The following is a 144,179-nucleotide window of genomic DNA, read 5'->3' on the forward strand; positions in this document are numbered from 1 at the left end:
GCTGGTCGTCCCTGTCTGGAGCCGCCTGCCGCTGAGGGTCTGCAAGCTGCTTACCGTGAGTGTCCTGAACTGTCCCTGTTGTTGTGCGCACTGACCACCTGTATCCTGAACTGTCCCTGTTGTGCGCACTGACCACCTGTGTCCTGAACTGTGTCTGCTGTGTGCACTGACCACTCGTGTTCTGAACTGTCCCCGGTGTGTGCACCGACCACTCATGTCCTGAACTGTCCCCGCTGTGTGCATCGACCACCCGTGTCCTGAACTGTCCCTGTTGTGCGCACCGACCACTCTTGTTCTGAACTGTCCCCGCTGTGTGCATCGACCACCCGTGTCCTGAACTGTCCCTGTTGTGCGCACCGACCACTCGTGTTCTGAACTGTCCCCGCTGTGTGCACCGACCACCCGTGTCGTGAACTGTCCCCGCTGTGTGCACCGACCACCCGTGTCGTGAACTGTCCCCGCTGTGTGCACCGACCACCCGTGTCGTGAACTGTCCCCGCTGTGTGCACCGACCACCCGTGTCGTGAACTGTCCCCGCTGTGTGCACCGACCACCCGTGTCGTGAACTGTCCCCGCTGTGTGCACCGACCACCCGTGTCGTGAACTGTCCCCGCTGTGTGCACCGACCACCCGTGTCGTGAACTGTCCCCGCTGTGTGCACCGACCACCCGTGTCGTGAACTGTCCCCGCTGTGTGCACCGACCACCCGTGTCGTGAACTGTCCCCGCTGTGTGCACCGACCACCCGTGTCGTGAACTGTCCCCGCTGTGTGCACCGACCACCCGTGTCGTGAACTGTCCCCGCTGTGTGCACCGACCACCCGTGTCGTGAACTGTCCCCGCTGTGTGCACCGACCACCCGTGTCGTGAACTGTCCCCGCTGTGTGCACCGACCACCCGTGTCGTGAACTGTCCCCGCTGTGTGCACCGACCACCCGTGTCGTGAACTGTCCCCGCTGTGTGCACCGACCACCCGTGTCGTGAACTGTCCCCGCTGTGTGCACCGACCACCCGTGTCGTGAACTGTCCCCGCTGTGTGCACCGACCACCCGTGTCCTGAACTGTCCCCGTTGTGCGCACAGACCACCTGGGTTATGCACTGCCCTACTACACGCCTAGACTACCCTTACTTGAACCGCCCCATGGCGTGCCCGGAGTATAGCTACCTGTGGTGCCCCTGAGTGCTTGAGCCATCGCTACCCGTTGAGTCCCCGTGAACGCAAATTCCCTAGAAAGCTGGGTGGGAGCTGTGCTGAGGCCAGACTCCACAGCTAGAGTCCCGTTGAGTCCCCGTGGTCCCTGCCCAGTGGTAGGTTGCCGCCTGTTGTCCGAGGTCCCTGCCTACTGGTAGGTTGCCGCCTGTTGCCCGAGGTCCCTGCCCAGTGGTAGGTTGCCGCCTATTGCCCGAGGTCCCTGCCCAGTGGTAGGTTGCTCAAGACCCCTGCTCAGGGGTAGATTGCCCGCCTGTTGCCCAAATCTCCAATCCGTTGTCCAGTCACGGAGGGAGCTCAGCTGAGGCCCCAAGCCTAGGGGGGAGATTGCCTGCCTGTCGCTGAAGACCCCCCATGCCTGGAATTGTCCCTGGTTTGTGCACACATCACCCTCCCTGCTATTTCCCTATTGAGTGTCTGTCATTTTGCTTCAATAAAGCTTTGTGTGTTCCCCATCTTCTCCGTGTGCTCTGTCCTGCCTACGCTTCCGTTATACTGGTGGCAGCGGTGGAGGACCAGAGCGCGGAAGAAGATGGAGAGCGATAGCACCCCACAAGTGCCTCCAAGGAGACCTGTTGAGGTCCCCTTGCCGGCACTTGTAAAATGGAAGGGGGAGGAGTTGTCACAGACTGCCAGTGCCTCTGTCAGGGATCCCCTCGATCCCCGCCGCGTTGGTCTCGGCGCAGGCGCAGTGTGCCGCCCGGCGCAGGGACTCGAGCACTGGTTCCGGGCCGGCCGCGGCGTTCGAGTTCGCGCATGCGCAGTAGAAGCCGCGGCCGCCCGCTGGGCACCAATGGCAGCGCAGGGCGGGATATTTAAACGACCCTGAGCTGTCATTCAGTGCCTTCTGGTCTTTCCTGCATTCTGAATCCTGTGAACCTGTACCCTGTAAGTTATTGACCCGGATTGAACCTGACCTTGCTGTTTTCGCCTGTTCTGACCCTTGCTTTGCCTGACCTCTCTCCTGAATGCCCCCTATTGGATTTGACCTGCTGTTGCTGACCTGGCGTGTGACCCGACCATTCTATGCCCGCTGCCTTGTACCTTGCCGCCCTCTCTGTTACCGACCCGGCCCGTCTGACCCTGCTCATCCATCCATCCATCCCGTGCAGTGGGGTCTTCTGACCTCCTCACATCAGACTCTTCCCCGTGGGAGCCCCTTGCGCATACTACTACCACTGACGGACGCACCCGGTAGTCACGACCTGGTCTCAGGGAGCTCCAAGTCCATCCCCACCATCAGGGGCCCTGGTGAACAAGCACCCTGGGACTTAGACTCCGTGCGCTGGGGACGCCTATTCAGTGGAGTGCTAGTAGTACCGCCGGGCGGTCCCTTACAGTACCAGAAGGCCATGACTGAGTCTAGAGGAGGTCCCTCGCCGCTGGAGGAGATCTGCAGGCACCTATCCAATTTGACACAGGCCGTATCGGCCCTGCAGGATAGATGTCAGCAGATTGAAACTCAATTCCAGGCCTGCACTATATCCGTTCCTGCCCCACAGGCCGCGGTCCCCACACCTCCAGCAGCCCCTGTGCTGGTGTCTGGGGCACTCGCACCACTCCCGGCGGCCGACCCCCGAGTACCCTTACCAGAACGTTTCCACGGGGACCGCACACGGTTCAGAGCATTCCGCGAGTCCTGCCTCCTCTATTTTGAGCTACAACCCCGAACCTTCGTGACTGAATCCGTGAAGGTGGGGTTCGTCATATCCCTCCTGCAGGGTGAACCCCAAGACTGGGCCCATCGATTACGGGGAAAAAATGACCCTCACCTTGGTTCGGTTGACAGTTTTTTTGATGCTATGGCCATCCTTTATGATGACCCGCAGCGGGCAGCTTCTGCTGAAGCTACTCTGTACACACTCCGGCAAGGCCGCCGAGCGGCGGAGGAGTACGCATCTGAATTTAGGCGGTGGATGGGGGATACTCGCTGGAACGAGTTCGCACTCCTGCATCAGTTCCGTGTTGGCCTATCAGACGGCCTGAAAGACGAGCTCGCCCGGGTGGAGGTACCTGAGACTTTAGAGGACCTAATAGCACTGACCATTAAAATTGACCGTAGACTGCGGGAACGCAGGTTTGAGAGGTCCGGCCAGGGTCATGGAAATCCCTGGGGATCATTTCAGGGTCCCAGTCAAACACCTAGGCCAGTCATCCAAAACCGGCCACCTGGAGACAACCCCGAACCCATGCAGCTCGGCCTGGCACGGCCTAAACTATCCCCAGAGGAACATCTGCGCAGACGATCCCAGAACCTGTGCCTTTATTGTGGAGAAGCTGGTCATATGGCGCGTTCCTGCCCGCAGAAACTGAGTAAGTGCACCTCTTCTTCCTTATCCCTTGGCAATGTTGGTCCATCCCAATACTTAGTGGTGCCCCTTTCCTTTCAGCTTCCAGAAAGGACCGTGGAAGTATCGGCCATAATTGACTCTGGGGCATGCAGCTGCTTCGTGGATATTAATTTTGCTCACCAGCAGGGTATTCCCCTTCAATTGAAACAAAAGGGGTTCAACATTTATTTGGCCGACGGTTCCCGAATAAAATCGGGGGTAGTGAACCAGGAAACCCCCTCCATCACCACTGTCATTGCCGGCCAGCACCAGGAACTCCTCCGCCTGGATGCTATAGCTTCACCCCTCTTCCCAGTCATTCTGGGGCTCCCATGGTTACGGGCCCATAACCCCCAGATTGACTGGGAAACCGGAGTAATCACGTTCCCTTCCCCATACTGTCGGATATACTGCCGCACTTCGGGCCCGGGGACCCCCCAAATCCTCCTGTGCTCTGAGGTGGAAGCTGAATTAAAACAAGTAATCCCTGCGGCCTACCATGGGTTCCTAGATGTGTTCAGCAAACGGGGAGCTGATACTCTACCCCCCCACCGCCCTTATGACTGCCCCATTGACCTGTTACCCGGCTCAGAAATTCCTTTTGGGCGAATCTTCCCCCTTTCAGAGCCCGAATTGGGGGCCCTAAAGGAATATATCGAGGACAGCCTCCAGAAGGGGTTCATCCGCCACTCCACTTCACCGGCGGGGGCGGGAATCTTCTTTGTTGAAAAGAAGGACAAAACCTTAAGGCCGTGTATCGATTACAGGGAATTGAACAGGGTCACGATAAAAAACCGTTACCCACTACCGTTAGTACCTGAACTGTTCCAAAGTTTAAAGTCAGCAGTAGTTTTTACCAAGCTGGATCTGAGGGGGGCGTACAACTTGATTCGCATAAGGGAGGGGGACGAGTGGAAGACGGCCTTCCGCACCCGCTTCGGTCATTTTGAATATCTGGTCATGCCGTTCGGGTTGTGTAATGCTCCGGCCACGTTTCAACATTTTGTAAATGATATTTTTAGAGATTTTCTGGATGTCTTTGTGATCGTTTATTTAGACGACATTCTGATTTTTTCCCCGTCTCTGGGGGAACACAGAATACATGTAGCAAAAGTATTGGGGCGGCTGCGGCAGCATGGGTTGTACGCCAAGGCAGAGAAATGTTGTTTTGAACAATCCAGCATTGCCTTCTTGGGCCTGATTATCTCCACCGCGGGGGTCGCGATGGATCCCCAGAAGGTCGCTGCAATACTGGATTGGCCTGAACCCACAGACAGGAAAGGCGTCCAGCGATTCATCGGCTTTGCAAATTTTTACCGGAAGTTCATCAAGAACTTCTCGGGTCTGGTCTCCCCCATTACTCAGCTAACCAAGCTGGGGACCCGATTCAGATGGACACCAGAAGCGCAGGAAGCTTTCGATGCCTTAAAGAAGCTGTTCACTTCGGCACCCATTTTGGGTCACCCAGACGCCGCTCTGCCCTACATCTTGGAGGTAGATGCATCGGAGAATGCGGTAGGCTCCATCCTCTCCCAACGAAAAGGCACCAAGGAACTGCTCCACCCGGTAGCGTTCTTCTCACGGAAACTGACCCCAGCGGAGAGGAACTATGATATCGGTGACCGTGAGCTACTAGCGATCAAAACGGCGTTAGAGGAATGGAGGTACCTGCTGGAAGGTGCGGTGCACCCCATCTTAATATTTACTGACCATAAGAACTTAGAGTATCTGAGAACTGCCAAGCGTCTACGCCCGCGACAGGCGAGATGGGCACTATTCTTTTCAAGATTCAACTTCCATATTACGTACCGGCCGGGATCAAAGAACACTAAGCCGGATGCGTTATCACGGATGTACGAAGACGCCAAGGAGACCCCAGTACCTGACACCATCCTATCCTCGGGTAACTTCTTGGTCCTTCAGTCGGACCTTCGTTCCAGGCTAATGGAGGCATCCACAAACTTCTCTACCCCAGGCGGAGGGCCACTCCAGAACAAGGGGGGACTCCTATGGAGGGAAGATCGAATTGTGGTGCCGGAAGAAGCTCGAACCCTGGTCTTGGGGCATTGCCACGACCACCCAATGGCGGGGCACTTTGGCCCAGAAAAGACCCTGGAACTTCTCCGACGCTCATTCTGGTGGCCAGACATGGCTAAAGATTGTAAGGGCTATGTCAGGTCCTGTGTCACCTGCCAGAAGAACAAGCCCTCAAGAAACAAGGTTTGGGGTCTGCTGCGACCCTTACCTATTCCTGACCGGCCTTGGCAAAAGATCTCACTAGACTTTATAGTTGAGCTTCCGCCATCCCGAGACCACACGGCAATCCTGGTAGTCGTGGACCGCTTGTCCAAGATGGCCCACTTCATCCCGTTGAAGAAGACCCCCTCGGCGGCCGAGACCGCGCGAGTCTTCATTCGTGAGGTAGTCAGGTTGCATGGGGTCCCCGAAGACATTGTCTCGGACCGAGGGGTCCAGTTCACGTCCAGATTCTGGAGAGCACTGTGCAAAGCCCTGGACATCAAATTATCTCTCTCTTCTGCGTTCCACCCTCAAACTAACGGTCAAACCGAAAGGACCAATCAGACCTTAGAGCAATATTTGAGATGCTATACCTCATTTACTCAAGATGACTGGCTGCCACTTCTTCCTTTAGCGGAATTTGCGTATAACAACGCCCGCCACTCAGCAACAGGGCAGTCCCCGTTCTTCGCCAACTATGGCTTTCACCCAGTCTTCCTCCCGGATTTGGTGTCGGAATGCCCAGTACCAGCAACACAAGATGTGGTAACGTTCTTCGCTGCGAACAATGAGAAGCTTCAAGTGGCCATCAGTCGGGCCCAGGAAGACTACAGGAAAGCATTCAACAGGAAACGGAGAGGAGATCTGGTATTGCGGCCTGGGGAGAAGGTTTGGCTGGCGACGTCCAATCTAAAGATGCTTTGCCCATCGAAGAAATTGGGACCCAAATTTATAGGCCCCTTCTGCATTAAACGGATGGTTAACGAAGTAGCCTATGAACTCGCCCTCCCTGACACGCTCAAGATCCACCCGGTCTTTCATGTGTCCCTTCTGAAGCCTGTGGTCCCAGATGCCTTCCCTGACCGGGAATCTAGACCCCCGGAAGCGGTAACGGTCGAAGGAGAAGAAGAATTTGAGGTTGAAACAATCCTGAAGTGTCGAAGGAGGGGAGGCCAGACCCAATTCCTTATCAAATGGAAGGGCTATGGTCCTGAGGACAATTCTTGGGAACCAGCCCATAATGTCCATGCACCCAGACTTGTCCGGAGGTTCTTTCGCGATCACCCGTGGTGGAGAGATCGGATGGGCATCCGGAGGTTGCCCGTAGGGGGGGGGCAATGTCAGGGATCCCCTCGATCCCCGCCGCGTTGGTCCCGGCGCAGGCGCAGTGTGCCGCCCGGCGCAGGGACTCGAGCACTGGTTCCGGGCCGGCCGCGGCGTTCGAGTTCGCGCATGCGCAGTAGAAGCCGCGGCCGCCCGCTGGGCACCAATGGCAGCGCAGGGCGGGATATTTAAACGACCCTGAGCTGTCATTCAGTGCCTTCTGGTCTTTCCTGCATTCTGAATCCTGTGAACCTGTACCCTGTAAGTTATTGACCCGGATTGAACCTGACCTTGCTGTTTTCGCCTGTTCTGACCCTTGCTTTGCCTGACCTCTCTCCTGAATGCCCCCTATTGGATTTGACCTGCTGTTGCTGACCTGGCGTGTGACCCGACCATTCTATGCCCGCTGCCTTGTACCTTGCCGCCCTCTCTGTTACCGACCCGGCCCGTCTGACCCTGCTCATCCATCCATCCATCCCGTGCAGTGGGGTCTTCTGACCTCCTCACATCAGACTCTTCCCCGTGGGAGCCCCTTGCGCATACTACTACCACTGACGGACGCACCCGGTAGTCACGACCTGGTCTCAGGGAGCTCCAAGTCCATCCCCACCATCAGGGGCCCTGGTGAACAAGCACCCTGGGACTTAGACTCCGTGCGCTGGGGACGCCTATTCAGTGGAGTGCTAGTAGTACCGCCGGGCGGTCCCTTACAGCCTCTCCTATCCCCTGCCATATCCCTCCACCCCTCCCTTCCTCCTTGCACATTCCGATGTCTGTGGAACTTCCATGGACAGGACTGGGCTGGCCGTTGCCGAGGCATCCTAGCCGCGTCCCACGTGGTTTTAAAAAGACCCGCACAGAAAGCAGCCCTTCTCTCTGTTCCTGTCCATGCTGCTGGAATCATCTTGCTCCCAGAAAGATGCTGGGAGGCTCGGGTGAGGGGGACCGAGCGTCTCCAGCCATCCCCCCCCTGTGCACTCTGCAGACCCCCAAAAGGTCAGGACTGTAGCCCTCTGTAATACCCCAGGGTTGGGAGTCTCCACAGCTCTGCATGAGCCTTCTCCTCAAAGGTCAGACCCCACAGCTGAGACCCTGCCAGTCTGTAAGCCTGTCTACTGGGCACCCTTGCACCCTGTCTGCTGCTGAGTGCCCTGGGAGCTGCTGCTGAGGGACCCTGCACACTATCCGTGGCTGCGTGTCCCTGGAAGCTGTCTGCTGCTGAGTGCCCTGGGAGCTGCTGCTGAGGGACCCCTCACACTGTCCGTGCATTTTAAAATGTTTTTTTGAACAGATAAAATACTTTTTCTTGGCTTTTTTCTGACCTCTGGAATGGATTAATTGGTTTTCAAAGCATTTACAATTTTTTTTTTTTTATCATGTCCCTGTACAGTATTTATGCCTTTAAAGTGCACTTTATAAACGGTTTGGAACAGATCAGACTTTTTCTACTTTTCTCCGGAACGGATTAATTGTTTTTCAATGCATTTGCAAATTTTTTTGCACAATATGAACGGATTAATTGGTTTTCAATGCATTTATGAATTTTTCATCATGTCCCTGTACAGTATTTATGCCTTTAAAGTGCACTTTATAAAGAGTTTTGAACAGATAAAAGACTTTTTTTTTTTTTTTTTTTCTTTTTTTATCTGTTCAAAACTCTTTATAAAGTGCACTTTAAAGGCATAAATACTCTACAGGGACATGATTAAAAATTAATTGGTTTTCAATCCATTTACAAATTCATCTGTTCAGATTGTGAAAAAAACTATTAAATGCATTGAAAACCAATTAATCTGTTCCGGAGGTCAGAAAGAAGCCAAGAAAAAGTTATACAGTGCACTTCAAAGTCATAAATACTGTACAGGGACATGATAAAAAAATTTTTGTAAATGCCTTGAAAACCAATTAATCATGTCCCTGTACAGTATTTATGCCTTTAAAGTGCATTTTATAACATTTTTTTTGAACAGATAAAAGACTTTTTCTTGGCTTCTTTCTGACCTCCTGGAATGGATTAATTGGTTTTCAATGCATTTACAATTTTTTTCTATCATGTTGCTGTAGAGTATTTATGCCTTTTAAAGTGCAATTTATAAAGAGTTTTGAACAGATAAAAAAAAAAAAAAAAGACTTTTTTTTTTTTTTACTTTTTTCTGATCCCCCGGAACAGATTAATTAGTTTTCAATGCATTTACAAATTTTTTTTATCATGGTCCGCTTTGCACACACCGAATACAACCCCAACAACGTATCCGTGATCAAATAACTAGCAGATTTACATACACTAACAACCTGGAGCCAGACTCCAACTTTAAAATCGGTTACAATATTTTTTTTTTCTCCTTTTTGGAATGAAGATATGACATAAGTAAAAGCTGATCATTGTAAGCCCCTCCCCCCCGTCAGTGCTAAATGGTTTGTCTCATCCCTCTGATACATCTGCAGAGGGGATGGGGCTTGTTCTTTTGAAAAACCACAGACTGATGCAGGCCACACACGGGTTGAATTCTGAAAGAATTTTCTTTCGAAAATCGTTAGCGAATGAATTTCTAATCCATGATGGGAGAATAGTGTGAGAAACAGAATCGAAAAAGAATCAAGAAGATTCCCTGGCCAAGAAAATCCTTTTTTCTGCAGCAACACGAGGCGAAACGGAAGGCTCGGTGGGTCGAATTTTGAAATCAGCGGGTTACAAAATTTCTGATTTTCTAAAGAAAATTTGTTCAAAATTTGACCCGCGGATGGCTGGCATTACTGGGCAGATCACCAGGTAAAAATTGAAGAAAAGGAAAACTAATGCAGCTGCTGCATCTATGAATTGGAAAGCTGCAATATGATAAATCTTTTCCTTTTTTTTTTTTTTTTTACAGCTTTAACAGAGCAAAAGGAAACAAAGAGAAGATCATTCTTGGTTTTGGACCCTGAGCCTGAAATTGTTCTAAGGGCCCCTCTTAGTTGTCCTTTCTGCGGTTTCACTTTAAATTCTATCGGGCGGGGGAGTCAGTACAATAATAGATGGGGGGATGCGATCGGAGGGGATCCCGTAATCAGGAAATTGCCAAACTCGGCTCAGAGCAACAAACTTCTGTTTTTTATTATTTATTATAACAACATAAATCAGCAAAAATATAAGAAATATATCAGCGGAGTTATCGCACAACATCCTCTTCTGTGGTTTCATCTTTTCATAAAAAGGAAGTAGAAAGAGGATCTTCCACGTGGCTGAACACGTCTCCAACATAAAGAAAATCCTCTGCAGGGAAAAACAATATAAAATATATAACATGAAATATAAAAGGCAACATAATACATGGAATACCATACAATACATGGAATACCATACAATACATGGAATACCATACAATACATGGAATACCATACAATACATGGAATACCATACAATACATGGAATACCATACAATACATGGAATACCATACATAGAATAGAATACCATACATAGAATATCATACATGGAATACAATACATAGAATAGAATAGAATACATAGAATACCATACATAGAATACAATACATAAAATAGAATATCATACATAGAATATAATACATAGAATACCATACATAGAATAGAATATAATACATAGAATACCATACATAGAATAGAATATAATACATAGAATACCATACATAGAATAGAATATCATACATAGAATATCATACATAGAATATCATACATAGAATTACATACATAGAATAGAATACCATACATAGAATAGAATATAATACATAGAATACCATACATAAAATAGAATACCATACATAGAATAGAATACCATACATAGAATACCATACATAGAATACAATACATAGAATAGAATATAATACCGTATTTGCCGGCGTATAAGACGACTTTTTACCCCTTGAAAATCTTCTCAAAAGTCGGGGGTCGTCTTATACGCCGGTATACGGCATACTGACACTTTTTAGGGGGGCGGCGCGTTGCCGCCGCCGCCCCCCCCCTTCCCCCAATGGAAGGGACACTAAGTACAGGGGTGGGCAGCGGCTGTTTCTTACCAGGTTCCGGTCCCACGACGATCCGGTCCAGGAAGCGCGGCTGCGCCTTCAGTTCGGCCACTGGATGTTCGTGCGGCTGCTCGGCTCCGCCTCCTCACCAGTGATTGGCCGCCAGAACTGTAGCTCAGGAAAGGCACACAGGCGGCCAATCACCGGCGAGGGGGTGGAGCCGAGCGGCCCCGCGAAAGTCGAGTGCAGGACCAGCAGGTAAGTGGTCAGTGTAGAGGTGCTGCTGCAACCACATATGCTGGCTGCAGCAGCACCATACGAGAACATCGGTCAGCAAGTGTCAGTGGGAGGAATAGTACCCCATCATTGGTGTCACTGACACCAATGATGGGGCACTATTCCTCCCACTGACACCAACGATGGGGCACTATTCCTCCCACTGACACCAATGATGGGGCACTATTCCTCCCAATAACACCAATGATGGGGCACTATTCCTCCCAATAACACCAACGATGGGGCACTATTCCTCCCACTGACACCAACGATGGGGCACTATTCCTCCCCCCCACTGACACCAACGATGGGGCACTAGTCCTCCCCCCCACTGACACCAACGATGGGGCACTATTCCTCCCCCCCACTGACACCAACGATGGGGCACTATTCCTCCCCCCCCACTGACACCAACGATGGGGCACTATTCCCCCCCCCCACTGACACTAACGATGGGGTACTATTCCACCCCCCACTGACACCAATGATGAGACACCATTCCTCCCACTGACACCAATGATGGGACACTATTCCTCCCACTAACACCAATGATGGGGCACTATTCCCCCCACTGATACTAATGATGGGGCACTATTCCCCCCACTGATACTAATGATGGGCACTATTCCTCCCACTGACACCAATGATGGGGCACTATTCCCCCCACTGATACTAATGATGGGCACTATTCCTCCCACTGACACCAATGATGGGGCACTATTCCCCCCACTGATACTAATGATGGGGCACTATTCCTCCCACTGACACCAATAATGGGGCACTATTCCTCCCACTGACACCAATGATGGGCACTATTCCTCCCACTGATACCAATGATGGGCACTATTCCTCCCACTGACACCAATGATGGGGCACTATTCCCCCCACTGATACTAATGATGGGGCACTATTCCTGCCACTGATACCAATGATGGGGCACTATTCCTCCCACTGATACCAATGATGGGGCACTATTCCTCCCACTGACACCAATGATGGGGCACTATTCCTCTCACTGATACTAATGATTGGGCACTATTCCTGCCACTGATACCAATGATGGGGCACTATTCCTCCCACTGATACCAATGATGGGGCATTATTCCTCCCACTGACACCAATGATGGGACACTATTCCTCCCACTGACCCCAATGATGGGGCACTATTCCTGCCACTAATGCCAATGATGGGGCACTATTCCTGCCACTGACCCCAATGATGGGGCACTATTCCTCCCACTGACACCAATGATGGGACACTATTCCTCCCACTGACCCCAATGATGGGGCACTATTCCTGCCACTAATGCCAATGATGGGGCACTATTCCTCCCACTGATACCAATGATGGGGCACTATTCCTCCCACTGACACCAATGATGGGGCACTATTCCTTCCACTGATACCAATGATGGGGCACTATTCCTCCCACTGACACCAATGATGGGGCACTATTCCTTCCACTGATACCAATGATGGGGCACTATTCCTTCCACTGATACCAATGATGGGGCACTATTCCTCCCACTGACACCAATGATGGGGCACTATTCCTCCCACTGACACCAATGATGGGGCACTATTCCTCCCACTGACACCAATGATGGGGCACTATTCCTGCCACTGGTGTGCATTGGAAGAGGGGTAGTCTTATACGGCGAGTATAGCTCAAACACTAAATTTTAGCAGGAAAAGTAGGGGGGTCGTCTTATACGCCGGCAAATACGGTACATAGAATAGAATATAATACATAGAATACCATACATAGAATATAATACATAGAATACCATACATAGAATATGATACATAGAATAGAATATATAGAATATAATACATAAAATACCATACATAGAATACCATACATAGAATATAATACATAGAATACCATACATAAAATACCATACATAGAATATAATACCATACATAGAATACCATACATAGAATATAATACAATACATAAAATACCATACATAGAATACCATACATAGAATATAATACAATACATAAAATACCATACATAGAATACCATACATAGAATATAATACCATACATAGAATACCATACATAGAATATAATACAATACATAAAATACCATACATAGAATATAATACCATACATAGAATATAATACAATACATAGAATACCATACATAGAATATAATACAATACATAGAATACCATACATAGAATATAATACAATACATAGAATACAATACATAGAATATAATACAATACATAGAATACGATACATAGAATACCATACATAGAATATGATACATAGAATAGAATATATAGAATATAATACATAAAATACCATACATAGAATATAATACAATACATAGAATACCATACATAGAATATAATACCATACATAAAATACCATACATAGAATATAATACCATACATAAAATACCATACATAGAATACCATACATAGAATATAATACAATACATAAAATACCATACATAGAATACCATACATAGAATATAATACCATACATAAAATACCATACATAGAATATAATACCATACATAAAATACCATACATAGAATACCATACATAGAATATAATACAATACATAAAATACCATACATAGAATACCATACATAGAATATAATACCATACATAGAATACCATACATAGAATAGAATACCATACATAGAATATAATACATAGAATACCATACATAGAATATAATACAATACATAGAATACCATACATAAAATACCATACATAGAATATAATACAATACATAGAATACCATACATAGAATATAATACAATACATAGAATACCATACATAGAATATAATACAATACATAGAATATAATACAATACATAGAATACAATACATAGAATATAATACAGTGAATACAATACATAGAATACAATACAAAGAATATGATACATAGAATAGAACAGACTTCCTTCCTGAGGGTAAAACAAATCTCAACACCTAAGCACAATTTTGCACCTTTGACCCGTGTTAGTAAGCCCGCCCATATTGCCGCCACTGCTCTGCACATCGGGGTGGATTATAGCGCGGTTTCCCAGCACAGATCGGCATCATCTGGTGTAAATGGGAATAGAGATCTCCTGATTTTTTATTATCAAAAGGTAAACGACCAAGAGAGGATACAAATATATATTCCTTAACTATTAGCCGCCCGGCCTATAACCGTTTGGCGGCCGCAAAAATGCTGTAGCTTTCCGGGTTCACGCCATTTGGCGTCCTCCCGCACATGCGCAGTTCGCGCGGTTGCAGAGCCGCGCAGCGGCGCGATCTGTCACCGGCTGTGTGCCTCGGACACGGCCGATGACAGATCTGAGTACCTGCCCCCATTGCCGGTACCATGTGACCTGCTGTGACCAATCACAGCAGGTCACATGACAGTTGTATACAATGGATGGCTTCATTCATGTCATCCATTGTATACTAGTGTCTAGCTGTGAATGGTCACAGTGATCACATGCACATGTCATGTGATTAGCTGTGACCAAATCACAGCCAAGCACAAAACAAAACCCTGAATGAATTGATGTCATTCAGGTAAATGCTTGCTTATAGTAAAGTAATTCTTTGCTATAAGCAAATTGTGTAAAAAAAAAAAAAAATACTGATCACTTCCCCAAAGTAGTACAATGTTACTATGGTAACATTGTACTACTTTGGTCATAGTGAAATATGAAAAAAAATCTTAAAAAAAATAAAAAAAATGTAATAAAAAAATAAAAATAATAATAAAAAAAAAATATATATATTTTTTTTTTTCATACTGTCACCAGTCAGTGTCCCTGATCACCGCCATGCCAGTTATATGATGACGCTGTACTGCACTGGTGACAGCATGTAAAAAAAATAGTGAAAATAATTTTTTTAATTTTCCGAAAAATTATGACAAAGAAAATACAACTTCAAAAAGCTCGCCATTCCTCTTATGAAATACATCGGACTGTCTACTCTGCAAAAAGGGGTCAGTTGGGGGATATCTGTACTGTCCTGACATTTGGGGGATATCTGTACTGTCCTGACATTTGGGGGATATCTGTCCTGTCATTTGGGGGATATCTGTACTGTCCTGATATTTGGGGGATATCTGTACCGTCCTGATATTTGGGGGATATCTGTACCGTCCTGACATTTGGGGGATATCTGTACCGTCCTGACATTTGGGGGATATCTGTCCTGTCATTTGGGGGATATCTGTACCGTCCTGACATTTGGGGGGTATCTGTACCGTCCTGACATTTGGGGGATATCTGTACCGTCCTGATATTTGGGGGATATCTGTACCGTCCTGACATTTGGGGGATATCTGTCCTGTCATTTGGGGGATATCTGTACCGTCCTGACATTTGGGGGATATCTGTACCGTCCTGACATTTGGGGGGATATCTGTACCGTCGTGACATTTGGGGGGATATCTGTTCTGTCCTGACATTTGGGGGATATCTGTACTGTCCTGACATTTGGGTGATATCTGTACTGTTCTGACATTTGGGGGATATCTGTACTGTTGTGACATTTGGGGGGATATCTGTCCTGTCCTGACATTTGGGGGATATCTGTACCGTCCTGACATTTGGGGGATATCTGTACCCTCCTGACATTTGGGGATATCTGTACCGTCCTGACATTTGGGGGATATCCGTACCGTCCTGACATTTGGGGGATATCTGTACCGTTCTGACATTTGGGGGGTATCTCTACCGTCCTGACATTTGGGGGATATCTGTCCTGTCATTTGGGGGATATCTGTACCGTTGTGACATTTGGGGGGATATCTGTTCTGTCCTGACATTTGGGGGATATCTGTTCTGTCCTGACATTTGGGGGATATCTGTTCTGTCCTGACATTTGGGGGATATCTGTACTGTTCTGACATTTGGGGGGATATCTGTACTGTTGTGACATTTGGGGGGATATCTGTCCTGTCCTGTCATTTGGGGGATATCTGTACCGTCCTGACATTTGGGGGGATATCTGTACCGTTGTGACATTTGGGGGGATATCTGTTCTGTCCTGACATTTGGGGGATATCTGTACTGTCCTGACATTTGGGGGATATCTGTACTGTTCTGACATTTGGGGGATATCTGTACTGTTGTGACATTTGGGGGGATATCTGTCCTGTCCTGACATTTGGGGGATATCTGTACCGTCCTGACATTTGGGGGATATCTGTACCCTCCTGACATTTGGGGGATATCTGTACCCTCCTGACATTTGGGGGATATCTGTACTCTCCTGACATTTGGGGGATATCTGTACTCTCCTGACATTTGGGGATATCTGTACCCTCCTGACATTTGGGGATATCTGTACCGTCCTGACATTTGGGGGGTATCTGTACCGTTCTGACATTTGGGGGGATATCTGTCCCAACATTTGGGGGGATATCTGTCCCGTCCCGACATTTGGGGGGATATCTGTACCGTCCCGACATTCTTGGACCTCAAGAAATTAGATTGGCTGTCAGTACTTCAGGATTGATCAATAATCAGATCTATACCATAGTTTGTGAACTCTATAACTTTCCTACAAACGAAATAATACATCCTAATTTGGGTTATTTTCACCAAAGACATGGAGCAGAATACATCTCGGCCTAAATTTATGAAGAACAATTATTTATTTGTAAACTTTTATAACAGAAACAAAGAAAAACGTGTTTTTTTTTAAACACTTTTGGTCTTTTTTTGTTAATTTAGTAAAAAATAAAAACCCCAGCGGTGATTAAATACCACCAAAAGAAAGCTCTAGTTGTGAAGAAAATTATAAAATGTTAGTTTGGGTACAATGTTGTATGACCGCGCAATTGTCATTCAAAGTGTGAGAGCGCTGAAACCTGAAAACTGGCCTGGGGGCAGGAAGGGGGTAAATTGCCCGGTATGGAAGGGGTTAATATTCAGCTATATATATTTTTTGCTATTAGGTATGGGGATGAAATTGTTGGACCCATTGTCAGACCCTATGCTGGTGAAGGCGTTCCTGGGTTCCTCCTGGTGCGGTGGGTCCCGGGTTCCTCCTGGTGCAGGACAATGCTCGGCCTCGTGGGGGGAGTATGCAGGCAGTTCCTGGAGGATGAGGGAATTGATACCACTGATTGGCCCCCACACTCACCTGACCTAAATCCAATAGAACCCCTCTGGAATGTCATGTTTCGCTCCATCCGACGCCACCAGGTTGCACCTCAGACTGTCCAGGAGCTCAGTGATGTCCTGGTCCAGATCTGGGAGGATATCCCCCAGGACACCATCCGCGGTCTCATTGGGAGCCTCCCCCGATGTTGTCAGGCATGCATACAAGCACGTGGGGGCCACACAGACTACTGAGGGCCATTCTGAGTTGCTGCAATGACATTTCACCAACATGGACTCGCCTGCTGCATCATTTCTTCACTTTGATTTTCAGGGTGTCTGTGAATTCAGTCCTCTGTAGGTCCATCATATCATAATAATAAAAACTAATAATATTGATCCTCTCACTGACTATACAGGGGGGCAAAAAAGTATTTAGTCCCCACCAATGGTACAAGTTCTCCCACTTACAGAGATGAGAGAGGCCTGTAATTGGCATCATAGGGAGACCTCAACTATGAGAGACAAAATGAGAAAACAAATCCAGACAATCTCATTGGCTGATCTGGAAAGAATTTATTTGCAAATTATGGTGGAAAATAAGTATTTGGTGAATATGAAAAGTTCATGTCAATACTTTGTTATATATCCTTTGTTGGCAATGACAGAGGTCAGACGTTTCCTGGAAGTCTTCACAAGGTTGGCACACACTGTTGCCGGTATGTTGGCCCATCCTCCATGCAGATCTCCTCCTCCATGCAGATCTCCTCTAGAGCAGTGATGTTTTGGGGCTGTCGCTGGGCAACACGGACTTTCAACTCCCTCCAAAGGTTTTCTATGGGGTGGAGATCTGGAGACTGGCTAGGCCACTCCAGGACCTTGAAATGCTTCTTACGAAGCCACTCCTTCGTTGCCCGGGCGGTATGTTTGGGATCATTGTCATGTTGGAAGACCCAGCCACGTTTCATCTTCAATGCCCTTGCTGATGGAAGGAGGTCAAAATCTCACGATACATGGCCCCATTCATTCTGTCCTGTACATGGATCAGTCGTCCTGGTCCCTTTGCAGGGAAACAGCCCCAAAGCATGATGTTGCCACCCTCATGCTTCACAGTAGGTATGGTGTTCTTTGGATGCAACTCAGCATTCTCTCTCCTCCAAACACGATGAGTTGTGTTTCTACCAAACAGTTCTATTTTGGTTTCATCTGACCATATGACATTCTCCCAATCCTCTTCTGGATCATCCAAATGCTCTCTAGCAAACTTCAGACGGGCCCGGACATGTACTGGCTTAAGCAGGGGGACACGTCTGGCACTGCAGGATCTGAGTCCCTGGCGGCGTAGTGTGTTACTGATGGTAGCCTTTGTTACGTTGGCCCCAGCTCTCTGCAGGTCATTCACTAGGTCCCCCCGTGTGGTCCTGGGATTTTGCTCACCGTTCTTGTGATCATTTTGACCCCACGGGGTGAGATCTTGTGTGGAGCCCCAGATGGAGGGAGATTATCAGTGGTCTTGTATGTCTTCCATTTTCTAATTATTGCTCCCACAGTTGATTTGTTCACACCAAGCTGCTTGCCTATTGCAGATTCAGTCTTCCCAGACTGGTGCAGGTCTACCATTTTGTTTCTGGTGTCCTTCGACAGCTCTTTGGTCTTCACCATAGTGGAGTTTGGAGTGTGACTGTTTGAGGTTGTGGACAGGTGTCTTTTATACTGATAACAAAACAGGTGCCATTGATACAGGTAATGAGTGCAGGACAGGGGAGCCTCTTAAAGAAGAAGGTCCAGGTCTGTGAGAGCCAGAAATCTTGCTTGTTTGTAGGTGACCAAATACTTATTTTCCACAATAATTTGCAAATAAATTCTTTCCAGATCAGCCAATGAGATTGTCTGGATTTGTTTTCTCATTTTGTCTCTCATAGTTGAGGTCTCCCTATGATGCCAATTACAGGCCTCTCTCATCTTTGTAAGTGGGAGAACTTGTACAATTGGTGGGGACTAAATACTTTTTTGCCCCACTGTATGAATAATATTGATCCTCACTGACTATATATAATAATATTGATCCTCACTGACTATATATAATAATATTGATCCCCTCACTGACTCTATATAATAATATTGATCCTCACTGACTATATACAATAATATTGATCCTCACTGACTATATACAATAATATTGATCCCCTCACTGACTATATATAATAATATTGATCCCCTCACTGACTATATATAATAATATTGGTGACCTCACTGACTATATATAATAATATTGATCCTCACTGACTATATATAATAATATTGATCCTCACTGACTATATATAATAATATTGATCCTCACTGACTATATACAATAATATTGATGACCTCACTGACTATATATAATAATATTGATCCCCTCACTGACTATATATAATAATATTGGTGACCTCACTGACTATATATAATAATATTGATCCCCTCACTGACTATATATAATAATATTGATCCCCTCACTGACTATACATAATAATATTGATGATCTCACTGACTATACATAATAATATTCATCCCCTCACTGACTATATATAATAATATTGATCCTCACTGACTATACATAATAATATTGATGATCTCACTGACTATACATAATAATATTGATCCCCTCACTGACTATATATAATAATATTGATCCTCACTGACTATACATAATATTGATCCCCTCACTGACTATATATAATAATATTGATCCTCACTGACTATATAGAATAATATTGATCCTCTCACTGACTATATACAATAATATTGGTGACCTCACTGACTATACATAATAATATTGATCCCCTCACTGACTATATATAATAATATTGATCCCCTCACTGACTATATACAATAATATTGATCCCCTCACTGACTATATATAATAATATTGATCCCCTCACTGACTATATATAATAATATTGATCCCCTCACTGACTATATACAATAATATTGATCCCCTCACTGACTATATATAATAATATTGATCCCCTCACTGACTATATATAATAATATTGATCCCCTCACTGACTATATATAATAATATTGATGACCTCACTGACTATATACAATAATATTGATCCCCTCACTGACTATATACAATAATATTGATCCCCTCACTGACTATATATAATAATATTGATCCCCTCACTGACTATATATAATAATATTGATCCCCTCACTGACTATATACAATAATATTGGTGACCTCACTGACTATATATAATAATATTGATCCTCTCACTGACTATATATAATAATATTGATCCTCACTGACTATATATAATAATATTGATCCTCTCACTGACTATATATAATAATATTGATCCTCTCACTGACTATATATAATAATATTGATCCCCTCACTGACTATATACAATAATATTGATCCCCTCACTGACTATATACAATAATATTGATCCCCTCACTGACTATATATAATAAAATTGATCCTCTCACTGACTATATACAATAATATTGACCCTCACTGACTATATACAATAATATTGATCCCCTCACTGACTATATATAATAATATTGATCCCCTCACTGACTATATATAATAATATTGATCCCCTCACTGACTATATATAATAATATTGATCCCCTCACTGACTATATATAATAATATTGATCCTCACTGACTATATATAATAATATTGATCCCCTCACTGACTATATACAATAATATTGATCCCCTCACTGACTATATATAATAATATTGGTGACCTCACTGACTATATATAATAATATTGATCCTCTCACTGACTATATATAATAATATTGATCCCCTCACTGACTATATACAATAATATTGATCCTCACTGACTATATACAATAATATTGATCCCCTCACTGACTATATATAATAATATTGATGACCTCACTGACTATATACAATAATATTGATCCCCTGACTATATACAATAATATTGATCCCCTCACTGACTATATATAATAATATTGATCCCCTCACTGACTATATACAATAATATTGACCCTCACTGACTATATACAATAATATTGATCCCCTCACTGACTATATACAATAATATTGATCCCCTCACTGACTATATATAATAATATTGATGATCTCACTGACTATATATAATAATATTGATCCCCTCACTGACTATACATAATAATATTGATCCCCTCACTGACTATATATAATAATATTGATCCCCTCACTGACTATATATAATAATATTGATCCTCACTGACTATACATAATAATATTGATCCCCTCACTGACTATACATAATATTGATCCCCTCACTGACTATATATAATAATATTGATCCCCTCACTGACTATATATAATAATATTGATCCTCTCACTGACTATATATAATAATATTGATCCCCTCACTGACTATATATAATAATATTGATCCTCTCACTGACTATATAGAATAATATTGATCCTCTCACTGACTATATACAATAATATTGGTGACCTCACTGACTATATATAATAATATTGATCCCCTCACTGACTATATATAATAATATTGATGACCTCACTGACTATATACAATAATATTGATCCTCTCACTGACTATATACAATAATATTGGTGACCTCACTGACTATATATAATAATATTGATCCCCTCACTGACTATATATAATAATATTGATGACCTCACTGACTATATACAATAATATTGATCCTCTCACTGACTATATACAATAATATTGGTGACCTCACTGACTATATATAATAATATTGATCCTCTCACTGACTATATATAATAATATTGATCCTCACTGACTATATACAGTCATGGCCGAAATTGTTGGCACCCTTGATATTTCTCCAGGAAATCATGTATTTCTCACGAAACGTATTGCATTAACACATGTTTTGCTATACACATGTTTATTCCCTTTGTGTGTATTGGGACAAAACAAAAAAAGGGAGGAAAGAAAGCAAATTCGACATAATGTCACACAAACCTCCAAAAATGGGCTGGACAAAAGTATTGGCACCCTTTCACAACTGCGGATAAATAAGAATGTTACAAGCATGTGATGCTCCTGTAAACTCACCTGGGGCAAGTAACAGGTGTGGGCAATATAGAAATCACACCTGAAAGCAGATAAAAAGGAGAGACGTTCACTTAACCTTTGCATTGTGTGTCTGTCTGTGCCACACTAAGCATGGACAACAGAAAGAGGAGACGAGAACTGTCTGAGGACCTGAGAACCAAAATTGTGGCAAAATATCAACAATCTCAAGGTTACAAGTCCATCTCCAGAGAACTAGATTTGCCTTTGTCCACAGTGCGCAACATTATCAAGAAGTTTGCAACCCATGGCACTGTAGCTAATCTCCCTGGTCGTGGACGGATGAGGAAAATTGATGAAAGATTGCAACGCAGAATAGTCCGGATGGTGGATAAGCAGCCCCAAACATGTTCCAAAGACATTCAAGCTGTCCTGCAGGCTCAGGGAGCATCAGTGTCAGCGCGAACTATCCGTCGACATTTAAATGAAATGAAACGCTATGGCAGGAGACCCAGGAGGACCCCACTGCTGACACAGAGACATAAAAAAGCAAGACTACAGTTTGCCAAAATGTACTTGAGTAAGCCAAAAGCCTTCTGGGAAAACGTCTTGTGGACAGATGAGACCAAGATAGAGCTTTTCGGTAAAGCACATCATTCTACTGTTTACCGAAAACGGAATGAGGCCTACAAAGAACAAAACACAGTACCTACGGTAAAATATGGTGGAGGTTGAATGATGTTTTGGGGTTGTTTTGCTGCCTCTGGCACTGGGTGCCTTGACTGTGTGCAAGGCATCATGAAATCTGAGGATTACCAAAGGATTTTGGGTCGCACTGTAGGGCCCAGTGTCAGAAAGCTGGGTTTGCGTCCAAGATCCTGGGTCTTCCAGCAGGACAATGACCCCAAACATACGTCAAAAAGCACTCAGAAATGGATGGCAAAGAAGCGCTGGAGAGTTCTGAAGTGGCCAGCAATGAGCCCAGATCTAAATCCCATTGAACACCTGTGGAGAGATCTTAAAATTGCTGTTGGGAAAAGGTGTCCTTCCAATAAGAGAGACCTGGAGCTGTTTGCAAAGGAAGAGTGGTCCAAAATTCCGGGTGAGAGGTGTCAGAAGCTTATTGATGGTTATAGGAAGCGACTGATTTCAGTTATGTTTTCCAAAGGGTGTGCAACCAAATATTAAGTTAAGGGTGCCAATACTTTTGTCCAGCCCATTTTTGGGGTTTTGTGTGACATTATGTCATATTTGCTTTTCTGCCTCTGTTTTATATTTGTTCCAATACATACAAAGGGAATAAACATGTGTATAGCAAAACATGTGTTAATGCAATACCTTTTTTGTGTGAAATACTTGATTTTCAGGAAAAATATCAAGGGTGCCAACAATTTCGGCCATGACTGTATAATAATATTGATCCTCTCACTGACTATATATAATAATATTGATGACCTCACTGACTATATACAATAATATTGATGACCTCACTTACTATATACAATAATATTGATCCTCTCACTGACTATATACAATAATATTGATCCTCTCACTGACTATATATAATAATATTGATCCCCTCACTGACTATATATAATAATATTGATCCCCTCACTGACTATATATAATAATATTGATCCTCAGTGACTATATATAATAATATTGATTACCTCACTGACTATATATAATAATATTGATCCTCACTGACTATATATAATAATATTGATCCCCTCACTGACTATATACAATAATATTGATCCCCTCACTGATTATATACAATAATATTGATGATCTCACTGACTATATATAATAATATTGATCCCCTCACTGACTATATATAATAATATTGATCCTCACTGACTATATATAATAATATTGATCCTCACTGACTATACATAATAATATTGATGATCTCACTGACTATACATAATAATATTGATCCTCACTGACTATACATAATATTGATCCCCTCACTGACTATATATAATAATATTGATCCCCTCACTGACTATATATAATAATATTGATCCCCTCACTGACTATATACAATAATATTGATCCCCTCACTGACTATATAGAATAATATTGATCCTCACTGACTATATATAATAATATTGATCCCCTCACTGACTATATACAATAATATTGATCCCCTCACTGACTATATAGAATAATATTGATCCTCACTGACTATATATAATAATATTGATCCTCTCACTGACTATATAGAATAATATTGATCCTCACTGACTATATATAATAATATTGATCCCCTCACTGACTATATATAATAATATTGATCCTCTCACTGACTATATATAATAATATTGATCCTCACTGACTATATATAATAATATTGATCCTCACTGACTATATATAATAATATTGATCCTCACTGACTATATATAATAATATTGATCCCCTCACTGACTATATACAATAATATTGATCCCCTCACTGACTATATATAATAATATTGATCCCCTCACTGACTATATATAATAATATTGATCCTCTCACTGACTATATATAATAATATTGATCCTCACTGACTATATATAATAATATTGATCCTCACTGACTATATATAATAATATTGATGACCTCACTGACTATATACAATAATATTGATCCCCTCACTGACTATATACAATAATATTGATCCCCTCACTGACTATATATAATAATATTGATCCCCTCACTGACTATATACAATAATATTGGTGACCTCACTGACTATATATAATAATATTGATCCTCTCACTGACTATATATAATAATATTGATCCTCACTGACTATATATAATAATATTGATCCTCTCACTGACTATATATAATAATATTGATCCCCTCACTGATTATATACAATAATATTGATCCTCACTGACTATATATAATAATATTGATCCCCTCACTGACTATATACAATAATATTGATCCCCTCACTGACTATATACAATAATATTGATCCCCTCACTGACTATATACAATAATATTGATCCCCTCACTGACTATATACAATAATATTGATCCCCTCACTGACTATATATAATAATATTGATCCCCTCACTGACTATATATAATAATATTGGGGACCTCACTGACTATATATAATAATATTGATCCTCACTGACTATATATAATAATATTGATCCCCTCACTGACTATATATAATAATATTGATCCCCTCACTGACTATATATAATAATATTGATCCCCTCACTGACTATATATAATAATATTGATCCCCTCACTGACTATATATAATAATATTGATGATCTCACTGACTATATACAATAATATTGATCCCCTCACTGACTATATAGAATAATATTGATCCTCACTGACTATATATAATAATATTGATCCTCTCACTGACTATATAGAATAATATTGATCCTCACTGACTATATATAATAATATTGATCCCCTCACTGACTATATATAATAATATTGATGACCTCACTGACTATATACAATAATATTGATCCCCTCACTGACTATATACAATAATATTGATCCCCTCACTGACTATATATAATAATATTGATCCCCTCACTGACTATATACAATAATATTGGTGACCTCACTGACTATATATAATAATATTGATCCTCTCACTGACTATATATAATAATATTGATCCTCACTGACTATATATAATAATATTGATCCCCTCACTGACTATATACAATAATATTGATCCCCTCACTGACTATATACAATAATATTGATCCCCTCACTGACTATATACAATAATATTGATCCCCTCACTGACTATATACAATAATATTGATCCCCTCACTGACTATATATAATAATATTGATCCCCTCACTGACTATATATAATAATATTGGGGACCTCACTGACTATATATAATAATATTGATCCTCACTGACTATATATAATAATATTGATCCCCTCACTGACTATATATAATAATATTGATCCCCTCACTGACTATATATAATAATATTGATCCCCTCACTGACTATATATAATAATATTGATCCCCTCACTGACTATATATAATAATATTGATCCCCTCACTGACTATATATAATAATATTGATCCTCACTGACTATATATAATAATATTGATCCCCTCACTGACTATATACAATAATATTGATCCCCTCACTGACTATATATAATAATATTGATCCCCTCACTGACTATATATAATAATATTGATCCCCTCACTGACTATATATAATAATATTGATGATCTCACTGACTATATATAATAATATTGATCCCCTCACTGACTATATATAATAATATTGATCCCCTCACTGACTATATATAATAATATTGATCCTCACTGACTATACATAATAATATTGATCCCCTCACTGACTATACATAATATTGATCCCCTCACTGACTATATATAATAATATTGATCCCCTCACTGACTATATATAATAATATTGATCCCCTCACTGACTATATATAATAATATTGATCCCCTCACTGACTATATATAATAATATTGATCCTCTCACTGACTATATAGAATAATATTGATCCTCTCACTGACTATATACAATAATATTGGTGACCTCACTGACTATATATAATAATATTGATCCCCTCACTGACTATATATAATAATATTGATCCCCTCACTGACTATATATAATAATATTGATCCTCTCACTGACTATATACAATAATATTGGTGACCTCACTGACTATATATAATAATATTGATCCCCTCACTGACTATATATAATAATATTGATGACCTCACTGACTATATACAATAATATTGATCCTCTCACTGACTATATACAATAATATTGGTGACCTCACTGACTATATATAATAATATTGATCCTCTCACTGACTATATATAATAATATTGATCCTCACTGACTATATATAATAATATTGATCCTCTCACTGACTATATATAATATTGATGACCTCACTGACTATATACAATAATATTGATCCTCTCACTGACTATATACAATAATATTGATCCTCTCACTGACTATATATAATAATATTGATCCTCACTGACTATATACAATAATATTGATCCTCACTGACTATATACAATAATATTGATGACCTCACTTACTATATACAATAATATTGATGACCTCACTGACTATATATAATAATATTGATCCTCTCACTGACTATATATAATAATATTGATCCCCTCACTGACTATATACAATAATATTGATCCCCTCACTGACTATATACAATAATATTGATCCCCTCACTGACTATATACAATAATATTGATGACCTCACTGACTATATACAATAATATTGATCCCCTCACTGACTATATACAATAAATGGTACAACAATCCAGCATTCTCCAGTAGATCACACATCGCTATCTGTACATTCTCCTGAAAAGTTCCCTCCAATGAGCACACCATTCCTCCGTCACGTGACCCGCCCTGAGAGTCCCTCCGTACAGTAGAGGTGATAGAAGGGGCGGAGTTGCAGTTCCGTACAGTAGGTGTGAAGGGAGAGGCGTGGCCCTCATATGTTGCTCTGTATGGACGGGGCGTGGTTTGGTGTCAGTGCCCTGTGAAGGATTGAATCTTGCAGGGTGTACGGGGGGGGAGTTCGCGCTCTGTATTCTGCACATGCGCAGTCTGGCTGACAGTGAGTAGGCGGTGTAGAAGTCTCCTCCTCCTGTCCCTCCCCAGGCTCCTCCCCTAGTCTCGGCCTCGGTCGGGGTGTCGGAGGCCGTAGCTGTCAGTCCGGAGAGATCGGAGGGGAGAGATCGGAGGGGAGAGAAGGTGGTAGGATCCGTGTAGAGGGAGGAGGAGCTCGGTTCTCGGTGGAGGGGCCCTCTCATTGTCCCCATAGTTCAGGTGTAGGTGGGGGGTATATCTAGTCATTGGCCAGTATAGGGGCCCCTGGGGGTCCATATTGGGTGTAGAGGACAGTTAGGGCCCCCATTGGATTTTAGGGGTTCTCAGGGATTCAGTATAGGGGGAGGGGGTCGGTTAGGGCCTATATTTGGGGTCTCTGGAGGTCCATTTTGGGTGCAGAGGGCAGCTGTGGTCAGGTTTACGTATTGGGGTCCCTTGGAAGGTCAGTATTGGGTGTTGGGGTCCATATTAGGTGTTAGGAGCCCTCAGAAGGTCCATATTAATTGTTTGGGGTCCTTGGAAAGTCTTTATTGGGTGTTGGGGGGCCGTCAGAGATCCATATTTGATATTGAGGGGTCCTCAAAGATTCATATTGGATGTTGGGGGGGTCCTCAGAGATCTATATTGAGTGTTGGGGTCCCTTGGACAATCAGTATTGGGTGTTGGGGTCCTTGGAAGGTCCACATTAGGTATTAGAAGCCCTCAGAAGGTCTGTATTGGGTGTTTGGGGCCCTTGGATGGTCCATATTAAGTGTCTGGGGTCCTTGGAAAGTCTTTATTGGGTGTTGGAGGGGCCCTCAGATCCATATTGGGTGTTGGTAGCCCTTGGAAGGTCCATATTAAGTGTCTGAGGTCCTTGGAAAGTCATTATTGGTTGTTGGGGGGGCCCTCAGATCCATATTTGGTGTTGGGAGCCCTTGGAAGGTCCATATTAAGTGTCTGAGGTCCTTGGAAAGTCATTATTGGTTGTTGGGGGGGCCCTCAGATCCATATTTGGTGTTGGGAGCCCTTGGAAGGTCCATATTGGGTGTAGGGAATGGTCAGGCTCCTCCTTGGGGTCAGTCGGGGTCCATATTGGCCTTACACAGGACAGACTGTGAAGTGCTAGGGGCCCCCATGTCTGGCGGGGCCTGGTCCCTCAGTCCCCTCCTTGTACATGCGGAGCAGATGTGGCGCAGTCCCTGGACGGATCCCTCCCCCGAGGAGCGTTGTAGTGGGGTGGCCCCTCCCCACATGTGAGGACCATGTGACCGTCCCGCCTGTCTCTCCTTCCTCCCTGGGGAATGTCCGCACATCTCTGATATGGAATTGGATGGAGATCCGGAGTCCGGGGCCCCCAATGGATGTACTCTGACCAGTCAGGGCTCCTGCCGCTTGCGGCCCTCTTCCTACCGGGCCCTTCGCAGCGCTGTCTCCAACCTGGCCCGCATCGACGACTTCTACTGCGAGAGGATTGGGACCGGCTTCTTCTCTGAGGTCTACAAGGTAGGACTGTGATTGGACCATGTGTGTGCAGTATTGACAGATGGCTGGGGGCCCCTAGAGACATCTAACAATATACCAGGGCCCCTGGAGCCTCCCAAGAATGCACTGGGGCCTCCCACAAATGCACCGAGGCCCCCATTTACTCCTGCAGTGCATTGGGGCTTCTGCCCTTGAAGTGGGGTCTCTGGGAACCTCTTACAATACACCTGGGCCCCATAGTCTTTGAAAGTGTATTGGGCCCCCCCCCCCAAGGGCCATTTACAATGCCCTGCGGCCCCTACAATGCAGTAGGATCCCCAGAGCTTCCTGCACTGCAGTAGGGTCCACCAGAGACCTGCACAATGCCCTGGGACCCTCAAAGCCTCCTGCAAAGCATTGCCCCCCCCCCCAAATCTCCTACAGTGCAGTGGGGTCCCCAGAGCCTCCTGCAATGCTCCTGGGCCCTACAGAGTGCAATCCTCTAGCAGTGCAATGGCGCCCCCTGGGGCCTTGCCCAATGTCCTAGGGCCCCCAGAGGTTCCTGTAAACCACTGGGGCCCCCTGGAGCCTTGCACAATACCCAGGGGACCCCAAAGCTTTCTGTAATGCAACTGGTCCCCTGGAGTCTTTCCCAATGCTCTGGGGGCCCCAGAGTGTTCTGCATCTGTGAGTGCAGTGTTTCCCCATGGTGCCTTACCCAATGCTCTGGGTCCCCAAGAGTGTCCTGCAGTGCAATGCGGCCCCGTGGTGCCTTGCCCAATGCTCTGGGTCCCCAAGAGTGTCCTGCAGTGCAATGCGGCCCCGTGGTGCCTTGCCCAATGCTCTGGGTCCCCAAGAGTGTCCTGTAGTGCAGTGCGGCCCCGTGGTGCCTTGCTGAATGCTCTGGTGCCCCATGAGTGTTGTGCAGTGCTGCCCTGTGGTGCTTTGCCTAATGTTCTGGGGCCCCACGAGTGTCCTGCAGTGCAGTCCCATGGTGCCTTGTCCAATGCTTTGGGGCCCCAAGATTGTTTTGCAATGCTGCGGTCCATTGCCGTCTATTGGAGGAAGGTGGGCGGGGTCACGGGTTGTATTGATACATTTTCTATACATTGTATCTGATGGATCCTCTGTGTATATTTCCCTGTCAGTGCAGCGGGATGACGTGTTCATTGTGGAGATCTGTCCGTCCTCAGTTTTGTACGGTTTAGCGCTGCCGGTGGGCGGGGCCACATACAGACCGCCGTTATGAAGCGCTCACATTTCGTACACACTGACTTTTTTTTTTTTTTTAATAACTTACAAAATGCTGGCTGAATGCCGGAGAAGCCAAAAGTTTGATGGGACGGCTGTGTGAGGGGCGGGGACAGTGAGGTTTGATGGGACGGCTGTGTGAGGGGCGGGGACAGTGAGGTTTGATGGGACGAGTGTGTGAGGGGCGGGGACAGTGAGGTTTGATGGGACGAGTGTGTGAGGGGCGGGGACAGTGAGGTTTGATGGGACGAGTGTGTGAGGGGCGGGGACAGTGAGGTTTGATGGGACGGCTGTGTGAGGGGCGGGGACAGTGAGGTTTGATGGGACGAGTGTGTGAGGGGCGGGGACAGTGAGGTTTGATGGGACGAGTGTGTGAGGGGCGGGGGCAGTGAGGTTTGATGGGACGAGTGTGTGAGGGGCGGGGACAGTGAGGTTTGATGGGACGAGTGTGTGAGGGGCGGGGACAGTGAGGTTTGATGGGACGAGTGTGTGAGGGGCGGGGACAGTGAGGTTTGATGGGACGAGTGTGTGAGGGGCGGGGACAGTGAGGTTTGATGGGACGAGTGTGTGAGGGGCGGGGACAGTGAGGTTTGATGGGACGAGTGTGTGAGGGGCGGGGACAGTGAGGTTTGATGGGACGAGTGTGTGAGGGGCGGGGACAGTGAGGTTTGATGGGATGAGTGTGTGAGGGGCGGGGACAGTGAGGTTTGATGGGACGGCTGTGTGAGGGGCGGGGACAGTGTGATGGTGATCTGCACTCCTCATCCTTGTCATGAGATGTGATCTCCCCGCCAACTACAACTCTCATCATCATTCACAGGATCCCGTACATCCACACAGCGCCCCGCGTCCATTTATCAAACCCGCCTGTGACATGGGGTCACTACCTGGGAGGGGGTCACCACCTCAGAGAGGTTAAATGTACTATGGGATCATGGGAAAGAATCACCTGTACTCTGGGGGGCGGGGTCACCAGCTGGAAGAGGATCACCAGTACTATGGGGTCCCCAGCTGGAAGAGGATCACCAGTACTATGGGGGTCCCCAGCTGGAAGAGGATCACCGGTACTATGGGGTCCCCAGCTGGAAGAGGATCACCGGTACTATGGGGTCCCCAGCTGAAAGAGGATCACCGGTACTATGGGGTCCCCAGCTGGAAGAGGATCACCAGTACTATGGGGGTCCCCAGCTGGAAGAGGATCACCAGTACTATGGGGGTCCCCAGCTGGAAGAGGATCACCAGTACTATGGGGGTCCCCAGCTGGAAGAGGATCACCAGTACTATGGGGTCCCCAGCTGGAAGAGGATCACCGGTACTATGGGGTCCCCAGCTGGAAGAGGATCACCGGTACTATGGGGTCCCCAGCTGGAAGAGGATCACCGGTACTATGGGGGTCCCCAGCTGGAAGAGGATCACCAGTACTATGGGGTCACCACCTGGTAGCTTATTACCTGTACTAGAGTGGGTACCTGTATTACTGAAGTCACTGCCTGGTAGGGGGTCACTTATACTACTGGGGTTCACAGCCTGGTTGGGGGTCACCTGTACTACTGGGGGTCACAATTTAAGGGACAGCTGTACTACTGGAGTCACCTGTACTGCCAGAATACAGTACTGCTTTGGAGGATTACCTGTACCACAGGCATCAACCCCTGATAGGGGGTCAATTGTCCTTTTTGGGGCCATTCACTGGTATGGGGTCACCGCCTGGTATGGGGTCACCTGTACTATGGGGTCACCGCCTGGTATGGGGTCACCTGTACTAGGGGGTCACCGCCTGGTATGAGTATGAGGTCACCTCTACTATGGGGTCACCTCTACTATGGGGTCACCGCCTGGTATGAGGTCACCTTTACTATGGGGTCACCGCCTGGTATGAGGTCACCTGTACTATGGGGTCACCGCCTGGTATGAGGTCACTTGTACTATGGGGTCACCTGTACTATGGGGTCACCGCCTGGTATGGGGTCACCGCCTGGTATGGGGTCACCTGTACTATGGGGTCACCTGTACTATGGGGTCACCTGTACTATGGGGTCACCGCCTGGTATGGGGTCACCGCCTGGTATGGGGTCACCGCCTGGTATGGGGTCACCGCCTGGTATGAGGTCACCTGTACTATGGGGTCACCGCTTGGTATGAGGTCACCTGTACTATGGGGTCACCGCCTGGTATGAGGTCACCTGTACTATGGGGTCACCGCCTGGTATGAGGTCACCTGTACTATGGGGTCACCTGTACCACAGGGTTTACAACCTGAAAAGAGGTCACCTGTACCAAAAGGGTCACCACCTGGGAGGGGTCATCACACACCGTCCTATAAAGCCGGACTGTAAACTGTCATCTCATTTTACTAGACTCTCCGACAACCAACACACACCCTGCAATCACCTCTGAGTCCTCTTCTCATTTACATTTATGGTCGGGTTGTCACCCAACTGAACCTTCATTACTATGGAATGAGGTCATCTCGTGTACAGCTACACATACGTTCCACATTGTTCACAAAATCCGCATCCCGGATCCGTCCACATCCCTGATCCCTCCACATCCCTGATCCCTCCACATCCGTCCACTTCCCGGATCCCTCCACATCACCCAACTGAACCTTTATTACTATGCAATGAGGTCATCTCGTGTACAGCTACACATACAGTACGTTCCACATTGTTCACAAGATCCGCATCCCGGATCCCTCCGCATCCCGGATCCCTCCGCATCCCGGATCCCTCCGCATCCCGGATCCCTCCGCATCCCGGATCCCTCCGCATCCCGGATCCCTCCGCATCCCGGATCCCTCCGCATCCCGGATCCCTCCACATCCCGGATCTGACATTGATAAGAAGATCCCTCCATACACTGAAGGGTGGTACTTCATCTCCTCCCCATCTGTGCTCATTGATTTGCTTGGTGACAGGTTCTCTTCACCTCCATGGAGGAGGTTGGCGCCTGTGTGGTGGTACGATACCCATGGTGGGTGGGGTGACTGGTGTCATGTGATGTGGAGTGCGCGCTCTGCAGATCAGTGCTGGAAATAACGGTTCCTCTAATCTGATAATCTTATTAAAGCTTGTGAGCGAGTCTCATGATGGCTGCAGAGCTTCCTGTAAGTGACGGGGGGGTGGTAATATTCGTCTTTATCAGCTGATATTTGCACCCCCACAGACCGGGATCTGGACGTTCTCCTACTTCTCTCGGTTTATTCTCCTTTTAGAACCTGAGGCAGAACTCTTCCTTTTAACTCTTTCTCCAGCTGACCTCTCAGTGCCCATCCTTGCAATCCGTATCTTCTGCTGAGGCGTCTCTACGATCGTTCTGCGGTGGGGTGGGATCTCGGATTACGGCAATCTGTGCTAACACACCAACTTAGACCGGCACCCCAGTGTGCAGGACATTAGGTGATGACAGATCTGCAGCCACTAGAGGGCGATGGCAACTCTCTGGTGATTGGGAGGGCCAGGGCGAGGCTCTGGTGGTCGGGAGGGCCAGGGCAAGTACAGACAATCTGTAGGAATGGTGCATGCTCATGACAGTCCTAAGCCACCTAGAGGAGTATGGAGCATTCATAAGAATGATGCATACTCATGGCGGCCTCAGCCAACCAGAGGAATACAGACCTTCCACAGGAATGGTGCATACTTATGGCGGTCCCAGCCAACCAGAGCAGTATGGACTGTCCATAGGAATGGTGCATGCTCATGGAGGTCTTTAGCCATTTAGGGGTGTACAGACTCTGTAAAAACGGTGCATACTCATAGTGGTCTTCAGCTATCTGGAGGAGTATGGACCTTCCATAGGAATGGGGCATACTCATGGTGGACCCAGCCATCCAAGCCATCCAGAGTATGGACCTTCCACAGGAATGGGGCATACTCATGGTGGCCCCTAGCCATCCAGAGGAGTATGGACCTTTCATAGGAATGCTGGACCCCAGCCATCCAGAGGAGTATGGACCTTCCAATGGATTGGTGGACCCCAGCCATCCAGAGGAGTATGGACCTTCCAAAGGAATGGTGCATGCTCATGGTGGCCCCCAGCCATCCAGAGGAGTATGGACCTTCCATAGGAATGCTGCATACTCATGGTGGACCCCAGCTAATCAGAGGAATATGGACCATTTAACAGGCTCAAGGCAGTCTATAGGAATGGTGCATAGGCATGGTGGCCTCATACAACCAAATAAGTACCGACCTTTGATATGAACAGCACATACTTATGGCAGCCCCAGCCAACCAGAGGAATATGGACCTTCCAACGGAATGTGCCCACTAGGCTCAGAGCAGTCTATAGGAATGGGGGATACTCATGGTGCCCCCTGTTATCCAGAGGAGTATGGACCTTCCATAGGAATGGTGCACACTCATGGTGGCCCCTAGCCATCCAGAGAAGTATGGACCCTCCAATGGAGTGTGCCCACTAGGCTCAGGGCAGTCTATAGGAATGGTGCACACTCATGGGGGCTCCCAGCCATCCAGAGAAATATGGATCCTCCAACGGAATGTGCCCACTAGGATCAGAGCAGTCTATAGGAATGGGGTATACTCATGGTGGCCTCCAGCCATCCAGAGGAATATGGACCCTCCAACGGAATGTGCCCACTGGGCTCAGGGCAGTCTATGGGAATGGGGCATACTCATGGTGCCCCTCCCGTTATCCAGAGGAGTATGGACCTTCCATAGGAATGGTGCACAATAGGCAATGATTTTCTCCTTCTAAAGGTTGTATGTCATCTGCCATGGCAAGCATTTATGGCTGGCTGCCCTTCAGGATGGATGGGTTTAGTGGACAATCTTACTGAATGTGGAGTTGTCCTTTAATTATTTTTTTTTCAGCAGCTTTCTGCTGTTCCAGCTGGAAAATCTCGGGAAGATCAGGCAGGCCATTGATCAACACTGCAGGGTATGCGTACCAAGCTCTTCCGGTGATGGACAATGCTGGAGGACGGTGCGCACACACCTGCCCAGTGTCTGTGATGGACAATGCCAGAGGACGGTGCGCACACGCCTGCCCAGTGTCTGTGATGGACAATGCCGGAGGACGGTGCGCACACGCCTGCTCAGTGTCTGCTGTGTGTGAGGCTCTCTGTATAAGACGTGTCTGTGCTTCGTCCGGTCAGTGAGATCCCGCTGTGCGTCCCGTAATCCGGCCTCGCTGACTCTGACAGCTGCCGCGCACAATCACCCCTTGCCAAGGCCTGGAGCCGGAGTCTGCAGCTGGATCGACCTCCTTCAGCACAGTCCTACGATGCAGGTTCCACATTGCCGATGACGGGGGAAGTCCCACTTGTTGGTTGTAATGGCCCAGAATTGAACGTCGTCTGGAGGGAACCGAGAGGAGGAACATTCCCGGAGGCTGTTGTGTAGTAGGAAGCTGAACACACACGACCAGTGCCGCTCTGTAATTCACATGTCGATAAATGTATTCTATAAATTCGAGCAGTGTGAGTCGCTGAATGTAACCTGGTATCAGCCTCTGTACAGCAGAGCCCAGACTGGGAAAGGGAGAAGCAGCACAAGGAGCCAGTTTTATGTGTTGACAAAAAGCATGCTGATAGGAGGGGAGAGCAGAGTCACAAATAGATGAGCCTATCGCTGTATAGTCAGTCTAGGTGACCTGGGCTTGCAGGAATCGGGTGAATGATGTTAGCTGTCTGAGGACCTTTAGTGGCTCAGGGCAGGCTACCCTTCAGGATGGGTTTCATGGACAAAAATGAAGCAGGGGGTAAATCTCTCGCGTGAAGATGAATGTTGCAGCCAATCTGGTTTTATTATTTTAGACTTTTTTTTTTTTTATGTTGATATTTGTGGTTGGAGTTCTGCTTAAGGTGGAAAAAAAGGAAACCTTTCAAATGCTGAAAGTGGAACTCCAGCCGAAATATTTTCCATTAGGTCTGGATGGAGTAGAGAAGAGTTGGGACCTCTGTTGGATATTTGGTACTATCTTTGACCTCGGTGGGGATTTTGTCCTTCACTTCCTGTCCTGGTGACACCATTTCCCCTCTGTGGATTATATTCCCCACATACAACTGGAAAGGGCTCCTTGGTGTCACCAGTGGGGACACAGACTGATAAAAACCTGCCAGAATTTCCAGTCTTTTCCCATTTAAAGCCCACCGGTTCCCGCTGCTGTGAATGTAACTACAGGTAGGCCGGGAACTTCCTGAGCGCGCGGCAGGGGAGTTGGGGGGTCCATGCGAGTCATTGGAAAGTCATACGAAGCTCGATAAACACGGTGCCAGGTGGATTGGTACAATGCGCTCCATCTCACCTAGCTAATAGAGGGGCCCATGGTTGGCTCAGAAAGCTCAATACACATGGACATGTGTTCTGGGTAAATCGGTACAACGTCTTACGTTGTGTTGGAGGGGTCAGTGGTTAGGTGAGGAAGCTCAATGAACATGAACATGTGTGGCAGACAGGTTGGTTCAGTGTATACCATCTCACCAGCTGTTGGAGGGGCCCATGGTTGGCTCAGAAAGCTTGATACACATGGACATGTATGCTGGGTGAATCAGTACAATGCACTCCATCTCACATAGCTAATAGAGGGGCCCATGGTTGGGTCAGAAAGATCGATACACATGGACACGTGCTGGGTGAATCCGTACAATGCGCTCCATCTCACCAGCTGTTAGAGGGGCCCATGGTTGGATCAGAAAGCTTGATACACATGGACACGTGCTGGGTGAATCCGTACAATGTGCACCATCCTACCTTGCGTTTGAGGGATTAATGGGTGAAGTTCAATAACTAAGGACTTGTGTTCTGGGTGAATCCATACAATGTACTCCGTCTCGCCTTGCTGTTGGGGAAGATTCTGTTTTTCTGTTTGAGACAGAAAGCTCAATAAACATGGACATGTGTGCCAGACAGGTTGGTACAATGTACTCCATCTCACCAGCTGTTGGTGGGGCCCATGGTTGGGTCAGAAAGCTTGGTAAAATGTGCACCATCCTACCTTGCGTTTTGAGGGATTAATGGGTGAAGAAGTTCAATAACTAAGGACTTGTGTGCTGGGTGAATCCGTACAATGTACTCCATCTCACCAGCTGTTGGTGGGGCCTGTGGTTGCGTCATAAAGCTTGACACACAACGACACGTGTGCCGGGAGCATTGGTACAATGTGCAACGTCTTCTCCAGCTGTTGGAAGACCCGTGGTTGGTGCCAGGTGGATTGGTACAATGCACTCCATCTCACCTACCTGATAGAGGGACCCATGGTTGGCTCAGAAAGCTCGATACACATGGACACATGCTGGGTGAATCTGTACAACGTACACCGTCCTACCTTGCGTTTGAGGGATTAATGGGTGAAGAAGTTCAGTAAATAAGGACTTGTGTTCTGGGTGAATCAGTACAATGTACGCCGTCTCGCCTTGCTGTCAGGGAAGATTCCAGTTTTCTGTTTGGGACAGAAAGCTCAATAAACATGGAGATGTGTGCCAGGTGGATTGGTACAATGCACTCCATCTCACCTAGCTAATAGAGGGGCCCATGGTTGGGTCAGAAAGCTCGATACACATGGACATGTGTGCTGGGTGAATCCGTACAATGTGCACCATCCTACCTTGTGTTGGAGGGGTCAATGGTTAGGTGAGGAAGCTCAATGAACATGTGTGGCAGACAGGTTGGTTCAATGTATACCATCTCACCAGCTGTTGGAGTGGCCCATGGTTGGCTCAGTAAGCTCGATACACATGAACATGTGTGCTGGGTGATTCCGTACAACGTACTCTCTCGCCTTGCTGTCGGGGAAGATTCTGTTTGGGACAGAAAGCTCAATAAACATGGACGTGTGCCAGACAGATTGGTCCAATGTGTACCATCTCACCAGCTGTTGGTGGGGCCTGTGGTTGTGTTATAAAGCTCGATACACAATGACACGTGTGCCGGGAGCATTGGTACAATGTGCAACATCTTATCCAGCTGTTGGAAGACCCGTGGTTGGTGCCAGGTGGATTGGTACAATGCACTCCCATCTCACCTAGCTAATAGAGGGGCCCATGGTTGGGTCAGAAAGCTTAATACACATGAACATGTGTGCTGGGTGAATCGGTACAATGTACACCATCTTACCTTGTGTTGGAGGGGTCAATGGTTGGGTGAGGAAGCTCAATGAACATGTGTGGCAGACAGGTTGGCTCAATGTATAGCATCTCATCAGCTGTTGGAGGGGCCCATGGTTGGGTCAGAAAGCTCGACACACATGGACATGTATGGTGGGTGAATCAGTACAATGCGCTCCATCTCACCTACCTGATAGAGGGACCCATGGTTGGCTCAGAAAGCTTGATACACATGGACACGTGCTGGGTGAATCTGTACAACGTACACCGTCCTACCTTGTGTTTGAGGGATTAATGGGTGAAGAAGTTCAATAACTAAGGACTTGTGTTCTGGGTGAATCAGTACAATGTACGCTGTCTCGCCTTGCTGTCGGGGAAGATTCCAGTTTTCTGTTTTGGACAGAAAGCTCAATAACGTGGACATGTGTGCTGGGTGAATCGGTACAATGTATTCCACCTCACCTAGCTAATAGAGGGGCCCATGGTTGGGTCAGAAAGCTCGATACACATGGACATGTGTGCTGGGTGAATCGGTACAATGTACACCGTCTTACCTTGTGTTGGAGGGGTCAATGGTTAGGTGAGGAAGCTCAATGAACGTGTGGCAGACAGGTTGGTTCAGTGTATACCATCTCACCAGCTGTTGGAGGGGCCCATGGTTGGCTCAGAAAGCTTGATACACATGGACATGTATGCTGGGTGAATCAGTACAATGCGCTCCATCTCACCTAGCTAATAGAGGGGCCCATGTTTGGGTCAGAAAGCTCAATAAACGTGGACACGTGCTGGGTGAATCCGTACAATGTGCACCATCCTACCTTTGTGTTTTGAGAGATTAATGGGTGAAGTTCAATAAACAAGGACATGTGTGCCAGACAGGTTGGTACAATGTGCACCATCTCACCTTGCGTTGGAGGGGTCAATGGTTGGGTGAGGAAGCTCAATGAATATGTGTGGCAGACAGGTTGGTACAATGTGCACCATCTCACCAGCTGTTGGTGGGGCCTGTGGTTGCGTCAGAAAGCTCGATACTCAATGACATGTGTCCCGGGATGGATCCGTTATAAAAAAAAAAAAGTCCAGGAAGTGACGAAACGCGTCGGGACACGTGACTTCTGACGCACCCGCGCAGAACCGGAAGTGCTGTCGTGGCCATCTTGGAATTTGGAACATGCGTTTTTTCCTCATAATAGGACTACACTTGAGTTGTTTCTTATGCTGGAAGCTGATTTCTTCTGTTTTCAATGTAAGCTACTTAATAAATGTTGTTGTACTTTGTTACCGATCATCTTTAATCTCCGATTTTACTTTACGAGGATCATGGAAGAGTGGCAACAGGACTATTAGGAAGCCTGGAGAGTGCCATCATCCATTGTTTGGGGAGAGCCGGTTATTACTGGCTTAGGGTAATTATCCATTGTTGCACCAGCTGGAGTGAAACCCTTTATTTTTACAATCCATTTTTTTTTAGAAGTGTTCATTCTATGAGAGCGGGCTTAAGGAGGAACCACCACAGGAGTGGTATGGAGTTTCACTTTTTGACCTAATTATTTGGTTTGTCAATCATCATTTGCACTGTGTGGAGCGGATCATTTTGTATTGTTTGAAGTTGGAGTGTTCATAGTCACACGGGCATCTTTATGGAGATATATGTTTGGATATTTATTGTATTTATATATTGATTTAAGGTTTTTTCTTTTTTTTTTTTTTTTTTTTTCTCTTTCACGTGTGAGTTGAGTGCACATGATATGCAGTTTGCATGATACACGATTTGTTGCACTTAGTTGATTTATTTAAAAGGTCATACGCTAGCATAAGTTTTTATTTTTTACGGTACACAAAGAATTTGGAAACGTTACGTTGGGTTAATAAACAGTGACACCATTTGATTTGGCAGCGGAAAAGACAATGTACTATAGGCAATGTTGGGACATTTATTGTTTGGGACATTTATTATTTATTTTTTTATTATTTTATTATTTTTTGTATTTTTATTTAGTTTTTATTTAGCAATATATGTTCAGATTGGAATAGATCTATTCACAGAGAAGAGTTTTTAGTTATTGTTTACGTTGACTTTCAAGGGTGAAAGTTTTTTTACTTTTCTTTCAGGGTGTAGGAGTTATTGTTAGAGTTGGGAGTGTGCAGAGATATTGATTATTAATGGGTCAGAAAGCTTGATCTACAATGACGTGTGCCGTGCTGATTGGTACAAGGTACACCATCTCACCTAGCTGTTGGTGGAGTTCATGGTTGGATCAGAAAGTGCGATGCTCAATGACGTGGGCTCATTGGTACCATCTTATGAGCTGTTGGTGGGGCCCATGGTTGGGTCAGGAAGCTTGATCCCTAATGACTTGTGCCGGGCTGATTGGTACAACGTACACCATCTCACCTAGCTGTTGTTGAGGCTCATGGTTGGGTCAGAAAACGCGATGCTCAATGACGTGGGCTGGGCTCATTGGTACCATCTTACGAGCTGTTGGTGGGGCTCATGGTTGGGTCAGGAAGCTTGATACACAATGACGTGTGCCGGGCTGATTGGTACAAGGTACACCATCTCACCTAGCTGTTGTTGAGGCTCATGGTTGGGTCAGAAAACACGATGCTCAATGACGTGGGCTGGGCTCATTGGTACCATCTTACGAGCTGTTGGTGGGGCCCATGATTGGGTCAGGAAGCTTGATACACAATGACGTGTGCCGGGCTGATTGGTACAAGGTGCACCATCTTACCTAGCTGTTCAGGGGACCAATGGTTGGTGAGGAAGCCTAATAAGTATGGACGTGTGTACTGGGTGATTCGGTACAATGTACTTTGTGTTGCCTTGCAGTTGGGGAAGATCCATGGTTAGGACAGCTTGATAAACATATGTACTAGGCGAATTGGTACAATGTACACCATCTCACCAGCTGTTGGTGGGGCCCATAACTGGGTCAGAAAGCTTGATACACAATGACGTGTGCCGGGCTGATTGGTACAAGGTATACCATCTTACCTAGCTGTTCAGGGGACCAATGGTTGGTGAGGAAGCCTAATAAATATGGACGTGTACTGGGTATCTTGCCTTGCAGTTAGGGAAGATCCATGGTTAGGACAGCTCGATAAACATGAACATGTGTACCAGTCAGGTGGGTACAATATATACCACCTTACGAGCTGTTGGTGGGGCCCATGATTGGGTCAGAAAGCGCGATGCTCAATGACATGTGGGCTGTGCTGATTGGTACCATCTTACGAGCGGTTGGTGGGGCCAATGATTGGGTCAGAAAGCTTGTTACACAATGATTTGTGCCGGGCTGATTGGTACAAGGTATACCATCTTACCTAGCTGTTCAGGGAACCAATGGTTGGTGAGGAAGCCTAATAAATATGGATGTGTGTACTGGGTGAATTGGTACAACGTACACCATCTCACCTAGCTGTTGGTGGGGCTCATGGTTTGGTCAGAAAGCGCGATGCTCAATGATGTGTGCTGGGCTCATTGGTACCATCTTATGAGCTGTTGGTGGGGCCCATGACTGGGTCAGAAAGCTTGATACACAATGACATGTGCCGGGCTGATTGGTACAAGGTACATCCTCTTACCTAGCTGTTCAGGGTACCAATGGTTGGTGAGGAATCCTAATAAATATGGACATGTACTGGGTGAATTTGTACAACGTACGCTATCTCGCCTTGCAGTTGGGGAAGATCCATGGTTAGGACAGCTCAATAAACATGAACATGTGTGCCAGACAGGTGGGTACAATATATACCACCTTACGAGCTGTTGGTGGGGCCCATGACTGGGTCAGGAAGCTTGATACACAATGACGTGTGCCGGGCTGATTGGTACAAGGTACACCATCTTACCTAGCTGTTTAGGGGACCAATGGTTGGTGAGGAAGCCTAATAAGTATGGACGTGTGTACTGGGTGATTCGGTACAATGTACTTTGTGTCGCCTTGCAGTTGGGGAAGATCCATGGTTAGGACAGCTCGATAAACATTAACATGTGTACCAGAGAGGTTGGTGCAATGTATACCATCTCACCAGCTGTTGGAGGGGCCCATGTTTGGGTCAGAAAGCTTGATAAACGTGGACACGTGTGCTGGTGGGATTGGCAATTTATACCATCTCACGTAGCTGTCGGTGGGACCAATGGATGGGTGAAGAGGCTTAATAAACATAGACGTGTACTTGGTGAATCGGTACAACGTTCACTATCTTACTAGCTGTCGGTGGGGCCTGTGGTTGGGTCAGAAGGCTCGATACACAGAGGTTTGTGCTGGGCGCATCTGTACATTGTGCAACATCTTATCTAACTTTTGGTGGAACCTCTGGCTGGGTCAGAAAGGCCAGTAAGCATGGAAATGAGTGCCGGACAGTTTGGTACAATGCATGCCATCCCACCTAGCTGTTGGTGGGGCCCATGGTTGGGTCAAAAAGCTCGATGAACATATGTGCCAGGCGGATTGGTGCAATGTACCATGTCTCTCCTACAGTAGCTATTGGGTCAGAAATACCTGTTAGATGCCCCCTTTTGAAGGTTGATTTTGACCCATCCTAAAAGCCCAGGTTCACACCGGCCAGTGATTGTGCTGTTTGTAGTCATCTGACTGTCCAGTGATTGCTCTATGTATAGTCGCCTGAGCGTCCAGCGGCTGCACCGCGTGGAGTCGCCTGAGCGTCCGGCGGCTGCACCGCGTGGAGTCGCCTGAGCGTCCGGCGGCTGCACCGCGTGGAGTCGCCTGGGCGTCCGGCGGCTGCACCGCGTGGAGTCGCCTGGGCGTCCGGCGGCTGCACCGCGTGGAGTCGCCTGGGCGTCCGGCGGCTGCACCGCGTGGAGTCGCCTGGGCGTCCGGCGGCTGCACCGCGTGGAGTCGCCTGGGCGTCCGGCGGCTGCACCGCGTGGAGTCGCCTGGGCGTCCGGCGGCTGCACCGCGTGGAGTCGCCTGGGCGTCCGGCGGCTGCACCGCGTGGAGTCGCCTGGGCGTCCGGCGGCTGCACCGCGTGGAGTCGCCTGGGCGTCCGGCGGCTGCACCGCGTGGAGTCGCCTGGGCGTCCGGCGGCTGCACCGCGTGGAGTCGCCTGGGCGTGCAACGACTGCAACACGTGTTGTCGCCTGGGCGTCCAATTATTGCGGTTCGTAGTCATTGGAAAGTCTGGGACTCGAGTGCTGGTACTTGAACAGACCCAGTCAGGACTTTCAATGTGTATAATTCTATGACAATGTAGGGAAGACTGATAAATTGTGGCTGAGAGTAGCGAGCAGCAGATGTCAGTGTGTGTGGTCGCTGCTCCTCGTCCCGGCTGTGATCTCCCTGGTTATAGTCTCTCTTCAGCTGACAGTTGGAGGAACTGAAAGTTTTTATTGCAGCAGCTGACAGCCGCAGAAGACTTTCAGGTCCTGGAGGGGGAAGAATCTGACGTATCCATGGAGGGCGTTCAGAAGAATCAACTTGGCCTTCTGTTTCTGAGCATTGTCATGCTGGAAAGGCCGAGTGTGTCCCGTGCGCAGCTTCATGCCTGATGAATACAACTTTCCCCACTAATTCCTGATAATGAGCTGCATTCATCTATTCATTGGAAGTTTGACTAAATCCCCTGTGCTAGTGTAGCTCACACCTCCCAACAGCAGAGGTCCACCTCCATTCTTCATGCTGGGAGTGATGGACTTCATAGGACTCCTCTCCAGTCATACTGTTTATGGTTGCAACCAGTTTTCAGTTTTGGTCTCATTACGCCAAATGATTTATTTTTATCAGAAGTTTTGAGGTTTCTCCAGGTCTCTTTCTGGTTGTCTAGTTGGACCTCGATGTTTGAGATACTCCCAAAGCCACAAGGAGCCTACAAGACCTGGAGAAGTCCCAAATGATTTTTTTTATCAGAAGATTTGAGGTTTCTCCAGGTCTCTTTCTGGTTGTCTAGTTGGACCTTGATGTTTGAGATACTCCCAAAGCCACAAGGAGCCTACAAGACCTGGAGAAGTCCCAAATGATTTTTTTTATCAGAAGATTTGAGGTTTCTCCAGGTCTCTTTCTGGTTGTCTATTTGGACCTCGATGTTTGAGATACTCCCAAAGCCACAAGGAGCCTACAAGACCTGGAGAAGTCCCAAATGATTTTTTTATCAGAAGATTTGAGGTTTCTCCAGGTCTCTTTTTTGGTTGTCTAGTTGGACCTCGATGTTTGTTTGAGGTACTCCCAAAGCCACAAGGAGCCTACAAGACCTGGAGAAGTCCCAAATGATTTTGAGATCTGGAGATTCTGACGGCCAATCCAGAACCATAAACACTGTAGAGCTGTTTTGAATTTTTATGTTTTTGGATCATTGTTGTGTTGGAAAGTCCAAGTGAGTCCCATGTGTATCTCCATTGATGAAGAGAGCCAATATTTCACCAGTGCTTTCTGATAAAATCTGCAGTCCTCTCGCTGACCGTTTTTAAGTAAATTCCTTTTGTTTTGTAGCTTGCACGCCCCCAACAGCAGACATCCACCTCCATGCTTCACAGTAGGAATCATATGCTCCTCCTCATGGACCTCGGTGACTCCGCTCCACATAGTGTTTTTACTGTGATCGCAAAATTCAGTTTTGGTCTCATCACTCTGACGTTTTTGAGGCTTCTCCAGGTCCTGTAGACTCTTTTTGGCTGCCTAGTAGAAGATCGATGTTAGACATTTCCCCAATGTGGCTCAGCGATGTTGAGGTCAGGAGATCCCAATGGGCCATTCCAGAACCCCAGCCCCCGTAGAGTTGACTTTTTTGGTTAAGCACACGCTGGGGGTCCTACGCATGAAACCGTCGATTGCGATACCCATGTCACATATCGCCGCGCACGCCAGAATGAGAGCGATAATTCTAGCACCAGACCTCCTCCGTATCGCTAAACTGGTGACCTATAAGGAGCTTAGAAAGTATCGACCTATAGAAAATATAGGGGACTGAAGTTCATCACCATTTCATGAGTGCGCGCAAATTTAAGGTTGGACAAGTTGGATATCGATTTACTTGCTGCAACCTCGTCTTTTATATATACCAAAAAAAATAAGATAACTTATTGCATTTTTTTGTGCCCTAAAATTAACTTTTACTGAAATTTTGCAGTAATATCCTGCGACATAAAAAATTGGAACTACCACCATTCTCTGGGGTCTCTGCTTTCAGACACGCCCCTTTCCTGAGGAGCAGCCAATCGGTGTTCATTACATTGCAAGGTCTCTATCCTCCCTGCTAGTCCCCGTGTGACCACAAATGTATTCTATGTGATTGGAGGTGGGCCACCAAGAAGTGCCAACCACCTAAAACCACATTCTTTAGATTGGTGACCACCTACACAACTCCATACAGACCTCCGGAGATCCTCCTCCATGCTTCACGGTAGGGATGGTGTACTTCCCTTCATAGGCCTCATTAGCGCCCCTCCAAACATTGCGTTTATCGTTGTGAGCATAATGTTGTACCAACTCTTCCAGAAGTACTGTATGGAAACCTAGAACCGTAAGTGTATTCCATCTAACTGGAGGTGTCAAGTGCCTTAGATTAACTCCATACTGACCTCCAGAGATCCTCCTCCATGCTTCACAGTAAGGATGGTGTGTTTCTACTCATGGGCCCTGGGATTCCTCTAAAAACACATGTATGGTTGTGTGCTTCCCTTCATAGGCCTCATTGACACCCCTGGAGACCATACTGACCTCCAGAGATCCTCCTCCATGCTTCACGGTAGGGATGGTGTACTTCCCTTCATAGTCCTTATTGACGCCCCTGGAGGCCATACTGACCTCCAGAGATTCTCCTCCATGCTTCACGGTAGGGATGGTGTACTTCGCTTCATAGTCCTTATTGATGCCCCTGGAGGCCATACTGACCTCCAGAGACCCTCGTCCGTGCTTCACGGTAGGGATGGTGTACTTCCCTTCATAGGCCTCATTGATGCCCCTGGAGTCCATACTGATCTCCAGAGATTCTCCTGCATGCTTCACGGTAGGGATGGTGTACTTCCCTTCATAGGCCTCATTGACTCCCCTCCAAACATTGCATTTATCGTTGTGACCATAATATTGTACCAACTGTTCCAGAAGTAATGTATAGAAACCTAGAACCGTAAGTGTATTCCATCTGACTGGAGGTGTCAAAAAGTGCCTTAGATTAGCTCCATACTGTCCTCCAGACATCCTCCTCCATGCTTCACGGTAGGGATGGTGTGCTTCTATTCATAGGCCCTGGGACTCCTCTAAAAACACATGTATGGCTGAGCACTTCCCTTCATAGGCCTCAATGATGCCCCTGGAGTCCATACTGATCTCCAGAGATTCTCCTCCATGCTTCACAGTAGGGATGGTGCACTTCCCTTCATAGGCCTCATTAATGCCCCTGGAGTCCATACTGATCTCCAGGGATTCTCCTCCATGCTTCACAGTAGGGATGGTGCACTTCCCTTCATAGGCCTCATTGATGCCCCTGGAGTCTATACTGATCTCCAGAGATTTTCCTCCATGCTTCACAGTAGGGATGGTGCACTTCCCTTCATACGCCTCGTTTTCTCCTCTCCAAACTTAGCGTTTCATTGTTGTAACCATAAAGTTCAGCTTTGGTCTCCTCACTCCAAAAGAGTTGGTTCCCCCTGGTTTTGGGCTCCTCTCGAGGATCGTTTGTGGTATTGCTGCAGCGCAAATGTCTAACATTGTGCAAAAAACTACCCGGGGTGTGGGAATGTATGACCGCAGATGTGTTCCGTGTGATCGAAGGTGCCAAGGAGTGCCAACCACCTGCATGGATGGATTAGAACGATGGATGGTACAACCTGACTGTGAGGTCTTCCAGTTGATGGGCGTCCATGGTGGGGTGGTGGATCTTCCTGGTAGACCCGACTGACCATCCTTTGGGTAACGTTGTTGGCTTGTAGGGTGGATGGTGGTCTTTGGTAGAATGTCTCTGTTACTAAATAACAGGCAGGAGAACTGAGAGGAGCCATTGTGTTGGGTGATGATCCGTACAATGCCGGCCTGGTGTGTCCCCGGCGGGCGGCTCGCTGTCACCGTCTGCTCTTACGTAATTGGCTGTGAATGTGATCTGGCTGTGAGCACAATTTCCCCCCCCCCCAGGTTTGTGTTGACGGCGGTGGGGTGTTCCCGGGTGTCACATGTCTCTCGCTGACAGGCTGAGGTCATCTGTGAATAATGTTCGGGATTCCGGGCTCTCCGCCAGACGGATGCACAGGGAACCCCCCCTCCCCTCCCCCACTGAAAGGACAACATGTTCTGTCACCAGACTCCAGTCTCTGCCAATCCCAGTATATGGAGGGATGGGGATATACCGCACACTGCTACTGGGATATACCGCACACTGTACTGTGTATATATAGAGGGACGGGGATATACCGCACACTGCTACTGGGATATACCGCACACTGTACTGTGTATATATAGAGGGATGGGGGATATACCGCACACTGCTACTGGGATATACCGCACACTGTACTGTGTGTATATATAGAGGGATGGGGATATACCGCACACTGTACTGTGTGTATATAGAGGGATGGGGATATACCGCACACTGTACTGTGTATATATAGAGGGATGGGGGATATACCGCACACTGTACTGTGTATATATAGAGGGATGGGAATATACCGCACACTGTACTGTGTGTATATATAGAGGGATGGGGATATACCGCACACTGTACTGTGTATATATAGAGGGATGGGGGATATACCGCACACTGCTACTGGGATATACCGCACACTGTACTGTGTATATATAGAGGGATGGGGATATACCGCACACTGTACTGTGTATATATAGAGGGATGGAGGATATACCGCACACTGTTGCTGGGATATACCGCACACTGTACTGTGTGTATATATAGAGGGATGGGGATATACCGCACACTGCTACTGGGATATACCGCACACTGTACTGTGTATATATAGAGGGATGGGGATATACCGCACACTGTACTGTATATATAGAGGGATGGGGATATACCGCACACTGTACTGTGTATATATAGAGGGATGGGGATATACCGCACACTGTACTGTGTGTATATATAGAGGGATGGGGATATACCGCACACTGTACTGTGTATATATAGAGGGATGGGGATATACCGCACACTGCTACTGGGATATACCGCACACTGTACTGTGTATATATAGAGGGATGGGGGATATACCGCACACTGTACTGTGTATATATAGAGGGATGGGGATATACCGCACACTGCTACTGGGATATACCGTACACTGTACTGTGTATATATAGAGGGATGGGGATATACCGCACACTGCTACTGGGATATACCGCACACTGTACTGTGTATATATAGAGGGATGGGGATATACCGCACACTGCTACTGGGATATACCGCACACTGTACTGTGTATATATAGAGGGATGGGGGATATACCGCACACTGTACTGTGTATATATAGAGGGACGGGGATATACCGCACACTGTACTGTGTATATATAGAGGGATGGGGATATACCGCACACTGCTACTGGGATATACCGCACACTGTACTGTGTATATATAGAGGGATGGGGATATACCGCACACTGCTACTGGGATATACCGCACACTGTACTGTGTGTATATATGGAGGGATGGGGATATACCGCACACTGTACTGTGTATATATAGAGGGATGGGGATATACCGCACACTGTTGCTGGGATATACCGCACACTGTACTGTGTATATATGGAGGGATGGGGGATATACCGCACACTGTACTGTGTGTATATATGGAGGGATGGGGGATATACCGCACACTGTTGCTGGGATATACCGCACACTGTACTGTGTATATATAGAGGGATGGAGGATATACCGCACACTGTACTGTGTATATATAATGATGACTGATCTGCATGTTCATGAGGGAAATAAGGATTTGATCCCCTTCACAAAACATGACTTAGTACTTGGTGGCCAATCCCTTGTTGGCCATCACAGAGGTCAGACGTTTCCTGGAGTTGGCCCCCAGGTTCGCACACATCTCAGGAGGGATTTTGGCCCACTCCTCTTGGCAGATCCTCTCCAAGTCATTAAGGTTTGGTTGCTGACGTTTGGCAACTCGAACTTTCAGCTCCCTCCACAGATTGTCAATCGGATGAAGGTGTGGAGACTGGCTAGGCCACTCCAGGACCTTAATGTGCTTCTTCTTGAGCCGCTCCTTTGTTGCCTTGGCCGTGTGTTTTGGGTCAATGTCATGCTGGAACACCCATCCACCACCCATTTTCAATGCCCTGGCTGAGGGAAGAAGGTTCTCACCCAAGATTTGATGGCACATTGCCCCGTCCATCGTCCCTTTGATGCGGTACAGTTGTCCTGTCCCCTTAGCAGAAAAACTCCCCCAAAGCACAATGTTTCCACCACCATGTTTCACAGTTGGGATGGTGTTCTTGGGGTCATAGGCAGCATTCCTCCTCCTCCAAACACGGCGAGTTGAGTTGATGCCAAAGAGCTGGATTTTGGTCTCATGTGACCACAACACTTCCCACCAGTCCTCCTCGGCATCATTCAGATGTTCAGTGCAGACTTCAGACGGGCTGGACATGGGCTTTCTTGAGCAGAGGGACCGTGCGGGCACTGCAGGATTTCAGTCCTTGTCGGCGTAGTGTGTTACCAATTGTTTTCTTGGTGACTGTGGTCCCAGCTGCCTGGAGATCATTGACAAGATCCTCACGTGTAGTTCTGGGATGATCCCTCACTGTTCTCATGATCATTGACACTCCACGAGGTGAGATCTTGCATGGTGCACCAGACCTAGGGAGACTGACACTTGTTTTGTGTTTCTTCCATTTGTGAATGATTGCACCGACTGTTGTCACCTTCTCACCAAGCTGCTTGGCCATAGTTTGGTAGCCCAGTCCAGCCTTGTGTCGGTCTACCATCTTGTCCCTGACATCCTTGGACAGCTCTTTGGTCTTTGCCATGGTGGAGAGTTTGGAATCTGATGGTTTGATTGCTCCTGTGGACAGGTGTATTTTATACAGGTAACACAATGAGATTAGCAGCACTCCCTTTAAGAGACTGCTTCTAATCTCAGCTTGTTACCTGTATGAGAGACACCTGGGAGCCAGAAATCCTGCTGAATGATAGGGGATCAAATCCTTCTTTCCCTCATGAACATGCAGATCAGTCATCATTTGTTAGACGCATTTCTGCTGAATTTGTTGTTGTATTCTGTCTCTCAGTGTTACACCGAACATTCCATTGTTAGACCGATCATTTCTGTGTGAGGGGCGAACATTCCATTGTTAGACCGATCATTTCTGTGTGAGGGGCGAACATTCCATTGTTAGACCGATCATTTCTGTGTGAGGGGCGAACATTCCATTGTTAGACCGATCATTTCTGTGTGAGGGGGAACATTCCATTGTTAGACCGATCATTTCTGTGTGAGGGGCGAACATTCCATTGTTAGACCGATCGTTTCTGTGTGAGGGGCGAACATTCCATTGTTAGACCGATCATTTCTGTGTGAGGGGCGAACATTCCATTGTTAGACCGATCATTTCTGTGTGAGGGGCGAACATTCCATTGTTAGACCGATCATTTCTGTGTGAGGGCGAACATTCCATTGTTAGACCGATCATTTCTGTGTGAGGGGCGAACATTCAACATCAGCAGGGGAGCAAATACACATTTCCTTCACTGTGTGTGTGTGTGTATATATATATATGTGTGTATGTGTTTAGTGTGTGGGAGGTGCATTGTAGTGCTGTGGATATATTCCTGGGAGTGCTGACACTGGAGCAGACAGATTTTGTATCTCTCAGGCACTGTGAAAGTGATGCTGAATGCGCCAAGTCCATCTCCCTGTCTAGAAGAAGGACCTGAATGTGGCATTCACGGCGCCATCTGTACAATGCATGACAGCTGCCTCCTCTCGCTGTGCGTCCTCATTAGCTCCGCCTCCAGAAGACAGGAACTGGCGGTCTTTACTTGGTTTTGGATTTGGCGCATCCATTGGCACACAATGTCAGAGTGGTGTATTGTAGAACTGTACTGTGTGGGGGAGGTGTACTGTAGTGATCCTCATATAGAGTGTGGAGGAGGTGTACTCTAACACTGTGTAAATATAGACTATGGGAGGTGTACTTGTAGTGCTGAGTGTGTATATATGATGTATAGTGCATGGGAGGTGTTCTATAGGTTTATGTGTACTCTGATGGAGGTATTCTGTAGTGCTGTTTAGTATATAGTGTGCATTGGGTGTACTTTAGTGTTGTTTGTACTATATATAGTTTGTGGAAGGTGTTCTGTAGTGCTCTGCATATATGGTGTGCAGGAGGTGTACTGTAGAGCTGTGTGCAGGAGGTGTGCATGCTGTGCTGTGTGTATGTTTGTGTGTATATATATATATATATATATATATATATATTTAGCAGGAGGTGTACATGTGTTACTTTGTATAGTGTGTTGGGGTTGTACTTGAACTGCTGTGTATGTATAATGTTAGGGAGGTGTTCTGTAGTTCTGTGTGTGTGTATGTGTGTATATATATATACACAGTCAGGTCCATAAATATTGGGACATGGACACAATTCTAACATTTTTGGCTCTATACACCACCACAATGGATTTGAAATGAAACGAAGAAGATGTGCTTTACCTGCAGACTGTCAGCTTTAATTTGAGGGTATTTACATCCAAATCAGGTGAACGGTGTAGGAATTACAAGAGTTTGCATATGTGCCTCCCACTTCTTAAGGGACCAAAAGTAATGGGACAATTGGCTTCTCAGCTGTTCCATGGCCAGGTGTGTGTTATTCCCTCATTATCCCAATTACAATGAGCAGATAAAAGGTCCAGAGTTCATTTCAAGTGTGCGATTTGCATTTGGAATCTGTTGCTGTCAACTCTCAAGATGAGATCCAAAGAGCTATCACTATCAGTGAAGCCATCATTAGGCTGAAAAAACAAAACAAACCCATCAGAGAGATAGCAAAAACATTAGGCGTGGCCAAAACAACTGTTTGGAACATTCCTAAAAAGAAGGAACGCACCGGTGAGCTCAGCAACACCAAAAGACCCGGAAGACCACGGAAAACAACTGTGGTGGATGAGCGAAGAATTCTTTCCCTGGTGAAGAAAACACCCTTCACAACAGTTGGCCAGATCAAGAACACCCTCCAGGAGGTAGGTGTATGTGTGTCAAAGTCACCAATCAGGAGAAGACTTCACCAGAGTGAATACAGAGGGTTCACCACAAGATGGAAACCATTGGTGAGCCTCAAACACAGGAAGGCCAGATTAGAATTTGCCAAACGACATGTAAAAAAGCCTTCACAGTTCTGGAACAACATCCTATGGACAGATGAGACCGACATCAACTTGTACCAGAGTGATGGGAAGAGAAGAGTATGGAGAAGGAACTGCTCATGATCCGTCGCATACCACCTCATCTGTGAAGCATGGTGGTGGTAGTGTCATGGCGTGGGCATGTATGGCTGCCAATGGAACTGCTTCTCTTGTATTTATTGATGATGTGACGGCTGACAGAAGCAGCCGGATGAATTGTGAAGTGTTTCGGGAATATTATCGGCTCATATTCAGCCAAATGCTTCACAACTCATTGGACGCTTCACAGTGCAGATGGACAATGGCCCAAAGCAGACTGCAAAAGCCACCAAAGAAGTGGAATGTTCTGCAATGGCCAATCACCTGACCTGAATCCGATTGAGCATTTCACTTGCTGAAGACAAAACTGAAGGGAAAATGCCCCAAGAACAAGCAGGAACTGAAGACAGTTGCAGTAAAGGCCTGGCAGAGCATCACCAGGGATGACACCCAGCGTCTGGTGATGTCTATGCGTTCCACACTTCAGGCTGTCATTGACTGCAAAGGATTTGCAACCAAGTATTAAAAAGTGAAAGTTTGATTTATGATTATTATTCTGTCCCATTACTTTTGGTCCCTTAACAAGTGGGAGGCACATATGCAACCTTTTGTAATTCCTACACCGTTCACCTGATTTGGATGTAAATACCCTCAAATTAAAGCTGACAGTCTGCAGTTAAAGCAAATCTTGTTCATTTCATTTCAAATCCATTGTGGTGTACAGAGCCAAAAATGTTAGAATTGTGTCCATGTCCCAATATTTATGGACCTGACTGTGTATATATATACATACATATACATCGCTCAAAAAAATGAAAGGAAGACTTTGAAAACCCATCAGATCCCTCCTGAATCTCCTGCTGGATCTCTATACTGACATGGACGGGGGATGGGTGAGCAATGTAAGGACGCCCCATCATTGGATGGAAATGATCGACCTACAGAGGACTGAATTCACAGACACCCCCGAAAATCAAAGTGAAGAAATGAAGCAGCAGGCGAGTCCATGTTGGTGAAATGTCATTGCAGCAACTCAGAATGGTCCTCAGTAGTCTGTGTGGCCCCCACGTGCTTGTATGCATGCCTGACAACATCGGGGGAGGGTCCTAATGTGACCACGGATGGTGTCATGGGGGACTTCCTCCCAGATCTGGACCAGGGCATCACTGAGCTCCTGGACAGTCTGAGGTGCCACCTGGCAGCGTCGGATGGACCGCAACATGACATCCCAGAGGGTTTCTATTGGATTTAGGTCAGGTGAGCGTGGGGGCCATTCAATGGGATCAATTCCTTCATCCTCCAGGAACTGCCTGCATACTCTCCCCACATGAGGCCGGGCATTGTCTGCACCAGGAGGAACCCAGTACCCCCTGCACCAGGAGGAACCCAGTACCCCCTGCACCAGGAGGAACCCAGGGCCCCCCGCACCAGCGTAGGGTCTGACAATGGGTCCAAGGATTTCATCCCCATACCTAATGGCAGTCAGGGTGCCATTGTCTAGCCTGCAGAGGTCTGTGTGTCCCTCCATGGAGATGCCTCCCCAGACCATCACTGACCCACCACCAATACAGTCATGCTGAACCATGTTACAGGTAGCAGAACGTTCTCCACGGCTTCTCCAGACCCTTTCACATCTGTCACATGTGCTCAGGGGGAACCTGCTCTCATCTGTGAAAAGCACAGGGTGCCAGTGGTGGACCTGCCAATTCTGGGGTTCAATGGCAAATGCCAATCCAGCTCTATGGTGCCGGGCAGTGAGCACAGGGCCCACTAGAGGACGTCGGGCCCTCAGGCCACCCTCATGAAGTCTGTTTCTGATTGTTTGGTCAGAGACATTCACACCAGTGGCCTGCTGGAGGTCATTTTGTAGGGCTCTGGCAGGGCTCCTCCTGTTCCTTCTTGCACAAAGGAACAGATACCGGTCCTGCTGATGGGTTAAGGACCTTCTACGGCCCTGTCCAGCTCTCCTAGAGTAACTGCCTGTCCCCTGGAATCTCCTCCATGCTCTTGTCTCCTGGAATCTCCTCCATGCTCTTGTCTCCTGGAATCTCCTCCATGCTCTTGTCTCCTGGAATCTCCTCCATGCTCTTGTCTCCTGGAATCTCCTCCATGCTCTTGTCTCCTGGAATCTCCTCCATGCTCTTGTCTCCTGGAATCTCCTCCATGCTCTTGTCTCCTGGAATCTCCTCCATGCTCTTGTCTCCTGGAATCTCCTCCATGCTCTTGTCTCCTGGAATCTCCTCCATGCTCTTGTCTCCTGGAATCTCCTCCATGCTCTTGTCTCCTGGAATCTCCTCCATGCTCTTGTCTCCTGGAATCTCCTCCATGCTCTTGTCTCCTGGAATCTCCTCCATGCTCTTGTCTCCTGGAATCTCCTCCATGCTCTTGTCTCCTGGAATCTCCTCCATGCTCTTGTCTCCTGGAATCTCCTCCATGCTCTTGTCTCCTGGAATCTCCTCCATGCTCTTGTCTCCTGGAATCTCCTCCATGCTCTTGTCTCCTGGAATCTCCTCCATGCTCTTGTCTCCTGGAACCTCCTCCATGCTCTTGTCTCCTGGAACCTCCTCCATGCTCTTGTCTCCTGGAACCTCCTCCATGCTCTTGTCTCCTGGAACCTCCTCCATGCTCTTGTCTCCTGGAACCTCCTCCATGCTCTTGTCTCCTGGAACCTCCTCCATGCTCTTGTCTCCTGGAACCTCCTCCATGCTCTTGTCTCCTGGAACCTCCTCCATGCTCTTGTCTCCTGGAACCTCCTCCATGCTCTTGTCTCCTGGAACCTCCTCCATGCTCTTGTCTCCTGGAACCTCCTCCATGCTCTTGTCTCCTGGAACCTCCTCCATGCTCTAGAGACTCTGCTAAGAGACACCGCAAACCTTCTGGCAATGGTACGTATTGATGTGCCATCCTGGAGGAGTTGGACTGTCTGTGAACCTCTGTAGGGTCCAGGTATGGCCTCATGCTACCAGTAGTGACACTGACCCGAGCCAAATGCAAAACTAGAGAAAAAGTCAGAAAAGATGAGGAGGGAAAAAATGTCAGTAGCCTCCACCTGTAAAACCATTCCTGTTTTGGGGGTCGTCTCATTGTTGCCCATCTAGTGCACCTGTTGGTCATTTCATGAACACCAAAGCAGCTGAAACAGATGAACAACCCCCTCTGCGACTTACCTGACCAGATCCATATCCCAGGAGTGTCATGGACTCGATGCGACTCGGATTACAAAGTCTGTCTTTCCCCCCCCCCCCCTTCATGACTAGGCCATTTTTTGCGTTATGGCGCTGCGTTACTTTAACTGACAATTGCGCAGTCATGCAACGCTGCCCCCAAATGAGATGTATGTCCTTTTTTTCCCCCCACAAATAGAGCTTCCTTTCCGCGGTATTTGATCACCTCTGCATTTTTTATTTTTTGCGCTATAAAAAAAATTTTTGAGAAAAGAACAGTATTTTTGACCTTTTCCTATTAAACATGTCCAGTAAAAACTTTTAAAAAAATCAAATTTCATTATAAATTTCAGCCAAAATGTATTCCGCTCCGTGTCTTTGCTAAAAAAAATCCCGATATGTGTTAATTGGTTTACCTGACAGTTATAGCGTCTACAAATGGCGGTTTATGTACTGGGATTTTTTTATTTTTACTAGTAATGGTGGCGATCAGCGACTTATAGCGGGACTGCGGCGGACATTCTGACACTGGGGGGGAACTGACTTGGTGTCACTGACATCCCCAGTGACACCAATACAGTGATCAGTGCTTAAAAAAAAAAAAAAAAAAAAAAAAAGCTCCGACACTGTACTAATGGCACTGGGCAGGAAGGGGTTAATGTGAGGGGCGATCAAAGGGCTAACTGTGTGCTGGGAGTGTTTTACTAGGGGGCGGGGTCTGTGTGCTTCACTGTAATCACACTGCTCTGAATGGATGTGCTGTGCAGTGTGTCCGAGCTGACAGGGAGGAGGACTGTTAGTAAAGAAAACAGTCCTCCTCCCCGTCGGAGATCCTCGGAAATCACCCGGCGCCGGCGAGTAATTATAGGCTAGGACCCGGTGATTGACATCCACGGACACGGGCACAATTTTAGTTTTTTTTCAGGTACTGACCAAAACATCTTCCAGCTATAGTTCTATGATGGATCTGGGCGGACAGTGCGCACTCTCAGGTGTAATTTGAGGGTTTGTACATCCACATGGGAGGAGGGGTTTAGGAATTACTGCTCTTAAGAGTAGACATCCTCCCTTTGTCAAGGGACCAAAAGTAATTGGACAGTTGAATCAAAAGCTGTTTCCTGGCCAGGTGTGGGCTACTCCTTTCGTTATTTCTTCATCAATGAAGCAGGTAAAAGGTTTGGAGTTGATTCTAAGTGTGGGATTTGCATTTGGAATCTATTGCTGTGAACCTACATCATGCGTTCAGAGGAGCTGTCCATGCAAGTGAAACAGGCCATTGGAAGGCTGCAAAGATGAAACGAATCCATCAGAGAGATCGCAGCCACATTAGGAGCGGCCAAATCAACAGTTTGGTTCATTCTGAGGAAAGAAGAACGCACTGGTGAGCTCAGCAACATAAAAAGGCATGGAGGTCCATGGGAGACAACAGCGGTGGGTGATCGCAGGATTCTCTCTATGGTAAGGAAAACCCATTCACAACATCCACACAAGTGAAGGACACGCTCCAGGAGGGGGGCGTATCATTGTCAAAGTCTGCAATCAAGAGGAGACTTCACGAGAGCAAATACAGAGGGGTCACCACAAGGTGCAAATACAGAGGGTTCTCCACAAGGTGCAAATACAGAGGGTTCTCCACAAGGTGCAAATACAGAGGGTTCACCACGAGGTGCAAATACAGAGGGTTCACCACGAAGTGCAAATACAGAGGGTTCACCACAAGGTGCAGATACAGAGGGTTCACCACGAGGTGCAAATACAGAGGGTTCACCACGAGGTGCAAATACAGAGGGTTCACCACGAGGTGCAAATACAGAGGGTTCACCACGAGGTGCAGATACAGAGGGTTCACCACGAGGTGCAGATACAGAGGGTTCACCACGAGGTGCAGATACAGAGGGTTCACCACGAGGTGCAGATACAGAGGGTTCACCACGAGGTGCAGATACAGAGGGTTCACCACGAGGTGCAGATACAGAGGGTTCACCACGAGGTGCAGATACAGAGGGTTCACCACGAGGTGCAGATACAGAGGGTTCACCACGAGGTGCAGATACAGAGGGTTCACCACGAGGTGCAGATACAGAGGGTTCACCACGAGGTGCAGATACAGAGGGTTCACCACGAGGTGCAAATACAGAGGGTTCACCACAGGGTGCAAATACAGAGGGTTCACCACGAGGTGCAGATACAGAGGGTTCACCACGAGGTGCAGATACAGAGGGTTCACCACGAGGGTGCAGATACAGAGGGTTCACCACAGGGTGCAGATACAGAGGGTTCCCCACATGGTGCAAATACAGAGGGTTCACCACGAGGTGCAGATACAGAGGGTTCACCACGAGGTGCAGATACAGAGGGTTCACCACGAGGTGCAGATACAGAGGGTTCACCACGAGGTGCAGATACAGAGGGTTCACCACGAGGTGCAGATACAGAGGGTTCCCCACGAGGTGCAGATACAGAGGGTTCCCCACGAGGTGCAGATACAGAGGGTTCCCCACGAGGTGCAGATACAGAGGGTTCCCCACGAGGTGCAGATACAGAGGGTTCCCCACGAGGTGCAGATACAGAGGGTTCCCCACAAGGTGCAAATACAGAGGGTTCACCACGAGGTGCAAAGCATTCATAAGCCTGAAGAATAGAGAAGCCAGATTAGACTTTGCCAAAAAACATGTAAAAAAGCCGGACCAGTTCTGGAAATCATTCTTTGGACGGATGAAACTAAGATGAATCTGTACCAGAATGACGGGAAGAAGAAAGTGTGGAGAAGGCTTGGAGCAGCTCATGATCCAAAGCACACAACGTCATCTGTACAACATGGTGGAGGCAGTGTGATGGGCGGAGGCAGGGCGATGGCATGGGCGGAGGCAGGGCGATGGCATGGGCGATGGCATGGGCGGAGGCAGGGCGATGGCATGGGCGGAGGCAGGGCGATGGCATGGGTGGAGGCGGTGTGATGGAAGGAGGCAGGGCGATGGCATGGGCGGAGGCGGTGCGATGGCATGGGCGGAGGCGGTGTGATGGAAGGAGGCAGGGCGATGGCATGGGCGGAGGCGGTGTGATGGAAGGAGGCAGGGTGATGGCATGGGTGGAGGCGTGGTGATAGGCATGCATGGCTTCCTGTGGCACTGGGTCATTGGTGTTTATTGATGATGTGACAGAAGCAGCCGGATGAATCCTGCCGTGTTTACAGATATACCGTCACCCCAGATTCAGCCAAATGCAACAAAGGTGATTGGACCGCACTTCACAGTACAGATGGACAATGATCCAAAACACACTGCAAAAGCAACCCAGGAAAAGGAGCGAAAGTGAAGGAAAAGAAGTGGAATATTCTGCAATGGCCGAGTCAATCACCTGATCTCAACCCAACTGAGCATGCATTTCACTTGCTGAAGGCAAAACTAAAGGCAGAAAGACCCAGAAACAAAGAACTGAAGACAGCTGTAGTTAGAGCCTGGCAAAGCATCAGAAAGGAGGAAACCCAGTCTTTGGTCATGTCCATGGGTTCCAGACTTCAGGCAGTCATTGCCAGTAATGGATTCTCAACAAAATATTACAAATGAACATCTGATTTAGGATTATATTCATTTGTCCAATTACATTTGGGTCCCCTGAAAATGGAGGGACTGTGTATACAAATGGTTGCAGGTCCTACAATGTGTACTTGATATTTATGTTCAGCCCCTTGTATTAAATCTGAAAGTCTGAACTTCACATTCATTTGGATTATTTAGTTTGAATTTATTCTGGTGGCATACAGAGTGTGGTGTACTTTGCTGTGTATAGTGTGTGGGAGATGTTCTGTAGTGCTGTGTTTGTATAGTGTGTGGGAGGTGTTCTGTAGTGCTGTGTTTGTATAGTGTGTGGGAGATGTTCTGTAGTGCTGTGTGTGTATAGTGTGTGGGAGATGTACTGTAGTGCTGTGTGTGCATAGTGTGTGGGAGATGTTCTGTCGTGCTGTGTGTGTATAGTGGGAGGGAGGTGTACTATAGTGCTGCGTGTGTATATATAGTGTGTGGGAGGTCTTCTCTAGTGTTTGTGTGTATAGTGTGAGGGAGGTGTACTGTAGTGCTGTGTGTATATAGTAAGTGATCTTGCTTCATCCATCATACATGAAGATCCTCCTCGGAGACGATGATAATCGGTTTTATTTGGATCTTTGTAGGTGGAGAATAGTGGAGGAATGAGGGAAGGACTACACCTCCCAGCAGGCACAGACCAGTGACGCGCTGTGTTGCTGTGCTGATCCTGCTCTGTGTGGTCACTGAGAGGGATGTGATCTGTTGTTGTCATTGTAGTACAGGCCCGGGGTGTGCACAGTGCTGGCAGTGACGGGGTTAATCCCCGGCTGGCGGTTCCCATTGTTGGGGCGTCTAAATTCCGTAATCCAGGTTATGTCATCCTCCTCTGAGGACTGAGATCTACCGATCCCCTCCCATCATCCCCCACCCCCGGGTGTGACCACCGAGCGCGCTGGAGAGAGCGAGCAGAATTCTGCCTGATGTATGAATGATGAGACTACAACCAGAGAAGCTGACACTCTAATGTCCCCTCCCCCACAGTCACATCAGTCTCTGTACCAGCGGAGGCATTGGTAGATGTGGGCCCTGGTGAGGGTGGAGGGGGTATAGGGGTGATGTGGGCCCTGGTCAGGGTGGAGGGGGTATAGGGGTGATGTGGGCCCTGGTCAGGGTGGAGGGGGTATAGGGGGGTGATGTGGGCACTGGTCAGGGTGGAGGGGGTATAGGGGGGTGATGTGGGCCCTGGTCAGGTGGAGGGGGTATGGGGGGGTGATGTGGGCCCTGGTCAGGGTAGAGGGTATAGGGGGGTGATGTGGGCCCTGGTGAGGGTGCAGGGGGTATAGGGGGGTGATGTGGGCCCTGGTGAGGGTGCAGGGGGTGTAGGGGGGATGTGGGCACTGGTCAGGGTGCAGGGGGTATGGGGGGGGTGATGTGGGCACTGGTCAGGGTGCAGGGGGTATGGGGGGGTGATGTGGGCACTGGTCAGGGTGCAGGGGGTATGGGGGGGTGATGTGGGCCCTGGTGAGGGTGGAGGGGGTATGGGGGGGTGATGTGGGCCCTGGTGAGGGTGGAGGGGGTATGGGGGGGTGATGTGGGCCCTGGTGAGGGTGGAGGGGGTATAGGGGGGTGATGTGGGCCCTGGTGAGGGTGGAGGGGTTATAGGGGGTGATGTGGGCCCTGGTGAGGGTGGAGGGGGTGTAGGGGGGTGATGTGGGCCCTGGTGAGGGTGGAGGGGGTGTAGGGGGGTGATGTGGGCCCTGGTCAGGGTGGAGGGGTTATAGGGGGTGATGTGGGCCCTGGTCAGGGTGGAGGGGTGATGTGGGCCCTGGTCAGGGTGGAGGGGTTATAGGGGGTGATGTGGGCCCTGGTCAGGATGGAGGGGTTATAGGGGGTGATGTGGGCCCTGGTCAGGGTGGAGGGGTTATAGGGGGTGATGTGGGCCCTGGTCAGGGTGGAGGGGTTATAGGGAGTGATGTGGGCCCTGGTCAGGGTGGAGGGGTTATAGGGGGTGATGTGGGCCCTGGTCAGGATGGAGGGGTTATAGGGGGTGATGTGGGCCCTGGTCAGGGTGGAGGGGTTATAGGGGGTGATGTGGGCCCTGGTCAGGATGGAGGGGTTATAGGGGGTGATGTGGGCCCTGGTGAGGGTGGAGGGGGTGTAGGGGGGTGATGTGGGCCCTGGTCAGGGTGGAGGGGTTATAGGGGGTGATGTGGGCCCTGGTCAGGGTGGAGGGGTGATGTGGGCCCTGGTCAGGGTGGAGGGGTTATAGGGGGTGATGTGGGCCCTGGTCAGGGTGGAGGGGTGATGTGGGCCCTGGTCAGGGTGGAGGGGTTATAGGGGGTGATGTGGGCCCTGGTCAGGGTGGAGGGGTTATAGGGAGTGATGTGGGCCCTGGTCAGGGTGGAGGGGTTATAGGGGGTGATGTGGGCCCTGGTCAGGATGGAGGGGTTATAGGGGGTGATGTGGGCCCTGGTGAGGGTGGAGGGGGTGTAGGGGGGTGATGTGGGCCCTGGTCAGGATGGAGGGGTTATAGGGGGTGATGTGGGTCCTGGTGAGGGTGGAGGGGGTGTAGGGGGGTGATGTGGGCCCTGGTCAGGATGGAGGGGTTATAGGGGGTGATGTGGGCCCTGGTCAGGATGGAGGGGTTATAGGGGGTGATGTGGGCCCTGGTCAGGATGGAGGGGTTATAGGGGGTGATGTGGGCCCTGGTTTTCCTGTCTGGATATGGCAGACTGATAGCAGCCATTATTTTTATACACATTGGGGTTGCCCATCCAGAACCTCTCTGTGAGCGGGGGGTGGGTGTAAGTGTGTATTTATGTATGTATGTGTATTTATGTATGTGTGTGTGTGTGTATGTGTGTGTATGTGTATTTATGTATGTGTGTGTATTTATGTATGTGTGTGTATGTGTATTTATGTATGTATGTGTATTTATGTATGTATGTGTTCTTCATACTTCAGGTCTTATTGTTGTTCTTCCACCTTTCCTGGATGGGGGAAGTTGTGGAGATGCCTCCAGGCCTGTGTTGGGTATTATGTACACATCTCACCCCCCATTGGCGTGTCATTACACATGGTAGAGAAGATTCAGTTTAGAGTGGAGTTCAGTAATGAGGACCCCTCTGTGTTGTAGTCTTTATTCCAGCTTAGGTCCCAGGAGTGACCCTGGACAGGTCCTTCAGCTTCTTGCAGCTTTCTCCGGAATCTTCCTTGTCATATTTGTTTATGTCGGTACATTTCCTCGCGGCTCCCTCGCTGTGTTATTTCAGCCCTGGCTCTCTTCCACACTCAAAGGTTACTACAGGCCACGTCGTCCTCCTTCTCCACCTCTGATAGGCTGAGCATTGTCCCAGGACAGAGCTGCTGCTGTGGTGAATGGCAGGTCCTCTTCATGGTCCCCTGGGAGCTCTCTGTCACCAACCCACCATATTCCCCTATCTCCATGATTTGTCTTCACCACAACTCCACAAAGGGGCATTATCATGTCTGCATACCCCTGTCATCTTCCCAGCCCCCCGACTCCCACCAACACCACCCAGGTCCCAGAGCACCAAGGGGCTCTATCATACATTTCCCCACACCCTGACCCACCAAGAACCTGGACCGCACTAGGGGTGTCATCACACATCAGCAGACCTCTGGACAGATTTCATACTCCATTCAGAACTTAAAGGGCATCACTGTGTGACCCCTGACCACATTGGACCAACACTTCTGCAAGCCCCTAAACATTTGGGTCCACCCACCTCCAGACTGCACTCGCTGAACCAAGGGGGGGTGTCCTCACACATCTGCAGACCCCTGACTGCCTGTGTCATCGTCATCCACATTTCATACTTCAGAGACCATTAAGAGGTGTAATCACATTAGCAGACTCCTGACCACGAGGGCCCTCATCACCGGGATCCCAGGCATTAAAGGGCACCATCACATATGCAGACCACTGACCACCTGGGGCACCACCACCCAGGTTTCATTTTCCATACAGAGCTTTAAGGGGCACCATCATGTCTGCAGACCCCCTGACCACCTGAGTCACCACCACCCACATATCATATTTCATATAGAGAATTAGGAGCACCATCAGGTCTGCAAACCCCTGACCATGACCTCTTAGACCCGCATCATCCAGATTTCAGACTACACACAGAGCATTAAGGGGAACCATCAAGTCTGCAGACCACTGACCACCTGGGCGACCAACCAGATTTAATTTTCCATACAGAGCTTTAGGGGGCACCATCATATCTGCAGCCCTCTGACCACCTGGGTCACCACCACCCAGCTATCATATTTCATATAGAGAATTAGGAGCACCATCAGGTCTGTAAACCACTGACCATGACCTCTTAGACCCGCATCATCCAGATTTCAGACTACGCACAGAGCATTAAGGGGAACCATCAAGTCTGCAGACCACTGACCACCTGGGCGACCACCACCAAGATTTAATTTTCCATACAGAGCTTTAAGGGGCACCATCAGGTCTGCAAACCCCTGACCATGACCTCTTAGGCCAGCATCATCCAGATTTCAGACTACACACAGAGCATTAAGGGGCACCATCAGGTCTGCAAACCCCTGACCATGACCTCTTAGGCCTGCATCATCCAGATTTCAGACTACACACAGAGCATTAAGGGGCACCATCACGTCTGCAGGCCCCTGACCACCTGGGCGACCACCACCCAGAACATTAAAGTGCATCACGTCTGTATACCACTGGACACCACCACCCAGATTTCATAGTCCACACAGAGCACTTAGAGGCACCATCATGCCTGTGGACCACCTTCAGCATATCATTCTGCATTCAGCGCATTAAGGGGCATCATCATGTCTGCAGGACACATAATACCGACCACCTAGACATACCACGTACACCATAATATGGGGCATTATGACGTCTGCAGACCCCTGACCACCTGGGTACGCTTTCACTCAGATCCTAGACTGCAGACCTCAGAGCCCTAAGGGGTTTGACGTCTCCTGTCCGCGTATCTGCAGTGGCAGTCACCTCACCCTCTATACACACACGGGGCCACTCTAGGCTCTTATCTGCTCTGGCATTGTAGCTGCACCGGAGGGCTCCACCTTTGCTTGTACAGATAGCATTGCTCTCTGGCCACCTTGAGACTCTTATTAAAGGACCAGCACACATAGAGGACACAAGGTAGAAGGACACAAACTAGGGGAAATCGTATTATGGTGTTAATGGGCACCTCAAACTCTACATCCCCGGTGTCAAACTGGTGGCCCTCCAGCTGTTGCCAAACTACAAGTCCCATGAGGCATTGTAAGATTGACAGTTACAAGCATGACTCCCAAAGGTAGTGGCATGATGGACCTTGTAGTTTCGGAACAGCTGGAGGGCCGCCAGTTTGACACCCCTGGTCTACATGTTCTGAGCAGGAGAACGTCTTTGGTGGTGGAATGCTTTGTGTCGATGTGAGAAGGTGACTCCAGGTGACCTCTCCGGGGAGGCACCACGCCGGAGGTGAATGTTCACTCTCATCTAAACTGCAGATTACTAAACCACACAAAAAGCGTCATAATAACCACCTAGGAAATAACTGCTGGTCCCGGGTTTATATATCCTGGGAGGACACGGAGTGCAACCTGCTATTAATGCTGAACCAACGCCAAGTGCTGGGCCTGGAGGGGAGGAGGGGCCCTCCTAAATCTGACCTCCAGGTTCTCCTGTACGCAGATGGCTGACTGTTATTTCACTGCACACTGTGAGCTTCCTACCATGTGCATTAGAAACTGCAGCTCTGAAAGTCGGAGCCCGTCATGTCCTAGCTGTATAATAAACAGTTGACGTGTCAACCAAACGGAAAACCCACATCTGTTTGAGCATGTCCATAGATGGTGCTTTACCTTTCCTCCTAAGCTGGCCATACACTGTGCAATCTGACTGTACACGCCTGCACAATCCAGATCTAACGGAGAATGTACAATCTGATTGTATAGTATGGCCTGCTTTGCATGGTGCAAATCTAAGTAGGAAGTACAGCCTGCATATGGACTTGATTCCTGGACCCTGTGTCATATGACCTATGGTGGATTTGGTTCCTGGACCCTGTGTCATATGACCCATGGTGGATTTGGTTCTTGGACCCTGTGTCATGTGACACATGGTGGACTTGATTCCTGGACCCCATGGCATATTTTTATCCATGATGGATTTGGTTGCTGAACCCTGTAACATGTGACCTATGATACATTTAGTTGCTGGACCCTGTGTAATGTGACCCAAGGTGGACTTGATTCCTGGACCCCACGGCATATTATCCATGATGGATTTGGTTGCTGGACCCTGTGTCATGTGACCCTAGGTGGATTTGGCTCCTGGACCCTGTGACATGTGACCCTAGGTGGGTTTGTTTCCTGGACCCTGTGACATGTGACCCTAGGTGGATTTGTTTCCTGGACACTGACATGTGACCCTAGGTGGATTTGGTTCCTGGACCCCGTAACCCTAGGTGGATTTGGTTCCTGGACCCCGTAACCCTAGGTGGATTTGGTTCCTGGACCCCGTAACCCTAGGTGGATTTGGTTCCTGGACCCCGTAACCCTAGGTGGATTTGGTTCCTGGACCCCGTGACATTTGACCCTAGGTGGATTTGGTTTCTGGACATTGTGACCCTAGGTGGATTTGGTTCCTGGACCCCGTGACATGTGACCCTAGGTGGATTAGGTTCCTGGACCCTGTGACATGTGACCCTAGGTGGATCAGGTTCCTGGACCCTGTGACATGTGACCCATGGTGGATTTGGTTCCTGAACCCCGTGACGTGCAAATCGAAGTAGGAAATAGTCTGCATATGCAGTGACCCAATGTGGACTTGATTCCTGGACCCCATGGCATATTTTTATCCATGATGGATTTAGTTGCTGGACCCTAAATCATGTGACCCTAGGTGGATTGGTTCCTGGACCCTGTGACATGTGACCCTAGGTGGATTGGTTCCTGGACCCTGTGACATGTGACCCTAGGTGGTTTTGGTTCCTGGACCCTATGACATGTGACCCTAGGTGGATTGGTTCCTGGACCCTGTGACATGTGACCCTAGGTGGTTTTGGTTCCTGGACCCTGTGATATGTGACCCTAGGTGGTTTTGGTTCCTGGACCCTATGACATGTGACCCTAGGTGGATTGGTTCCTGGACCCTGTGACATGTGACCCTAGGTGGTTTTGGTTCCTGGACCCTGTGATATGTGACCCTAGGTGGTTTTGGTTCCTGGACCCTATGACATGTGACCCTAGGTGGATTGGTTCCTGGACCCTGTGACATGTGACCCTAGGTGGTTTTGGTTCCTGGACCCTATGACATGTGACCCTAGGTGGTTTTGGTTCCTGGACCCTATGACATGTGACCCTAGGTGGATTGGTTCCTGGACCCTGTGACATGTGACCCTAGGTGGTTTTGGTTCCTGGACCCTGTGATATGTGACCCTAGGTGGTTTTGGTTCCTGGACCCTGTGACATGTGACCCTTGATGAATTTGGTTCCAGGACCCTGTGACCCTTGGCGGATTTGGTTCCTGGACCCTGTGACATGTGACCCTAGGTGGATTTGGTTCCTGGACCCTATGACATGGGACCCTAGGTGGATTTGCTTCCTGGACCCTGTGACATGTGACCCTTGGTGGGTTCGGTTCCTGTACTCCCTGACGGGACACTAGGTGGATTTGGTTTCTTGACCCTTATACCATGTGATCGTTCATGGATTTGGTTTCTGTACTCTGTGACATGTGACCCATGATGGATTTGGTTCCAGGACCCTGTGACATGTGCCCCACGGTGGATTTGGGTCCAGAACCCTGTGATACCTGACCAATGATAGATTTGGATCCTGGACCCTGTGCTATGTGACCCATAGTGGCTTTGCTTCCAGGACCCCATGCCATGTGACCTATATTAGATGTATTTCCATATAAGACTTGTCACATGTTCTATGCACCTTGCATGTATTTGGCCTGCTTTAAGGGAGTTTTTGCATTCCTACAGACTCGTATGTGAATGTGAAACCTGCTTGAAGTGAAAAAAGTCCATTAGCACAGGCCCTTACCATATGTATTCGTGCACACTAGGTTTATTGAATCAGCTGTAATTAGGACTCCTCTGGGGGTGAACCCAGAGTTATAAATATGGCTGCCGGAGTCATTCAGGTGGCAATGTACACACCATTCCTAGGAGGAGGACCCATATGTATAGTAATTATCAGAAGAGACCCTGGGGACGTGGAAACCTGGATACCGACTTCTCCTCCCCACCTCCCATTGTTGACAATACTTGGAGTAAAATAGCATTACCTGGTGCCTGCTCTCTCACGGAGTCCCTCTATATACAGCATAGTGTAATGTGTAGGGGTGAGAAGATACAAGGGAGACCCTTTAAAGAGAACGGCCATAACTGGTTCACACATCTCCCAGGTGGACCGGATCAGAGCCGAAATCTATGGTTGGAGATCTTGCTGTTGGAGTATATATTAGGCGTACATGCTACATATGGCCCGTCCTTGGTTTCTGCAGATTAGACGTTATTCTGGTAGTAAATAGCATGACGCTTACCTTGGTGATCTCCCCAATCTGAACATCACACGGCACCTTCTTCTTGGACCGTGTTCATGCGGTGGTGATACCATATCCCTCTCTGATTATTTAGAGAATGAATTCTGCAGACTTCCATGTGCTGCTGATCTCCTCATCTGAGGGCTTCCATTGGTTTACTCTTTAGGCATCGATGACGGCTTGCAGTCTTTTGCGATAGTTGTGAACGAGGCCCTATATGTTCTTGGGTGGTAAAGCTTCTTGCTCTTCTTCGTAAAGGAACTTTCCAGATCCGGCTAATTCTTTGGTTGTCTAGCATGAGCTGCATGTTTGAGATATTCCAAAGGTGGTGTTGACGTCAGGAGATTGTGAAGGCCACTTTAGAACCTTCACTGTTTCTGCTGCAGCCTCTGAAGGATTGACTTGACCTTCTGTTTCAGGTCATTGTGATGTTGGAAAGCACAAATGGGTCACATGCCCATCTTCTGGTCTTATGAAGGCAAATGTTCCTTGAATAATTCCTGAGAATATGCTGCTTTCATCTTGCCATCAATTTTCAATTAATTTTTCTTGGTCGTTGTTGCTCACCCACATTCCCAAAAGAGAAAAGATCAACCTCCATGCTTTACAGTGGGGGTCTCCAAACTTTCTAAACAAAGGACCTGTCCTTCATACTTTAGGGGGGGCCTGTTGGACTGTGGCAAGTGAGAGTAGAAAATTTCCCAACATCAGTGGGAATAGATAATGCCCCACCATTGGTTGTCAGTGGGAGGAATAGTGTCCCATCATTGGTTGTCAGGGAGAGGAATAGTGTCCCATCATTGGTATCGGAGAGAGGAATAGTCTCCCATCATTGGTTGGCAGTGGGAGGAATAGTGTTCCATCATTGGTATCGTATCAGTGGGAGGAATAGTGCCCCATCATTGGTGTCGGTGGGAGGAATAGTGCCCCATCATTGGTGTCGGTGGGAGGAATAGTGCCCCATCATTGGTGTCGGTGGGAGGAATAGTGCACCATCATTGGTATCAGTGGGAGGAATAGTGTTCCATCATTGGTGTCAGTGGGAGGAATAGTGTCCCATCATTGGTTGTCAGTGGGAGGAATAGTGCCCCATCATTGGTTGTCAGTGGGAGGAATAGTGCCCCATCATTGGTTGTCAGTGGGAGGAATAGTGCCCCATCATTGGTATCAGTGGGAGGAATAGTGTCCCATCATTGGTGTCAGTGGGAGGATTAGTGCCCCATCATTGGTGTCGGTGGGAGGAATAGTGCCCCATCATTGGTGTCGGTGGGAGGAATAGTGCCCCGTCATTGGTGTCGGTGGGAGGAATAGTGCACCATCATTGGTATCAGTGGGAGGAATAGTGTTCCATCATTGGTGTCAGTGGGAGGAATAGTGTCCCATCATTGGTTGTCAGTGGGAGGAATAGTGCCCCATCATTGGTTGTCAGTGGGAGGAATAGTGCCCCATCATTGGTTGTCAGTGGGAGGAATAGTGCCCCATCATTGGTATCAGTGGGAGGAATAGTGTCCCATCATTGGTGTCAGTGGGAGGATTAGTGCCCCATCATTGGTGTCGGTGGGAGGAATAGTGCCCCATCATTGGTGTCGGTGGGAGGAATAGTGCCCCGTCATTGGTGTCGGTGGGAGGAATAGTGCCCCGTCATTGGTGTCGGTGGGAGGAATAGTGCCCCGTCATTGGTGTCGGTGGGAGGAATAGTGCCCCGTCATTGGTGTCGGTGGGAGGAATAGTGCCCCGTCATTGGTGTCGGTGGGAGGAATAGTGCCCCGTCATTGGTGTCGGTGGGAGGAATAGTGCCCCGTCATTGGTGTCGGTGGGAGGAATAGTGCCCCGTCATTGGTGTCGGTGGGAGGAATAGTGCCCCGTCATTGGTGTCGGTGGGAGGAATAGTGCCCCGTCATTGGTGTCGGTGGGAGGAATAGTGCCCCGTCATTGGTGTCGGTGGGAGGAATAGTGCCCCGTCATTGGTGTCGGTGGGAGGAATAGTGCCCCGTCATTGGTGTCGGTGGGAGGAATAGTGCCCCGTCATTGGTGTCGGTGGGAGGAATAGTGCCCCGTCATTGGTGTCGGTGGGAGGAATAGTGCCCCGTCATTGGTGTCGGTGGGAGGAATAGTGCCCCGTGATTGGTGTCGGTGGGAGGAATAGTGCCCCGTCATTGGTGTCGGTGGGAGGAATAGTGCCCCGTCATTGGTGTCGGTGGGAGGAATAGTGCCCCGTCATTGGTGTCGGTGGGAGGAATAGTGCCCCGTCATTGGTTGTCAGTGGGAGGAATAGTGCCCCATCATTGGTATCAGTGGGAGGAATAGTGCCCCATCATTGGTGTCGGTGGGAGGAATAGTGCCCCATCATTGGTGTCGGTGGGAGGAATAGTGCCCCGTCATTGGTGTCGGTGGGAGGAATAGTGCCCCGTCATTGGTGTCGGTGGGAGGAATAGTGCCCCGTCATTGGTGTCGGTGGGAGGAATAGTGCCCCGTCATTGGTGTCGGTGGGAGGAATAGTGCCCCGTCATTGGTGTCGGTGGGAGGAATAGTGCCCCGTCATTGGTGTCGGTGGGAGGAATAGTGCCCCGTCATTGGTGTCGGTGGGAGGAATAGTGCCCCGTCATTGGTGTCGGTGGGAGGAATAGTGCCCCGTGATTGGTGTCGGTGGGAGGAATAGTGCCCCGTGATTGGTGTCGGTGGGAGGAATAGTGCCCCGTGATTGGTGTCGGTGGGAGGAATAGTGCCCCGTGATTGGTGTCGGTGGGAGGAATAGTGCCCCGTGATTGGTGTCGGTGGGAGGAATAGTGCCCCGTGATTGGTGTCGGTGGGAGGAATAGTGCCCCGTGATTGGTGTCGGTGGGAGGAATAGTGCCCCGTCATTGGTGTCGGTGGGAGGAATAGTGCCCCGTCATTGGTGTCGGTGGGAGGAATAGTGCCCCGTCATTGGTGTCGGTGGGAGGAATAGTGCCCCGTCATTGGTGTCGGTGGGAGGAATAGTGCCCCGTCATTGGTGTCGGTGGGAGGAATAGTGCCCCGTCATTGGTGTCGGTGGGAGGAATAGTGCCCCGTCATTGGTGTCGGTGGGAGGAATAGTGCCCCGTCATTGGTGTCGGTGGGAGGAATAGTGCCCCGTCATTGGTGTCGGTGGGAGGAATAGTGCCCCGTCATTGGTGTCGGTGGGAGGAATAGTGCCCCGTCATTGGTGTCGGTGGGAGGAATAGTGCCCCGTCATTGGTGTCGGTGGGAGGAATAGTGCCCCGTGATTGGTGTCGGTGGGAGGAATAGTGCCCCGTGATTGGTGTCGGTGGGAGGAATAGTGCCCCGTGATTGGTGTCGGTGGGAGGAATAGTGCCCCGTGATTGGTGTCGGTGGGAGGAATAGTGCCCCGTGATTGGTGTCGGTGGGAGGAATAGTGCCCCGTGATTGGTGTCGGTGGGAGGAATAGTGCCCCGTGATTGGTGTCGGTGGGAGGAATAGTGCCCCGTCATTGGTGTCGGTGGGAGGAATAGTGCCCCGTCATTGGTGTCGGTGGGAGGAATAGTGCCCCGTCATTGGTGTCGGTGGGAGGAATAGTGCCCCGTCATTGGTGTCGGTGGGAGGAATAGTGCCCCGTCATTGGTGTCGGTGGGAGGAATAGTGCCCCGTCATTGGTGTCGGTGGGAGGAATAGTGCCCCGTCATTGGTGTCGGTGGGAGGAATAGTGCCCCGTCATTGGTGTCGGTGGGAGGAATAGTGCCCCGTCATTGGTGGCGGTGGGAGTAATAGTGCCCCGTCATTGGTGTCGGTGGAAGGAATAGTGCCCCCCCCAGTCCTCAGCAGTCCAATCCCTGGACCTTTTGCAGAATATCAGTCTGTCTCTGATGTTTTTTCTGGAGAGAAGTGGCTTCTTTGCTGGCCTTCTTGACACCAGGCTATCCTCCAAACGCCTTCACCTCCCACACCTGCCTGCTCCCCATTGACTTGAGTGTCAAATCGCTCCCCCATTGGCTTGAGTGGCAAATCGCTCCCCCATTGGCTTGAGTGGCAAATTGCTCCCCCATTGGCTTGAGTGGCAAATTGCTCCCCCATTGGCTTGAGTGGCAAATCGCTCCCCCATTGGCTTGAGTGGCAAATCGCTCCCCCATTGGCTTGAGTGGCAAATCGCTCCCCCATTGGCTTGAGTGGCAAATAGCTCCCCCATTGGCTTGAGTGGCAAATAGCTCCCCCATTGGCTTGAGTGGCAAATAGCTCCCCCATTGGCTTGAGTGGCAAATAGCTCCCCTATTGGCTTGAGTGGCAAATAGCTCCCCTATTGGCTTGAGTGGCAAATAGCTCCCCTATTGGCTTGAGTGGCAAATAGCTCCCCCATTGGCTTGAGTGGCAAATAGCTCCCCCATTGGCTTGAGTGGCAAATAGCTCCCCCATTGGCTTGAGTGGCAAATAGCTCCCCCATTGGCTTGAGTGGCAAATAGCTCCCCCATTGGCTTGAGTGGCAAATCGCTCCCCCATTGGCTTGAGTGGCAAATCGCTCCCCCATTGGCTTGAGTGGCAAATCGCTCCCCCATTGGCTTGAGTGGCAAATAGCTCCCCCATTGGCTTGAGTGGCAAATAGCTCCCCCATTGGCTTGAGTGGCAAATAGCTCCCCCATTGGCTTGAGTGGCAAATCGCTCCCCCATTGGCTGCAGTGCAAAAATGCCTCTTAAGTTTTTTTTTTTTTTTTTTACTTTTTCTATAAATCTCATTTTATTTTCCGTCCACTTTTTGTGCTTCTTTCAGTAAAAGTTATTTTATGTGACTGAATTGTATTTTTTAAATTCTTGACATTAATTAAAAAGGCAAATATAATGCAAATTATGTATTATTTTAAATAAACTGTCCATTTCGGTTTCAGTTTTCGCCCAAGTACATCCTAAATTTTCGGATTCGATACAAAACTCTCATTCGGTGCACCACTAAAAAAATAATCTTTCTTCATAAATTTTGGCCAAACTGTATTCTATTCATTGCTTTGGTGACAATAACCCAAATCCGTGTTTTTATTATTTAGTTTGTAGGTAAGTTGTAGAGTTCACAAACTTCGGGATATATATCTGATAATCAGTCCTGATGTACTGACGGCCGATCTCATTTCTTGGAGCCCCAAAAATGCCAGGAGAGTACAAATATCCCCCAAATCATCCCTTTTTGGAAAGTAGACAGTCCAAAGTATTTATTAAAAGGCATGGTGAGTTTTGTTTTTTCTTGGGGGGGAAATGAGGAAATTAAAAAAACAAAAAAACAAAATCAGTACAGCATCATATAACTGGTGTGGCCGTGAGCAGGAACTGGTGACTGTATATACAGTGGATATAAAAGTCTACACACCCCTATTAAAATGTCAGGTTTCTGTGATGTAAAAAAAATGAGACAGATTAATCATTTCTTTTTCCACCTTTTAATGTGACCTATAAACTGTACAACTCAATAAAAAAAAAAAAAACAAATCTTTTAGGGGGGGGGGAGTATACATAAATAACTAAAACAATGCGGTTGCATAAGTGTGCACATCCTCTTATAACTGGGGATGTCGCTGTGTTCAGAATTTAGCAATCACATTCACAATCATGGTAAATAGGAGTCAGTACACACCCGCCATCATTTTAAAATGCCTCTGATTAACCCCAAATAAAGTTAACTTGTTCTAGTAGGTCTTTTGCTGTAATTTTCTTAGTCGCATCCTAAAGCAAAAGCCACGGTCCGCAGAGAGCTTCCAAAGCATCAGAGGGGTCTCATTGTTAAAAAGTATCAGACAGAAAGAGGGTACAAAAGAATTTTCAAGGCATTAGATATACCATGGAACACAGTGAAGACAGTCATCATCAAGTGGAGGAAATATGGCTCAACAGTGACATCGCCAAGAACTGGACGTCCCACCAAAATGGAGGAAAAGACGAGAAGAAAACTGGTCTGGGAGGCGGCCAAGAGGCCTCTACAGCAACATGAAAGGAGCTGCAGGAATATCTAGCAAGTCCTGGCTGTGTGGTCCATGTGACAACAATCTCCCATGTTCTTCATATGTCTGGGCTGTGGGGTAGAGTGGAAGACTGAAGCCCTTTCTTGAGAAGAAAAACATCCAAGCCCAGCTAAATTTTTGCAAAAACACATCTGAAGTCTCCCAAAAGCATGTGGGAAAATGTGTTCTGGTCTGATGGAACCAAGGCTGAACTTTTTGGCCATAATTCCAAAAGATATGTTTGGCGCAAGAACACTGCGCATCACCAAAAGAACTCCATCCGGCTGCTTCTGTCACATCATCAATGACCACCAATGACCCAGTGCCACTGGAAGCCATGCATGCCCATGCCATCACCCCGCCTCCGCCCATGCCGTCACCCTGCCTCCGCCCGTGCCGTCACCCCGCCTCCGCCCGTGCCGTCACCCCGCCTCCGCCCGTGCCGTCACCCCGCCTCCGCCCGTGCCGTCACCCCGCCTCCGCCCGTGCCGTCACCCCGCCTCCGCCCGTGCCGTCACCCCGCCTCCGCCCGTGCCATCACACCGCCTCCACCCGTGCCATCACACTGCCTCCACCATGTTTTTCAGATGACGTTGTGTGCTTCGGATCATGAGCTGGTCCAAACCTTCTCCACACTTTTTTTTCCCCGTCATTCTGGTACAGATTCATCTCAGTTTCATCCGTCCAAAGAATACTTTTCCAGAACTGGTTTGGCTTTTTCAGATGTTTTTTGGCAAAGTCTATTCAGGTGTCAGGGACCATCGCGACGCATGGGTCTGCACATGCGTAGGTGTCTGTCAAGACATGCAGGCAGCAGGGCACTAGGACCCAAGCGTACCCGTCACCTATGACGGCGCTGGGCAGGCACTAGGATCTAGGCTGCGCCTGTCAGGCGCAGGACGGGCTACTTAAACCAGCCCTGCACAGACACAAGTTGCCGTATGGTCTGATCTGGTTCCTGTGATCTGTGAGTTGATTCCTGACTGTTGCTGACCTTTGCTTGAACCGGACCTTGCTGATATTCTCCTGCCGACCTTTGCTTGAACCGGACCTTGCTGATATTCTCCTGCCCTGACCCTCTGGCTCGTTTGACTACTTTTCTGGATATCCCTTCTGATCTGAACTTCTGTTACCAGACCCGGCGAGTGACCCGATTACTCTGTGCCTGCTGTCTTGTACCACGCTGTCCGCCCGTTACCGACCCGGCCCGTCTGACCACGCTATTGCTCAGCCATCCATTCGACCCGCACGGATTAGGTGCTATTCTCCAGATCTGTTTGCCTCTTCACACCAGGCTCTCTACCTGTCATTACCTCTGGTGATTCCTCTACCTCAGGTGGGTGTACTCAGGGGCCGCGACCTGGTCACTTTCCGCTCCAAGCCCATCCCCACCATCAGGGGCTCTGGTGAACAAGCGGACTGGGGCTTAGACTCTGCTCCCTGGGGAATCCTGTCCTGTGGACTGCTAGAGTACACCAGGTGGTCCATAACATCAGGCTTCTGAATGGTTTGCTCTTTCTGGGAAACCCTCTGTATTTGCACCTTGTGGGGAACCCTCTGTATTTGCACCTTGTGGTGAACCCGCTGTATTTGCACCTTGTGGTGAACCCGCTGTATTTGCACCTTGTGGTGAACCCGCTGTATTTGCTCTTGTGAAGTCTCCTCTTGATTGTAGACTTTGATAATGATACGCCCACCTCCTGGAGAGTGTCCTTCACTTGTCTGGATGTGGTGAATGAGTTTTTCTTTGCCATAGAGAGGATCCTGCGATCACCCACCACTGTTGTCTCCCATGGACCTCCATGCCTTTTTATGTTGCTGAGCTCACCAGTGCGTTCTTCTTTCCTCAGAATAGACCAAACTGTTGATTTGGTCGCTCCTAATGTTGCTGCGATCTCTCTGATGGATTGGTTTAATCTTTGAAGCCTTACATTGGCTGGTGTCACTTGCATGGACAGCTCCTTTGAACGCATGTTGTAGGTTCACTGCAATAGATTCCAAATGCAAATCCCGCACTTGGAATCAACTCCAGACCTTTTACCTGCTTAGTTGAAGACATAACGAACGAGTAGCCCACACCTGGCCAGGAAACAGCTTTTGATTCAATTGTCCAATTACTTTTGGTCCCTTGAAAAAAAGGGAGGATGGCTACTCTTAAGAGCTGTAATTCCTAAACCCCTCCCCCAATGTGGATGTACATACCCTCCAATTACACCTGAGAGTGCGCACTGTCCGCCCAGATCCATCATAGAACTAGAGCTGGAAGATGTTTTGGTCAATGCCTGAAAAAAACTAAAATTGTGCCCGTGTCCAAATATATATGGACCTGACTATATTAGGTGGTGGTGTGTAGATGGGGACAATGGTGGATATGGAGGAAGGAGAGGATAATATAGCTGGTCGTTGATGATACACTCAGGAAACGATGGGACTAGCATGGTGTGCGTTACCCCAGGGTCACACTTTTGCGTATTTCAGTGTGTTCTAGTTTGCCGAAACGCACTATAGCTCTTTTAACGTGATTCCCTATGGATCTAGTTCACATCGGTGCGCTTTCAGCCGGTGCAAATGTTTGAAAGGGTTGGGGACTTTTTTTTTCCTGCAGCAGGTTGCGTTTTGCGAGTAATAGACTTCTGTGGAACTGTACCAAAAACGCAAGTGTTGCATTTTTGATCCGATTTGTGTGCATTTATATGCAGTTTGCATGTTGTGACTGTAATGGACATTTGTGAGTGACGTTGGATCTACTTCAGGGGACAATTTTTGGTTTTTGTTTTTAATTTTTTAATAAAGGACTTGTCAAAAACTGTCATGTTTTTATTCACTTTTTACACTCCTTTTTTGTGAACATGGGGTAGGGGTCTGAGGGATTCCCCAACGGGGGCTTCCAGATTCTAAGTCACCCCACTGGAGACCCCCACAACCACATCCCAGAGTTGTGGGAAAGAGGCCCTTTTCCTCATCAACATGGGGGCAAGGTCCTTTTGGGAGAAGGGGGCAGCACCCCTCCCCATGCATGTTGTGGCCTGGTATAGTTCAGGTCACATTGGGGAACCCCAACCTGATCGTTGGCTCGTTCCCCACCCCCTTCCTTGTCCTGCTGGGTTGCATGCTCGGATAAGGGTCTGGTATGAATTTTGGGGAGAACCCCATACAGTTTTTTTTTTTTTTTTTTTTTAATTTTGGCATGGGGGTCCCCTTAAAATTTATTTTCAGGTACATGTATAGGACCGTCAATTTACACAGCACTTTACATTATATTATATTACACATTCACATCAGTCCCTAACCCTCAAGTGGTGTACAATCTAAGGTCCCTAACCTACGTTCATACTAGGGCCAATTTAGACAGGATCCACTTAACGTAACAGCATGTCTTTGCAGCGTGGGAGGAAACCGGAGTACGTGGAGGAAACCCACGCAGATACAGGGAGAACATGCAAACTCCAGGCAGGTGGTGCTGTGGTTGTGATTCGAACCAATGACCCGAGTACTGCCAGGCGGAAGTGCAAACCATTTAGCCACTGTGCTGCTCAAAATCCATACTAGACCTGAAAGGCCTGGCATGAATTGGAGGGGGGACCCCACTGTTTCTTGGGTGTTTTTTTTTTTTTTTTTGTTTTTTTTTTCCTCAAATTTTTTTTTTTTCTTAATTGCCAGCAGTAGGTTTCTTGATCGGTTGTTACTCAGCGGCCACCCGCTCCTTAACAACCAGCTAAACTTACACAAAACACAAAATGCATTAATAAAATAGAAAAAACTCATCAAAAACAAGTCTGAAAAAACCACAAAATGCATCAAACTAAATCTGCATAGATGTGACCCTAGATTTGGATGGTGGGTGTGTAGGGTGGGGATGGTGGTGGATATAGGTGAATGAGATGGAAAATATAGCTAGTTGAGGAGGATATACTCGGAAGATGATGGGAGTAGGATGGTATATATAGGGTGGTGGTGTTTAGGACAAGGACATTGGTAGATACAGATGAATGAGATGGAAATACTATCATAGCTAGTTGAGGAGGATATATTTGGGAAATGATGGGAGTAGGATTTTGTATATTGGATGGAAGTGTGTAGGGTGGGGATGGTGGTGCATACAAATGAATGAGATGGAAATGTCATAGCTGGTTGGTGATATCTTCAAAAGATGATGGGAGTAGTATGGTGTGTAGGGTGGGGATGGTGGTGGATACAGGTGAATGAGATGGAAAATATAGCTAGTTGAGGTGGATATACTCAGAAGATGATGGGAGTAGGATGGTATATATTGGGTGTTGGTGTGTAGGGTGGGAATGGTGGTGGATACAGGTGAATGAGATGGAAAATTTATCGTAGCTAGTTGATGATGATATCCTCAGGAGATGTTGGGACTAGTGTGGTGTTTTTTAGGTGGTGGTGTGTAGGACAAGGATGTTGGTGGATACAGATGAATGAGATGGAAATATTATCATAGCTAGTTGAGGAGGATATATTTGGGAAATGATGGGAGCAGGATGGTGTATATTGGGTGGAAGTGTGTAGGGCGGAGATGGTGTTGCATAAAAAACGAATGGGATGGAAATGATGTCATATCTGGTTGGCGATATCTTCGGGAGATGATGGGAGTAGTATGGTGTGTAGGGTGGGGATGGTGGTGGATACAGATGAATGAGATGCAAATAATCGTTAAGGAGGGTATACTCGGCAGATGATGGAAGTAGTATGGTGTATAGGTGGATACAGATGAATGAGATGGAAAAGATATCATAGATATTCCAGGTGGATATATCCTGTAGATGATGGGAGTAGTATGATGTATAGGGTGGAGATCGTGGTGACTACGGAGGGAGGAGAGTGCAATATATCTGGTCGTTGATGATATGTTCAGGAGATAACGGGACTAGTGTGGTGTATATTAGGTGGTGGCGTTACGACAGAGACAATGGTGGATATGGAGGAAGGAGTTGATAACATAGCTGGTCCAGGATGATATACTCAGGAGAAGATGGGACTAGTGTGGTGTATATCAGGTAATGGTGTATAGGGTGGGGATGGTGGTGGATACAGATGAATGAGAAGGAAATAATAGTTAAGGAGCATTTATTTGGGAGATGATGGGAGTCATATGGTGTATAGGGTGGGGTGGTGGTGGATACAGATGAGATGCATAGAATAGCTGAGGAGGGTATACTCAGGAGATGATGGGAGTAGTATGGTGTATAGGTGGATACAGATGAATGAGATGGAAAAGATATCATAGATCTTTGAGGTGGATATATCCTGGAGATGATGTATAGTATGATGTATAGGGTGCAGATTGTGGTGAATACGGAGGGAGGAGAGTGTAATATATCTGGTCGTTTATGATATGCTCAGGAGATAACGAGACTAGTGTGGTGTATATTAGGTGGTGGCTTTAGGACAGGGACAGTGGTGGATGTCCTGGTCCAGGATAACATAGCTGGTCCAGCTGGGAGATGATGGGAGTAGTATGGTGTATAGGGCGGGGATGCTGGTGGATACAGATGAATGAGATGGAAATAATAGTTGATTAGCATATACTCGGGAGATGATGGGGGTAGTATGGTGTATAGGGTGGGGATGGTGGTGGATACAGATGAATGAGATGGAAATAGTTGAGGAGCATGTACTCGGGAGATGATGGGAGTAGTATGGTGTATAGGGCGGGGATGGTGGTGGATACACATGAATGAGATGGTAATAATAGTTGAGAAGCATGTACTCGGGAGATGATGGGAGTAGTATGGTGTATAGGGCGGGGATGCTGGTGGATACAGATGAATGAGATGGAAAAGATATCATAGATCGTTGAGGTGGATATATCCTGGAGATGATGTATAGTATGATGTATAGGGTGCAGATTGTGGTGAATACGGAGGGAGGAGAGTGTAATATATCTGGTCGTTTATGATATGCTCAGGAGATAACGAGACTAGTGTGGTGTATATTAGATGGTGGCTTTAGGACAGGGACAGTGGTGGATATCTTGGTCCAGGATAACATAGCTGGTCCAGCTGGGAGATGATGGGAGTAGTATGGTGTATAGGGTGGGGATGGTGGTGGATACAGATGAATGAGATGGAAATAGTTGAGGAGCATGTACTCTGGAGATGATGGGAGTAGTATGGTGTATAGGGCGGGGATGCTGGTGGATACAGATGAATGAGATGGATACAATAGTTGAGGAGCATGTACTCGGGAGATGATGGGAGTAGTATGGTGTATAGGGCGGGGATGCTGGTTGATACAGATGAATGAGATGGATACAATAGTTGAGGAGCATGTACTCGGGAGATGATGGGAGTAGTATGGTGTATAGGGCGGGGATGGTGGTGGATACACATGAATGAGATGGTAATAATAGTTGAGGAGCATGTACTCGGGAGATGATGGGAGTAGTATGGTGTATAGTGTGGGGATGCTGGTGGATACAGATGAATGAGATGGATACAATAGTTGAGGAGCATGTACTCGGGAGATGATGGGAGTAGTATGGTGTATAGGGCGGGGATGCTGGTGGATACAGATGAATGAGATGGAAATAGTAGTTGATTAGCATATACTCGGGAGATGATGGGAGTAGTATGGTGTATAGGGCGGGGATGCTGGTTGATACAGATGAATGAGATGGAAATAGTTGAGGAGCATGTACTCGGGAGATGATGGGAGTAGTATGGTGTATAGGGTGGGATGCTGGTGGATACACATGAATGAGATGGAAATAGTTGAGGAGCATGTACTCGGGAGATGATGCGAGTAGTATGGTGTATAGGGCGGGGATGCTGGTGGATACACATGAATGAGATGGAAATAGTTGAGGAGCATGTACTCGGGAGATGATGCGAGTAGTATGGTGTATAGGGTGGGATGCTGGTGGATACACATGAATGAGATGGAAATAGTTGAGGAGCATGTACTCGGGAGATGATGGGAGTAGTATGGTGTATAGGGCGGGGTTGCTGGTTGATACAGATGAATGAGATGGAATACTTGAGGAGCATGTACTCGGGAGATGATGGGAGTAGTATGGTGTATAGGGCGGGGATGCTGGTGGATACACATGAATGAGATGGAAATAGTTGAGGAGCATGTACTCGGGAGATGATGCGAGTAGTATGGTGTATAGGGTGTGGATGGTGGTGGATACAGATGAATGAGATGGAAATAATAGTTGAGGAGCATGTACTCGGGAGATGATGCGAGTAGTATGGTGTATAGGGCGGGGTTGCTGGTTGATACAGATGAATGAGATGGAATACTTGAGGAGCATGTACTCGGGAGATGATGGGAGTAGTATGGTGTATAGGGCGGGGATGCTGGTGGATACAGATGAATGAGATGGAAATAGTTGAGGAGCATGTACTCGGGAGATGATGGGAGTAGTATGGTGTATAGGGTGTGGATGGTGGTGGATACAGATGAATGAGATGGAAATAGTTGAGGAGCATGTACTCGGGAGATGATGGGAGTAGTATGGTGTATAGGGTGTGGATGGTGGTGGATACAGATGAATGAGATGGAAATACTATTACAGCTGGTTGGAGATGACATGCTGTCCTCGGGAGACGGGGGGACTGGTGTAGTTTGCAGCATTGACGTTTGCTCAGCTGTCGGGTCTCGCACACACGGCTATGAATTGTGAGTCACACACAGATCCTGCTGTGGACTAATAAGGAAAGGTCTGAGCCTGTGATCTCATTATTGATGGCTCTGAGCTTAGAGACTCTTCAGTACCGGGACAAACCCTGAGCTTCAATGCTGGATCCCAGACCTGCAGATTTATGATCAGAAGTCATTTCATACGGTTATATGTGCAGATCCCAAATCACCTCTGAAGATGGGACCCCGCATGATTTCATATATATTACAGTCACCGGCCACTTTATTAGGTCCACCTGTTCAATCGCTTGGTAATACAAATTGCTAATCAGCCAATCACAGGGCAGCTACTCAATGCATTTAGGCATCTAGAGGTGGTGAAGACGACTTGTTGACGTTCAAACCGAGCAGCAGAATGGGGAAGAAGGGGGATTTAAGTGACTTTGAACATGGCAAGGTTGGTGCCAGGCAGGCAGGCTGGTCTTTCAAAAACAGCTAGTCACTGGGATTTTCACACACAACCATCTCTAGGGTTTACAGAGAATGGTCCGAAAAAGTGAAAATATCCAGTGAGCGGCAGTTTTGTGAAGAAAAATGCCTTGTTGATGTCAGAGGAGAAGGGCAGACTGGTTCAGCTGCAACATTTAGATGCTAGGGTCAGAATTTGGTGTAAACAACATGAAAGCATGGATCCATCCTGCCTTGTATCAACAGTTCAGGCTGGTGGTGGTGTAATGGTGTGGGGGATATTCTCATTCCACGAACAAGGTGGACCTAATAAAGTGGCCGGTGAGTGTATATTGCATGTGTAGATCTCACCCGTGTCGGTTACCCAAAAATACCAATCAGATTCCTTGCTGTGCATGAAAAGTAACCCTAATTGGCTGCTGCCTGCAAAGATGGCAACTGCTTTACGTTTTTTGTTGTCGTGTTGACGTAGACACATAGGTTGATGACATCGGGACTTGGGTCTCGTTCTCATGGACATTGTTGACTTCTAGAAAGTCTCCTGGTTGGTGACACCTGGACTTGGGTCTTGTTCTCATGGGAATTCTTGACTTCTAGAAGGTCTTCTGGTTGGTGACACCTGGACTTGGGTATGGTTCTCATGGACATTGTTGACTTCTAGAAGGTCTTCTGGTTGGTGACACCTGGACTTGGGTCTGGTTCTCATGGGCATTCTTGACTTCTAGAAGGTCTTCTGGTTGGTGACACCTGGACTTGGGTCTGGTTCTCATGGGCATTCTTGACTTCTAGAAGTTCTTCTGGTTGGTGATACCTGGACTTGGGTTTAATTCTAATGGGCATTGTTGACTTCTAGAAGGTCTTCTGGCCTTACACTGATAAAGCATTAGGGTGGTCTGCTTCCAGTCAGTTTCCAGATAGCCTTTTTTTTTTTTTTCTTCCCAGGTTCCACTACAGGTTCTCTTTAGGAGGATGATTGAGAATCAGATCTTGGAAAAAGAAAACATTTGTATGTTATCAGCCATACCTTGGCCCAAAGTCTTACGTACATGGAGAGCTCTTTAACACCTCAAGACTGGCCCACCCCATTCTGCCACTCCCTGTTGGTTGTTCAGACTATGAATGGTCCCTATGGTCTAGTAGGCAGTTTTGGCAATGGAGAGCAGATCTGAGTCAGAATTTGCGGCCTGAGCTCCTTGAGTTCCCCTGGTACAGAGATTGTTGTGACTGGCTCAGTGTTCTTCTGTACAGCACTGCGGTATATGTCAGGGCTATATAATTGGAGAACCTCACTATTGAACAACAATAGTAGGTCCGTGCCGTGCTGGGATTGTACACGTGCCGGTGTTTTGCGGAAAGCTGCACCCCTGACATTCCTGGCTTATCAGCAGTGCCACCACCCGCCTGTCACCTGGGGGCAAAGTGCAGCTACATTCCTCACACAGGGACTTCTGACATCCGCACTGTATATGGACATTCCTCTGTACGGAGATTAGAAGAATGCTGACTATTCCTCCGATTGCACTTCACATTTTATTGCTGCTAGATTTGTAATATTTGTGCTGGAAATGGAGAAAAGAATGGCAAACATATTGGGAGCAATCTCCCCCTTCCCCCCCCTCATGGAGATGTCACGTGATGCTCATCCCATCCCCACAGTGAGGTCTTTTACATGACCCCCCCCCCCCCCCATGGAGAGGTCCCTTACGTGATCCTCCTCCCTCATGAAGAGGTCTCTTGCGTGAAACCACCCACATGGAGAGGTTCTTTAAGTGATCCCCCCACGGAGGGGTCTTTTATGTGACCCCCCCCAACCTTCAGCCCCCCCTTGAGAGCTTTCCTACGTAACCTGCCCCCTTCACCTCCATGGAGAGGTCTTTTGCGTGAACCCCCCCCCCCCTTTCCCCCCATGGTGCGGTCTCTCACATGACCTACCTTCCCACCCATGGAGAGGTCTTTTACATAACCCCCACCCTTCACCCCCATGGAAAGGTTTTTTACATGACCCCCCCTTTCCCCCATGGTGAGGTCTCTCACGTGACTCCTCCCTCCCACCCATGGAGAGGTATTTTACATAACCCCCCCTTCACCCATGTGAAAAGGTTTCATAAGTACCCCGCCCCCTTCACCTCGATGGAGAGGTCCTTTTACGTAACCCCTCTCCTTTCCCCCATGGCGGGGTCTCACGTGAATTCTCCCCCCCTCCCCCACCGGAGAGGTCTGTTACGTAACCCCCCTCCCTTCACCCTAATGGAAAGATTTCTACGTGACCCCTCCTCCACCCCCATGGAGAGGTTTCAACGTGACCCTCCCCTTCACCCCCGTGGAGAGATTTCCACGTGGTGACCCCCCCTTCACCCCCATGGGGAGGTTTCTTCGTGACCCCCCTTCCTTCACCCCCATAGAGAGGTTTCAACGTGACCCCCCCCCCCTTCACCCCCGTTGAGAGGTTTCTACATGACCCCCTCCCCCTTCACCCCCATGGAGAGGTTTCTATGTGACCCCCCTCCACCCCCATGGAGAGGTTTCTTACGTGACCCTCTCTTTCCCCCCCCATATTTAGAAGCCTCTTACTTGAGTGTGTAAGGACTACAGAACCTATATGTCTCTACAGTATCTTGAATGGAGAGAGGAAGGGGTTCTGTAGAGTGCCAACGTTGCTGCTCCATGGATACAGTACAGTGAGCGTTGTCACCGTAGGACAGGAAGTGTATTACTGGCAGGACCACCAGGTAAAAATAAATGGGAGAGAAGTCTGGAAAGAGAAAACTAATGCAGCCACTTTAAGCTACAATAAATGACATCTTTGTTCTCGGGTTCAGATAATACTTTAAGCTGCCAAATGCTCCGCTGCAAATCAGTCCTGGAATGTGGAACTCTGGATGACCTTCTGATAGCCGCCATCCATGGTTCTAGGTATTAGGGAGAACATGGAAAGTTTTCATCCAGGATATTGATCCCAGCACCCAGTTCTGCACAGGATGGCCGGGGATTTGTCTTTGCTGCTTTCGGCGGGAGGTAGATTGTGATGGAGATAACAATTTATTTATTTAGCTGTAATTTGTGTATAAAGGGCCACATGTGGCCCCTGTGCTGCAGGTCGGGTGTGGCGTGGGTCAGTCCCGGCCTGAGAACTCTGCCACCTCCATCTGATAAACATTTTCCTACAGCCTTGTGGAGGAATCCTCTCCCTGACCTCCCCTATCTCCTCTGTAATCCATTACATATGGGTTGTCTCTGCTACGCGGGAACGCCAGCTAGATATGTCACATGACTGCCCTGTCCCCGCCCCTCGCCATTCCACCTCTGCGTCATTTTTGGTAATTGCTGCAGATTTATAGATTTGAAGTAAAAATTATTTTATTTGTGTGTGTACAGTATTGGGCCACTGGCCTTTCCACGCACATGACCTTTAATGGCCTTCCAGTCTTAGTCCGTAGGGTTCAATATTGAGTTGGCCCCGCCCTCTCCACGCACATGACCTTTATTGGCCTCCGAGTCTTAGTCCGTAGGGTTCAATATTGAGTTGGCCCCGCCCTTCCCACACACATGACCTTTAATGGCCTCCCAGTCTTAATCCGTAGGGTTCAATATTGAGTGGCCCCGCCCTTTCCACGCACATGACCTTTAATGGCCCCCCAGTCTTAGTCCGTAGGGTTCAATATTGAGTTGGCCCCGCCCTTTGCAGCTATAACAGCTTCAACTCTTCTGGGAAGGCCGTCCACAAGGTTTAGGAGGGTGTCTATGGGAAGGTTGGACCATTCTTCCAGAAGCACATTTGTCAGGTCAGGCACTGATGTCGGGGGAGTGGGCCTGGCTCACAGTCTCCGCTCTAATTCATCCCAAAGGTGTTCTATGGGGTTGAGGTCAGGACTCTGTGCAGGACAGTCAAGTTCCTCCACCCCAAACTGGCTCCTCCATGTCTTTATGGACCTTGCTTTGTGCACTGGTGCGCAGTCATTTTGGAACAGGAAGGGGCCATCCGAAAACTCCTCCCACAAAGTTGGGAGCATGAAATTGTCCAAAATGTCACCTTAAGAGTTCCCTTCACTGGAACTAGGGGGCCAAGCCCTGAAACACAACCCCACACCATAATCCCCCCTCCACCAAACCTTACACTTGGCACAATGCAGTCAGGCAAGTACCGTTCTCCTGGCAACCGACAAACCCAGACACGGCCATTGTATTGCCAGGCAGAGAAGTGTGATTGGTCACTCCAGAGAACACGTCTCCACTGCTCTTGAGTCTAGTGGCAGCGTGCTTTACACCACGGAATCCGACGCTTTGCATTGCGCTTGGTGATGGAAGTCTTCGATGCAGCTGCTCGGCCATGGAAACCCATTCCATGAAGCTCTCTACGCACTGTTGTTGGGCTCATCTGAAGGCCACACCAAGTTTGGAGGTTTTTAGCTATTGACTCTGCAGACAGTTGGCGACTTCTGCGCACTGTGCGCTTCAGCATGCGCTGACCCCGCTCTGTCATGTGACGTGGCCTACCACTTGGTGGCTGAGTGGCTGTTGTTCCCAGTGGCTTTCTCTTTGTTATAATCCCACTAACAGTTGAGCGTGGAATATTTAGTAGCCAGGAAATGTCACGGATGGACTTATTGCCCAGGTGGCCACCTATCACGGGACCACGCTTGGAGTCACTGAGCTCCTGAGAGCGACCCATTCTTTCACCAATGTTTGTAGAAGCTGTCTGCATGCCTAGGGGCTTGATTGTATACACCTGTGTCCATGGAGGGGATTGGAGCACCTGAATCACATGATTTTGAGGGCGGGAACAATACTTTTGGAAATTTTAGTGTGTATATATATATATATATATATGTGTCTATTTTTATAGCTATATAGATAGACAAAGGTAAGGTGACTGGAGGGAGGACTTAGCTGCTGGATGAGGTGAGAATGACAATGGGTGGAATTGCTGGTCATGGAAGGTATATGCTGTATACCGTCCCTGCTGTAAAGTGGAGCTCTTACTAAAAGGGGCAAAGTACAGAGTCTTCTAAGGTGTTGCTCTTCTATGGTGCCCTCTCTCATTCTTCTCCTACATTCTTCTACTCCCCCAATAGATTAGAGCAGATTACACATTTTCTAACCAGCCAGGCCCCTGGCATGCTCCTTGCACTCCATTCATTGCTATGAGTCGGGGGCCCCATACAGCCTACCTGTCAGCACCCCCTTCCCTGGGCCAGTAAGGTGCCACCACCTTTGATGATGATGGCCCTGTCCATAGGACAAAGAGCTTGCAGAGTCCATGGGCATGTACATCTTCTCTTCTTATGTATGGATCTGTTCTCTACCTTCATAAAACCATTTTATACCAGGCAATGATGTCATCAGGTATGACCGGTGAAGGACAGTTGACTGGTTGGTGGATGGAGCTGGAGTTGAGGGTGTTGAGCTCATTTTGTCACTCTTCCCGCAGGTGCGGCATCGCCAGTCCGGGCAGATCATGGTACTGAAGATGAACAAGATGATGAGCAACCGTGCCAATATGCTTCGAGAGGTCCAGCTGATGAACCGACTCTGTCACCCCAATATCCTCAGGTAGGTGTACCTCCCCCCCTCCCCATATACTGTCACACCCATGTCCTAAATTAGGTTTATCTCTATAGTGCTTCCAGTCACCTCAACACGTTTGGATTAGTGTACCTCCATATTCTGTAACTCCCACATCATAAGTCCGCTGTACCCTTAAATATTAAAACCCTGAGGTACAGTGCCTTGAAAAAGTATTCCTACCCCTCGATATTTCCCACATTTTGTCATCTTACAACCAAAAACGTCAATGTATTTTATTGGGATTTGATGTGATAGACCAGCCTTTCTCAACCAGGGTGCCTTGAGGTTTCTTCAGGGGTGCCTTCGCAAAATCTCTGAAAATTGCCCAAAACGTATACAAGCCTGCGGTGGACAAGCCTGTTTTTTAGTTGCACAAAGCCACAGGTTTTTATTGTACACCATGACCTTCTAGCCCCCGGCGTCCTGACAGCCAATGACATCAGTTGATAAGTAGGACATCTGCTGCCTGCACAGCATTCTAGTTTGATCTGCCCCCGCCCCTCTCCATCAGTGCTGGGGTCACATTAGCTCAGTGATGGAGAAAAATTGAAGGAGAAGAGAAACATTGGAATACTAGACAGTACCAGGGTGCAAAAGTGTATTTGCTTTGGAAGACAAAATCCCCTCTAATGTTGGGTGTCCTACATGTGTGGATGTTGCTGTGTTATAGAAAACTATTAGAATCGTTTGCCACATTTTATAATGGGGTGGCTCAGGACTGTTCATTTTATAGGGTGCCTTGGGACTGCCCATCATTTTATAGGGTGTCTTGGGACTGCCCATTATTTTATAGGGTGCCTTGGGACTGCCCATCATTTTATAGGGTGCCTCGGGACTGTCCATCATTTTATAGGGTGCCTCGGGACTGTCCATCATTTTATAGGGTGCCTCGGGACTGTCCATCATTTTATAGGGTGCCTCGGGACTGTCCATCATTTTATAGGGTGCCTCGGGACTGTCCATCATTTTATAGGGTGCCTCGGGACTGTCCATCATTTTATAGGGTGCCTCGGGACTGCCTATCATTTTATAGAGTGCCTCGGGACTGCCTATCATTTTATAGAGTGCCTCGGGACTGCCTATCATTTTATAGGGTGCCTCGGGACTGCCTATCATTTTATAGGGTGCCTCGGGACTGCCTATCATTTTATAGGGTGCCTCGGGACTGCCTATCATTTTATAGGGTGCCTCGGGACTGTCCATTTTATAGGGTGCCTCGGGACTGTCCATTTTATAGGGTGCCTCGGGACTGTCCATTTTATAGGGTGCCTCGGGACTGCCTATCATTTTATAGGGTGCCTCGGGACTGTCCATTTTATAGGGTGCCTCGGGACTGTCCATTTTATAGGGTGCCTCGGGACTGTCCATTTTATAGGGTGCCTCGGGACTGCCATCATTTTTATAGGGTGCCTCGGGACTGTCCATCATTTTATAGGGTGCCTTGACTGAAAAAAGGTTGAGAAACACTGTGATAGACCGACACAAAGTGGCACATAATTGTGAAGTGGAAGGAAAATGAGAAATGGTTTTCAACATTTGTGACCAATAAATCTGTGAAAAGTGAGGTGACATTTGTATTTGGCCCCCCGGAGTCAATACTTTGTAGGACCCCCTTTGGCTGCAATTCCAGCTGCAAGTATTTTTGGGGATGTCTCTTTGCACATCTAGAGAGGGACATTTCTGCCCATTCTTCTTTGCAGAATCCCTCAAGCTCTGTCAGAATGGATGTAGGGCGTCTGGGAACAGCAATTTTCAGGTCTGGCCACAGATTCTCCATTGGATTTTGGCCTGGACTGTGACTGGGCCATTCTAACACATGAAGATGCTTTGATCGGAACCATTCCATTGTAGGTCTGGCTGGATGTTTCGGGTCGTTGTCCTGCTGGAAGGGGAACCTCCGCCCCGGTCTCCAGTCTTCTGCAGACTCTAACAGGTTTTCTTCTAAGATTGCCCTGTATTTGGCTCCATCCATCTTCCCATCAACTCTGACCAGCTTCCCTGTCCCTGCTGAAGAAAAGCATCCCCACCACATGATGCTGCCACCACCATGTTTCACGGTGGGGATGGTGTGTTCAGGGTGATGGGCAGTGTTAGTTTTCCACCACATATAGCGTTTTGCTTTTAGGCCAAAAAGTTGAATTTTGGTCTCCTCTGACCGGAGCCCCTTCTTCCACATGTTTGCTGTGTCCCCCACATGGCTTCTCACAAACTGCAAACGGGACTTCTTATGGCTTTCTTCCAACAATGTCTTTCTTCTTGTCACTCTTCTATAAAGGCCAGATTTGTGGAGTGCGCGACTAATAGTTGTCCTGAGGACAGATTCCCCCCCTGAGCTGTGATCTCTGCAGCTCCTCCAGAGTTCCCATGGGCCTCTTGGCTGCTTCTCTGATGAATGCTCTCTTTGCCCAGCCGGTCAGTTTAGATGGACGGCCATGTCTTGGTAGGTTGGCAGTTGTGCCGTACTCTTCCCATTTTCGGATGATGATGGATTGAACAGTGCTCCGTGGGATGCTCAAAGCTTGGGAGATTTTCTATAACCTAACCCTGCTTTAAACTTCTCCACAACTTTATCCCTGACCTGTCTGGTGTGTTCCTTGGCCTTCATGATGACGTTTGTTCACTAATGTTCTCTAACAAACCTCTGAGGGCTTCACAGAACAGCTGTATTTATACTGAGATCACATGACACACAGGAGGACTCTATGTACTAATTAGGTGACTTCTGAAGGCAATTGGTTCCACTAGATTTTAGTTGGGGGTATCGGAGTAAAGGGGGCTGAATACAAATGCCGCCACACTTTTCACAGATTTATTGGTCACAAATGTTGGAAACCATTTCTCATTTTCCTTCCACTTCACAATTATGTGCAACTTTGTGTCGGTCCATCACATCCAATCCCAATAAATACATTGAAGGTTCTGCTTGTCACATGACAACATGGGGAACGTTTCAAGGGGGAGGAAGACTTTTTCAAGGCAGTGTAGGTCGGCTCCAATCTCCTGCCCCCCTTAGAGAAGGTGGACCCCCATATCCTATCTTTGAGGTAGGTGTACCCCCATATCATTTCCCACTTGAGGTAGGTGTACCCCCATATCCTGTCCCCTTGAGGTAGGTGTTCCCTGCATAGCCACTTCCCCTTGAGATAGGTGTGCACCCCATTTTTCCCCCCTTGAGATGGGTGTACCCCCCATATCCTCTTCCCTTTGAAGTAGGTGTACCCTGCATATCCTCTCCCCCTTGAGGTAAGTGTACACCCCATATCCACTCCTCCTATAAGTAGGTGTATCCTCAATATCCTGTCCATATCCTGTCCTCCTTGAGGTAAATGTACCTCCATATACTGTCACTCTTGCTGTAGGTGCATCTCCATATTCACTCCCTCTTGAGGTAGGTGCAACCCCGTTGAGGTAGGTGTACCTTCATATTTGTCCCTCTTGAGGTAGATGTACCCCCACATATAACGCCCCCCCCACACCCCCTTGAGGTAGGTGTACCTTCATACCTTGTCCCTCTTGAGGTAGATGCACCCCCACAAATAATGCCCCACCCCCCCGTGAGGTAGGTGTACCCCCCGTATTCTGTAAGTCTAGTAGAAAATGTAGATGTACCTCTATTTTCTTGCTGACTCTTCTTCTCTCCATCTTTCTCAGGTTTATGGGGGTGTGTGTGCAGCAGGGGCAGCTTCATGCCCTGACCGAGGTGAGTATTCCACCCACAAGGGTGATCAGTGCTAGGGACATTGTATGGAGATCTGGGGCTGTGTGTGGTTACCTTGTATGGAGATCTGGGGCTGTGTGTGGTCACCTTGTATGGAGATCTGGGGCTGTGTGTGGTCACCTTGTATGGAGATCTGGGGCTGTGTGTGGTCACCTTGTATGGAGATCTGGAGCTGTGTGTGTGGTCACGCTGTATGGAGATCTGGAGCTGTGTGGGGTCACCTTGTACGGAGATCTGGAGCTGTGTGTGTTCATATTGTATAGAGATCTGGAGCCATGTGTGGTCACATTGTATGGTGATCTGGACCTGTGTGTGGTCACCTTGTACGGAGATCTGGACCTGTGTGTGGTCACCTTGTACGGAGATCTGGACCTGTGTGTGGTCACATTGTATGGAGATCTGGAGCTGTGTGTGGTCACACTGTATGGAGATCTGGAGCTGTGTGTGGTCACACTGTATGGAGATCTGGAGCTGTGTGTGGTCACACTGTATGGAGATCTGGAGCTGTGTGTGGTCACACTGTATGGAGATCTGGAGCTGTGTGTGGTCACACTGTATGGAGATCTGGAGCTGTGTGTGGTCACACTGTACAGAGATCTGGAGCTGTGTGTGGTCACACTGTACGGAGATCTGGAGCTGTGTTTGGTCACACTGTATGGAGATCTGGAGCTGTGTTTGGTCACACTGTATGGAGATCTGGAGCTGTGTTTGGTCACACTGTATGGAGATCTGGAGCTGTGTGTGGTCACATTGTATGGAGATCTGGAGCTGTGTGTGGTCACGCTGTACGGAGATCTGGAGTTGTGTGTGTGGTCACATTGTATGGAGATCTGGAGCTGTGTGTGGTCACATTGTATGGAGATCTGGAGCTGTGTGTGGTCACCTTGTATGGAGATCTGAAGTTGTGTGGGGTCACATTGTATGGAGATCTGGAGCTGTGTGGGGTCACATTGTATGGAGATCTGGAGCTGTGTGTGGTCACATTGTATGGAGATCTGGAGCTGTGTGTGGTCACGCTCTATGGAGATCTGGAGCTGTGTGGTCACGCTGTATGGAGATCTGGAGCTGTGTGTGGTCACGCTGTATGGGGATCTGGAGCTGTGTGTGGTCACGCTGTATGGAGATCTGGAGCTGTGTGTGGTCACATTGTATGGAGATCTGGAGCTGTGTGTGGTCACGCTCTATGGAGATCTGGAGCTGTGTGTGGTCACGCTGTATGGAGATCTGGAGCTGTGTGTGGTCACGCTGTATGGAGATCTGGAGTTGTGTGTGGTCACGTTGTACGGAGATCTGGAGTTGTGTGTGGTCACGTTGTACGGAGATCTGGAGCTGTGTGTGGTCACGTTGTACGGAGATCTGGAGTTGTGTGTGGTCACATTGTATGGAGATCTGGAGCTGTGTTGGGTCACATTGTACGGAGATCTGTCCTGACTGCCGTTGTGTGTTTGCAGTACATCAATGGCGGGAACCTGGAGCAGTTACTGCAGAGTTCGGAGCCCCTCTCCTGGTCTGTACGGGTGAAGCTGAGTCTGGATATTGCCTGGGGTCTGCGCTATCTGCACTCCAAGGGGGTCTTTCATCGTGACCTCACCTCCAAGGTACTGTGCTTGTAGGGGTCCCATCATCGTTGATCTGAAGGAATGTGGGAGGAATAACCGTACAATCTGCATCATCCAGATCACAGATCTAGACGACATTATCTTATTTTTTCCATTTGTTTGAGTCTTCTGGGGCTCCAAACATCAAGACCTCTGTGCAGTCCAACCAGTCCGATTGTACCATGTGTGGCCTGCTCAGTGGTATCCCGGGTGATTGCTGGGCTTAGTTATATAATGGGTGGCCCGCTCAGCAGTACCCTGAGTAGATGACAACCCTGAATATATCATGTGTGGAAGACTAGGTAGATGCCGGGCTTGATTATATCATGTATGGAAGACTAGGTAGATGCCGGGCTTGATTATATCATGTATGGAAGACTAGGTAGATGCTGGGCTTGATTATTTAGTATGTGGAAGACTAGGTAGATGCTGGGCTTGGCTATATAGTATGTGGAAGACTAGGTAGGTGCTGGGCTTCATTATATCATGTGTGGAAGACTAGGTGCTGGGCTTGAATATATCATGTATGGAAGACTAGGTAGGTGCTGGGCTTGATTATATAGTATGTGGAAGACTAGGTAGATGCTGGGCTTGATTATATCGTGTATGAAGACTGTGTAGATGCTGGGCTTGATTATTTAGTATGTGGAAGACTAGGTAAGTGCTGGGCTTGAATATATCATATATGGAAGATTAGGTAGGTGCTGGGCTTGAATATATCATGTATGGAAGACTAGGTAAGTGCTGGGCTTGAATATATCGTGTATGAAGACTAGGTAGATGCTGGGCTTGATTATATAGTATGTGGAAGACTAGGTAGGTGCTGGGCTTGAATATATCATGTATGGAAGACTAGGTAGATGCCGGGCTTGATTATATGGTGTATGAAGACTAGGTAGATGCTGGGCTTGATTATATCGTGTATGAAGACTAGGTAGATGCTGGGCTTGAATATATCATGTATGGAAGACTTCATTAGATCATGTGTGGAAGATGCTGGACTTGATTAGATCATATGTGGAAGACTAGGTAGATGCTGGGCTTGAATATATCATGTGTGGAAGACTAGGTAGATGCTGGGCTTGAATATATAGTATGTGGAAGACTAGGTAGATGCTGGGCTTGATTATATAGTATGTGGAAGACTAGGTAGCTGCTGTGGTTGATTATATCATGTACGGAAAACTAGGTATATGCTGGGCTTGAATATATCATGTGTGGAAGACTAAGTAGATGCTGGGCTTGATTGGATCTTTTTCGTTTTTCAAGTAAACTGATTCTTTCTGATTCTTTACGCATGAGATCAGACCTGTGATTTTTTTTTTTCCCCTCCGTACATCACCTAACTGCCTGCAGACTCTGGTGTTCGGTCTGAGGGTAGACCTGAGGGCTGTTTACCCTCCATATACCACCTGCTGAGGTGTGAAAGTGGACCTCTGAGCTGGATAAATCCTTTAACAGACATTGGCCCCATGGCCCGGGGCCACACACCTATTAGACACTGGGGATACTAGACAAATCTCTTGTGTGTTTGGTACATCAAATGTAATATTTGCATGTATATTGACGCCTCCCCACCTCTCCTAGAACTGCCTGGTGAGATACGATGACAGCGGCTACACGGCCGTGGTGGCAGATTTTGGACTGGCCGAGAAGATACCTGACCGCAGGTGAGACCCCAGGTCATGTGACCACAAGCTGCCTATCCTAGGGAGTTGTTTACCTTCAAGGAACCTGCAGGGGCGTCCTCCACTCTGTGCGCATGCTGCGGTGTTATGCAGAGTTCCCCGTGTGTTATACACTTGGCAGGTGATATTCGCAATCATACAGGATAGAATTGAAAAATATTCAATTTCATGACAATATTTTATTTTTATTTACTTTGTATTGCTGCATATTTTTCAGTATTTTTTTATTTTGATTATTATTCATTTGGGTTTCAGTTTCTAATATATTTTGTGATTAAATTCTTGAGTTTGTTACAATTTAATCATTATTTTTTAAATTTTTATTTGTGTTTATCATTTTTATTATTTGTTTTTTTTTATTTGTCTTATTTTCCATTATATATTTTATGTGTTTTATTGCGTTCATTACAATTTAATCATTTTTTTTATTTATTATATGTTTACATGTTACATTTTCTGTACTGTTTGTTTTTTTTTTTTATATATATATGTTATTATAATTTCATTGTTTTATCTTTTTTATTTAAAATTACACTTTTTTTATATTTGATTATTTTTAATAATTAGTTTTTTTCTGTTATATATTTATGTATTTTGAGTTCATTACAATTTAATCATAATCATTAAATCCAGTGGTGAGGGGCGTGGCCGGGATGTGGGGTCACCCTCAGGTCTTCAGATCTGATATCTCTTCCTGATTAATTATTGCTGAGTTTAATAACCCGAGTCTCTGACCTCTGCACCGCCGTCACACACCGTGTCCCCAGGGACTGCTTCTGCCTGAGATCAGAGGAAATGTGAGAAGGGTGGATTGTGCAGGGAGTAGTAGACGCACGGAGCGAACCCCGGGGAAACCTTCCCCTCCCATCAATGTGTATAAATGACACACACTTCTTCCTGGTTCCTTTTGTATTCTTATTATTTTCTCATTATTTCAGCTGACTAATATCGGCACCTCCTATAGGGAGATTTGTAGTTTGTGTCTCTGCCCCTCCCCCCCACAGTGGGGAGATTTCCCTGCAATAGTGTGTCTATGCCCCGCCCACAATGGGGAGATTCCCCCCAGTAGTTTGTCTCTGCCCCTTCCACAATGGGGTGATTCCCCCCAGTAGTTTGTCTCTGCCCCTTCCACAATGGGGTGATTCCCCCCAGTAGTTTGTCTCTGCCCCTTCCACAATGGGGTGATTTCCCCCAGTAGTTGCTGTCTCTGCCCTTCCCACAATGGGGTGATTTCCCCCAGTAGTTGCTGTCTCTGCCCCTCCCACAATGGGGAGATTTTCCTCCAGATGAGTGATACCACCATCTGTCTTTCTATTATCTGGGGCCATTTGATGGAACCGGAAATGTTGGGAGAATCCGGTCATTGGAGTCCCAGAATGATACAAGATGCCAGCAATGGGGTCGATCTGTCAGACCTTCCCGAATTCTCGGTTCTAGGTGGTGTTCGTCTTTAAAAGAGCCTGTAGACCTTTGCGTGGTGCGAATGTTCTGTGATTCTATATGGCCTCCCCTCATCTTCCCGGCCTTTCTCTTCCAGTCAGACGGAACCGCTCACTGTGGTTGGGTCCCCGTATTGGATGGCCCCCGAGGTTCTGCGAGGTGACCTGTACAACGAGAAGGTAATCTCTCGTTATTTATCACATCTGTGAACAGAAGCGGAGTATGACCTCCACTCACCAGGTCTCCTTCTCCTCCACCAGGCTGATGTCTTCTCTTTTGGGATCATATTGTGTGAGATAATCGCCCGGATTCCAGCAGATCCTGACTATCTTCCCCGAACAGAGGTGAGGGCAACCTGAATGAATGTTTCCGTGTGCTCGGTCTTTGAAGACAAGAACCTATCCGTACACACCACCAGGCCCCTGACCTACCATCCATACATAGACCACCAGGCTCCTGTCCTACCATCCATACATAGACCACCAGGCCCCTGTCCTACCATCCATACATAGACCACCAGGCCCCTGTCCTACCATCAATACATAGACCACCAGGCCCCTGTCCTACCATCCATACATAGACCACCAGGCCCCTGTCCTACCATCCATACATAGACCACCAGGCCCCTGTCCTACCATCCATACATAGACCACCAGGCCCCTGTCCTACCATCCATACATAGACCACCAGGCCCCTGTCCTACCATCCATACACATCACCAGGCCCCTGTCCTACCGTCCATACACATCACCAGGCCCCTTGTCCTACTGTCCATACATAGACCACTAGGCTTCTGTCCTACCATCCATACACATCACCAGACCCCTTGTCCTACTGTCCATACATAGACCACTAGGCTTCTGTCCTACCATCCATACACATCACCATGCCCCTGTCCTACCGTCCATACCTAGATCGCCAGACTCCTATCCTACCGTCCATACCTAGATCGCCAGACCCCTGTCCTACCGTCTATACCTAGATCGCCAGACCCCTGTCCTACCGTCCATACCTAGATCGCCAGACCCCTGTCCTACCGCCCATACCTAGATCGCCAGACCCCTGTCCTACCGTCCATACCTAGATCGCCAGACCCCTGTCCTACCGTCCATACCTAGATCGCCAGACCCCTGTCCTACCGTCCATACCTAGATCGCCAGACCCCTGTCCTACCGTCCATACCTAGATCGCCAGACCCCTGTCCTACCGTCCATACCTAGATCGCCAGACCCCTGTCCTACCGTCCATACCTAGATCGCCAGACCCCTGTCCTACCGTGCATACCTAGATCGCCAGACCCCTGTCCTACCGTCCATACCTAGATCGCCAGACCCCTGTCCTACCGTCCATACCTAGATCGCCAGACCCCTGTCCTACCGTCCATACCTAGATCGCCAGACCCCTGTCCTACCGTCCATACCTGGATCGCTAAACTCCTTACGGTTATGGTTTAGGGATTTTTTTTCTTTCTTGTAAAGTGATAAGATAAATTTCATTGTTCAGGTTATAGAGGACTTCTACTGTGGAAGATGCACTCGAAAATAAAGACAAGGACTGGACATCAGTATTTTCTGTGGTCTTGTCTTGGTCTATTCTGTTACTGACTTACCATGCCTTGTTCTGCAGTGTGCAGGGCTTTGCTTCTTCATGTCAGAGCTGCCCTCCCAGTGGGGGAAGATGCAGGAGATGTGGGGGAAGCACAGGTTCACAGATTGAATGAAGCAGAGGCAGAGAGATCATTGCACTGCAGGTCTTCAGGTATAACTTCCTCTCCGACAAGGAGAACACTGAGTGGCATCACCAATCTCTCTCCATATATGGTGAGACTAGCAGTCAGAGGCAACCAGTGAAGCAATTTCACAACCCTCAGGGGATGCTCCTGTCTGGCTCCATTCCCAGTAAATGATGGCTAAGGCCAGATCACAGATGGTGTGTTTTTTCTGCACGTGGTCAGGGTGTTGTGGTGTTTTGTTCTCCTATCTCATTGTGTCTCTCCCGGCAGGATTTTGGTCTGGATATCAAGTCATTTCGGGAGATGGTGCAGCCGGACTGTCCCCCTGCCTTCCTCCAGCTGGCCTTCCATTGTTGTTGGGTAAAAGCCTCTATGTCTATAAATTGTGATGATATGAAGGGGACTGTACCTGGATATGCCATTGTAGCACCTTACTGGACATTGTACTTTTGTATTTACTGCCTAGTCTTTACCTGTTTAATCCTCCCTTGTTTAGACATCCAAAAGCCCTGAGACTCCTGCTGGGTGCCGATATCTTGGATGTGATGTCAGCAGATTTGGGTTGGCACTCTACAGTAGCCTTTCTCAACCCTTTTACCCCAGGGGAACCCCTAAAATAATTTTAAGGCCTTCAGTTATCCTTACCAAAACCAATTAATAAGGGTCAATGGGAAAAATGCCTTTAACTATGGTTAGTTGGAAGTTGACTTTGGTCCCAGGACTATGTAGGCCCCATCAAAAAGGAGGTCAATTTACCAAAGTTCAAGGAGCCCTAGGGTTCCCCTGTTTGAGAATGACTGCTCTATAGTATTTTTTTTCACTCCTGTGGTGGATCAGTTTTCAGCGGGCAGTTAACAGGCAGCTAAGAGGCAATATATTGCCTTCTCACTATCTTAAAACTGAAAAGATCAAACCACTGTGCCGTAGCCGCATGCATGGCGGTTGCCGTGCGCCCCCATTTATTTGGGTTTAATGTTTGCCGCAACTTGTGTACAGCCTTGTGTAGATGCATGTTCCTCTTTAGGTGGGTGGCTGTGCTGGTGGTGGTATTGGGCAGTTAGACTGCAGCTCAACTGCCTGTTTTGATCGCCTCCTGGCTGCCCATGTGAACAAGACCTATCCTGACAATCCCGTCAAACAGGCTTCATACAGTTTTGCACTGTTTTGCACTCACTGGGATAGCAGGCTTTCCAATCCCCAAGGCCACAAAGCAGCACAGTCCCTCCAACATGCTTCACAGTTGTGATACATTTTTGGATATTTCTCCTGCTTTACGTCTTCCAGACAGTCCAACTTGTTTTCCTACCCCCACATAGTATTGTCCCTGAAGAATTGGGTTGTCTCTCCAACATAATATTGTCCCTGAAGAATTTGGTCCCCTTCTCCACAGAACATTGTTTGAGCATAATTGGGTTCCTTGCCCCAGAAAACATTGTCCCAGAAGAATTGGGTTCCCTTTCCCTCATAATATTCTCCCAGAAGAATTGGTTCTGCTTCCCCAAAGAACTGTGTTTATGCAGAATTGGGTCCATTTCCTCAGAGAACATTGTTTCAGAAGAATTGAGTCCTTTTTCCCCACAGAACATTATCCCAGAGGATGTGGATCCCCCTCCCTCACAGAACATTGAGCAGAATTGGGTTCCCTGCCCCAAAGAACATTGTTTCATAGGAATTGGGTTTCCTGCCCCAGAGAACATTGTTTCAGAGGAATTGGGTCCCCTTCCCAATAGATCATTGCTCCAGAATTGGGTCCTCTTCTCATAATATTGTCCCAGAAGAATTGGGTCCCCTTCCACACAGAGCATTTCTTTGGCAGAATTAGGCCCCTTTCTCCTGAGAACATTGTCCCAGAAGAATTGGGTTCCCTCCCCCTCATAATATTGTCCCAAAATAATTGGGTTTCCTTCCCCACAGAAGATTTTATGAGTAGAATTGGGTCCCTTGCCCCACAGAACGTTGTCCCAGAAGAATAGGGTCCACAGTTCAATGTCTGAGATGAATTGGGTCCCAACCCTTCACAGATCCTTGTCTCAAACGAATGGGGTCCCCCATTCTACAGAACCTTGTTGCAGAAAGATTGGGTCCAACTCCCCTAGGAACATTGGGTCCCCTCCCTCCACAGATCATTGAGAAGAATGGGGTCCCCTATCCTGCAGAACATTGTTCCAGAAGATTTGGGTTCCCTCACACCACCCAGCACACTGATTTAGCTGTCAGATGACAACTCTTGGTCACAGCTTCTCATTGGGTGCCAGTGGGACTGACTTCTGATTATATGACCTCTGTGAGAACCAATCACAGTAGTCACGTGGTATAGAAGCCCCGCCTTCAGGCATTAAAGTCCACCAGGCTGCGTGAAGGGGTTGAATAATCTGGTCTTGTGTAATCATCATATGTGGTTCTCTTTAAATGTTCTGTTGAAGGTGACACACTTTCTGTTCCCCCGTAGATGGCACCTGACTCCAGGCCGTCCTTCTGTGAGGTGAGTCTGCGACTTGAAGACATCCTGGATGGGATGGATGTGATGAAGACTCCATGCAGAAGCCGGAAGGACGTGTCGGAGTTGATAACCCCGGGCAGCAGTAAGTGTGCCGATGTGGGCAGATAACGGCTCCTGATTGGTCTCTTGTCAGTGAAGGGAACCAACTTTACATTTTATGCAATATAAGTATATTCACAATATATGTATAAAAGTAGTTGTTTCCTGGAGGATCAGTACTCACAATGGAGAACCCTTCCTGTACGGATGCCAGAATTTCTTTCTCATCCATTGAGGAACACAGAAATTCAGAAATTGTTGGGTTTTCCTACTGCGTACAGGAAGGTTCGGAAACTGGCATCCCAAGATAAGCCCTCCCACCCCCAGCATTACTCCCATTTTTTGCTAATGTCTGGGGAAGATGAAGTCCTTTTTTCGGCTCTGCTGAGAAATGCGTAGCCTATCATGGGTCTTTCTTTCTTTTCAGTTTTATTTATGAACTCTGCTACTATTGATTCCTTACTATGTCGATGCTTGAGCTGGTCTTCCCGCGGTAGCTTTCTAAATTGATCTTTCCGAAGCCTTACTTTGATGTGCCAGGACTCCGTTGGACTAGGCATTATGGGTCTAGTCCAAAAGTGGTCTTTGGGCACTGGGTTTCACGTCTGGGCTTTCCAGAAGTTTGCTACGTGCTTTTCTTTAAGGATTCTACTGATGAGCAGTAGAGCACTTTCCAGGTCCAGAGCTGAGACATTGCCTCAACATTTTCCCTGTCTCTGAAGATTTACTTAGTTGAGTTGGCTGTTGAGGCTGAGCACTGGAAGCTGCCTCATTAGTGGCATTACCGGGAGCCTTTTCAAATTCCCCACTACTGTCAGCCGTAATGCAGAAGGGATTAACGTTGAGGGTATGTCAATGCTTGAGCTGGTCTGTACGCGGTAGCTTTCTAAATTGATCTTTCCGAAGCCTTACTTTGATGTGCCAGGACTCCGTTGGACTTGGCATTATGGGTCTAGTCCAAAAGTGGTCTTTGGGCACTGGGTTTCACTTGTGGGCTTTCCAGAAGTTTGCTAAATGCTTTCCTTTAAGGACTCTACTGATGAGCAGTAGAGCACTTTCCAGGTCCAGAGCTGTGACATTGCCTCAACATTTTCCCTGTCTCTGAAGATTTACTTAGTTGAGTAGGCTGTTGAGGCTGAGCACTGGAAGCTGCCTCATTAGTGGCATTACCGGGAGCCTTTTCAAATTCCCCACTACTGTCAGCCGTAACGCAGAAGGGATTAACGTTGTGGGAATGCTCGCATGCTCCTTTCAGTCATTCAGCATAGAGGAAGCATTGATCCATTGCTGCTCCTGCTTTGTAAAAGCAGTACGTGGAATTCCAATCTTCAGGTCTTTCCTACCGCCCACATACTATGACCCTGGTCACCTCCGGTCATCAGCACCAGCTGCCTGGGTTTAAGACTACCCGAGGCCTTCATAACTTGAGGCTACTTGCGTTTCTACCACATGGTCACAACATGTCTGTATCCAGACAAAAGAGGGGGCAATCCTCCTGCAACCGATGTCCTCAGCCCATACTCTGCTGATGGTTCCCAGTTTAATCGCTCGGTACCTCTGAGGACATTATGACTGCAATCTGAAATCCAGTGCCCCTATGGTTATTCCGATTACCTCACTTGAGTTTGCTTTAGCTCCATTGGGTGAGGTCAAGTTCACTAGTTTATCATCAGGGGCGTCTTGCAGTCATACAAGACTTTGCGGCCAAATGCGTTTCATTCCTCAAAAATTTTGACCGCAGAGGCTCTAGGCACGCTTCCATGTTTTTCCCTGCAGAGTCTATTCCTACTGTAGCTGAGGCCTTAGAACAGGCTGGGCCACCAGTTGCAGTGATTATCTCTGACTCCGACTCCGAGTCCACACAGTAAGGAGGTTGTATGAAGTTACATGAGGTTGTTTGGACCCTTATTGTTGTAGTATTGTAAGTACAACCTTGCATCTGGAGAAAAAAAATATTTTAAAGGAGGGATGCCAACTGCTCATCAGTAGAATCCTTCAAGAAAAGCATGCCCTCCACAGGTTTAGTGGTTTTCTTGTTAAGGTGGGTCAGTGGAAGAACCCCAGTGGGCAAAGATCACCGTTTTGACAAATTCCCTCTCAAAGGAAAAATGTTCCAACACACTCAAGTGGGGCTCAGTACCCTTTTATGGGTATTGGGCCCCACTACAACCACTATTCGAGGTATTTGAGATTAGATATGAAGAGCCGGCTACTCGTCTTCTTGAATTGATATCTTTTTTAGGACAAGTAAGGTGTACAGGTACAATGGCTTACGCGTTTAGGCAATAAAGGCTATGACTAAGGCTTGTTGCCGAAATGCATAAGGCATTTTAACTGTACACTTGTTCTAATAAAGATAAATATTCGGGAGGAGAAATAGCCAGCTCTTCATATCTGTTCTCAAGTTGTGACTGTGTTGGGAGGACACATAGAGCCAGAGCACCGACAGTCTGCCTCTTTGGGGGATTTACCTGGGCGTAACATCTCTCTTCTCACTATTCGAGGTATTCGCCTATGCAGACTGGAAGCTCCTTGAAGGATATTTGGCACCATTAGCGTGTGTTTGACACATTCCCTCTCAAAGGGAAAACATTCTAATGCGCACATCACCCCCATACTTAAAAAGCCCTCCCTGGACCCCAGTGACCCGAACAACCTCAGACCCATCTCCCTGCTCCCATTCACATCCAAAATCCTTGAGCGCTTAGTCTACACTCGCCTAAGCTCTCACCTCAACGACAACAAGCTCCTCGATCCCCTACAGTCCGACTTCCGTCCCCTACACTCCACCGAAACCACCTTACTCAAACTCTCCAACGACCTTCTAACCGCCAAAGCTAATGGACACTATTCAGTGCTCCTAGTCCTCGACCTCTCCGCAGCCTTCGACACAATTGACCACCCCCTCCTCCTCAAAAGACTACACTCCTTCGGTCTCAGAGATTCCGCTCTCTCTTGGCTGTCATCCTACCTGTCACAGCGCTCTTTCAGCATTACCTATAATGCTACCACCTCCCCCTCACTCCCCCTCTCTGTTGGGGTCCCTCAAGGCTCTGTCCTCGGGCCCCTTCTCTTCTCCATCTACACCTCCTCCCTTAGTCAACTCATACACTCTCACGACTTCAACTATCACCTCTATGTCGACAATACACAAATCTATCTCTCAACCCCCCACCTCACCCCCTCGGTCTCCGCCTGAATCACAAACCTACTGAACGACATATCAGATTGGATGTCGCTCCACTTCCTTAAACTGAACCTCTCCAAAACCGAGCTCCTAGTCTTCCCCCCAGCCCGGACACCCCCCCCCCCCATTGACTTCTCCATCATGTCCAACAATGCCACTATCAGGCTCGCCCCGCAGGCCAGAGTACTTGGTGTCATTCTGGACTCCAACCTATCTTTCCAGCCCCAAGTCCAATCACTAACTCATGCAGACTCCACCTCCGCAACATCGCCAAAATCCGCACGTTCCTAACCCCAGAAACCACTAAACAGCTCATCCACTCCCTCATCATATTACGACTCGACTACTGCAACTCCCTCCTCACTGGCCTGCCTCGCCACAGGCTATCCCCACTTCAGTCGATCCTGAATACGGCAGCCAGACTCCCCTACTTTACCAACCGCTCCGTTTCCGCCACCTCCCTCTGCCAATCCCTCCACTGGCTTCTGATTGCCCAACGGGTCCTCGAACCCCTCGTGTATTGCATTGTATTGTTGTTCTGTCGCATGTTCTGTCTCCCATTGTAATGTACAGCGCTGAGCAAACCGGTGGCGCTTTATAAATACTGTATAATAATAACAATAACGGTGATCTTTGCCCACTGGGGTTCTGCCACTGTCCCACCTTAACAGGAAAACCACTAAACCTGTAGAGGGCATACTTTTCTTTGAGGATCCTACTGATGACCAGTTGGCATCCCTCCTTTTTTAACCCCATTTTTTTGGTTTTCCTCTGGTAAGTTCTGCATTTGCTGTGTCCATAATTTGGCAAGCTGTGGAAGAATTGGTTAGATCCCTTGATAAGGATCTATCCACTGCTGGATCTGATCTCCTCAGGATTCAGGTTTGGCAATGATCACCTTTAGGCAAAGGGAACCAAAATGGTTTCTTGCTTCTAAGGTCCAGAGCATGTCTTTCTTCAGTGCCTGTCATCATCCGACAGGGAGTTACCCCACTTTCCTTCATTGCAGAAGCTTTGGGCACTGGAGGGGCTTCCTCTCAGATACATCTCCCTTTCTCCAATCTGTTCTCAGTCTGCTTCATCCCAATTCCCCACATTTTTGGCTCTAGTTCCTGAGCAGTCTGTAATGCAATAATTAAGTCTTTTCTATCAGGTCATCAGTTGGTATTCTTCTCCCCATAGGGGTTGTGCCTCATTGGAGAATAATTTCTGAGGAACGTTTTTCTGGTGCTCCAGAATAGATGATTCTTACTGCATCGTGAGGCATGTCTCCTGGTTTAGATTTCATTGGACACCATCTAGGTGCTTTTGTATCATCACGACTGAGAAGAAATTCAGGTCCTACTTGCGGCAGGAGAGGTTCCTGCACCTAGGTGTGCCTCAGACCTTGCAAAGCAAGTGAAGAATATCGGCAGAGGGCTGTCCATGAATTGTCAACAGACAATACACACTAGTCTCTTGCAGGCATCCTCGGACAGGAACAAGGAATGCTTTTATGACTTTAAGGGCTGATCCACATCCACGTCGTCTTTCTTTGATTGATTGGTAGTCACACAAGGACAGTTCTTCAGATCCTTTGCCTAGTTTTGCCTTCAGCCAGGCAAACGTGCTTTTCTCTACTTTTAAGATTTATGTTCCTTGCTCTATGGATTCTGTTGCATTGTTGAATATGGGGCATCAAGAGAATTCCTAGAAATATGCCTTGAGGTCAGGGAATAGGCAGTGTTAGGGATCCAGGTATGACCAGAAATGTGTGGACTGACACAGGGAAGTAGCAGGCTTCAGGAACACAGGCGTAGCCAGGCTGGAGAGGTGGAATGGTCAGGCAGGCCGTAAGGTACTGTCAGGTGCCGCCTGGCAGTGTCTCTAGCAGCCCACAGCACGGATTTCCTCAGGGCGTGGGGTCTAAGTCCCAGTCTGCAATTCACCAGGGCCCCTGATGGTGGGGATGGACTTGGTGCAGACTGGAACCAGGTCGTGACCCCTGAGTGCGTCCGGCTGTGGTAGAGAGTACTGGCAGGGGAGTGCAGGAACGGAGTGTGATGGGAAGAGGCAGGCAGACTTACTAAAGGTGATCCGTGTGGGATGGATGGATCGTCGGGTGAAGTAAGCGTAGTCAGACAGGCCGGGTCGGTATCGTGCGGGCAGCGTGGTACAGGAGGAGCAAGCAGAGAATGGTTGGGATCACAAGCCAGGTTCAGCAGGTAGCGGGCAGCGCGATACCAAGGATCAGGCAGAAGGATGGTCAGGCAAGCCAGGGGTTCAACAGGAGACGGTCAGCAGAGGTCAGGATCAAAGCAGGGTCAGCAACAAGGCAGGAACACAGGATACCAGGTACAGGGGCTCATGAGAAACATACACCAAGGCCCAGATCACAGGCCTGGTCATTCCTTAAATACACCTCCTGCAATCAGCCCCAGGTGTTGGCTGACTACAGGAGTGAGCTTCTGGCTGCTGAGAGCACCCGCTGGTCAGCCCTGGTACTGCAGCCCACACGGCAGGTGAGTCCCACCACCAGTGCTGAGTCCATTCCTGACAGGCAGGTTTGTGCTTTAGCAATATTCCTTTGGGGTTGTCCAGAAGCATCTGTTAGATTCCAGAGAGGATGTAGTGGCTTCATTCTCGGTTTTATCTGGCTGCATCCAACTCACTGGTCTGTGGCTAAGGACTAACCTCTGTCTCTTGTCAAACTTTGTTTTGGTGCTTCCTATGCACCCTACCACCTTCAATGATATTGAGTTCTCTGGCAGACTATACCTTATTCAGGATTTTTCCAGGAAAGTCTCACTTTGCGGGTTGATTGTCCGGCTAGACCATCTCTTTTAGACAACAGGTTCTTGTCCTTGACCCCACTCATCATTTACCACATCAGGTTGTCAGTCTTTTCTTTTCTACATAGGAAATTGTTTTTGTTCCACCTGTTTTTGGTGAATTCTGGTTCTTTAGCTTCTAGCTTGTTTCAGGTTTTTGTGTTCCCTTCCATGAGAAGTCATTCGTTTCTGGTGGTGTCATTTTCTGTCTGGTCTTGAGCAGCAAGTTGATTTTCCATGTTGTCCTTGTCGTAATGTTGGCAGGTTCCCATATCTGGAGTCATCTGCTATCCGTTTCAGACAATGGCAGCTCTTTGACTGCAGGCAGTCCCCGGTTTTGTTGGGCCTGTTGCTTTGGATGTCCCAACGAGATCTGAATTCCTGTGTCCCTAAATGGACGAGAAGGAAAATAGGGTTTTTGTACTTCTACCAAATCAGTCTCTTGGGGTGTATTGAAGGCCACAGGTCCCATCCCCCTGTGTTATGATCATTCTACTAGTGCGGCTTGCTACACACTGAGGTATGTTGTCCTGTAGGTGGCAGTATATAACCCAACAGTATCTGAATTCCTGTGTTCCTCAGTGGCCTCCAAGTAAAGGTTTTTTTTTTTTTCTATCATACACAACTAATGTTTTCTTTTTGAGTTTTGTAATAAAATTGTATTAACAGTATTATTTGTTTTGAAGCAGTGACTATAATTTATTTCCTTTTTTTGTTTATTAGGTGAAAGGAGACCTTCGTTGCTCTCAGATAATCAGGAACGGTCCTGGGATCTTCCAACACCCCCTGATCAGCGCTTGTCCCGCAGCCAGTCTGACATGTTCTCTCCACAGCCACCTCTCTTACTGCGCTCTCAGGATCTATACAATGACCTCTTGCATGACACTCCTGCCCGCATTAACCCTTTCTCGCAGAGAGAAGACCTCAAGGGTGGAAGAATTAAGCTTTACGACACACCAAGCAAATCAGTCATTTCATTGACATTTGACCTTCCACCTCCACTGACTTACCAGACCAGCAGTCCGATCACCCCCGAACCCATGGTGGATGCCCAGTGTGATTTCTCAGAGATGATGGGCAGACCAAGACGCTGTCGCTCTCTTCCATCCTCTCCTGAGATAGTGCGAAGAGGAAGTCTTTGTCCCGTCACCACCCCTGTACAGAGAGGTCTCCACTGTACAGGGGAAAGTTTTGATGCTGATGTCAATTCTGTACAAACAGATGGAAGCAATAGGACAGTCAATGGGTTCTTACAGAATGATTTTCAGACCTCAGTGGAGAATCCCCCAAAAAATCTGCTACAAAGTCTAAATTCTGCAAGAAATATGGAATCTGGTGGGGTCACAGAATCTCTGCTCGATAAAGAATGGACATTGAACGCGAGCACTGATGCATGTGGCCAGGAAGTGAGACAGTTTGATGGGGCTCTCATAGACTACATGAAAGAGGAGTCCACAGAAAGGAAAGCCCTACATCCGAACAGTGAACAGTTAGCAAAAAACACTAGTCCCCCAAGTACTGATGACCTGAAGGAAAAAGAATCTGCAGAGAACTCTATTAGTGTTTCAGACTGGGAGGTCAAAGCTTTATCCCCAAATCTTCACCCTCATGGAACGAAGAGTCAGCCGGGAGGTCCAGAGATCCCAAAGTCTCATGAGAGTTCAAAGGACTGGAACCAACGGTGGAAACCTAATAGGACAATGTCAGTAGAAAATGCGGAACTTGAGCGGCCCGAGATTGCAGAGCCCATGGATTGTTCAAGCAGTCCGGAGAGCACAGAAGAGAACACTTTTTGTAGGAGGCTGCCGCAGGTTCGGGCCAATGGATCACTTCCCACTCGCCTGACTCCTCCTCACTCTTCATCGTCTTCTACACCATCGTCTTCCCGTTCCCCTTCTCCCCCTGTAAGCACATGGCAGCAGGAACCACCAGGTGTCCCCAACAGGATAAGTCTTTCGGACAATAACAATGTAGTCCGCAGCAAACCCATCGGATGGGTTGGCTTGCTGCATCCTCATCCTTTGGGTTCAATGGAGGGCAGCCTATGGGAGGGTAGCTTGCCAGGCCTGGGGTGTGAAGGAGCTGAGAGCGGAAGCATGGCTCCTCTGCATGCTTCCTCCAGTTCAGTCCTGGACCATGAAGAGACAGTGTCCTGTCCTGCCTGCTGCCTAGGGAGCTTCAGCTTCATATCAGTGTGTCGACGTTCACCTCCAGACACCTCCCGCTATCAAAACCTGAACTGTGAGTCGAGTCGTGGCCTCATCCACACAGCGCCGCGGCTTGGCACTCCCAGACCAGGTCCAAGCAGGAAGCTGCCAGAAGCGCAGACTTAGCGATTCCAAGTTCTGTAGCTTTCGGAAAGTCTTCTGATGCACGGGACACTTTGTGGGGGCTTTGTTTACAAACATGGAGCCGCTGTGATGGTTATGTCCAAGTCCATGCGTTCTTTTTGCTCCGAGTTTGCACTTGCAGCTTTGGCCGACTACTGGCGCGAGCTACGTAATACTAATTAATGTTTTTGTTGAAAGAAAAAATTTTTACGCGTTGATGCACAAGCATGGCTACAATTTAGGGGCCCTTTATGAATGAGATAGAAGAAGACTCTGTTGATGAGTTTAACTACCAGCAAGGCACAAGCAGCTCTGCTCTCCTTCCTTCCTTCTGTATAACGTGTCGTGTCTGTCCAGCCGTGGGAGACTCAGAAAGGTCTAATTAAGGAACCCTTTAAATGGACGTATCCAATGCTGCCCTTCCATTGTAATGACGTTTTATGACTCCTGCTTGATGAGCAGTAAATGGTCATTCTTAGAGGTTTTGTGGTCATACCTGGGCCACGTCACATCTCACCTATCAGTGCCACCTCACATGCCTTGCCAAGGCTTTCATTTTGCATTACCAGTACTCCCTTGCTCCCACCACTACATCCTAACTAGCTATTGGCCTTCAGCCAGAGTGACTTTTATGGGTAACTGAAGTTGAATTTTGTTTGCCAAAGGGAAAACTTTTTAGAAAGTTTTGAACTGAGTGGGGAAAGATTAGAGTCCCTGTCCCTGTTTGCACTATCTGGGGGTATCATTAGACAGATTTCCCCTAACTTCCTGACCTGCCGAAAGCCAGGTAAGGAAAATCTGCGAAAGGGACAGATTTTTGGCAATTACAAATTCCGAGCACAAAATGAAAGGTCTAGAAGTCCAAAGACTTCTAATGTTGATATTGGTTCACAACAAGAAACACCAACGCGTTTCATCACTCAGATATCTCCCTGCTTCTGTAAGCTAGACCTATGAATACCTAAGTCATCTTCATATTTATGTATCATCTGAACGTGCCAAAAAAAGGTCCAAGAGTTCAAGGTCTTCTAATATTGATATTGGATTACAAAAGATAACAAGAAACACCAATGCGTTTCAGCACTCAAATATCTCCCCTTCTATAAAATAGATATAGGAATACCTATGTCGTCTTAATTCAGATTTATGTATTATCTGAGAGAGCCAAAGGAAAGGTCCAAGAGTCCAAGGTCTTCTAATATTGATATTGGATTTCAACAAGATAAAAATAAACACCATGCATTTCAGCACTCAAATATCTATAAAATACATAAATATCAATTAAGATGACATAGGTATTCATAGATCTATTTTATAGAAGGGGACGAGATATTTGAGTGCTGAAACGCGTTGGTGTTTCTTGTGATCTCGTTGTAAACCAATATCAATATTAGTAGACCTTGGACCTTTTGTTTGGCTCTCTCAGATGATATGAATTAAAACAACATAGGTATTCATATATCATCTGAGAGTGCCAAAAAAAGGTCTGAGTCCAAAGTCTTCTAATATTGATATTAGGTTACAACAAGATCACAAGAAACACCGACGCGTTTCAGCATTCAAATATCCCCCCTCCTTTTATAAAATAGATATATGGATACCTATGTTGGCCTAATTTATATTGATGTATATCAATTTAATTATTGGGGTGTATCACCCTGATACGAATACAACCCTAATAGTGTATTCATATATCAAATTTTATAGCCCCGTAGAACGGGGAAATGTTTGAGACCCTAAAAACGAAAAACGCATTGGCTGTTTTGTGTTCTCTTGTTAACCAATATAAGTATTAAAAGACTAGGGATTCCAACATGGAAGAAAAATATATGTGTAGCATTTCAAATATATGGCAATATATTTGGGAAGAATATTTTGGCCATATTTTATATTATATATATATATATATAGATAGATAGATAGATAGATATAGAGAGAGAGAGAACATGGCCAAAACTTAAATTATATATATATAAAGTTTTGGCCATGTCCTCCCTCTCTCTCTCTCTCTCTCTCTCTCTCTCTCTCTCTCTCTCTCTCTCTATCTATATATATATATATATATATATATATTTTGGCCAAAATTAAAAAAAAAAAAAATATATATATATATATATTTCAATTTTGGCCATTATATATAGATATTATACTCTGCATGTTGAAATGCGTTTTTATCACAAAATATATGAAAAATATTTTTAAAAATACATTTCAGATATACTGTATGTCTTTTTAAAAATACAAATCTACATTTTTGGAATGCATGTACAAATATATCTAAAAATATAAGTTAAAATGACTTATTTTTTTATATTTTAAAAAAAATCTGAAGAATATATTTAAAAAATTTTTTTTTTTTAAATATTCAGATTTTTTAAAATATATTGAATATGACCAAAATTGTAGCGTTTCAAATATATGGCAATATAGTTGGGTAGAATATTTTTAAAATATATTTCAAATATATTTTTCTTCCATATGGGTTCATATGACCATTTTAAAGCCCTGAAGAAAGGGGGGGGATGTGAGACGGTCTTTGAACCACCCAAACGCATTGAATGTTTTGAGTTCTCTTGTGACCCAATATTATTAAAAGACTTCATTTTTATATCCCTGAAGTAGGAGATGGCGGGGATCCTGAAACGCGTTGCCTGTTTCACGTTCTCTTGTGGACCGAGATCGGTATTAAAAGACTTTAGACTTCCTTATCGTTGGACTTCTTTCTAATCTAGGTTCCCTCCTTGGGGGGAACCCAGTTTTTTTTGGGGGGACAGTCTCACCAGAGCTTTTGCACCCCTTAGTAATCATTTGACCTGTTTGATACCATGTATCCACCACCTATCCTGTTCTTGAAATAAAAATCTGATCGGGATTCTAGTCCTTTCCGACTTAACTGTTTTTTATCTTTTTGTTGCTGTTGGAAAGTTCCCCTCACCTCCTGTCTGGTAAAATGTCATCTGGACAGGAAGCTAGGTTAAATTTTTGATGGGGTTGGGAGGGTGGGGAGTCTGGGTTCTAACCCTTCCCAAGGTCATCCAAAACAAAAATACAAGGTTTTGGCCGGACATACCCATTAAGGCCTCATGCACATGGGCACTTTTGGCCGTAGAACGTAAAATACAAGTATATATCTCTGTCCAGGAGCTGTATACGCCACCCGTAGAAATCGATGTCTATACGCGGGTATACACCGGTACATGCGTAAACACGTCCCGCCCTGGATGGAGGCTGGTGCCCCTGTGCAGGAGGCATGCCCACAGAATCTCCTTTGTGACCTTGATAGAACAGATAAAGCATCCCAGGCTACATCTGGGACAGGGTGCTTCCTTTATCCTCGTATTTGTTTTGGGGGTTTTTTTATGGCTTTTTCTGCTAGCGGCTTATATCAGAAAGCGATTTCTGCCCAATGCAATCATGATAGGACACGGTCTGATTTTCGCTATCGATGCAAAACGTCTTGAGCGAGAAGAAAAACGACCTCACGTTGGTGGCCTGTATGGTGGGAAATCTCTAAGACTGACCATGCCGCTTATTCCTTTCTGATAAAAATGGCGCCTGCTTCGTACAAATGTCAATGTTGAGTTGGTTGAGATGCGTTTTGCACGCGGGTAGAAATAACAGCACTTGTACCTTCTGTTGGCGCAATTACTGTATGCGTTATCACACGGATGAACAGACAATAGCTGCAGATGCGCCTGTGAACAGCTGGCCTTTTCTTCAGCCCATCCGCCCATAACGTGTATTTGGTGGGGCCATTCTGCGTCTTCACCTACCTGTATCGTAAGGGCACGTCATGGGCGGATGGGCTAGAAATGGAGCTCCTGTCCAGTTGCGGGTGTTCCAGGTTGGCCGGTTGTAGTGCGGCGTTTCTTCAGGCACTGCCTTATGTTGATGATTCTGCCTATTACTTGGCCCAGTTTTCCTTCAGCTGAATTGGAAACGCTTTGCAGTCATTGGCGTCATTCCCAGCACTGTACTGAGGTGTGAAATGTACAGCTTGCTGCAGTTTGTCTGCACTGTAGACTTCCTCAGAGGTGTCTGGACACTGCAGAGACTTTGAATCGAAGCACTCCAATGTGAGCAGTGCCTTAAAGCAAAAATCCACTTTTGTTGACCATAAACATCCTCCTGCAGGTCAGGTAAATACATTACAAGGACACTAGATTTTTTTCATCACAGATCCTTACCTGCTTCTGTTCTGTAGATACTGAGCTAGACCATTCCAGTGCACTTGCTGAAATAGAGTGGTAAGTGAGTGGGACTTCTATAGCAATGTAATCCGTTCTACTATTGGGGGGGGGGAGCCACCCAGCATGCTTTCAAAGTGTTTCACTATAGAGCAGGGGTGTCAAACTGGCGGCTCTCCAGCTGTTTCGAAACTACAAGTCCCATTATGCCCATGCCTTTGGGAGACCAGACCTTCCAGCATCTTCCCCTGTCTGTGGTCGCTCTCCTTAGTTTAAGGTATGACTGTGGTGGCTCTTTTGAGTAAACCCGACTCATCTATGGTGGCTCTTGAGAGTACCCCTGACCCATCTATGGCGGCTCTTGTGAGTACCCCTGACCCATCTATGGTGGCTCTTGTGAGTACCCCTGACCCATCTATGGTGGCTCTTGTGCGTACCCCTGACCCATCTATGGTGGCTCTTGTGAGTACCCCTGACCCATCTATGGTGGCTCTTGTGAGTACCCCTGACCCATCTATGGTGGCTCTTGTGAGTACCCCTGACCCATCTATGGTGGCTCTTGTGAGTACCCCTGACCCATCTATGGTGGCTCTTGTGAGTACCCCTGACCCATCTATGGTGGCTCTTGTGCGTACCCCTGACCCATCTATGGTGGCTCTTGTGCGTACCCCTGACCCATCTATGGTGGCTCTTGTGCGTACCCCTGACCCATCTATGGTGGCTCTTGTGCGTACCCCTGACCCATCTATGGCGGCTCTTGTGCGGACCCCTGACCCATCTATGGCGGCTCTTGTGCGTACCCCTGACCCATCTATGGCGGCTCTTGTGCGTAACCCTGACCCATCTATGGCGGCTCTTGTGAGTACCCTGACCCATCTATGGCGGCTCTTGTGAGTAACCCTGACCCATCTATGGCGGCTCTTGTGAGTAACCCTGACCCATCTATGGCGGCTCTTGTGAGTAACCCTGACCCATCTATGGCGGCTCTTGTGAGTAACCCTGACCCATCTATGGCGGCTCTTGTGAGTAACCCTGACCCATCTATGGCGGCTCTTGTGAGTAACCCTGACCCATCTATGGCGGCTCTTGTGAGTAACCCTGACCCATCTATGGCGGCTCTTGTGAGTAACCCTGACCCATCTATGGCGGCTCTTGTGAGTAACCCTGACCCATCTATGGCGGCTCTTGTGAGTAACCCTGACCCATCTATGGCGGCTCTTGTGAGTAACCCTGACCCATCTATGGCGGCTCTTGTGAGTAACCCTGACCCATCTATGGCGGCTCTTGTGAGTAACCCTGACCCATCTATGGCGGCTCTTCTAAGGAGTCCTGACCAGTCAATGTTAACTCTTATCAGTTACCCTAACCCATCTATGGTGGCTTTTGTAAGGAACCCTGACTCGTCTGTGGTGGCTCTTGTGAGTAACCCTGACTTATTTATGGCGGCTCTTGTGAGTAACCCCAATGCTTCCAGTAATGTAAGTCATACCTGACCTGTACAGAGCATGATCCCTGCTCCACTGATGTATTTTGACCTATGGTGAGACCTGTACCGATTCACCGAAGGATGCCTTACTTCTCAGCAATAATCCATAGTGAATGTTTTGGCTGCTTCTTGACTTGGTTCAGGTACCATCATTGCAGTGTGAGGAAATGATTTTATACTGCAAAAGTTAAAAAATTTAAACAAAATGATTAATAAATTGAGTAAAAAAAAATGCACAATTTTTGTAAAGGAAATTTACCACAATGGCATTAAAAACTCAAATGGGCACTAGGGCTAAAATTGTATTACATTGTGCGTGATATTCCATTATTCTTTGAGATTATTCGGTTTTGTTGGTAAAGCGGGAAGGAAATGGTGAACTGTTTGAACTGATATGCTGACAGTTCTTTAATCTTCTAACCTTTGATGCACAGTATTTTTGTTGATTTTAAAGCAGATTGTTCATCATTTTGAGCTTCATATTGAACCCTTAGAGGATAACATGCAAATGTCGATGTTGTATAATGCCCTTTGCATGATGTTTGACCCATTGTTCCCATCATAGCACCATAAGTTTTATCACCGGCTTCTGCGTCTTGAGTTTTTATATTTGTCTTCCTGAACCCCCTCTGATCCAGCATAATCATTCATGGTGTTCCTGAACCCCATCTGATCCATCACAATTATTTATGGTGTTCTTGAACCCCCTCTCTGATCCGTAACTGTTATTTATTGTGTTCATGAACTCCATCTGATCCATCACAATCCTTCATTGTGGTCCTGAACCCCCTCTGATCCGTAAGAATTATTCATTTTTGCTCTGGAACCCTTTCAGATCCATCGCAATCATTCATTGAGTTCCTGAAGCCCCTCTGATTCATAAAAATCATTCATTGTGTTCTTGAACCCCATCTGATCCATCGTAATCATTCATTGAGTTTCTGAACCTCCTCTGATCCATAATAATTTATTGGGTTCTTGAACCCCCTCTGTTCCATCACAATTAGTCATTAGGTTCCTGAACCCCCTTCTTATCGAACACAATCCTTCAATTTGTTCCTGAAACCCCTCTGATCGATCACAATCATTGTGTTCCTGAAGCCAATCTGATCCATAAAAATAGTTCATTGACTTCCTGAATCCTTTGGATCCATCATAATCATTCATGGTGTTCCTGAGCCCTCACTCTTCAATAACAGTTAATTATTGTGTACCTGAACTCCACCTGATCAATCACAATCATTCACTGTGGTCCTAAACCCCCTCTGATACATAGAAAAGCCTTATTGTGTTCCTGAACCCCCTCTGTTCCATCACAGTCATGGAGTTCCTGGACCCCCTCTGATTCATAAAAATCATTGTGTTCCTGAGCCCTCACTCTTCAATAACAGTCAATTATTGTGTACCTGAACTCCACCTGATCCATCACAATCATTCACTGTGGTCCTAAACCCCCTCTGATACATAGAAAAGCCTTATTGTGTTCCTGAACCCCCTCTGTTCCATCACAGTCATGGAGTTCCTGGACCCCCTCTGATTCATAAAAATCATTGTGTTCCTGAGCCCTCACTCTTCAATAACAGTTAATTATTGTGTACCTGAACTCCACCTGATCCATCACAATCATTCACTGTGGTCCTAAACCCCCTCTGATACATAGAAAAGCCTTATTGTGTTCCTGAACCCCCTCTGTTCCATCACAGTCATGGAGTTCCTGGACCCCCTCTGATTCATAAAAATCATTGTGTTCCTGAACCCTCGCTGATCCATCACAATTAGTCATTAAGTTCCTGAGCCCCCTCTGATAGAACACAGTTATTTAATTTGTTCCTATTGCAGGCATTCATTGTGTTCCCAAACCCTCGTCTCGTCCAACACCATCATTCATTGCGTTTCTGAACCCCCCTCTGATCCATCACAATCATTGCTCTAAGCACAGACCAGATCATCTCTGAGACAGCTCAGAGCTTGTACTCTAGCTGGGACCCGAGTCTGCTCCTCTGTGTAAAACCTCAGACACAAGGCACTTGTTTGGTAGACATGTTCAGGTTGCCAGAACTTCTGCTCCTTTGAGGAACAATCCGGAGCTCAGCAGAGTATCAACAGCAGCTGGTTATTCATAGACAACGCAAATTTACACACTAAACCCCAGAACAATTTCTACAGGATCACGGGGATGTTTTTGAAAAAAAAAAACAAGTTTTTAGATTTTCTTGCTGTGTTTTCCTTGTTTATGTATAAATAATGCTCCACAAGCAATTTTACAACGATAGTGACAATCTGAACCCAATCAAAATTGAGACAACTCAAATATTGGTTAGAATACAATCTGCTTTATAAAGAGAATGATTGTCGGTACTCGGCTAGTATCTACCCCCCAATGTTGACTTCTCTGACAATCTGTGTTCATGCTTCTGTTGGATACGAGGCGCTTTCTTTGTAAAGCGTCTCCAACAAGCACTTTATCCTGTATGTATGCTTTGACCTGGTCGTGCTGCCCCCCTTCCCGTGTTTTTCTGCAAAGCACTTTATGTCCCGTCACTGAAGTCCCCATTGCCCTGTGATGATCTGCACTTTGTCTTGACTGTCGTTTAGGCTACTTGACACTACATGTGAACTTGAGCACTTAACCTCTTTGTGACACACCGGGCCTGAGCACTACCGGGCCTGAGCACTACCCCCTCTCTCACATCTCATTTAGCAATCGTTTGTGCTGAGCCTTTATATTTTCTGCCTGGACCCAAGCTCCTCTGACTGCACTCCGGGGATGGAGCAGTCTCTGTACATTGCTCTATACTACCTCAGTGCACACAATGCTATCCTGACCTGAATGAATCCTAACATACTCTATACTTTGTTTTTTTGGAAGTCCCGTCCAGCTTACTGTTTATGATGCTTTGTCTACTACGAGACGGTGAAATGTAGCATTTGTGGAATTCAATGCAAGGACTGTACTGACTGTGTGATTTTGACATTTCTGCATTTTTCTTGGTTTTTGTTTCTTCTGGTTGTCTTCATTTGGGAAATCCTGTAATTTAATCTTCACTCATGCCTAATTTTTATGTACATAAGGACGTTTTGACTTTTCAGAAAGCAATATATGAATGTGGCACACAGGGAGTTCCCTTTTCTCTATGCAACAGACCAGACACCAGGCCTGTTGTGCTGAGACTGTCCTAGTCACAGGCCCCAGCCTTGATAGACTTCCTTGTACAGACCAATCACCAGACCTGTTATGCTGAAATTTTCCTAGTTGCAGGCCATGACCTTTATAGACTTCCTTCTACAGACCAGTCACCAGACCTTCTCTGCTGAGATTGTCCTAGTCGTAGGCACCAGCCTTTATAGACTTCCATCTCCAGACCAATCACCAGACCTGCTGTGCAGAGATTGTCCTAGTCGTATGCACCAACCTTTATAGACTTCCATCTACAAACCAATCACCAGATCTGCTGTGCTGAGCTTGTCATAGTCACCAGTCTTTGTAGACTTCCTTCTACAGATCAGTCACCAGACCTGTTGTGCTGAGATTGTCCTAGTTGCAGGCCCTGACCTTTATAGACTTCCTTCTACAGACCAATCACCAGACCTACTGTGCTGAGATTGTCCTAGCCCTATTCACCAGCCTTTACAGACTTCCATCTACAGACCAGTCACCAGACCTACTGTGCTGAGATTGTCCTAGTCACAGGCCCCGGCCTTTATAGACTTCCTTCTACAGGCCAATCACCAGACCTGTTATTGAGCTGATATTTTCCTAGTCTCAGGCCCTGTTCTTTGTAGATTTTCTTCTACAGACCAACTATCAAGCCTGTTATTGAGCTGAGATTGTCCTAGTCACAGGCCCCAGCCTTTATAGACTTCCTTCTATAAAGCAATCATCAGGCCTCTTGGGCTCCCAAAACTGGGCTTTACTACACCAATAAACATGCCGAGATTGTCCTAGATTCAGGCCCTGGCCTTTTATAGACTTCCTTCTACAGACCAGTCACCAGGCCTTTTGTGCTGAGATTGTGCTAGTCGCAGGCTCCTGCTTTTATAGACTTCCTTCTACAGACCAATCAATCCTGTTCTTGTGCTGAGATTGTCCTAGTCACAGGCTCCATCCTCTATAGACTTCCTTCTAAAGACCAGTCACCAGGCCTTTTGTGCTGAGATTGTCCTAGTTGTAGGCCCTGTCCTTTATAGATTTCTTTCTACAGACCAGTCACCAGACCTGTTATTGTGCTGAGATTGTCCTTGTCACAGGCTCCATCCTCTATAGACTTCCTTCTAAAGACCAGTCACCAGGCCTTTTGTGCTGAGATTGTCCTAGTTGTAGGCCCTGTCCTTTATAGATTTCTTTCTACAGACCAGTCACCAGACCTGTTATTGTGCTGAGATTGTCCTTGTCACAGGCTCCATCCTCTATAGACTTCCTTCTAAAGACCAGTCACCAGGCCTTTTGTGCTGAGAATGTCCTAGTTGTAGGCCCTGTCCTTTATAGACTTCCTTCTACAGACCAGTCACCAGACCTGTTATTGTGCTGAGATTGTCCTTGTCACAGGCCCCATCCTCTATAGACTTCCTGATAAAGACCAATCACCAAGCCTGTTATGCTGAGATTATCCTAGTTGTAGGCCCTGTCCTTTTATAGACTTCCTTCTACAGACCAGTCACCAGACCTGTTATTGAGCTGAGATTGTCCTAGTCTCAGGCACTGTTCTTTTTAGACTTCCTTCTACAGACCAACCATCAAGCGTGTTATTGAGCTGAAATTGTCCTAGTCGTTGGCCCCAGCCTTTGTAGACTTCCTTCTACTGATAATGACACAATACTAATATAGTCGTTGACCAGGCATGGACAGATCCTTGTAGAAAGAAGAAGCAAGCTGGGGCAAGGCAAGCACAAGGAGGCACTTTCAACTAGCTGAGGTAATGTCTATTCAAGGCTTAGAAATGCTGGTCAATAACTGAGTGCTGGAAGGCTGCAACTAGCCAGCTTATGAGGAGTCATTATCAGAGATCCCACCAGCTGTTCCTTATTCCCGGGAGCTTGGCTGTCTAACAGGGATTATCCCGATTATTGGCACACGGTAGCTTACAGCTCACGCAATGCTCTAGAGCTGTCCGTCTTTATCAGATGAACCTCTGAAGCTGCTTTGCGGACATTTATAAAGAGCCCATTCACACGTGATCGCACCGCAGTGCCTTTCTCTTTGAATGGCACCTCAAATCGCTAATACAGTAGCAGGAAATGTTCCTTAATTTCCACCTGCCACAATACATTCTGTGCATTGAAAAAAAAAAATGGGCGATGATGGCTGCTTTCAGGCTGGCATTGGCAGCCTGTGAATGGGCACCTGCAGTGTAAATTGCTCCCTTAAAGTATTTTGGCAATGCCACGGATTATGGGTGGAGCCCCGGGAGTGAGCGCTTTATACAGTCCAAGAGATACTGCAAGGAATGGCATGTTTATTGATGTGGTACGGTCCAGTTTTGGAAGCCCGTAACTTTTCTTTAGGGTCATCCTACCAGGCAGAGTCATGGTAAGGGAAACTGGTGGTTGTCTTCAGACATGTTACTGCGGGGGGGAGTTGAATATCTGTCTACCGCTGTCCGGTGCATTTCTACCTGATCACCAATACCTTGCTGTAGGTGTGCTAGGGCACAGTAGTGTCACAGGATTGGTGGAAGCGTGGCGTGAGGCGAGGGGCCAGGAATCCTGCACCCCTGAAGGTTTGTCGGATGCCGAAGTTTCTTGGCTGGTATAATTCTGCAAGAGAACCAAATCACCAAAAGTGCCCATCTAATATGACACACCCATTTATAGGACAATCTCATTAGAAACAGGCCCATCTGATCTGACATACCCACTGATGGGACGATCCCCTAAGAGACTAGGGCCTGTTGGATCTGAAATGCCCACTTTAATTCATCCAATCTGATGCACTTACTGATTTAGAAATCTTTCTAAAGACTGACACACTGATCTGACCCATCCACTGGTGGGACAATCCCCCAAGAGACTGGGGCCTGTTGTATCTGAAATGCCCACTTTAATTCATCCAATCTGATGCACTTACTGATTTAGAAATCTTTCTAAAGACTGACACACTGATCTGACACATCCACTGGTGGGACAGTCCCCCAAGAGACTGGGGCAATCCCCCAAGAGACTGGGGCCTGTTGTATCTGAAATTCCCACTCGAACCCTACCACTCTGATGCACCTACTGATGGAGAAATCTCCCTAAAGACTGAGGCTTGTCTGATCTGACACATCCACTGATGGGACAATCTCAAAAGAAACAGGCCCATCTGAACTGATACACCCACTGATGGGACAATCTCTAGACTGGGGTCTGTCTAAACTGAAGCACCTATTGGGACCCATCCGATCTTGTACACCCACTGGGACCCATCCGATCTTGTACACCCACTGGGACCCATCCGATCTTGTACACCCACTGGGACCCATCCGATCTTGTACACCCACTGGGACCCATCCGATCTTGTACACCCACTGGGACCCATCCGATCTTGTACACCCACTGGGACCCATCCAATCTTGTACACCCACTGGGACCCATCCAATCTTGTACACCCACTGGGACCCATCTAATTCTCTACACCCACTGGGACCCATCTAATTCTCTACACCCACTGATGGGACAATCTCATATAAGACTGGGGCCTGTCTAAACTGAATCACCTACTGGGACCCATCCATTATTGTACACCCACTGTGACCCATCCAATCTTGTACACCCACTGTGACCCATCCAATCTTGTACACCCACTGGGACCCATCCAATCTTGTACACCCACTGGGACCCATCCAATCTTGTACACCCACTGGGACCCATCCAATCTTGTACACCCTCTGGGAACCATCCAATTCTCTACACCCACTGATGGGACAATCTCATATAAGACTGGGGCCTGTCTAAACTGAATCACCCACTGGAACCCATCCAATCTTATACACCCACTGATGGGGAAATCTCTGTAAAGACTGGGGCTCGTCTGATTTAACACACCCACTGATGGGACAGCCTCATAAGAAACGGAGACCTGTTTGATTAGACACCCCCACTGACCGGACAGTCTCATGAGACCTGGGGTCCACCAGATCTGACACCCCCATTGATGGGACATTGTCGTAAGATATTGAGGGCCAACTGATCTGACGCACCCAGTGATGGTACCTTTTAAAAAAAAAAAATAATGGATCCATCTAGTTTGATACACTCACTGATGGGGCAATCTCATGAGACTGGGGCCCATGGGATCTGACACACCAAATGGGAGATTTCGTAAAAGACTGGGGCCTGTTTAATTTGACACACCCACTGACAGGAGAATTTCTATAAGAAATGGGGGTCTGTCTAATTAGGCACTCGCACTGATGGAACAATTTTATGAAACTGGGGCCCATGGGATCTGACATACCCACTGATGGTCAATCTCATAAAATACTGGAATCCATCCAATTTGATACACCAACCGAAAGGACAATCTTATAAGAAATGGGGGCCCGTCTAAATAGACACATCCACTTATGGGACAATCTCATGAGACTTGGGGCCCATGGAATATGACACACCCACTGTGAAATCTCATATAAGACTGGGGCTTGTCTGATTTGACACACCCACTGATAGGAGAATATCATAAGAAACGGGACCGCCTAATTAGACACACCCACTAATGGGACACACTCATAAGAAACGGGGGCCCTTCTAATTTAGACATACCCAATAATGGGACAATCTCATGAGACTGAGGCCTATCAGATATGACACATCCACTGATGGGACATTGTCGTATAGGACTGAGGCCCATTAGATCTGCCTCACCAACTGGCAGAACAAACTCCTAAAATACTGGGATCCATCCAATTTGATACACCGACTGGTGGGACAATCTCAGGAGACTGTGGCCCATGGGATCTGACACACCCACTGAGAAATCTCGTGAAAGACTGGGGCCCATCTGACTTGACACACCCACTGACAGGACAATCTCCTAAGAAACGGGCCTGTCTAATTAGACACACCCACTGATGGGACAGTCTGCCAGTTGGTGATCTGCCTCACCAACTGGCAGGACAAACTCATAAAATACTGGGATCCATCCAATATGGTACACCCACTGATGGGACAATCTCATGAGACTGAGGCCTATCAGATCTGACACATCCACTGATGGGACATTGTCGTATAGGACTGAGGGCCATCTGATCTGCCTCACCAACTGGCAGAACAAACTCCTAAAATACTGGGATCCATCCAATTTGATACACCGACTGGTGGGACAATCTCAGGAGACTGTGGCCCATGGGATCTGACACACCCACTGAGAAATCTCGTGAAAGACTGGGGCCCATCTGACTTGACACACCCACTGACAGGACAATCTCCTAAGAAACGGGCCTGTCTAATTAGACACACCCACTGATGGGACAGTCTGCCAGTTGGTGATCTGCCTCACCAACTGGCAGGACAAACTCATAAAATACTGGGATCCATCCAATATGGTACACCCACTGATGGGACAATCTCATGAGACTGAGGCCTATCAGAGCTGACACATCCACTGATGGGACATTGTCATGTATGACTGAGGGCCATCTGATCTGCCTCACCAATTGATGGGACAAACTCATAAAATACTGGGATCCATCCAATATGATACACCCACTGGTGGGACAGTCTCGTGAGACTGGGGCCTATCAGATCTAACACACCCACTGGTGGGACAGTCTCGTGAGACTGGGGCCTATCGGATCTGGCACACTTACTGGTAGGACAATCTCATGGGACTGGGGCCTATCAGAGCTGACACACCCAGTGATGGGACAAACCCCTGAGACTGGGGCCTATCAGATCTGACACACCCACTGGTGGGACAGTCTTGTGAGATTGGGGCCTATCAGAACTGTCACAACCACTGATAGGACATTCTTGGAAGAGATTGAGGCCCATCTGATCTGACACACCCACTGGTGGGACAGTCTCGTGAGACTGGGGCCTATCAGATCTGACACACCCACTGGTGGGACAGACTCGTGAGATTGGGGCCTATCAGATCTGACACACCCACTGATGGGACATTCTTGGAAGAGATTGAGGCCCATCTGATCTGATCCACCCACTGACAAGGACTACCTCCTAAGAGACTGGGGCTCCTGTGTGCCTTCTATATAAAAGCAAAAAGTTGGGCATCAGTTGTAATTTTTTAATATGTTGGCTCCCCGGCTTCTGGGATTTGTCCATTCCTGACCCAAACCGTAATCTGTCCTCTGGTGGGACTTTGCTTCTAACGTGTAAGTTTTATATACTGAATTTTATGTGTTTCTGATGTCAAGGTGGTCGTCCCGAAGTGTGTTGGCATTTATGTGACTTCTCCTTCCCCTCCAACACCACCACCACCTACCCCCCTAGCTCCAACTCCTGAAGGACTAGAAATCCCAGCATGCATTGTTAGCACCAGCTGTCCAGTCCTGACACGTAGGTGGAGCCAGCCCTGTCTTCTGCTGTTCAGTGCTTTGCCTTGGTGATGAAAGGGCTGTTTGGAATTTGTGCATTCCAAACGTTTTTTGACTAAATATTAACTTTTTTTTTTTTTTTTTGCTTTAAAATATTCTTAAAATGTTGTCTTTAAATGATAACCTCGTATTTGGAGATCCCGCTATCAGATGGCCGCGCTCTGCACCCCGTTGGCGGTTCTGTAAATAATTTTTTTTTGTCTCTGCGGCCCCCATGATCTTGTAACAGTGCACTGCCTATTTGTGTTTTTGTTTTTCTTGATTTTTATTTTATTATTTTGAAAATGGTACCCAAAAAGAATGCTAGTAATATATACAAAGCTTATTTAAAATGTTCAAATAAAATTATATATTACAAAAAAGGCGCGTGCGTGTCCTCTGTCCTGATGTATAAAACTGAACCTGTATGGAGGCAGAGAGACCCTAAAGTACAGCACTGCCATGGAAATACTTTCACTTCTGACCTGAGCCCCCCCCCCCCCCAATACTCTTGTGTGGGGTGCACAGGGACACTTGTCCACAATTCATTCCATTCACAAGGCCCCCCTGTGCTGTGACGTGGTCTGTAATGATGGTCTTCTAGAGCAGGGGTCTCCAAACTGCAATTTTCCTCCCACTGAAACCAATTATGGGGCACTATTCCTCCCACTGATACCAATGATGGGGCACTATTCCTCCCACTGACACCAATGATGGGACACTATTCCTCCCACTGACACCAATGATGGGGCACTATTCCTCCCACTGATACCAATGATGGGGCACTATTCCTCCCACTGACACCAATGATGGGGCACTATTCCTCCCACTGAAACTAATGATGGGGTACTATTCCTTCCACTAACACCAATAATGGGGCACTAATTCTACCACTGACACCAATGACAGGGCACTATTCTTCCTACTGACACCGTTGGGGAACTATTCCTCCCACTGACATCAACCATGGGGTACTATTCCACTGACACCAATGATGGGGCACTATTCCTCCCACTGACACCAATGATGGGGCACTATTCCTCCCACTGACACCAATGATGGGGCACTATTCCTCCCACTGACACCAATGATGGGGCACTATTCCGCCCACTGACACCAATGATGGGACACTATTCCGCCCACTGACACCAATGATGGGGCACTATTCCGCCCACTGACACCAATGATGGGGCACTATTCCTCCTACTGACACCAATGATGGGGCACTATTCCTCCCACTGACACCAATAATGGGGCCCTATTCCTGTCATTGACAGCAGTGGTATAATTTATTTTACTCCCACTGGTTAACAAGCCTATGGAGTTTTCCACTCCCACCAATTTTAGGGCATTTTCTACTCTCACCACAATCTGCCACTCCCCCCCCCTCCCAAAATTTAAAGGCAGAAAACTGGCTATTTGTTTTGAGAGTTTGGATGCCCTTGTTCTAGAGCCATGGTGGTGAACCTATGACATGCGAGCCAAGTCGCCCCACTACTGCCTTGCAGCCGAGCATCGGCGATCACGGGCCGCGACTTCCTCCCTAACCACTTCTCGGAGCTTTCAGTGTGCCACCAGCCAGCAGTGTATCTGCTGCTAGCTGCCGCAAACAAGAATGCCGATTTGCTGCACTGGATGTAAGTTTTTATACATATTTAACTGAGACCAGGGGTGAAGTGACAACTCATGGGGCCCCCGGACAATAGGGGATCATGGGGCCCCTGTGTCCTTGCCCAAACTCAAAAAAGCCTATGAAGTAGGTACCAGGGGCATCTCATGGGGCCCCCTACTGACCCCGTGCCCGAGTTTCCAAATGGTCAGTCCGCCCCTGACGGAGACTGACATTCTTTTAATGTTCTGCTGTCCCTCTGGCATTTAAATCTGCAGCATTAGGAACATTGCCCCTCTGTGCTGGGGGTCTGTGGAACATTGCCCCTCTGTGCCCCCATGGTCAGTGGAACATTGCCCCTCTGTGCCCCCATGGTCAGTGGAACATTGCCCCTCTGTGCCCCCATGGTCAGTGGAACATTGCCCCTCTGTGCCCCCATGGTCAGTGGAACATTGCCCCTCTGTGCCCCCATGGTCAGTGGAACATTGCCCCTCTGTGCCCCCATGGTCAGTGGAACATTGCCCCTCTGTGCCGGTGGTCAGTGGAATATTGCCCCTCTGTGCCGATGGTCAGTGGAACATTGCCCCTCTGTGCCGGTGGTCAGTGGAACATTGCCCCTCTGTGCCGGGGGTCAGTGGAACATTGCCCCTCTGTGCCTGTGGTCAGTAGAACATTGCCCCTCTGTGCCTGTGGTCAGTGGAACATTGCCCTTCTGTGCCTGTGGTCAGTGGAACATTGCCCCTCTGTGCCTGTGGTCAGTGGAACATTGCCCTTCTGTGCCTGTGGTCAGTGGAACATTGCCCCTCTGTGCCTGTGGTCAGTGGAACATTGCCCCTCTGTGCCTGTGGTCAGTGGAACATTGCCCCTCTGTGCCTGTGGTCAGTGGAACATTGCCCCTCTGTGCCTGTGGTCAGTGGAACATTGCCCCTCTGTGCCTGTGGTCAGTGGAACATTGCCCCTCTGTGCCTGTGGTCAGTGGAACATTGCCCCTCTGTGCCTGTGGTCAGTGGAACATTGCCCCTCTGTGCCTGTGGTCAGTGGAACATTGCCCCTCTGTGCCTGTGGTCAGTGGAACATTGCCCTTCTGTGCCTGTGGTCAGTGGAACATTGCCCCTCTGTGGTCAGTGGAACATTGCCCCTCTGTGCCTGTGGTCAGTAGAACATTGCCCCTCTGTGCCTGTGGTCAGTGGAACATTGCCCTTCTGTGCCTGTGGTCAGTGGAACATTGCCCTTCTGTGCCTGTGGTCAGTGGAACATTGCCCCTCTGTGCCTGTGGTCAGTGGAACATTGCCCCTCTGTGCCTGTGGTCAGTGGAACATTGCCCCTCTGTGGTCAGTGAAACATTGCCCTTCTGTGCCTGTGGTCAGTGGAACATTGCCCCTCTGTGGTCAGTGGAACATTGCCCCTCTGTGCCTGTGGTCAGTGGAACATTGTCCCTCTGTGCCTGTGGTCAGTGGAACATTGCCCCCTCTGTGCCTGTGGTCAGTGGAACATTGCCCCCTCTGTGCCTGTGGTCAGTGGAACATTGCCCCCTCTGTGCCTGTGGTCAGTGGAACATTGCCCCCTCTGTGCCGGTGGTCAGTGGAACATTGCCCCCTCTGTGCCTGTGGTCAGTGGAACATTGCCCCCTCTGTGCCGGTGGTCAGTGGAACATTGCCCCCTCTCTGCCTGTGGTCAGTGGAACATTGCCCCTCTGTGCCTGTGGTCCTTGGAACATTGCCCCTCTGTGCCTGTGGTCCTTGGAACATTGCCCCTCTGTGCCCGTGGTCCTTGGAACATTGCCCCTCTGTGCCCGTGGTCAGTGAGACATTGCCCCTCTGTGCCTGTGGTCCTTGGAACATTGCCCCCTGAATCATTTTTAGACAGAGAAAAAAATTCTTTTTAGGGAACTCGAGCCGGACAGATAAACAGAAGAGCAATGATGTCCTGTTTGAGGTGAATAGCAGAACCAGAAAGGGTTTCTTGCAGGATTAAGCTGCCAGGTCAGACACCCTGCAGAGGTGATGGCTACAAGAAACACCACCACCAAATCAAGGTTTCTGAAGGGCCGCGCAGTCACAGGGGGTACTTAATGGTTCTAGGTTGGAACAGGACTTCTGGGTTTAAGACTTGGCACGCCTGGTCATACGGTTCTACAATTTAGAGCGGACTTTTTGTGGTGTTTAGATTTCGGCACCCCCGGTTTTATGAATTTATATTTTGGGGTAGAACCTCCTGAGGTATTTAGATTTGGTTCCCCTGGTAGAATGGATATAGAATTCGGGGTGGGACCTCTGGGGGTTTTGCTTTGGACATCCCTGATCATGTGGTTTCAGAATTTGAGGAGGGAACTTTGTGGTTAGAGTTAGGCACCCTTGGTTATTTGGTTCTAGAATTCGAGTTGGGACCTTTAGATTTGGGCACTCCTGATTATATGGTTTTAGAATTTGGGGAGAGATTTATATTTGGACAACCCTGATAATATAGGCCTAGAATTTTGGACGGGCCTTCTGTGGGATTTAGGTTTGAGCAGTCTGGGTCATATACAGTAGGGATCGAAAGTTTGGGCACCCCAGCTAAAAATTAGTATTAATGTGCATAAAGAAGCCAAGGAAAGATGGAAAAATCTCCAAAAGGCATCAAATTACAGATTAGACATTCTTATAATATGTCAACAAAAGTTAGATTTTATTTCCATCATTTACACTTTCAAAATAACAGAAAACAAAAAAATGGCATCTGCAAAAGTTTGGGCCCCCTGCAGAGTTAATATCTTGTACTGCCCCCTTTGGCAAGTATCACAGCTTGTAAACGCTTTTTGTAGCCAGCCAAGAGTCTTTCAATTCTTGTTTGAGGTATCTTTGCCCATTCTTCCTTACAAAAGTCTTCCAGTTCTTTGAGATTTCTGGGCTGTCTGTCACGCACGGCTCTTTTAAGGTCTATCCATAGATTTTCAATGATGTTGAGGTCAGGAGATTGTGAAGGCCATGGCAAAACCTTCAGTTTACGCCTCTTGATGTAATCCCCCGTGGATTTCCAGGTGTGTTTAGGATCATTATCCATTTGTAGAAGCCATCCTCTCTTTAACTTCAACTTTTTCACAGATGGCATCAAGTGACCATCCAAAATTTGCTGACATTTTATTGAATCCATTTTTCCTTCTACTCGTGAGATGTTCCCTGTGCCACTGGCTGCAACACAACCCCAAAGCATGATTGATCCAACCCCATGCTTAACAGTTGGACAGAGGTTCTTTAAATTAAATTCTGTGCCCTTCTTCTCTAGTCCGATGACTCTTCCATGAAGACCATATTTGTACAAGTATCTCTTTATAGTGGAATAGTGTACTACAACTCCAGTGTCTGCCAGATCTTTCTGGAGGGATCGTGCAGTCAAATGTGGGTTTTGAATTGTTTTTCTCACAATCCTGCGAGCTGTTCTGTCTGATATTTTTCTTGGTCTTCCAGATCTTGCTTTAACTTCCACTTTTCCTGATGACTGCCATTTCTTAATTACATTCCTAACAGATGATATTGAAAATGCTTTGCTATCTTCTTATAGCCTTCTGCAGCTTTGTGAGCGTCAACTATTTTCAGTTTCAGTTTTCTAGACAACTGCTTAGAAGAACCCATGGTGCTGATTGTTGGGGCAAGGTCAGATGAGTCTGGGCATTTAAAACCTTTGAGATTGACATCACCTGGTCTTCCCAGACGATGATTGAGAACAATCCATGACACTGGCAGGTCTCAGCTTGGCAAAGGGGGCAGTGCATGCTATAAATTCTGCAGGGTGCCCAAACTTTTGCAGACGCCATTTTTTTGTTTTCTGTTATTTTGAAAGTGTAAATGATGGAAATAAAATCTAACTTTTGTTGATATATTATAAGAATGTCTAATCTGTAATTTGATGCCTTTTGGAGATTTTTCCATCTTTCCTTGGCTTCTTTATGTACATTAATACAAATTTTTAGCTGGGGTGCCCAAACTTTCGATCTCCACTGTAATTCTAGAATTTTCTTTGGGACCTCTGCGGGATTTGGATTTGAGCACAGAAGATGATATGGGTCTGAAATTCAGAACAGAACCTCTGTTGGGTTTGGTTTTGGAACCCCCAGGTAATAGATTCTATATTCGGAATGGGACCTCTGCTGGATATAGATTTCGTACCCCTGGCAATATGGTTCTAGAATTCGGTGGGATTTCCATTTGGGCATCCCTGATCACATGGTTTTAGAATTCTGGGAGAGCGCTTTGTAAGATTTAGATTTGGGCGCTTCTGGTCAGATCTTTGTAGTTTGGAGCAGGACCTCTGTGGTGTTTAGAATTGGGTACTCCTAATCATTTGGTTCTAGAGTTTGGGATAGGACCTCTGTGGGATTTAGATTTGGGCACTCCGGCTAATATGGTTCTTCAAATTGGAGCAGGACCTCTGTGATGTCTAGATTTAGGCACCCCTGGTAATATGCTTTTAAAATTTTGGGGTGGGACCTTTTGTGGGATATAGTTTTGGGCATCCCTGACATTTTTGTATTTTGAAAGGGACCTTTTTGGGATTTAGATTTGGGCATCCCTGGTCATGTGAATATAGAATATGGAGTGGAGCCTCTGTCATTTGGTCACCTGGGTAGTATGGTCCTATAATTTGGCATGGGAAAGGCTAGGATTTGGGCACCCCCGGTAATATGGTCCTATATGTTGGGACCTCTGTGAGCCTAGGATTTGGGCACCCCTGGTAATATGGTCCTATATATTGGGACCTCTGTGAGATTAGGATTTGGGTACCCCTGGTAATATGGTCCTATATTTTGGGACCTCTGTGAGACTAGGATTTGGACACCCCCAGTAATAGTTCTAGAATTCTAGGACTAATATATGTCCATATTATATGAGAGAAAGGAAATGGTGTTTAATATAGGACAGAACACGCAGCTTTTGGATCCTGACTGCTTGCTGCTTTAGCTTCAGGGGCACCATCCTGGGGCTATATTTGATGAATGGCTGGTGGAGGGACGCTCACGTTGGCACATATTGCGCGGAGTCAGCCACAGGGTGCACAGATCCAGGGCAGTGGTTCATCACAATGGAACCCAGTCCTTGAAGACCCCTTCAGAGCTATGCACACAGTGATGGAGGAAGCCTGGTAAGACCGGGTCACCTTGTTCCTCAGACCATTGCTGTATAAACAGGGCGATGTTTGGAATGTATTCACTTGAGTGTAAACGTTTCAAGCTAGGCACTACAATTCATCTGCTCCAAGCCCAATCCCAGGTGGATGATCTGGCGGTGCGTCACACCAGGTCATCCACCTGGTTTGGACCCTTATAAGGTTGTCAGGTGGATGACCTGGTCATTCTCCTGCCCTTTCGCCATGAGGATTTGTTACAGGACGGTCTGCACTTGAGTTACCGCACACTCCTTGTGGATGCGCTTTACCCCATACTCCGCACCTGTATTCATGAGTAAACCCCTCATGTGTGGCTATGGGGGAGACCAGGCAAAATGGCAGGCAAACATTCGCTCGTCTGTAAGGCTCGCACAATACGTGAAGTAACGACACGTTGCTTTCATTGGTGCAAGAGTCTGCTCTAACACCGGCATCTGATTTCAGCTCTTTTTCAGGAATGCAACCAGCACCCTATTTGACTAAAGCAGAATTTCTACCTCATGTGTCACATTTCCTCCTGCAAGTGATGGCCTTTCTTCAACCATCTCCATCCAGGGACCAAAAACACCCTGCTTCTTCTACTTCCGTTTCTAAGGTCGGATCCAGATGTGTCAGTCATAGAAGATGCAGACATAGAAGGGAATGGAGAGGACATTGAGGCAGTATAAGAGGAAGTTGCAGAAGATTTCTCTCCCCAGGTTGCCGCCATACTGAGGAGGAAGCATCACTCCACATTCTTGCTTATATGTGAAAGCTTGTTGCTAATGTCCACAAAACTCTTGGCATTGTGCAGCTTGATTCTCCTCCACCATACCACCGTACCCTCCCTTGCATACAAAGAGTCCTACAAAGACTCGCAAAGCATTCCCTGTTCATGCAATATGAAGTTCATGTTTATTGGGCCACTCCAGAGCAGGGGCGGACTGGAAACTCGGGCACTGCCCGAGGGCCGGGGGTCAGTAGGGGGCCCCATGAGATACCCCTGGTACCTTTTTTATAGGCTTTTTTGAGTTTTGGCAAGGACAGAGGGCCCCCATGATCCCCTATTGCCCGAGGGCCCCATAAGTTATCAGTCCGCCCCTGCTCCAGAGAAGATTGGTACTTCTGCAAAAATCAAATTTACAAAGAAGTTGGCTATTCCTGTGGTTGAGCCTGCCCATCCCTGTCCTAAACAAACCTCTCACTGTACCTATGGAAGATGTTCCTTCTTTCAAAGATTCTGTAGATAGAAAATGTGAGATGCTTCTTAAGGATGTCTTTAGCAGGCCCAGCCCTGCAACCAGCTCTTGCTGCAATTTCAGTATGTCAAACTGCAGCTGACTGGACTAGGACAATGAACAACTGACATGGATATGTGCTGTTTCAGAGCAATTATAGAAATTGTCTTCTGCTCTTTTGTGTAGGTGCCCTGGACCACGTTATGGGACAAATTTCTAGAATGGCTCTAATCTCCATTCGCATGCCCAGAATCTTTGGGCTAGAAGTATGGACAGCTAAAGCTGCCTGCAAGATGCGCCTCACACAAAGGCCATTCCAAGGAGAGGATCAATTTGACAAATTTATTAAAGATGCAACAGGTGGGAAGCTTTTAATTCCACAGAATTCCCCCTTCCCCCTGTGCTCTACACGCAGAGCATATGTCCTCACTAACCAGGCTTCAGCCCTTCCTTTCAGCACAAGGCTTGGCCCACAATGTCCTCCATTGCACAACCTCCCTTCACTCCATGCAGGTCTGCCATTACTACATCCTGTTTGACATTTGTGTCTCTCTCCCTTCCTTCCTCTCCCCCCTCCCCCTCTCTCTCCCTTTTTCTCACCCCTCCCCCTCTCTCTCCCTTTTTCTCACCCCTCCCCCTCTCTCTCACTTTTTCTCACCCCTCCCCCTCTCTCTCACTTCCTTCCTCTTCCCCCACCCCCTCTCTCCCTTCCTTCCTTCCTCTCCCCTCCCCTCCCCCTCTCTCTCTTCCTCTCTCTCCTCCCCCTCTCTCCTTTCCTTCCTCTCCCCCTTCTCTCTCTCCCTTCCTTCCTCTCCCCCCCCCCATCTGTCTCTCCTCCTCTCCCCCCTCCCCCTCTCTCTCTCCGTTCCTTCCTCTTCCCCCCTCCCCCTCTCTCTCCCTCCCTTCCTCTTCCCCCCTTCCCCTCTCTCTACCTCCCTCCCCCCTTCCCCTCTCTCTCCCTTCATCTCCACCCTGTGCCTACCTTTCCTCTGTCTCCCTTTCCTGCCTCTCTACCCCCTTTCACTCCTTTCCCCCCAGCTCTCTATCTTCCCCCCTCTCTCTCTCTCCCTGCCTTTCTCTTCCCCTCCCCCTCTCTCTTCCCCCTTTCACTTGCCCTCCCCCCACAGCTCTCTATCCCCCCCCCTCTCTATTATCCTTTGTCCCTTCCCCTCTCTCCCTCATCCCGCTTATCCCTCTCCACCCCCCCCCACCTTCCTCTTCCTCCCTTTCTCTTTTTCTCTTTCCCCCTTTCCTGCTCCCCCCTCCCCCCTCTCTATTCCCCTCACTCCCCTCCTTTCTCTGCCTACCCCTCTTTCCCCTATCCCTCCCTCATCCCTTTCTCTTCCCCTGACCCTACTTTCCTCTTCTTTAATTTTTCTTTCCCCCTTTCCTCACCCCCCCCCCCCCAACAGCTCTCTCCTTTACCTCCCCCCTCTGTATTCCTCTCGCTCCCTTCCCTCCCCCCTCTCTATTCCCCTCTCTCCCTCCCCCTCCTCTTTATCTCCATCCCCTCCCTCCATTCTTTCTCCCTCCCATCCCTCTTTGCCCTCTCACCTCACCTTCTGCACTCTATACATTGTGTTGTATATAACTGATTCTTGACCCCTGCACCTTATACACTATGTTGTATATTACATACCCCTGACCCCTGACCCTTATACACTGTTGTATGTTACATACCCCTGACCCTAATACAGGTGAAACTCGAAAAATGAGAATCTGGTGCAAAAGTTCATTTATTTCAGTGCAGCAACTTAAAAGGTGACACTAATATATGAGACTCATTCCATGCAAAGCAAGATAGTTCCAGCCGTGATTTGTCATCATTGTGATGATTATTTCTTACAGCTCATGAAAACCCCAAATCCACAATCTCAGAAAATGAGAATATTCCATGCAATCAATAAAACACGGATTGTACATAGAACAATATCGCACCTCTGAAAAGTAGAAGGTGCATATGTACTCAGTACTTGGTTGGGGCCCCTTTTGCAGCAATTACTGCCTCAATGCGGCGTGGCATGGAAGCTATCAGCCTGTGGCACTGCTGAGGTGTTATGGAAGACCAGGATGCTTCAATAGCGGCCTTCAGCTCTTCTGCATTGTTCGGTCTCATGTCTCTCATCTTTCTCTTGGCAATGCCCCATAGATTCTCTATGGGGTTCAGGTCAGGCGAGTTTGCTGGCCAATCAAGCACAGTAATCCCACGGTCATTGAACCAGGTTTTGGTGCTTTTGGCAGTGTGGGCGGAGCCAAGTCCTGCTGGAAAATGAAGTAATCATCCCCATAAAGCTTGTCTGCGGAAGGAAGCATGAAGTGCTCCAAAATCTCCTGGTAGACGGCTGCGGTGACCCTGGACTTAATGAAGCACAGTGGGCCAACACCAGCAGATGACATGGCTCCCCAAATCAACACAGACTGTGGAAACTTCACACTGGACTTCAAGCATCTTGCAGTGTGTGCCTCTCCATTCTTCCTCCATACTCGGGGTCCTTGGGCCTCTCCATTCTTCCTCCATACTCGGGGTCCTTGGGCCTCTCCATTCTTCCTCCATACTCGGGGTCCTTGGGCCCCTCCATTCTTCCTCCATACTCGGGGTCCTTGGGCCTCTCCATTCTTCCTCCATACTCGGGGTCCTTGTGCCTCTCCATTCTTCCTCCATACTCGGGGTCCTTGTGCCTCTCCATTCTTCCTCCATACTCGGGGTCCTTGGGCCTCTCCATTCTTCCTCCATACTCGGGGTCCTTGGGCCTCTCCATTCTTCCCCCATACTCGGGGTCTTTGGTTTCCAAATGAGATGCAAAAGTTGCTCTCATCAGAAAAGAGGACTTTGGACCACTGAGCACCAGACCAGGTCTGTTTTTCTTTAGCCCAGGTAAGACGCTTCTGACGTTGTTTGTTGTTCAGGAGCGGCTTGACAAGAGGAATACGACATTTGAATCCCATGTCCAGGATCCGTCTGTGTGTGGTGGCTCTTGATGCACTGGCTCCAGCCTCAGTCCACTCCTTGTGAAAGTCCCCAACACTTTTGAATGGCCTTTTCCTGACAATCCTCTCCAGGCTGCGGTCATCCCTGCTGCTTGTGCACCTTTTTCTTCCACACTTTTCCCTTCCACATAACTCTCTATTAATGTGCTTTGATACAGCACTTTGGGAACTTCCAACTTCTTCTGCAATTCCCTTTTGAGGCTTTCCCTCCTTATGGAGGGTGTCAGTGATGGTGTCAGGTCAGCAGTCTTTCCCATGATTGTGATTCCTACTGAACCAGACTGAGAGACCATTTAAAGGCTCAGGAACCCTTTGCAGGTGTTATGGCTGAATGAGCTGATTAGAGTGGGACACTTTGAGCCGAGATTATTCCACCTTTTCACAATATTCTCATTTTCTGAGATTGTGGATTTGGGGTTTTCATGAGCTGTAAGCCATAATCATCACAATGATGACAAATCACGGCTTGAACTATCTTGCTTTGCATGGAATGAGTCTCATATATTAGTTTCACCTTTAAGTTGCTGCACTGAAATAAATCAACTTTTGCACCATATACAAATTTTTTGAGTTTCACCTGTACATTATGTTGTATGTTACATACCCCTGCCCCTTATACACTATGTTGTATGTTACATACCTCTGACCCCTGCCCCTTATACACTATGTTGTATGTTACATACCTCTGACCCCTGCCCCATTATACACTATGTTGTATGTTGCATACCCCTGACCCTTATACACTATGTTGTATGTTACTGACCCCTGACCCCTGCCCCTTATACACTATGTTGTATGTTACTGACCCCTGACCCCTTATACACTATGTTGTATATCCCTGTCCCTTATACACTATGTTGTATGTTGCATACCCCTGACCCTTATACACTATGTTGTATGTTGCATACCCCTGACCCCTGCCCCTTATATACTATGTTGTATGTTACATACACCTGACCCCTGCACCTTATACACTAGGTTATATGTTACATACACCTGACCCCTGCCCCTTATACACTATGTTGTATGTTACATACCCCTGACCCCTTATGCACTATGTTGTAGGTTGCATACCCCTGACCCCTTATACACTATGTTGTATGTTACATACCACTGACCCTTTTACACTATGTTGTATGTTACATACCCCTGACCCCTTATAAACTATGTTGTATGTTACATACCCCTGACCCCTTATGCACTATGTTGTATGTTACATACCCCTGACCCCTTATACACTATGTTGTATGTTACATTCCCCAGACCCCTTATACACTATGTTGTATGTTACATACCCCTGACCCCTTATACACTATGTTGTATGTTACATACTCCTGACCCCTTATACACTATGTTGCATACTCCTGACCCCTTATACACTATGTTGTATGTTGCATACCCCTGACCCCGTATACACTATGTTGTATGTTACATACCCCTGACCCTTATACACTATGTTGTATGTTACATACCCCTGACCCTTATACACTATGTTGTATGTTACATACCCCTGACCCCTGCCCCTTATACACTATGTTGTATGTTACATACCACTGACCCTTATACACTATGTTGTATGTTACATACCCCTGACCAACAGTTGCTGGTCTCAGTGAAGCAGGGCCCGGTCAGACCATGATATCTTTTTGTGTGCCATAAAGTATATGTAATTGAACATTTTTATTTTCTTTTAAAACTGATCCTTTTTGCTGAGGTTTATGTGCGTCTTATTTATTTATTTCAGGTACTTATATAGCTTCATCAATTTACGCAGCACTTTACATATCTATTGTACATTCACATCAGTCCCCGCCCCCGAGGAGCGTACAATCTAAGGTCTCTAACTCACATTCATACATACACATATTAGGGACAATTTAGACAGGAGCCAATTAACCTTCCAGCATGTCTTTGGAGTGTGGGAGGAAACTGGAGTACCCGGAGGAAACCCACGCAGGCACAGGGAGAACATGCAAACTCCAGGCAGGTGGGGCCGTGGTTGGGATTCAAACCTACAATCCTAGTACTGCCAGGCGGAAGTGCTAACCATTTAGCCAATGTGTGTCTTGGAGACTGTCACCTATGGCACGGTAACTACAATATTTTGTGGGTGCAAGGACTGTGGTATATGTGTGTGGAGTATACAGGGACTAGACTCAGGTTTTGTTTAATCATCCCCCTTTAAGCCCCTCCCACTGTTAGGCACAACCTGACAATGGCCACCGCAGTGCACCACAGGACTCCATTCCAGGGTCCCCTGGGGTTTTCCATAATCCCATTTATGCTGTTTTGACTTTTTCATTTTAAAACCAGGCAAAGTACTTGTTATGAGCATTGTTGTTGTTTATACACCACTCAGAAAATGAAAGGCAGACTTTGTAATCCGAGTCTAGGATCAAGTCCATGACACTCCTGGGATATGGATCTGGTCAGGTAAGTAGCAGAGGGGGTTGTTCATCTGTTTCAGCTGCTTTGGTGTTCATGAAATTACCAACAGGTGCACTAGATGGGCAACAATGAGATGACCCCCAAAACAGGAATAGTTTTACAGGTGGAGCCTACTGACATTTTTTTCGCTAATCTTTTCTGACTGTTTCTCACTAGTTTTGCATTTGGCTCGGGTCAGTGTCACTACTGGTAGCATGAGGCCATACCTGGACCCTACAGAGGTTGCACAGGCAGTCCAACTCCTCCAGGATGGCACATCAATACGTGTCATTGCCAGAAGGTTTGCTGTGTCTCCCAGCACAGTCTCAAGAGCATGGAGGAGATTCCAGGAGACAGGCAGTTCCTCTAGGAGAGCTGGACAGGGCCGTAGAAGGTCCTTAACCCATCAGCAGGACCGGTATCTGCTCCTTTGTGGATGGAGGAACAGGATGAGCCCTGCCAGAGCCCTACAAAATGACCTCCAGCAGGCCACTGGTGTGAATGTCTCTGACCAAACAATCAGAAACAGACTTCATGAGGGTGGCCTGACGTCCTCTAGTGGGCCCTGTGCTCACTGCCCGGCACCATAGAGCTGGATTGGCATTGGCCTTTGAACACCAGAATTGGCAGGTCCACCACTGGCACCCTGTGCTTTTCACAGATGAGAGCAGATTCACCCTGAGCACATGTGACAGACATGGAAGGGTCTGGAGAAGCCGTGGAGAACGTTCTGCTGCCTGTAACATGGTTCAGCAAGACCGATTTGGTGGTGGGTCAGTGATGGTCTGGGGAGGCATATCCATGGAGGGATGCACAGACCTCTACAGGCTAGACAATGGCACCCTGACTGTCATTAGCTATGGGGATGAAATCCTTGGACCCATTGTCAGACCCTACACTAGTGCAGGGGGTCCTGGGTTCCTCCTGGTGCAGTGGATCCTGTGTTCATCCTGGTGCGGTGGGTCCTGGGTTCCTCCAGGTGTGGTGGGTCCTGGGTTCCTCCTGGTGTGGTGGGTCCTGGGTTCCTCCTGGTGTGGTGGGTCCTGGGTTCCTCCAGGTGCGGTGTGTCCTGGGTTCCTCCTGGTGCGGTGGGTCCTGGGATCCCCCCCGGTGCGGTGGGTCCTGGGTTCCTCCTGGTGCAGGGGGTCCTGGGTTCCTCCTGGTGCAGACAATGCCCGGCCTCATGTGGGGAGAGTATGCAGGCAGTTCCTGTAGGATGAAGGAATTGATCCCAGTGAATGGCCCCCACGCTCACCTGACCTAAATCCAATAAAACCCCTCTGGGATGTCGTGTTGTGGTCCATCCGACGCCGCCAGGTTGCAACTCAGACTGTCCAGGAGCTCAGTGATGTCCTGGTCCAGATCTGGGAGGAAATCCCCCAGGACACTATCCGTGTTCTAATTAGGACCCTCCCCCGACGTTGTCAGGCATGCATACAAGCACGTGGGGGCCACGCAGACTACTGAGGACCATTCTGAGTTGCTGCAATGACATTTCACCAACATGGACTCGCCTGCTGCGTCATTTTTTCACTTTCATTTTCGGGGTGTCTGTGAATTCGGTCCTCTGTAGGTCGATCATTTCCATCAAACGATGGGACGTCCTTACATTCCTCACCCATCCCCCGTCCATGTCAGTATAGAGATCCAGCAGGAGATTCCTCCCCTTTGGGATCTGATGGGTTTTCAGAGTCTTCATTTCAGTTTTTTTGAGCCGTGTGTATGAATTCTCAGAGTTTCTAATAGGGGTTTCTTTCATATTTCAGGTTGGGCTCTGTCAGTAAATGTTCCGTGACTTGTCAGAAAAAAAAAAAAGTCGAAAGGGGAAGGTTAGCAACCGTGTCGGAAAAGGGGAAATAGTGTCCAATACAGAACTTCTTGTACATTTACCAAACAATTGAGGTTCCTTAAACATTGAACCCTGGACTGCTTTCACACAAGATTCACTCAACTTTCACCCAGGACTCACACTTTTCCAAACGGATGCAAATAGAGAAATGAAAGTTGTGTGAAAACAGTTAGTCCTGGTGAGTTGGTGCCACAAGAAGACGCTTATTACTGTGCATGGGGCCGTTCCCACCTATGCAACACCCATCTGTAAGACTTGGGGGGTGGAGGAGGGTAAGGCGTAAGTGCTTTTTTTTTTTTTTTTGTAAGTTTTGACCCCCGCAGGCTTGAATGGGAGCACAGGAAACCCCATGGAAGTGGGAACCCAGCCTTATCAATTGCCCTAATCACAGAGAGCTGAGCAGACGCTGCCACCTACTGTTCACAATGGGGTATAGCAGAGGCTGTAGTACTGAGGAGGCAGAAGGAGTATATGAAAGCAAATTACATACGAGATGGCATCAAAAAGTTTGGAGACTAGTTTTGTAACATGCCAACACAAGGCTGCACGCACAGCCACAGGGAGCACCGACCTTCATAAGTCAGTGTGCCAAAAGACATCGTCCTGTGTACATCAGGAGCTGTGTAACTGGTGTTATTCTGACCACATCGGCTATTTCACTGTGGACAGCAAGTTAGAACAAAGGTCAAATGTGAAATTCTGCGTGAAACTGGGCAACTCTGCCGCAGAGACCTTTGACACGATTCAGCGAGTTTATGGCGATGCTGCAAGTCGTTCGAAGGTGTTTTGAGCGGCACGTGCGCTTCAAGAGCGGAAGAAAATCACTGGAAGACGATGAGAGATCGGGAAGACCTTAAATGAGCTCAACCCCCGAAAATGTTGTAACCGTTCGGCCACTTGTGCATGACTATCGTCAGAGAACAATCCACAACATTGCTGCCATTGTCGGGGTGTCATACAGAACAGTCCAGGCAATCCTCACGTGTGATATGAACATGCGGTGTGTTGCTGTCAAGTTGGTCCCCAGGCTGCTGACCCCGGAGCAGAAAGAACACCGCATCGAAGTCTGCTGAGAACTCAGCAGGCCTTGGTTGACCCGTTCTTCCTGTCGAGGATCATTACCGGTGACGTAACTTGGGTGTACAGTAATGATCCTCAGCCTGCAGGTGGATGGCTGGAGAGTGCCCGTTCTGCCGCCTGGATGGAGCGGGGGTCAGACAGGAGGTAGTGGGGAGGATGAGGGGGGAGCCGGGCATGTAAGCTGGGCAGGAGGCACAGGGTGCATTCTTTGAAGTGGCAGGATGTCTCCAGTGGCTCAGCTGTCTGGCATGTCATGTTTCAGTTGGGTTGGGAGAAGAACGGCAGAAGGAGCCAGACACCTGCGTGAGACCCTCCTCCTGACCACCGCCATCCCCGTGGTGACCTTGCACCCCCGGCTTATAGGTAAAACTTAGCCCCCCGTGCTTATCCCCCTAACTGGGACTGGAGAAGCCCAACCACCCAACGCTACCTGATGACCTGATGCGGAGGAGATTTTTCTGTGTCCTGTAAAACTGCCCCTTCCTGTCCCACTGCTCCTCTCCTGTCCTGCTGACCCCCTCCTGTCCCACTGCTCCTCTCCTATCCTGCTGACCCCCTCCTGTCCCACTGCCCCTCTCCTGTTCTGCTACCCCTCTCCTGTCCCACTGCCCCTCTCCTGTCCCACTGCCCCTCTCCTGTGCTCCTGCCCCCCTCGTGTCCCACTGCCTCTCCTGTCCTGCTGCCCCCCTCCTGTCCCACTGCCCCTCTCCTGTCCCACTGCCCCCCTCCTGTCCCGCTGCCCCCCTCCTGTGACACTGCCCCCACCGTCCCACTGCCCCTCTCCTGTATTGCTGCCACCTCCTGTCCCAGGAGTAGGACGTGGGATGGAAAAGGAGGAGGACGTGGGATGGAGAAGGAGGACATGGGAGCAGGAGAAGGAGGCGAATGTGGGCTAGAGAAGGAGGGCATGGGATGGAGGAGAAGGAGGATGTAGAATTGAGAAGGAGGACATGGGATAGAGTAAGAGGAGGACTTGGGATGGAGGACATGGGATGGAGGAGGAGGCGGAAGTGGAATAAAGAAGGACATGGGATGGAGGAGAAGGAGGATGTAGGATGGAGAAGGAGGACATGGGATGGAGAAGGAGGACTTGGGATGGAGGACATGGGATGGAGAAGGAGGCGGATGTGGGATAGAGAAGGAGGACGTAGGATGGAGAAGGAGGATATGGGATGGAGAAGGAGGAGGACTTGGGATGGAGGACATGGGATGGAGGAGGAGGAGGACGTGGGATGGAGAAGGAGGACATGGGATGAAGGAGAAGGAAGAAGTGGGATGGAAAAGGAGGAGGATGTGGGATGGAGAAAGAAGGACATGGGATGAAGGAGGAGGTAGACATTGGATAGAGAAGGAGGACGTAGGATGGAGAAGGAGGACATGGTATAGAGAAGGAGGAGGACTTGGGATGGAGGACATGGGATGGAGGAGGAAGCGGACGTGAGATAGAGAAGGAGGACATGGGATGGAGGAGAAGGAGGACATGGGATGGAGGAGAAGGAGGACGTGGGATGGAGGAGAAGGAAGACGTGGGATGGAAAAGGAGGAGGATGTGGGATGGAGAAAGAAGGACATGGGATGAAGGAGGAGGTAGACATTGGATAGAGAAGGAGGACGTAGGATGGAGAAGGAGGACATGGTATAGAGAAGGAGGAGGACTTGGGATGGAGGACATGGGATGGACTAGGAAGCGGACGTGAGATAGAGAAGGAGGACATGGGATGGAGGAGAAGGAGGACGTAGGATGGAGAAGGAGGACATGGGATGGAGGAGGAGGAGGACGAGGGATGGAGGAGGAGGTAGACATTGGATAGAGAAGGAGGATGTAGGATGCAGAAGGAGGACATGGTATAGAGAAGGAGGAGGACTTGGGATGGAGGAGGAAGCGGACGTGAGATAGAGAAGGAGGACATGGGATGGAGGAGGAGGACGTAGGATGATGGAGGAGGACGTGGGATGGAGAAGGAGGAGGACGTGGGACAGAGAAGGAGGACATGGGATGGAGGAGCAGGAGGATGTGGGATGGAGAAGGAGGACATGGGATGGAGGAGGAGGTGGATGTGGGATGGAGAAGGAGGACATGGGTTGGAGGAGGTGGAGGACGTTGGATGGAGGAGAAGTTTACATTACATATGGTAATATAGATTCATTTGTTGTTAATATTTATTTTTGTGACTTTATTCTTCATAAAACATGTAACTATGTAATTTCATGAGATAATTTACGAGGGTGTTTAGGGGCGGGGCAGGGTAGGGGTTGGGTGGGGCAACCGGTGGTGAGTAACTCTTAATGCCTGGCTACTAGCTCAGGACTTTAAACTCTTGACCCTTGTATTATGGGATGGTGCTAGCCGCTATGTTCTTTGACAACCAAAGGAGTCCTAGTTTGTTTTTTTTGTTCTCATTTGTGTTACAAGACTAGTCTCCAGACATTTTGATATCACCTCACGATGTAATATTAGGAGAGAAAATGTAATGTACAGAGGGGACATGACTTCTATAGCTTACTATGGCATAGATCATTGTACAGGGAGCTGAGCAGACACTGCCCTCTAATGTCCAACTGAGGGTACAGCAGGAGCTGTAGTGTGATTCTGTGAAAACAAGTCAGTGCTGCACCACTGCCCTCTAGTGCTCAGTCTGGGGTATTGCACAATCATGTCGGCAACGCCGAAATAAAGGAAAGAGGAAATAGTGTCCAACACAGAACTTATCACACATTTACCAAACTATCGCTGCTCATTGAACTCTGGGCTGTTTATAAATGTTTTCGAACAACTTTCATCCAGGATTCACACATTTCTAATCAAATGGAATTATAAAAATGAAAACAGTGCTACTAAATATTCCACGCTCAGCTGTTAGTGGGATTATAACAAAGTGGAAGCAACTGGGAACAACAGCCACTCAGCCACCAAGTGGTAGGCCACGTCACATGACAGGGCGGGGTCAGCGCATGCTGAAGCGCACAGTGCGCAGAAGTCGCCACCTGTCTGCAGAGTCAATAGCTAAAGACCTCCAAACTTGGTGTGGTCTTCAGATGAGCCCAACAACAGTGCGTAGAGAGCTTCATGGAATGGGTTTCCATGGCCGAGCAGCTGCATCCAAGCCTTCCATCACCAAGTGCAATGCAAAGCGTCGGATGCCGTGGTGTAAAGCATGCTGCCACTGGACTCTAGAGCAGAGGAGACATGTTCTCTGGAGTGACCAATCGCGCTTCTCTGTCCGACAATCCAATGGACGTGTCTGGGTTTGGTGGTTGTCAGGAGAACGGTACTTGCCTGACTTCATTGTGCCAAGTGTAAAGTTTGGTGGAGGGGGGATTATGGTGTGGAGGTAGTTTTTCAGGGGTTGGGCTTGGCCCCCTAGTTCCAGTGAAGGGAACTCTTAAGGCAACATTTTGGACAATTTCATGCTCCCAACTTTGTTGGAAGAGTTTGGGGATGACCCCTTCCTGTTCCAACATGACTGCCCACTAGTGCACAAAGCAAGGTCCATAAAGACATGGAGGAGCCAGTTTGGGGTGGAGGAACTTGACTGTCCTGCACAGAGTCCTGACCTCAACCCCATTTAGCGCATGCTGAAGCGCACAGTGCGCAGAAGTCACCAACTGTCTGCAGAGTCAATAGCTAAAGACCTCCAAACTTGGTGTGGCCTTCAGATGAGCCCAACAACAGTGCGTAGAGAGCTTCATGGAATGGGTTTCCATGGCTGAGCAGCTGCATCCAAGCCTTCCATCACCAAGTGCAATGCAAAGCGTCAAACAATTAACAGTCTCTGTTCACACGTGTGCAATTTCCT

General features: G+C 47.7%; 1 protein-coding gene across 1 annotated transcript; it reads left to right on the forward strand.

The window, feature by feature from the left end:
• Nucleotides 1–28,011: 28,011 nt before the first annotated feature.
• Nucleotides 28,012–110,732, forward strand: LOC149440235 (dual specificity testis-specific protein kinase 1-like). Its single transcript, XM_089658869.1, has 10 exons — nt 28,012–29,368; nt 87,710–87,831; nt 91,498–91,546; nt 93,016–93,162; nt 94,750–94,832; nt 96,388–96,469; nt 96,551–96,634; nt 98,293–98,382; nt 100,472–100,604; nt 107,282–110,732. Exons 1-10 carry the CDS (start codon nt 29,186–29,188, stop codon nt 108,889–108,891), a joined length of 2,583 nt encoding a protein of 860 aa, XP_089514995.1. The 5' UTR covers nt 28,012–29,185; the 3' UTR covers nt 108,892–110,732.
• The last annotated feature ends 33,447 nt before the right edge of the window (nt 110,733–144,179 follow it).

Source organism: Staurois parvus, unplaced genomic scaffold (assembly GCF_062004578.1).
Source record: "Staurois parvus isolate SC_StPar_1 unplaced genomic scaffold, SC_StPar_1.0 ptg001108l, whole genome shotgun sequence".
NCBI classification, from domain to species: domain Eukaryota; kingdom Metazoa; phylum Chordata; class Amphibia; order Anura; family Ranidae; genus Staurois; species Staurois parvus.

Excerpts from the sequence above, each read along its gene's own strand:
- LOC149440235 (XM_089658869.1), top strand. The coding sequence starts at position 29,186 with ATGGAATTGGATGGAGATCCGGAGTCCGGGGCCCCCAATGGATGTACT. Across the intron at positions 93,163-94,749 it reads ATCGTGACCTCACCTCCAAG|AACTGCCTGGTGAGATACGA; the intron begins GTACTGTGCTTG and ends CACCTCTCCTAG. Across the intron at positions 100,605-107,281 it reads GTTGATAACCCCGGGCAGCA|GTGAAAGGAGACCTTCGTTG; the intron begins GTAAGTGTGCCG and ends TTTGTTTATTAG.